At 42.0% G+C, this 133,280-nt stretch overlaps 1 protein-coding gene across 1 annotated transcript; it reads right to left on the bottom strand.

The window, feature by feature from the left end:
* Positions 1-640: 640 nt before the first annotated feature.
* On the bottom strand, positions 641-55,160 carry ZNF280C (zinc finger protein 280C). Its single transcript, XM_030844866.2, has 20 exons — positions 55,032-55,160; positions 45,948-45,993; positions 45,779-45,825; positions 41,391-41,537; positions 38,708-38,767; positions 38,472-38,608; positions 32,655-32,766; positions 29,582-29,755; positions 29,323-29,432; positions 27,526-27,746; positions 23,839-23,996; positions 23,055-23,155; positions 22,144-22,290; positions 16,340-16,471; positions 11,908-12,203; positions 11,306-11,446; positions 6,851-6,913; positions 2,861-2,979; positions 2,428-2,464; positions 641-2,302 (listed from the first exon to the last, which is right to left on the bottom strand). Exons 3-20 carry the CDS (start codon positions 45,807-45,809, stop codon positions 2,287-2,289), a joined length of 2,202 nt encoding a protein of 733 aa, XP_030700726.1. The 5' UTR covers positions 45,810-45,825; positions 45,948-45,993; positions 55,032-55,160; the 3' UTR covers positions 641-2,286.
* Between the last annotated feature and the right edge of the window lie 78,120 nt (positions 55,161-133,280).

Raw genomic sequence — 133,280 nt, forward strand, 5'->3', positions numbered from 1 at the left:
TTCCAGCCTCCAGAAAAATGAGGAATAAATTTCTATTGTTTATAAGCCACCCAATTCTGTTATAGCAGCCCAAACGGACTAAGTTTCAAAGTACAATTCAAGAAGTTCTAATGCTAAGAGGAAAAAAACCACTCATGATTGAGCCAAACAACTTCTGAGCCTGCCCACCTTTACAGTTATTAGGATTACAAAGGGACTCTTGCCACCCTTTAAAGTTCTAAAAATTAGTAAAGTATACACAGTGAGCTTTTAACTGCGCTGAAGCAAAAACCAGAAGATGGATTCAACAGATAAAGCTCTCAGTCTGTAGGCCAAGTAATCAGGCTTCCATGTAAGAAGTAAAGCAATGCTCCTAGTTGTATGACAAAATCTGCAGCTTTTTTTTTTTTTTTTTTTTTTTTGCGGTACGCGGGCCTCTCACTGTTGTGGCCTCTCCCGTTGCGGACGCGCAGGCTCAGTGGCCATGGCTCATGGGCCCAGCCGCTCCGTGGCATGTGGGATCTTCCCGGACCGGGGCACGAACCCGTGTTCCCTGCATCGGCAGGCGGACTCTAAACCACTGCGCCACCAGGGAAGCCCTAAAATCTACAGCTTTTATGCAAAGTTATTTATTAGAAAATAATTCCAGAGGCACTTTAACAGTACAAATTTTATTAAAAAAATAAGTAATAACATCAAAACTCTTCAGCAAATCTATATTCAATGTAACCAAAATAAACAAACACCAAATAAAAAAAAATATACATCTATATATATATGGGCAAGAAACAAGTGCAGTTTTTGGTCCCAATATTTTCTGGATATATTATCTTTATCCAAAGGAGTTACATTAATGGCTAAGAAGACATTATGTGTTAGATGTACAGAAAATGTAACTTTAAAATTTGTTTTAAGGTCTGTAGGAAGTGTTTTTTGCCAATTCTTTATGTCTTTGACCTCACAATCACTAAGATAATGTTAATGATAGTCCCAGGATAGACAGAGGATATAATAATGTCTAATGGTCTAAACAATTACCAAATTAAGAAGTCAATAGGTAGCTACATAAAATCTGTGGAGAATTGTAAGGATTTTTTTGGGAGTTATTAATGAAACAAAACAAACACAAAACAAGTTTTAAAGAAAAGAAATAAAAGAGGACATGACAAAACGGACATTAATAAATTTGGTGAAGACAACATAAAACCAAGATAACAAAATTAAATTAGACTTAAAAAAGTTGAATATTAGTATTGCTGAAAACTCCTAGGGTTTTTTAACACTGGATAAAACTTTAAATGACAGTAAAAATCACTAACTTTAGAAATTTGTTTTCCAAGAACATGGAAATAACCTTGGTTCCCTACATAACCAGTTTTTATATTCCTTGGACTGCATGCATGCTAGAGAAAGATTAAAGGGCAGCAGCCAAAATGATTAAACTTCAACTTGGATGTTGAAGCATTGATTTGATGGGCTTTTTTCTTGGTCAGAATCAACCCATAAGCTTAAGATCAAGAACCAAAGCCCCCAGGGGGAAGTTGTGCTCAATTTGGTGGGCCTTGAGGTCATCTCTGGCCACATTAGCATCAGTCTTATGGGAGGCCAGTCATGAAGGAAGGGACTCTCCCTAAGATCTGATTTCTTAAGGCCACAACCTAGAGGAGGTCTCACAGTCAAACAATTCACATTCCTTGGAAAGAGAGAACAGGCATCAGATGTGTCCATCGAAGGGGGACACTGACCAGGAGTACCCTGGACTTTTTTTGAAATTTCTGTGTTGCTTCTGCATCTGAAAAATACGAAAAATAGAACAATGACAGACAAGGAATGAGGAAAAAGACAGCTATCTGATCTAAAATTGTAAGACTTATAAGAAATTAACTAAGAAACCAGACAAAACAGACAAAAAAAGATGAACAGTCACATCTTTTGGAATGCAATATTCTGAAAGCAAGTATAGCAGAGAAAAACACAAATTATTTTAAGCAAAGCAAGAAAAGACCATAGCAACAAAAGTTATTTTTGAAGAGAGCCAACTGGAGAGAAAAACATATGTTAAGATATGTTAACCTGACACAAAGATAAGGTGGAATAAGACTCTAGTGCCATCTGAAAGCTGAAAAGAGCTGAATAATGAGAACTAGTGTCATGAACTTGGCTGTTTAACCGCCTTCGTATGAGAAAACACTTCAGAACTTTGAACTTAGGAAACTGCCTTTGTGTAAGAAAACACTTCAGAACTTTGAACTTAGGAAATTCCAACTTGTCTTGCACCAGGTTGCACGAGCTCCATAGAGCAGGAATCTATTTCAACAAGCGGCTTTAAAAACAAAAACAAAAACAAAATACTTTAATATTTTTCATTTCTATTAATGATACATTTAAAAAATGCAACAGTGCTAAAATCCATCAAAGAAAAATGCACTAAATGAATATTAAACTTACGCAGAAGTGGGTCCAGAAGCTGAGATACTCCCAGGAACTGAAATTAGAAGAGTTTTACATTTAAAATAGAATATATGAGGAATGAAAAGGGGAAAGGGAGGAAGGGATAAATTAGGAGTTTGGGATTAGCAGATACAAACTACTATATATAAAACAGATAAACAACAAGGTCCCACTGTATAGCACAGGGAACTATATTCAATATCTTGTAATAAACTATAGTGGAAAAGAATCTATGTGTATAACTGAATCACTTTGCTGTACACCAGAGACTAACACAACACTGTAAATCAACTATACTTCAATAAAAAAAATTCTTAAAGAATATATGAGGAATGAAACTGTCATTTTAATATGTAAGAGCCGTATTGTGGCTGATCAAAAACACTGGAATAAGTATCAGAAATCCAAAGTAACACAATTATATACGTACCATTCTCTATTATAACTTGGCAAGTATGAGTTTTACGTTGACTTAAGTGTTTAGCCATAAGATCTAAACCAGAAGAATCAGTTAGGAAATCACATTTAAGGCACACCAGAGTAATGCCCCTATGAAAAAAAGAAGACAGAAAGAAAAGGTTTTTATCTTTTATGAAAATCCATATACAAGTTCAATCATTATTTTTCAATGTAATAACTTGACTTGTTTTTTATGTGTCATGATCACCATTTGCAAATTTTGTTATATAAACCCGATATATATGAAATGGTATAACCATGTCTCTAGAAAATGGTATAGCCATGTCTAAATTATGCTAGCATTTAGTGCTCTATAAGCTTGTTCCCTCTGATGCTGGTTTCCAAAAGATATGAGTGAAGAGAACTAAAGCCCAGTCATGACTCCACTAACTTATATAACTTGTGCAAGGTACAATCCTTCCATGCCTTTGCCCACCTGCAAAGCAAGGCTACAATATTCATCCATTCAATACACATTTTCTAAGAACCTTCGTTACATACTCTGTACTACTAGGTCTTATGGATACAAGAGTGAACAAAAAAGGATACACTCTGTGAAGTCTACAATCTAATGTCCTATTTAATTGATGATGAAGTCAGAAAAGAAAGGAGGCCTTAAAAATAAATCATGCAGGGAGTTTCAAGATGGCGGAAGAGTAAGAAGTGGAGATCACCTTCCTCCCCACAAATACATCAGAAATACATCTACATGTGGAACAACTCCTACAGAACACCTACTGAACGCTGGCAGAAGACCTCAGACCTCCCAAAAGGCAAAAAACTCCCCACGTACCTGGGTAGGGCAAAAGAAAAAAGAAAAAACAGGGACAAAAGAATAGGGACTGGACCTGCACCAGTGGGAGGGAGCTGTGAAGGAGGAAAGGTGTCCACACACTAGAAGCCCCTTCGCGGGCGGAGACTGCGGGTGGCGGAGAGGGGAAGCTTCAGAGCCACGGAGGAGAGCGCAGCAACAGGGGTGCAGAGGGCAAAGCGGAGAGATTCCCGCACAGAGGATCGGTGCCGCACCAGCCCGAGAGGCTTGTCTGCTCACCCGCTGGGGCGGGCGGGGCTGGGAGCTGAGGCTCAGGCTTTGGTTGGAGCGCAGGGAGAGGACTGGGGTTGGCGGCGTGAACACAGCCTGAAGGGGGCTAGTGCACCACGGCTAGCTGGGAGGGAGTCCGGGAAAACGTCTGGATCTGTCTCTTTTTGAATTATGGTTTTCTCAGGGTATATGCCCAGTAGTGGGATTGCTGGATCGTATGTTAGTTCTATTTGTAGTTTTTTAAGGAGCCTTCATACTGTTCTCCATAGTGGCTGTATCAATTTACATTCCCACCAACAATTCAAGAGGGTTCCCTTTCAGAGCCCATATTCTTAAATGTGACATGACACCACCTCGCCACCTTAACCCAGGTTATCTTATTAAATCAGTGTTAACTACTGCAATAGTCTTAACCAGTCTATGTGCCTCATGTAGCTACAACTCACCTTGTATACCCCTCCAAATTGATCTTCTTTCAGTACCCTTGATTCTACACAAAACCGCAATGGCTTTCCCAACATCCTCAAATTAAAATTACGTCCAAATTCCCCAGCCTTTTTCAAGGATTCCACAATCTGCATCTCAGCTCAAAACCATTTCCCCAGACTCTGAACTTAATGCTATGTTATATGAACTTCATGCTCCATTCAAACTGTACTACTTGCCATTCATTGTGTATGTCTTCTGCTTTTTTCCTGTCTGCATTTTTATTCATGCTATTTCTTCCAACTAAAATGCCCCGTGCCTCTTCTTCTAAGTAGAAAACTTTCTTTCTTTTGAAATCAGTAACTCTCATTGCACTTATTACAAACCTCCTTGCATTAATTTCTGTAGTTATTTATGTTCACACCTTACTGTAAATGGTACATTCCTTGAAGGTTGGTACCAAGCCTTCTTCATCACTGTCATCTTTATAGGACTTGCTACACTGTGTTATACATAATAGATGTACAATAAACAGTTAAAAAATGAACACTGCATTTTAACAAAATATTAATTACAAAATTTATTTTGTAAAATTACAAGTATGAAACCTCCCATACACAGAAAATAACCAATTTTCTGTTTAAATTTGAGATCCACCCAAGGTAAGAAAAAAGCACCTCAGATCTTTAAAGTCATACAGTTAATTTAAGAATCAAGCACACAACTGTGTTTGACAATAGTGAGGTAAAAATCAAATTAAATTCTCATCTTTACAAATCCTTTTCATTACTATAAAAATTTTTAGTACAGGTTAATACCTAAATATAGTTTATTAGAATCTTCTAATGCCCTGAATTTAGTAATATTTTAAAAATAGCACTAATATATTTTAAAAATGGAATCAAACTTTCCTCTGCCTATGAGCTATTTGTCTATCGTCCACATACTCCACATATGTCACTTTCAATATTAATTTACTCAACAAATATTTATGGAATGCCTATCATGTGCCAGGCACTATTCAATGCCCAGCAAATGTCTGGCATAGCTCAGTATCTGAACTACACACATTCTAGTGAGAAGATATAGACAATAAACAAGAGAGTGAAATACACAATATACAATACATTGAACAGTAAAAAGCTGCCATGAAGTAAAAACAAAGCAAGAAAGGGAAGAGAGGGAGTGCTGGGGGTGGGGCCTGGGGAAAGGATGCTACTTTATTATTATTATTTTTTATTTTTATTTTATTTTTTGCAGTACACGGGCCTCTCACTGTTGTGGCCTCTCCCGTTGCGGAGCACAGGCTCCAGACACACAGGCTCAGTGGCCATGGCTCACAGGCCTAGCCGCTCTGCGGCATGGGGGATCCTCCCAGACTGGGGCACGAACCCGAGTCCCCTGCATCGGCAGGTGGACTCTCAACCACTGCGCCACCAGGGAAGGCCGGATGCTACTATAAATGGGGCGGTCCAGGTAAGGCTCACTCATTGGAGGAGAGACCTAAAGGAGCTACCTAAAGGTAGCTACCATGGGAGCTAGCTACCCATACAGATATCTGGGGAAGAGGAAATGAGGCAAAAGGAATAATAAAATACAAAGGTCCTGAGACACAGCATTCCCTCTTCTACTTTTCCACTAACCCAAAGCATCAAAACAACTATTGGCTAAACTTAAGTCTATGTCTTAGCCTCCTGCTACAAAGATCTTGACACTGGTATTTCAAATAGCAATGAGAACACGAACAAAATAATTAAAGGAATATAGAGTGAAAAGGAATTAGAAGAATGTGAAAAAAATGGTTCTTAGTGGATTCTGAGCTAAGTGTGTGTGGTATAACCAAAATGAATTATCAATGCCTTTAGAAATGTTCACAATTCCTCTGAACAGTAAACAAGTTGTGTACTTTTATTTCAAAAATAAAAAAGCCCCAAGGATTATGAAGGCTATATACTGATCACAACCAAAGTAGTGTTAGTCACTTTACTAGGTATCTTAAAAGTCTTAAATTTTCAAATATTGCTGGAGAGCCTTATTTTTTTAATTTTATAATGCAAATTCATGAAAGTTTCACCTTAATGCCTGACATCACTGAAACAAGTTTAGCTAGAGAATACAGGCAATCCCCTCTTTGAGGTAAGGATATAAAGTACAGAACTCTATTATGTCTAGTAGCAATCACTTCATTTTCCAAACTAGGCACTCCAGCATCAGGTTAAAAAGCTACTATAATTTTTCAGTAGAGAGAATGAAAAAAGATCGAGTAGGGCTTCCCTGGTGGCGCAGTGGTTGAGAGTCCGCCTGCCGATGCAGGGGACACGGGTTCGTGCTCTGGTCCGGGAAGATCCCACAAGCTGCGGAGCGGCTGGGCCCATGAGCCATGGCCGCTGAGCCTGCGCATCCAGAGCCTGTGCTCCGCAACGGGAGAGGCCACAACAGTGAGAGGCCCGCGTACCGCAAAAAAAAAAAAAAAAAAAAAGATCGAGTAGTTACCTGAGAGTTCCAGAATGCTTCTTAAAAAGATAAAACCGTTTAGTTGGCTGGTTGCTATGAGAGCTGGAGAGACAAAAGACAAATGAGATTTTATTATACAATAAGTCATTAATTTTATGATCAGTTTTCAAGCCTATGCTTAGTTTTGAATAAAAGACCATGATTTAGATTATAAAACTCTATTAGCATCTCTGTTTAATTCAAGATTTTTATCTTACATTTCATTTTCCCTGTGTGTTTTCGAACAACATATTTCCCTGAGAATAATCTTAAATGATCATACCTCACCATTATAAAAAAAAAACCTTTAGAGTTAAAAATGCAAAGAGCATCAAGTTAAGTTTTTCAACTGTTAAGAGTTGAGAACAACTTAAAAGGTATTGGCTAATAATGTATTTTGCTATAATATAAATTGTTATGAATAATAATTATTACTTTCTAATCTTGATATACTTAGCCCAGGGGACCAATCTGAATGATCCTGGAAGTAAATGTTTCTTGGGCTAAATGACATTACTTACCATCAGTAAAATGAAACATTTAAAGAATCTTTTGCAATTACTAGGAGAGCTTTTAAAGAACGCGAATTAAAAACAGAGCTCATGAGTTAAAACAATACTTTCTCTCCGCACAGAACAGAAAACCACTAACCAAATTTTGCAGCCAATGCTAATAGCTTTTATACCCCCTTTTAAACTGATAAGGAAAGCTTTCCTGTATTAGAAAGTCAGGCAGAATTAGCTGGGATTAGTGTAGCACAGTATTACTCAAACTGTGGTCCATAGACCAGCAGCATCCGTATCACCTGGGAGCTTATTAGGAATACAAAGTCAGCTCCCACTCCAGACTTACTGAATTAATCTCTGGTGGTGGAGCCCAGAAATCATTTTCAACAAGTTTTTCAGATGATTCTTATGCAAGATAAAGTCTGAAAAGTACTAGCCCTAGCTTGCACTGACAGACCCAAACCAGACAACACATCAAGTCAATGGTTACCCTTAGACACACAGTAACTATCATCAGCATACCACGTATACATGGGAAAAGAATGGCTACCTATAATGCCAAGAAAAAATCCTCAGAATAGGTGCTATGGTGAATACAAAGAACTGCTCTCTCAAGTAGGTAAGACAGACACGTATTTAATATGAGGCAGAATAGCTGAGTAGTACAGAACTCAAAGAAACAACTGATTCCTACGAGTGGCTGTGGTGATCAGATACTTCACAGAAGGTAAAATGAAAGGGAAGGAGAAGGGCATTCCAAAGAATTAAGGAAAAGTCACTTTAGATATTGAATATGGGACAAACTATACATTGGGGAAGATTAATCAATCTGGGAGGCTTGACTTCTGTATGATTACAGAGTTGGTATGGGCTGAGAATAAAGATACTCAACCTCTGAGAAAATGAAGCTTCTGTACATACAGAGCTTAATCCTATGACAAAAGTCCACACGGGTCGGAGTGAGGGTATCCAATTAACGGAGAGGTACTTGAGGCAACCAGGGAAGCAAGGCACCAATGAAGTAGGGGAAACAGAAGAGAGAGCTTCAAGGCCCTTAGAAGAGTAAAAGTGGAAGATTTCAGTTCTGTATGAGGCTAACGATGAGTAAGCAATCAGTGTGTGTGATGACAATGCAGTGCAGGGTTGGGGCTAACTGGAAATTAGAAAAAGGCTATGAAGGAAGCCTGGAGCCAATTGGGAATATTTTGGGATAGAATGGGGTTAGAGGTCCTACAGGACAGTTGAGGAGCCTATGGAAAATGGGAAAGGAGAGGACAGAATGATCCATGGGTTTAAGAAACACCAAAGATAACTTCCAATTTAATCTCTTGGAAATTAGGGGCAGAATTAAAGCCCCACTGGGGCAGCCATGTGTTAGGCACAGAATAAGAGACCAGCATTCTCCCCAGCAGTATACTGAGAGAAAGGTTGGCTGTGGTCTGGTTTGGAACAACTAAGGTATGGGTGCAGAACCACTGCAGTAGTTGTGAGGCAGAGTGGTAAATTACAGAAGATGGACTTTCAGGAAGCCATGATGAATGGTGGCAGATCAAGAGAACTCCATAGGCTTCAGAAACTTAAAGTCTATTATTTCCAGGTGATGCTCCACATTTATGGAAATAATGCGTGGAGACAGACTGAGCTTAAAGGGTATTGGGGTGATAAGAGTTTGGATCCTAGACAGACAAAAATGTTTGACTTATTTGTGTCCTGTATAAATACCAGTGAGTTAAAGGTGAAAATATCTATCAAATAGTTAGAGATGAAGAGTTGGATCTCAGGAAAACTCAGCACTGAAATTGGAGGATTTACAGTTGAAAGGTAAAAGATAAAACTCTGAGAGTGGTTGAAGTACCAAGAAAAGAAACGTAAAGAGGCAAGAAGAGCTGAAGAAAGAAAAGGTAATGAAATAGAGGAGTAGCAAACAAGAAAAAAATGGTGGTAATAGTTTAAGAGAAGTTGAGAAGAGTTTCAAAAGTGAGTGATCAAAAGTATCAAATACTCTAAAGAAGTCATGGAGGAGTAAGAATGAAAAGCAGTGAGTACACTGAGTGATTAGGACATGACTGATAACCTTCAAAGGGGCAGCTTGAACTGATAGATGGGGGTGATACTCAAATTACAAAGGGTAAAGAAACGACAAACAAGATAGTAAAGAATACTCTTTACAAATGTTGACAGTAAAAGGAAGATAAGAAAATATGCAAAGTAAAGGCAAATCTCCCTCATCCTAAAAAAAAAGAATACCTGAAAATATTTGCAGGCAGAAGGAATGTGGTAGAGAGAAAAATGAAATGAAGGTGCATAAGATTATGGAGGAAATGGAGGAGATGAGGGGCAGGATTAACTTTGAAAAAGAGGACATATCTTTTTCTGAGATTAATGTTTGGATGAAGGAAAACAAAAACGAGGTAGAAAGAGGTTAACCTTGGGAAAAATGAAAAGGATGACCTCTGAGTAATTAGTAGGCAAGGTTAACAACTGAGAGACTAGAATAAAATCTTGAAGGTACTGAAAAGGATTTAAACATGTTGTAGACAAAAACAAAGAGGTATTTTTTAAAAGACAGGACCACATTAAGGTTAAAGATCAGGAATTCAGAGCTGACTGAATCAAGCACAGTTTGGTGGTCTAGAATTGAGCATAGAAAAAGATCAAAAAGGATAAGAGAGTCAAGGATAGCAAGGTTAAGCATGATTGAAGATGTAAAGGATTCTAGAACAAAAAACAAAGCAACATTCAAAACAGATGAACTTGAGGGTGAAGTTGACTATACAATTGGATTGGTGATGCTGGACTGGAAAGAGGGGTCAAGACTGAAAGTCCTGGGGTAATGAGATTTCAAAACGAATGAATATTGTATATGATGAGGTAAAATTGGATGGTGGTAAAGAAGCGGGTACAACACCTCAGAGGTGGATGTGAAGTGCTGGCATTAAAGAAGTCAAGGCAACATGATGACAGGCTGATCATCAAGGGGAAACAAAAAAACTGAGAGCTAAGTTCTGAAGGCATTAAAAAATGTGGGCAAATCCTTGAAAGTGGTAGTTAACTATGACCATAAAGTAACGTAGAGGTCTTGTTATGATTTGCAAGAGAACCACTTTTATTGGTTATACCTTATTTTTGACTGAAAATAAATGGAACTACCTCAATCTGAATAATCAACTTATTTATATCTGAATAATTTTTGTCTATTAAAAACAATCTATCCCGAAGGCATAAAGTACCAATGAGGTTCAAATGAAAGTAATGAAGGCTCTGAAGTCTTTCTCTAGCAATAGAGTACATGGTAGGTGCTCAAATAATGTAAATAGAATTGATATATGAAAAGAAATTCCAACAGTAGCGTCATGACCGGAATATCCCTGTACTCTCTCATTTCACATTCATCAAATGAATGCAAAGATAGATGGCTTGAAAGACAAATGGACAGACAGACGGATGAGAGAGAGAGAGAGAGAGAGTGCGAGAGAGTGAGCATGTGAGCACCGATGATGTTCCTAGCGTCTTTGACAAAGCTGAAGTCTCTAAAAGTTGACTGCTTTGAAGTGGATAACACTCACGTGGTTCCATGTATTTATTTGATAAATATTTTGGAAAAATTTTAAATTTTATGGACCACTTTCTGAAAGACTTTGAAAAATAGTTTCCCTAACAAACCTATTCTAATTTCATTAGTCTAACTGTTCTTAAAATTTTTGTTCCACTAATTTCATGAGTTATTATGCTGGAAAACAGTATTGGGTAATATCCTAGAAGTTCCCTGTTGCTAGATCTTTTTAGATCCTTGATGTGACAAACTGGCTTTGTTTTCAAAAACCAAATATCTAAATATTAAAAACGCATGAGAAATATTTTTAAAAAATAAAACAAACAAATAAAAAAAAAACCCAAACCAAATATCTTGAATGGCAGTTTTGACTGGCAGTGTACATGTTTAACTCACCTCACCGTATGATTTATAAAGGCTTTGTTACAGTTTGTTTTGTATCTGCAAAAATTACAGTGGATATATATTGAAAAGTGGCTTGCAAAATCTTTTATTTTGGAACGACACTCAATGCACTTGTGAACTCCCCGAAGACACCTTATGGAGACAGGAAAAAATATATTGTAAAACAAAATAATATGGTAAAGCCTTATTAATGTTTTATTAATTGAAGCCAAGGTGTTTAAATTAAATCTTTAAATAGAGACTTATAATTTGAAAATCTGCTTGGAAACAACAAGCTAGAATAAGTAAAAAAGTCTAATACCAGTTAATGTTTCCTTGGAATAAAAAGGATCACGTTAACAATTCAACTATCACAAGATATAAGCATAAAATATAAGATTAGTGTAAAAGATGACAATTATACAATAAACTCAGTAATTCAAGTTCTGTTCAGCAGTTGTAGAAAGTACCTTTTTATTATCTTCTTGGCCTACATGCCAGATAAGTGATTATCATGTAAATGTGCATACCTAGTGATATGCTAAGCTATATTAAAATAACCTTTAATATTTAATATTAAATTAGGATTGTATATCAGGAATAAAAGATATTACCTTAAGTTCTTCAAAACTATGCCGATTTTATTCTTCTTGTTGCACTCTTTCTTTTGCTTGTGATAGGTTTTTGCTTTATATTCAAATACATCTCCACCTTGACTACTTGCAGTGGACGTAGTTGCATAAGACTTTCTTGTCTTATATTTACTTTCATAAGGTTTTGTAGGCTCTTCAGCAGTTTCACTTGTAGACTTTGAAGGTGAGACCTGAAGAGAAGAAGTGCTTGGAGTATCCTTGGAAGATGTAGTTGATAGACTTGAACGAACAGGTCCAACTGAAGCTCGAATAGTAACCTATAAAAATGAAGGCAATATATATTTTTAGAAAATTAAGCATCACATTAATATTAAAAAGATCAAACATTATGCAGGCCATAATTGGTTTTTGACAAGGATGCCAAAACAATTCAGTGAGGGAAACAATAGTATTATCAACAAATGGTGCTGGGACAACTGGATATCTACATGCAAAAGAATGAATTTGGACCCCTACCTCATACTAAATACAAAAATTAACTCAAAATGTATCAAAGACCAGACTGTAAGAGCTCAAACTATAAAACTCTTAGAAGAAAACATAGGAGTAAATCTTCATGACCTTGGGTTAGGCAATGATTTCTTAAATATGATACTGAAAGCACAAGCAACCAAAGAAGAATAGATAAATGGACTTGGTAAAAATTAAGACTTTTGTGCTTTGAAGGACACTATTAAGAAAGATAAAAGATAACCACAGAATGAGAGAAAATATTTGCAAATCATATCTCTAATAAGGGACTTGTATACAGAATATATAAAGAACTCTTACAACTCAATAAAAAGACAAATAACCCAATTAACAAATGGGCAAATGATCTGAATAGACATTTCTTCAAAGAAGATATACACATGAAATAAGCACATGAAAAGATGCTCAACATCATTAGTCATTAAGGAAATGTAAATCAAAACTCCAGTAATGTATCACCTCAGACCAACTAAATGACTATAATGAAAAAGACAGGTAGCAGCACGTGTTAACAGGATGTGGAGAAACTGCAGCCCTCATATATTGCTGGTGGGAATGTACAGTGGTGCAGTAGCTTTGGAAAACAGTTTGGCAGTTCTTCAAAATGTTAAACATAAGAGTTATTATATAATCCTAGGTGTTCCACTCCTAGCAATTCCACTCAAGAGAAATGTACACACAAAAACTTGTACATGGGCTTCCCTGGTGGTGCAGTGGTTAAGAATCTGCCTGCCAATGCAGGGGACATGGGTTCAAGCCCCGGTCCGGGAAGATCCCACATGGCACAGAGCAACTAAGCCCGTGCATCACAACTACTGAGCCTGCACTCTAGAGCCCGCGAGCCACAACTACTGAAGCCCGCATGCCTAGAGCCTGTGCTCCACAACAAGAGAAGCCACCGCAATGAGAAGCCCGCGCACCGCAACAAAGAGTAGCACCCGTTCACCACAACTGAAAGCCCGCGCACAGCAACAAATACCCAACAGAGCCAAAAATAAATAAATAAAAATAAATAAAAATTAAAAAAAAAAAACAAACTTGTACATGAATTTTCATGAGAGCATTATTCATTACAGCCAAAAAGTGGAAACAACCCAAATGCTCATCAACTTATGAGTGAATAAATAAAATATGGTATATCCATACAATGGAATAATATTCAGCCATAAAAAAGAATAAAGTACTGATACCCAAGTACTAATACAGCCTTAAAAAGGAACAAAGTACTGATACAAGCTACAATATGGATGAACCTCAGAAACATTATGCTAAGTGAAAGAAACCAGTCATAAAAGACCACATATTGTATGATTCCATTTGTATGAAATGTCCAGAAGAGGAAAACCCACAGGGATGGAAAACAGATTAAAGTTTGCCTGTTGCTGGTGGAGGGGAAATTGGGAGTGACTACTAATGGTTATGGGGTCTCTTTAGGGGGTGATAAAATGTTCTAAAATAGATTGTAGTGATGTTTTCACAACTCTGTGAATATGCTAAAAATGCTAAAAACCCCTGAATTGTATACTTTAAATGGGTGAATCGTATGGTATATGAATTACATGTCAATAAAGCTGTTACCAAAAAAAAAAATCACTGCAATACAAAAAGTTAAACATCAGGGTATAAACTACAATCAGGTAAGTCTCGCATTTATTCTAAATGGTCATACCAATTAAATGAAATTTACCCTCAGTATTTATTTACTGTTGTAATACTAGTTTTGTATTGATAGCATTTATATGTTAACACAGATAGTAATGGGTCAGAAGAGCACATTCCATGGCTATTTTATGCTCTGATATAACTAAATAGCTTTGGTAAATATAGAGGTCAAAATTTAAATCTCAAATCCTGAAATAACTCTTTGGTAACTATAAGACAGATCTCCAGAATCACTGTTAACACCTGAAACTTATATAATATTGTACATCAACTATACCTCAATTAAAAACAATAATGCACCCCCCCAAAAAAACCAGATCTCCAGTAAATGTGACCTCTCTCTGGGGGTTCTTTGGGCAAAGGTTACTGCAGAGGTTACATCAATTCATCATACAGCATGGAGAATTTAATAATATTCAGAATTTTCTTAGAGCGAACTAATATAAAATTTCTAATTTAATATTCAGAAAAAGAAATGTTTGATTATACCCATTGGTTGATAATGAAAAACAGTCACCTATATATTTGGTATCATACAAAAAGCACTGAACTAGGAGTCAAAAGACCTGAGGTTAAATTTCAGTACTACCTCTTCCTAGCCACGTGACCTTGAGTAAGTAACTTATCCTCTCTAAGCCTCATCTGTAATATGGGAATAATACCTGCCTTCTCTACCTCACTGGTTTGCTACAGGGATTAAATAACAGAATGTATGAAAAAGCAAATGGAAAGCTTAATTCTGAAGTGCTAACAAGACATTTAGTCTCATTTATTAATAATATCATAATTATAGTATATAATTATTACCATTATTATTAATAAGGGAAGATACGAGAGAGGATTGCACTGCTTATGTTAGTATTCTGCGTGTCTTGTTCCAGCATGGAATGAATGGACTACAGGGAAGGATACTGGATAGCTTCTCTCCCTCTAGAGCTTCAGAGCATTGCTTTACATTATTTTAATGAACTCAAATAGCAGACATACTCACATCAAAGTTTAGTACTCAAATATAAGTACTAAATGTTTGGGAATTATTTCACTTTGGATTGTGCATCCCTCTACTGGAGCAAATAGTCAAAAGCTGACTTTACATAGAAGAAGTCAAAGAAAACAGATGTACATAAGGCAGAGGGAAAATGAAATTTGTCGTCAGATGTGTGTTTGCTCACTTAACAGTGCAATGCTAATTAAGAGAATTTGCTTCTCTAAGAGTTGACTCAGTAATACCAACTTCAACAAACTACGGCATTCAAGGCATTATGACAGATGTTGGAGACACAAAGATAAACATGATTCCTCACCAGCTGAAGCAGACATGTACGCTGCCAACTGGAAAAGCTCAAAAACAGACTATAGAATATTTTTTTAAAGTATTTTTTAAAATTAATTAATTAATTAATTATTTTGCTGCGTTGGGTCTTTGCTGCTGTGCAGGCTTTCTCTAGTTGCGGCGAGCGGGGGCTACTCTTCATTGCGGTGAGTGGGCTTCTCATTGCGGTGGCTTCTCTTGTTGTGGAGCACGGGCTCTTAGGTGTGTGGGCTTCAGTAATTGTGGCTCACGGGCTCTAGAGCGTGGGGTCAGTAGCTGTGGCGCATAGGCTTAGCTGCTCCGCGCATGTGGGATCTTCCCTGACCAGGGCTTGAACCCGTGTCCCCTGCATTGGCAGGCAGATTCTTAACCACTGCGTCACCAGGGAAGTCCCCAGACTATAGAATATTGGAACAACACAATAACTCAGTCTACAGTTAATATAGTTGCACTCACTGCAAAGGAATATGCTCCAATATAGCACATTTCAATCAACTCAAAAAACAATGGATAGGGCTTCTGCCTGCCAATGCAGGGGACGCGGGTTCGAGCCCTGGTCCGGGAAGATCCCACATGCCGCGGAGCAACTGGGCCCGTGAGCCACAGCTACTGAGCCTGAGCGTCTGGAGCCTGTGCTCCGCAACAGGAGAGGCTCCGACAGTGAGAGGCCCGCGCACCGCGATGAAGAGTGGCCCCTGCTCACTGCAACTAGAGAAAGCCCTCACACAGAAATGAAGACCCAACACAGCCAAATAAATAAATTAATTAATTTAAAAAAAACAATGGATAAAAAATTTTCTTTCCAAGCATAAGAATGATAAAACCTAAAATTAAAATTTTAATGACAACCAGAAGTCAATTTTTAATATTATATTGAATAGATTAAAACAGGCAGGGGTTTATTTCTATTATCATACAATGTTAAAACACAACATATTTAAAACTCACTTTTGTACCAGGAGGCAATCCTTCTAGCTCTTTAGGCTTTATAAATGTCCGATGCTGGGTCCTGTGATCCAGTTTCTCTTTGTAGGTCAAAAATTGTAGTCTGCATTTTGTACAACGATGAACTCCTTTCTTCTGTTTACAATAAATATTAGAAATAATATTAGAAAATAATTTCTGCCACCACAAATCCCGAGGCCTGAAATTGCTCTTAATAGCTAAAGAATTTTAAAACCAGAATTTTACCACATCCTATCATAAATAATTCCAAAATATTTCATTTTTTACAAGTACTTCTTGCATTAGTATTTGAGTTTCAAAAGTATTTGTTATCATACAGGCAATCAATATGATAATTATATCAATTAGATTACAATGGGACAAGTCTTATACTATTTGTAGTGTGAGTTTACTTAATTATTAATTTGAAGTATAAACTATTCAAACATATGATATCATGAAAATGAGCTATATTATACTTTTATTCTTGGAAAGATCAAATAATTTTTGTTATTTCCATTTGTTTCACAAGTTGGTAACATATATTGAACTTTCTAAAACCAAACAAATTTAACCAGACACTCCCAAGAAAGTTATGTTATAGAAATGGTTGTATATGTCAGTGTTTGTCCAACAGAACTTTAAACAGTGATGATAATGTGCTATACTGCACTGTCTGATATGGTATCCACTGCCACATGTGGTTACTGAGTGCTTGAAATGTGGCAAGTGCAACAGAGAAATCGATTTTAAAATTTCATTTAATTTTAATTTTAAATTAATTTAAATTTGAATAGACGCATGTGGCTAGTGACTGATATTGGACGGCATGGTTACAGAAGCATAAATCAGAACAACTGATCTGAATTTACTATTTGAGAACCCCTTGACTATGTTCCTTCTGAAACCTGGTCATATTATTACTTTACCAATAGGAAACAGGACCGAAGAGAGATGTAAGGCACTTGGCTCATAGCTAGTTAGTGTTCTTTCTACTACATACTAGTAACTGCAGTTTTTTTGTATATGCTGTCATCAATTAAAATATGTATTGTACATTCATCGGTAAATTTGGAACAACGTACAAATATAAAAATGTTTTCTCTAAAGCTGTATCTCCACAGGTTCATCACTATTTGCATTTAAAACACAAATAAACATTTAGGAAAAATCAAATGAGGTAACATACATTAAAGTACCTAGCCATTACTGGTGCACAGCAGGCATTTGATAAATAAAAATTCCTTACAAAGTTCAAAGCAATAGGTAAATATAATGTACTTGTATTACTATTTTAGTTTCATCTTAAGAAGTATGGTTAATTGGATCATATCATAGGTACAGCCAACATAAACAGATTCACCTATATGTACTCAAGAGAGGGGAAAGAGGGGGGAAAAAAAACTCAGTCAAGAAGCTGATAGCAAGGTAACATGACAGAAAGTTCCCCAGATATAGGTCCCAGAAATCTTTTCTCTACCTGTACCTATATCTCATCCAGTTTCATGACTTTAAATAGTATTCATCCAACTGCCTACTCAACATCATTACTTGATATCTAACATGCACTTCAAATCAACATGGACAAAATTAAACTCTAGATTTTCCCCCATCCACCCTTAAAAAAAATCTGTTCCTTCCATAGTCTTCCCAATATCTCAATATATGGGAACATCATTCTTGCAGCTGCTCAGGATGAAGGAATTTGGTCACTCTTAACTCTTTCTCTCACACCCCACTGATAAAACCTTTCAGCTCTACCTTCAAAAGCATAATCTTTCCACTTGTCATCACCTCCGACCACTGCCACCAGATGAGTCCAAGTCACTCACCCGCACTCTCTCACAATAGCCTCCTACCTTCTTGTTTCCACTCTTTCCTCCCAACAGTCTATTCTCTCCATAGCAGCCAGAATAATCTCTCACATGCCTAAACACTCCAATGGCTTCCCATAACCCTCCAAAATCCTGACTCTGGCTTACAAGGCCATATACTATCTTCCCCGCATTCTGTTGCTACAACCTCATCTCCTACTACTCTTTCTCCCACTTGTTTACCATGCTCCAGCCACACTGGCCTCTTTGTTGCTTCTTGAACATCTAGATATATGCTCACCTCACTGCCTACTTACTGTTCCCTCTGCCTGGAACATTCACTCCCAGATAGCCACATGGCTTAATCCCTTATTTCCTCTGGAGAGACTTCTTTGACCACCCCACATAAAAAAACAGAAGCTACTCTTTCACCTCCTAAGCCCTGGCATTCCCTATCCTCATGTATTTCCTCCCTATGGTACTTATTACCAGCTGGCATACAGATACATTCAGACATAATACATATTCTCATTCTCTCTCCCACCTGCCACTATAATGCAAATTCCAGAGAGCACAAACTTTGTTTTGCTCACTTCTGTAAAACAGTCCCTGGCATATATTAAACAGTAAATAAGTATCTGTTTAATAACCAGTAAGGCAGGCAGCAAGAGACTGACAGAGAGTGCACATGAGAAGCAAGCACAATTAAACTAGTTCAAAATGTCTGCCATTCCATTCAATGAGCATTTGCCCAGAGCCCTGAGATGGGGACATTAACCTACTATTCCCTTAGATGGACTCAAGTCTTTCATATCTCTCTTATGCATGTATACCTGTGATGTGCTGAGAATAATACAGTACGTTTTTAAAATAACATGATGTTCAACCAAAAAAATGGTGACCTATTCCAAGGATAGAGACAAAAATTGTGTTGAACTCTTTGACAAGGATACTATATCTTTTGGGCGATTTGAAGGTTTTCAAGGCTAATTCTGACTCTCTGTAATATCTGCCTTTAGACCTAATGTCAGTGAAGAATGACTCTGAGGTAAAAGCTTGGGCCCTAGGTCAATTTTTGGCTCTGCCAACTATCAGCGAATGTGACACTCGGCAAGGTAACTTACTTTCTATAAAGCTTTGTTTCCTTATCTATGAAATGGAAATGATCGCATACCTGCTTTGTAGAGTGGTTGTAAGGATCAGACAAGATAATGCAAGTAAAAGCACTAGTGGCTGTCGTACAGCAAGTGATTAGTATATGTTAACTGCTTGTTATTACTATAAAGATCTAATGAGGCTATTTAACACATCTGAAATCCTTCATCCTTTCTTAAAAGTTGTACAAACTGTCCTGTTAGCTCTGAAATCACTCAATACATAATAATCTATTCTTTTAAGGAAAAGGTTACAACCAAAGTCTTTAAAAAGAATAAAATGAGCCACAGACTCAACAATTCTTACGGTCTAAAATTGCCCTAATATCATCTCAATTACAAGTTTATAATCTTGCTCAGCTATGGTTTTTGAGTCTTTTGTGAACAATTATATTCAAACTGAGAGTCTTCCTCTATTGATTGCTGACTGCCTACCTCTTAGGTACTCCAAACTTACAAAAAAACTGGGCACCCATGGTGTGTCAGTAGTCCCAAGACTACTCTCCGGTTTGATGATTCAATAGAAGGACTTATAGGGCTTAAAAGCTGTTATACTCACAGCTATGATTTATTACAGTGACAGGATACAGAACAGGATTAATAAAGGAAAAAAGTGCATTGGGTGAAGTCTGGAGGATACTGGCACCAGTTTCCAAGTGCCCTCTCCCAGTGGAGTTGCATAGGACATGCTCATCAATCCCCCAGCAACTAACTGCAGCAACAGGTATGAAGTTTTTTGGTTTTGTTTTGTGTTGTTTTATTTGGTTTTCCAGGGAAGCTCTCTTTGAGTCTTAGAGCCCAGGTTTTTCATGGGGTTCAGTCACCAAACCTTCAGACTCCAGAAGAAAAGCAGGCATTCACCATAAACATATTTTTGCACAAGACCTAGAAAAGCTGGTACCACATGGCTCAAGGTTCCAGGCGTGTAAAACACTCATCAATTAATAACAAAGGCTCAGTTTCCAGAGTTAGCCAAGGGCTAGTTATGCAAGTAGACTCTTCTGAAAACGTGCATATTTGAGCAACTCAGACCTGCTGGGTTAACGCTTTCCTATATATGTGGCAAGTTAAGACATACAACTCACGGTATGAAGAGTGACTACAGATCAGGTTAAACCATTTAGGAGACACAGTCCACATAGCAAGCCCATCCATCTCTTTCTTACCTTTCTAAGCATCTATTACTCCCTCCACATCTACACCTCACTCTGGAGCTTAGTAAAGCACAAGAGAAAGAATTACGTTAAAAGCTTCATAATAAAATAGAGCTACTGCTTTATATCTCATTCTTTCTTTCAAAATCAAAGGTCAAAGGATGAAATACAGAGTACCAAGATCAGTGTTTCAAAAACTCTATTCCTAAAGAAATGTTAGTATGTGTTGTGCAAATAAAGGATTCAATGGTCAAATAAGTTTTGGGAACAACATATATAATATCACTTGCTTGGAGATTTATGATCTTTAAAGCATTTTTTAGCATGTTAAAAGCTCTGAAAAATCCTATCAAAAAATAAACAAAAAACTATTCATTTTGTAAGTGCAGCCATTTACTGAATTTCTTTTTCCAGGAACAATTTTAGAGTAGAACATCTATTTGACGTCTGATGGAACATGGGGGAAACTCTAGAATAGAAAGATTTTGCCAGAGTTTAACAGTGAGGTGACATACCAGGATAAAAAAATAAGCATGTTGCCATAACACAGGTGATCTTGAATGCATCTGGATATTCTATATTTATGATTTTTTCCAATTAACAACTATAAGTTGGTTTCATGATTATCTAATGACTGGAACTGAAAGCAATGTTAGCACAAGTGCTGAATAAAATGGCCATGATAACGCATTCAATAATAAGGAAATGTAATGAGCTGATCAGTGAGGAGGCAAAACCTCATTACATAATCAGATTCAGTAAATTCATTGACTTCTGATTTTGGCAAATGTATGACTGCTCTTTCAAGCACTCAAGAATAGGCTCACTGTTATCAAGTTTTCAGCCCAAATAAAGGATGGTCTAATTGTGTCAGGAAAAGAACCAGCAAGCATAAAATGAAAATTCAAGGGAAAGGTGCAAGCACTAGTACTGATATTCCAGAAATTACAAAAGCAGAACTGGTAAAAGTCATCTAAGAAACAAGTTATAACCTAAACACTGTTCTTTGGCATAGTTCACATATCTAGAAATGTGTCATTGCTGTTTACTTTGTCACTGTCTGCTACAAGAGACCATCCTGGATCACTGATGACAACCACATGTCTTCTCATAATAAAAAGTGGGCTAGGGAATTCCCTGGAGGGCCACTGGTTAGGACTCTGCGCTTCCACTACAGGGGCCTCTGGTTTGATCCCTGGTCAGGGAACTGGGATCCACAAGCCGTGGAGCGCAGGGGTGGCGGGGGGAAGGTGGACTAGAAAGTGGAGATAAAGTTTGAAGAGAAAGAGGAAAACAGAAGATTGTGAATCCTCAATCTTATCTTCCTTAGTTCAAACTTATCCTTTTCCCTGCTCTTTAAAATCATTCCCATTCTCACCACTCTTAAACCCTTGAAATGTCCAATATAAATATTCCACTCATCTTTCCTCTTCCCCTCCACACTAGGCTCCTATTTGTACCTACCTTTCAGAATTTTCACTATCCATGAGCCTCATCATCACCAGGAAGCAGACAAGGAGAAGAAGTGGAAGTTTCACAAGTATTTCAGCATAAATTATGAATTAATGGTGTCATTTGGAACAACTTTGCTTTCCTTCTAGAACAAATCTAACCAATGTTCTAAGTTTATATATATAACCTTTTCACTAAGACAAAATGAACAAATAAGAACTGCTAAACCTCACCTGATGCTTCATGTAATGATTCATGTAGGGGGTTGCCATTCTACTAACTTTGAGGCAAAATGGACATAGCAAGTTCTTAGTATTTTCATGGGATGCTCTAAAATGAGTTTCTACATCAGAAAATGTTGATGATCTAAACTGGCAAACCTAGAAATATAAAGAAGATTTAATTTAACTTGAAAATTTGTAACCGATACGCAATTATATCAAAGTAGCCACAATAAGTCATTTGTTTAGAGTAACATGATGTAGTACTAATTCAGCTCTGCTGCCTATACAACCAAGGATCCTGATACTGCAAGTAATACAGATAATCTCTGAAGCAGAAAAGTTGTCTTTCAAAGTTTAGGGATATTCCTAAACATCAGTAGATTCCCTTCTTTTCAGATCTACTACCCCCCATCCCCATCCTGACTTGAATTTTCAAAGTCTGACACCTCTTGACCAATAAAGTTTTTCCTGTTACATCAAATGAGGATCCTCTTCTTTGGATTTTAAATAGCATCCAGGCTGTAACAGAGGCAATTTATCTTTATCTTGCTATCTTACTGGGGACCACTTGAAATTCTGGAAAAATACTGGCTCCAAAGCCTTTAATTGAGTTCCCCGTAACTAACAGTATTTCCGATTTCTCTAACACGTCTATATTCTTCCCTACAGGGTAAGAAAGTCAATATGTTTGTCTTTCTCCAGCAGGGCTTTTTGTTTGTCTAGCAGAGGGGTCAGCAAACTATGGCCCACAGGTCAAATCCAACCCACCACCCACACATACATGAGTTAAACCAAGAGTTTCAACTATTGAAGAGGGTCTTCATTTTAGTAATTCATTTTTATTTTTTAAAAAAAGAACAATACTATTTCATGGCATGTGAAAATTAAACACCTAAATACACAATAAAATGTGTGTGTACCTGGCAAACATATGGCATTTCACCGGGTTTATGAGTGTCCTTCATATGTTGTAAAAGAGTATGTTCTGTTTCAAATGATAATTCACAGATTTTACAAATAGCTGAAAGTGGAAAAAAACACATTACATCATTTTAAGGATGTATAAATCAAAGATTCAGTTTGCACATCCATAACAACAGCAGCAACAAGTAATAATAATAATAGTGGTGATGGTGGTTCCAACAATTCTAGTGTGGTTAACTTTGTAACGCTGTTCTAAGGACTTTACTTAGTATTAGCTTGTTTCATTCTCATACCATCACTGAGAGCTGTACTGTTAATTTTTATCCCCATTTTTTCAGATGAGGAACCTGAGGCACAGAAAGATTAATTAAGTTGACTGACATCTCACAGCTGTATTAAGAGGCAGAGCTGGGATTTGAATCCAAGCTAACTCCAGACTCTGTGATTTTAACTATCACTGCAGTTACTTTTCTTATTAGAGTGTAAATGAAGACCATTAATTTTATATTTGCAAACCAGGGAATCTGAGTTTTGTAATTTACTTCCTACATACAATGCGTAAGTTATGCCAAGGAAGTTTCAATTTACAAGAGGGACTTCAATTTTAGTAAGTAATTTTATTGAAAAGTTTATACAAGTTAAAATATGCTTTCAACTTTGCCCCCAAATTACAAAATCTACTTCTTATTCTTATTTTTCCATCAGAATTCTTAAGGATTCCTCATAGGTTAGATAATCAAAATCATTAATGTTCAGGATTTTAATAAAATTGTGACTTACTAGAAAACTCATGGGGAGTGTGTGTGCTCTCAATGTGACACTGCAGCTGGAATGGTGTGGGATACTGACGGTAGCAGTGCTGGCAGGTGGTGTGGTTTTCCCAGCTCTCAGTGTTCTGCTTCTCAAGTTCCAAATGATGTTTCATGTGGTTCATAAACCTATAAATGATTGTGAACAGGTTCAAATATTCAAATTTATAACCAAAGACAAATCTCACAAATAAGTACCTGAACCTAAATGTTAAAAATGCAGTTGTATTACTCAAAGTAACACCTCTAAAGCCATATAGTCCTCTGGAAAAGTGTGCAATTCAAATGATCACTTTCATTAAGTGCATCAGTGAACATTCTTCTTTGCATCTTTGTTTTAAAATAATCCATTAATATAGTTAATACGAAATACTGCTAATTTGCTTCCTCACCATTATTTCAGATTAAAATTTTTTTGTAAAGAAAAACAGCAGGCTTCTTTTCCATACATGAAATACTATTTACATTTTAAAATAAAATACTTAAAGGAAACTCTACCACCAAGAGCAGCTACAGAATCATGAGAGAAATCTTTTGACGGCCTTGTGATATACAATAGCTTTCAGCTGCTTAAAAGACAAATTGTTAGTATTTTTATTTGTGTCTTGGTTTCTACATGCATGTAATAGCAATTTTAATACCTATAATTACAAGAATCTTTTATTTAATGATACAGGTTTACCGTTAGCACAAACAGTTCATTTTAACTCACAGACTGTGCCCTTTGTAGCACAGTCCATTTTTCAGTTCTACATTCTGCTATGTCAGATTCCCTAAAAGGCTTCTTATGAGAAGGAACTATGACCTTTAATGGCAGAGAGTACAATATAAACAGGCATATCTATTTCAAACGGCTTACTGAAATGTTTTACTGAATTTCAAAGTAAAGTTATTTAATCAAAATTACAATCTCAAGTCTGGGTCAAATATTAATAGCTAGTCACTATGAGTCCCTAAAGGAAATAATCTTGAAATGAAGTAATAATGTCAGCAACCTAGGCAGCACTTATTACAGAGGTTTTAACATTTATCTCTTCACACCTCCAAAACACCACTTATCTTTAGAGCTGCTTATGGTACACTTTGAAATATCTTTTTCCCCCTTTCATTTTAATATCATCTCTATTAAAATCTATTTAAAAATCCTAGTCTTGCCTAAATATTTACATATAAAGGTCATGAGCCATTAACCTTTCAGCTCACAACTTTAGTAAAATGTATTTGTATAAAATAATCTGTTAACTACCTATCTCTCAGTTATTACCCTGCCCCCATCAGCAGCTCACACCTCTTAAACCAGTAGATGGAGATGTGGAAAAAAGGAAACCCCTCACAAGGCTATTCTCAGAATAAAATAACCCTAACTGGTTTTGGTGACACTCGATGTAGGGAAAAATATACTACAATATGTTGACAGGGCTGAGAGGAGAAATCTTGAGCTATTAGGGTCTACCATCCCTTAAAACCACCACCTTTATCACATCAGATAATTATAATTTCTTTTTTTATGGTAGGAATAATTAAGATCTAGTCTCTTAGCAACTTCGAAGTTTATAACACAGTATTGTTGTCTATAACCATTATGCTGTGCATTAGATCTCCAGGACTTATTTATCTATAAAAAGTTCCAAGTTTGTGCCCCTAAATAACATATCCCCAATTCCCCCATCCCTGGTAACCACTGTTCTACTCTGTTTTTATGAGTTACAGAGTTTTTTGTGTTTTTTTTTTGCGGTACGCGGGCCTCACACTGTTGTGGCCTCTCCCGTTGTGGAGCACAGGCTCCGGATGCACAGGCTCAACGGCCGTGGCTCACGGGCCCAGCCGCTCCGCGGCATGTGGGATCCTCCTGGACCGGGGCACGAACCTGTGTCCCCTGCATCGGCAGACGGACTCTCAACCACTGCGCCACCAGGGAAGTCCTGAGTCACAGAGTTTTATCGTAACATTGTTTCAGTGTTACATAGCAAATAACAATTTCTCTTCTGTTAAGCTACTGGGATCATTAGCAATTGATGGCTGGTAGGGCTTGATAAAAGGAGGTAATGAAGTGTGAAAACTCATATGAATAATATAAGTGAAAGGTCTTTGAAAACTATAAAACGCTACCATAAATGTAGCATTCACAAGTGTTTTAGGCTTATATTACAGAGTATTTCAGTGTTTTTCTATGTACTTCATTTTGGACCCAAGAATTCACCAGGAAAAATAAATGCTGAGCTTAGAAATGACCTACCTATAGAATGTTTAAGAATGCTAGTTATAAATGATGGTTTTCAAGGGTAAATATTTTTAAAAGTTTATAAGCGTGTTATGTGTCACAATATAGGTACAGACATACATATGCATATATGTATCTGACCTAAGGGAAGTGCATTGATGTCTGCAATTTACTCTGGAAAGTATAAAAAACTCAGATGGATCTATGGATAAATAGATATGTAGTAATGCAAGTAGAGTAAAATATTAATGCTGGAATTGAGGTGGTAAATATATAGAGATGTTCACTGTAAAATTTTCTCAACTTTGCTGACTATTTGAAATTTTTTATAATAAAATATTGGAAAAGCAATGTCAGGCTATATAGCCAATTAAAAAATACCAATCAATATATCCCGTTACTTTGTTCTTGTTATATTTCACTTAGGATGATAGATATGTAATATGCCATATAACTCAAAGACTGCAAAGTATAAGCTCCTAAAATTTGAAGCATACATGTATAACTCCTCAGAATTCCATTGAGAATTGAATCTCTACTTTGAAAATCTGTTAAATTATAAAATCAAAGCAGACATGTTGCACAGAACTGGTACTTCTGGGCTTCCCTGGTGGCGCAGTGGTTAAGAATCTGCCTGTCAATGCAGGGGACACGGGTTCGAGCCCTGGTCCAGGAAGATCCCATATGCCACAGAGCAACTAAGCCCGTGTGCCCCAACTACTGAGCCTGCGCTCTAGAGCCCGCGAGCCACAACTACAGAGCCCACGTGCCACAACCACTGAAGCCCGCGTGCCTAGAGCCAGTGCTCTGCAACAAGAGAAGCCACCGCAATGAGAAGCCCGTGCACCACAACGAAGAGTAGACCCTGCTCGCCGCAACTAGAGAAAGCCCGCGTGCAGCAACAAAAACCCAACACAGCCAAAAATAAATAATAAATTAAAAAAAAAAAAGAACTGGTACTTCTCTAGATGATCCAAAAAAATCACTTCTTCTGTAAGGAAAATGTACTAAAATTATAAATATGAACTGTAAAAGAGAACATTAAATAAAACAAACATGGAGGAGGTAGAATTGGATAAAGTGGTTCTTCTTGTGATAGGAAAAATAAGATTCAGAAGCAGTTAAAATTTTAATAAAAATATCTCACGGAAATTCCTAGTTCAATGATAAATACAGAGAAAAGAATGATTTTCCCCTAGCTTAAAATAAATTTTGTCCTTTCTTAAGCTATCTGAAAGAAATACAACTAAAGTGGATTCAAGTGTCAAACTCCTAAAAATACAAGAAAAGATAAAAGCTTTTCAACATGAAAATCTGCCTTTATTCTTAGTAGAAAGTTAAAATTGCTTATCTAGGATGGCACAGAAAAAGAAATACAATATTTACATCTGTAGCATCACAATTTTCAAATAGAAATAGAAATAAGTATTTACATACCTAAGATTATTTTTAAGAACTTTCAAGCAACTGAAGCATTTAAATGTTGTATAAGTCTTCTCTTCCTCATCAACAGCTCCTTCATGTCTTCCATAGTAAAAGTCACTAACTAACATAATCAATTTTCCTTTCTCTGCACCAGTCTCATTTTTATCTTCAGTACTGGAAAGTTCCACTTTAATCATTCCCAAAAATGCATTTACCATGTCTGGACAACAACGCTGAAAGAGAAAAAAATATATAAGCCTTATTTATATTTCTTTAAAAAATTAGACACCAAAAAATGATTCTGTGTTTATAACTAGGGCCAGCTCATGTGGAAAGACAGTCTCACATAGTTTTAATCACAAACAATAAATAAAAGCTACATTTTAGAAAAAGTCTGTCACTTTCTCCAGGTGCAGAAGTATATATAACATGCTATGATTTGTCTATATTAATAGATGGAAAATAAGAACATTCATGTGTGCTGGTATACACAGGAAGAAAATCAAAGAGGATACAAAACAAGTTAATAAAAAATGATTCCTTTGTGAGTTGTATTGAAAACTAGGCAAACAGGAGTCGGGGTGAGATTTTTTCACTGTATTCCTTCTTATACTTTTTGAATCATGTGACTATAATTACCCCAAAATTAAATAAACTAAAGATAACTAACAAACTCATTCCTTTCTTTTCTCTATCTATGATGCAAAACATAAAAACATCACTTGATTGTGTATCTCTACACAATATTACATAAATAGGAAACCTGAAAGCATTGTATAAGTTACTTCTTACTTTTAAAACCAAAGCCCAAAGTCCAGTTAACAGAAGTCACACTCAGGGAGACGGAAATAGTGATAGATCAAATACAGTTTTGCCCAAGAATAAAGAGACTGTAATTGGAATTCCAGGATGCTCCTTTTCTTTCTACATTTTTTTGTAAAATGCTGAATTTCAATGAAAAAATTGCCAATCTTTGAAATAGTGAGCAATAACTTTTACTAAATAGTTTTCTTTACCTTGTATTCTTCTCATCCCTTCTTTTCTGCATATATCCTACACTACCTTTTTTCTTGCCTCCTTCCCCCCTTCCTGCCATTTATACTAGGCATACAAAAAGAATATGGACTATCTTTCCACAGACACAAAGGACACTGTAGTATCTACTAAAATATTTTAAAATATTTTCATTAGTACTTTGAAAATTACCTAAAACCTAATTACAAGAGCTTCTTACACCAATATAAATCTAGAATTAATTTATAACAACTACACATACTATATTCTGGATTGAGTTAAAAACTATCATTTCATATGAAATGCTCCACCATTAGGAGTTTATGTCTAAGTGCTAAAAATTAAAATGCAAGGCTAAGATTTTCATTGAGTAATGTGACATGCATATATCACCATGGACAAAAAATAACATAAAAAAAGAAATTAAGTTACATGAAAGATTAAGCACCTAATAAAATGCCTGCTTTACAAGAAGTTTGAAGAATGGCATGACCTAGTCAATAAAATATCCCGATTAATATATTATTTCATTAAAAATTAAAATATAATATGTAGTGTTTGTAAACTTAATTTTAATAATTTAATGATTGGGAAGGATTTTAAAATCTCTTATAAAGTTAATCATTATGAGTATCAATTTTTACTTAAGTTATATGAAAATACCAATGAGAAGATTTCTTATCTAAATATCTGGATAAACTAGCATTTACTGTATATCAATCCTTAATATTTTAATATTAATATTTTCAGAGATTTGTGAATATTTTTAAAAATCAAATTTTGAAAAAGTTTTACCTTCATGTGAAATTTCAAAGGATCCAAAAGATTGAACTGAACATTGCACTTTGGACAAGATCTTACAAGAGGTGTTGCAGTTTTATGGAGAGTTGGTGAGGTATTTGTACCTAAAATAAATTAAGGAGTTTTATGAGTCAAATTCTCCTTTTTTAACCTTAAACCCAACCAGTAATAACAGTTTTAAACTTCATCACAATTTCTGAAATTTATGTATAAATAATACCATTTCTTTTTTATACACCAGATTCATATTTACCTTTCGATAGCAAGACAGGGGAGGATGTCACTGAAGGAGTGTTCATTAAAGACAATGAAGCACAAGGACTTATGTCAGAAACTCCTTCGGTGATCTTTGGCTTTTTTGGACTAACAACGTTTTGTTGAGAAAGAGAACAATATTCCATTATTATAGGCGGAGACTCTTCTAGATCTACAATGATTAAAATAGTGGGAAAGATATTTGAAATTGCTTTAGTATAGAATATTGTTTACAAATGCTACTAAAATGGCCTTACATTTAAAATTCAGTAAGAATACTTTGGAGATAAAGGTAATATAATTGAATTACCATATCATACAACTGACAATAAAGAATGACCAAAATTTATATGATCAATAGGTAGAAAGAAACCGCACAAATAACCATTATGGACAACACAGTTTGAACAATTCATGAAATAAACTTTTTATGCAAGAAAATTCTAAAGATGCTTTCAAATTAATATATAAATAGGTATCATGAAAGAAGTCGGACCAAAAAAACCCAAGCCACCCCCCCACCAAAAAAAAGGCAGAAGAGAGAATACTCTAAAAGCTCAGTTCCAAAAAATGAATTTCTCTTCAGATGCTTCAATGCATTTGAGCTTGTAAACAAAAACAATTTATATTCTAATCTAAAAACTTAGAGAAACTCCTTAAGATACTTGAAAAAAAGTCCTAAGATATCTAATGGAAAACCAAGTTGGTTCTTTTCCCACTTAACAACCTGATGGGTAGTTTAAATTATCTATTTAATTCCTACATGCAAAGTAGAAACAACTAATCTTAAATATCTTGAATGACAATACCTCACTTATTCATATGAAAAGGTTTGGAGTTAGTATGATGGCTTTCAAACTATGTTCCCCTGAGCCTAATGGTTCTGTTTTAGGGAATTCAGTGGGCATGTCAGACAGAGAAATTCTCATTTTACTTTAAAAAAAAAATGAGACTTTTACATAAAATTCTGTTTGAATAGAGATTTCATTGCTGAAAATAGTTTTGAGTTTGAAAACCATCACTTAAAGGCTAAAGAATTATGCAATTCAGGGTATTTGCAAGAGAAGTGGGGCTATTTAGGCTATAACCAGACCCAGAAAAAGTCCCTTTTGAAAATAACACACAATTGTACTTTGTGATAAAGATTCTAAAACTGCACATGTTTTAATGCTCCCAACTGTATACTAATAGGAGAAGCAGAATAGGTATATGCCAGGAAAATAAGAGTATTACACCAGTGGGCTCCTCTGTCAAATCTGCGTTTCATTCTTTGAGATAACACAGAAATGATTTTTTTCCATCTTCAAGCACATGATTACTGACAGCTATATTGCAGACACTTAGGACTGATTTCTGTGTAATCACACTAACATTCTTCTCAGTTGCTTAGGTTCACTGAACAACCAATGAGTGCTGGTATTTTGGACTAGGCAACTAGTTATCTAATAGGCTGTTTTATATATAATTTTTAAAGCATGCATAAATCTCCAAGTTAAATAAAATCACTCTGAGCTCAATAGTTTTAAATTCTGATTCTTCAACTTATTTATCTGTGTTGCCTCTGGCTTGTGCTGTTCGCTATCCTCAACAGTGCCAATAAAAATCCCATTCTCCTTCTTTAAAATCAAGTTCAAATCCAGCCATCTCCAATATCCTATGATCATCCTAGACAGGAGTCCATTAATCATGCTTCTGAACATATAGTCCATATTACTATTCATAATTATCATGCTAACAATGTTTATTGTCAAGTCTTTCAATGCTTTAATGAATTTTTCACTTTTCACTTATCTCATTTGAGCCTCAAAAAAGCCCTGAGATAAACAGAGCAAGAATCAAAATTATATAGCTAAATGGCTGATTTCAGGTCTAGAAAATGAATGCATTATGTGAGAAAAATAAAAATATCTATTTTAATAATATGAGAAAATTGAGGTGTAAAGAAGTTAGGTGATTTAATAAAGGCTACAAAAATATTTAGAATAGAGGCTCAAGCCTATATCTTCCTAATCAACTATAAACCTATTTACCATTAGGGCAAAGTTCCACTCTTTGCAGTATAACAACTTAGAGAGAGAGGGAGAGTGGAAGCTTCAAGAATTCACAGATTTTTTCTATGAATAAAGACTGTGTGCATTATAAAATCAGACTTCAGACATCTATTTCATCTTATTTATTTTGGTTCTTGGTTATTTTACTCACTAGATAAGTGGCACCTAGATAAGTGATTATCAAACCAAATATTATCAAGGGAAAATGTTTTCGGCGCACATATTACTATAAATTTCTTTCTATTTTGGTTTTGTAAATATATACTAATTTGTGAGTAAACAATTTAAATATTCACAAAAATTTTTGTGTACCTTTCTCCAGTTAGTGAAATACATCAAATTTGCTAACATAGAAACAATAATTGCTTTGATAACAGGGAATTTTTCAACTAGATAAAACTTCATGGCATACTATTTCAGGTTAATGAAGAACTTTGTTATGGTGTACAATCAAAGAACTATAATTCTTCTTTAACTGGAAATTTTCATTATTCCTTCAATGGATATTTACTGAGTAGTTACTATGTGCAAATCACTTATTTCTTTAGTATTGCCATTTTATACTACTACCCTATAACCATATTTAACTATCACATCTACAACATTAATTTTGATAGAAAGACTCTAGCCTATTAAGAAATCAACTATAACCATGCATTTTTTCTCATACTAATTACCAAGTAATTAATACTTTTTTTTTAAACCATAGTATTAGGGTATCAGGGAACTTCCCTGACTCACAGAAATTATATTAAGATTTTTCAGTGCATGGCTGGCTCCAAGTGAGAATGAGCTCAAAGAATATGTTAGTCAACTTAATAAAAAGAAATAAAATATTCTATCATTAAATACGATTTTATATAAAATCACCCAAGAAAGACATTCAGGAATGATTAGCTTCCATTTTACAATATATGAAAAACATAGCATGAAGATACAGGCTTCAAAATAGAAATCCATCGTATATATATATTCATCAAGTCTCTTTTTATTATATTTATAAAAACTGCCAAACCAAACCTATATAAACTGTTGTTCCATGTTTGCGTAGTGGTGTTGAATCCTGGGTCAAGTCTAACACCAGATCTGAAGAATCATCCGATTCATCTTGTGATGAAGTCTTTATAAAATCCTGTAATAAGTTATAATTATTTTGTTTTACAAAGTTTTATAAAGGTAAATTTAACTGTATGTCAATACTATAAAGATAACCTTAATGATTCAATTACTAATAAGTTATAAAACACAAAGATATTTATTACTTGCTGTCAAAATCAGCATCTACTAGGTAAAGGGTACATGAGAACTCTCTGGATTATTTTTGTAATTTTTCTGAAAATCTAAAGTTAGTTTTAAATAAACAGTTAACATTTAAAAATAATGATAATATTACTAGCAAAGTAGAGGTTATATTTTGGTACAACTTTTCTGCAAGAAAATTTTGGGAGTATATATCAAGGGCTTTAAAAAGTTCATATCCTTTGATCCAATTATTCTAAATAGTCCATTTCCAAGACTTTATGCTAAGGAAATGAAAATATTTAATGGAGAATTATTTATAATAGCAAAAATTAAAAACCCGTATGTCCAACAATGGTGGAACGGTTAAATAAATTAAATAATAGACTATCATGCAACATTTTTTCAGAAACAGCCAATGACAAAGAAATGTTTCTAATATAAAGTTCAGTGGAAAAAAGAGGACCAGACACCTGTGTATAAAATATAGTCCTGATTGATGTACTCTATATACCACACTAACCATCTGCAGAAAACAAAATTCTCTTCCGTTTCTTTTCAACCCCTGTCCCGCTCTGCACCAAACCCCATACATATTACCTTTATCATGGGAATATAAGGATCCTGCTTGCGTGTTTTGTGCTTACAAGTTGAGAGAGACAATCATGTATTAAGAATTTTACTTTGCTACTAAGTTTTCTGTTGACAGAGACTTGTTATGGAGACAGATATTGAAGTGACACAAACCATTCTATTCCTAGAATTTGAGGCATAACAGGCAGATTTCTGCATTTGAGCTTTACCATGTATTATATAAAATCAATAATAGCTATATGACTTAATTGTAACCAAGCACAATCTAACTACAAGGTAAATATTTGCACTTAAAAATGGAAAATATTTACTAGCAATTCCCAAAATAGTTCTTTAACAGAAGTTCCTCCAAACAAACTTAACACTTTACTTTAAATCCTTTCCTAGGTGATAACTCTGGTCAATTAAGTACCACCGTTTCAGAAAGCAGATATATTATTAAACAAATAACTTGTTAAAATAATTCTCCAATTGGGATTTTTTAATATCTCATAAAGTAGTTCAGAAAGACACCAAATACAATGGTAAGGTACAAAAGGTGATAGACTAGGATTCGGAAGACTTGTCCATTTATTTAACTATGGAACCTTGGGTAAGTCACTTACGAGATTCAAGTTATTCCTTTGCAACTGAAATAGTAGCCACCAATTATTGTCTGTTTAAAATGTACTTGCCTCTTTCACAGTACACATGGTCCCAGACTTTCGATGGTTCAACTTACGATTTTCCATATTACGATGTTGTGAAAGCGATACGCATTCGGCAGAAACCATACTTCGAATTTTGATCTTTTCTCAGGCTAGTGATATGTGGTTTGATACTGGGCAGTGGCAGCAAGCCACAGCTCCCAGTCAGCCACGTGATCACGAGGGTAAGCAATCAATATACTTACAACCATTCTGTTTTTCACTTTCAGTACAGTATTCAATAAATTACATGAGATATTCAACATGTTATTGTAACATAGGCTTTGTATTAGATGATTTTGCCCAACTACAGGCTAATGTAAGTGTTCTGAGCATGTTTAACATAGGCTAGGCTAAGTTATGATGCTTGGTAGGTTAAGTGTATTAAATGCATTTTTTTTTTTTTTTTTTGCGGTATGTGGACCTCTCACTGTTGTGGCCTCTCCGGTTGCGGAGCACAGGCTCCAGATGCGCAGGCTCAACAGCCGTGGCTCACGGGCCCAGCCGCTCTGTGGCATGTGGGATCTTCCCGGACCGGGGCACGAACCCACGTCCCCTGCATCAGCAGGCGGACTCTCAACCACTGCGCCACCAGGGAAGCCCCCAAATGCATTTTTAACTCAGGATATTTTCAACTTACGATGTGTTTATCAGGATGTAACCCCATCAAAGAAGTCAAAGAAGATCTGTACTACATGTATTCTGTTAAGAAGTTGTCACAGCAGTACTAATGAAGACCTAATATGATCTCCCATTTTATAAACAGGTAAGCTAAAGTTAAGTATGGTTAAGTAAGGTTCCCAGTACAACCCAGCTTCTTACTGATGATGAAGCTGGAATTAGAACAAAGGTCGGCCTTATTACGAAGCCTGTGCCTTAAGCTATATCAGACTTACTTTAAAATGGATAATAATAATTATGTCCCTGCCTGCTGAAAAGAGTTATTGAGGTTAAAGAGAATGAAAAAGTTTAAGAATTTCAGAGAAAATTCCCTAACATAGGATTCTCAATTCATTTGAGAATATATGTCATCCTTAACTGTGGCTGCATAACAGAATCACCTGGAGATTTTTCTGTTTTAATCTATTATGCCCAGGTCTCACCCAAGACCAACTGACAAAAATCTCTATTTTTAAAAAACTCTCTAGGATTGGGAACCTGATTGAGTAACTTTGATGAAACAACCATGCCCACAGAAACAAAAAATTCTGAGTTTGGATGAGCTCTAGTTTCTAACTTTTCTAACATGAAAGATATCCCTCCTCCTTATTATTCTTCTTCCCTGGGTCCAACATAGAAATGATTTTCATCTATCTGTATTTAAATAATGATGTTTCCTTTATTGTTTTTCCTTTTTTCCCTCCTTTTTTTTGGCCTCACCACATGGCTTGTGGGATCTTAGTTCCCCGACCAGGGATTGAACCCAGGCCCACTGCAGTGAAAGCGCCGAGTCCTAACCACTGGACTGCCAGGGAATTCCCTGGTTTGTTTTTCCTAAATGCCAGACAGCTTATTACAGTATGAGGAAACCACTGAGTTAATCTGATTCCAGCTAAAATCAAATAATTTTTGCATTTCTTGTAGCCTGCAATTATCAGGTGCACCTATTAAGTTTATAAAAACATTAAGAACAGCCTGTGGATACTTAGAGAATCCAAGTTTGAGAGCCAGCGGTCTGGGTAAAGGTTGTCATTTTAGAAATGAAGAAAGTGAGGCCCACAGAGGTTGTGAAAATGCTCTACTTAGGAACAAAGACAGAATCAGCATTCAAGTCTCATTTTCAATCCAGGTTTCTTGGACCATTAGTCCAGGGCTATGATTGATAATAATCTCTGAATACAGATATAGGTTTTCCAAAATTGAATTTTTTGCTTGAAAGCTCAAATTTTATCATTGGCAAGAATAGTATCAGTTTTCTTCCATGATAGGCATGCTTTGTATATTTCTGAGTACTGAAAAACTGTGTGTGGCAGATAGACTCTAAAGGTGGCCCCCATAACTTCCTCCTGATATTAAGACTTGTATAATCTCCCCTTGAGTGTGGGCGGGACCTGTGATTGCTTCTAACCAAGAGAATATGGCAAAAGTGACGGGATGTACATGATTATGTTACATAGGCCATCTTTCCCTTGCTGGCTTTGAGGAAGCAAGCAAGTCATGTTAGGAAGGCCTACACAGCAAGGAACTGAGGACGGTCTCCAGCTGACAGCAACAAGAACTGACACCTTCAGTCTGACAACCCACAAAGAACTGGATACTGCCAACAACAATGTGAGCTTGGGAGCAGTATTAACTGATACTGCAGCTCTGCCTGACACCTTGATTGCAGCCTGGCCCAGCAGAGGACCCAGTTAAGCCATACCCTGACTCCAGACTCATAGAAACCATGAAATAGTAAGTATATATTGCTTTAAGCTTCTAAGTTTGTGGTACTATTGTTAAGCAGCAATAAATAATTACTCCATGGTGCTTTATCAGTCATCCTTTCAAGTAAGAATGGCATTCTATTTAAAAAAAAAACAGCTAGTTCAGCTTGCAATTCAATCTCACAAGTGCTTTTCCTCAAGAAAAACTCTATACTGCAGATAGAGAAATGCTTTATGATGCATACTACCCATTTCGTCACACAGAATATTTAAAAAGAAGTGTATTCAAGGGTTGAAAGTTAATAAAATTAGAAACAATTTATTATTTCCTCAAGAATATTCTTAAGTGAAAGTGAAATTTTTCTACTGTGAGTGCTTGGTGGCCACCGATACAAAAACTACTAGTAGGGTTGGGTGGCACTGCCTTGACTCATATTAAGGCACCAGCAGTTTCACCCTCCATTGCCTTTGTACCACTAGTGCAAATGTTAACAGAGTGAAAAGGGCAAATGTCTTAGTGTTAGTATGACAATGGTTTTGACCTCACAGACTACTGAGAGTCTCAGGGAACCCCAATGGTCTGTGAAATACACCACTGCTCCAAGGCAATGCTTCTATTTTTAAAAGCACATACTTAAATGTATGTATGATGTGTGTATGTGCATATTTTAAAAACTCTGGGCTAACCTGGATTGAAATCCCAGATCCATCATTACCAGCTGTGTGGCCTTGAGTGAATCATTTAGACTCTCTGAGCCTCAGTTTCCTCAACTATAAAATGGGGGAAATAACTGCGCTTACCTCATAAGAAAGTCATAAGAATTAAAAGAGATTAATTTATATATAGCATCTAGAACTAAGACTTACCCATGTTGACAGACTAACAAATGTTAAATATTACCATTATATATTATTTCTGTTAAAAGTTTTAAAAACTAAACTATGAAAGTATGTTTTCAAAATAAACAGCAATAATGACCTTGGAAAAATCTTCCCAATTAAGAATGCCTGGTTTAAGGGCTTCCCTGGTGGCGCAGTGGTTGAGAATCCGCTTGCCGATGCAGGGGACACGGGTTCATGCCCCGGTCCGGGAAGATCCCACGTGCCGCGGAGCGGCTGGGCCCGTGAGCCATGGCCGCTGAGCCTGCGCGTCCAGAGCCTGTACCCCACAACGGGAAAGGCCACAACAGTGAGAGGCCCGTGTACCGCAAAAAAAAAAAAAAAAAAGAATGCCTGGTTCAGTTTACTGTCTTAAGAATTTTGCCATTATGCAATTTTCATTACTGATTATACTTTTTTACTCACCTTTCGATAGCATAGTTTTCAATATTACACCTATTTAAGCATATTACCTGATTTATTGACAGGTTGGATAGTTAGTTCCTGCAGCTATTATTTTGGGTATTGGCTGAGCCATCATAAAGATGGTGACATTTTCTTTTTTTATACTCTAATAAAGATGTTAAAAAAAATGGTATATATGTGTTAATCCCATTCTCCCAATCACAGACTCCTTGTTTGTAATAGCCCTTCCACTTTCCCTTGCTCCTTTTTTTTTTAACATCTTTATTAGAGTATAATTGCTTTACAATGGTGTGCCAGTTTCTGCTTTATAACAAAGTGAATCAGTTATACATATACATATGTCCCCATATCTCTTCCCTCTTGCATCTCCCTCCCTCCCACCCTCCCTATCCCACCCCTCTAGGTGGTCACAAAGCACCGAGCTGATCTCCCTGTGCTATGTGGCTGCTTCCCACTAGCTATCTATTTTACGTTTGGTAGTGTATATATGTCCATGTCACTCTCTCACTTTGAAGATGGTGACATTTTCTGATAGTGATTATGTTTCTACTGGGATGGTGACTAACTATGATAATCCACAATTCTGACTGGGTATTATAATATCCACTGTGTCCCTGATCTAATTCTGTAGTTTTAGAAACACTTACAGGTTTAGACATGCTCTGAACAGTATCAGAGCTATGTGAAGATTTAGATTCAGGATGAAGTCTAGGCAAGGCAGCCACTGGATCTGATGTCGGGTGTTTGTAGAATTCACTTGTAGGCTTGAAAACATCAGTAACACCTGTATTTTAAAATTACAAAAATATTGAATATTTCTCTACACAACCAATTTTGTCAAAATATTTCACTTTAAAATTAAAATAATACAATAATACTATACCTTGACTGACTGTCTTTAATTCCTTTGAAGATGAGCTGGGAGTACCTCTGTTCAAAATATCTGTAAAAATTATATTTATTAAAAAAATTTTTATTTGAATGAAATATATATTAAGATAATAGAAAAAACTTTCCAAAAATATATCCATATATAACCAATAGTTGAAGTATATTTTTTTCTCTTAATGGTGACAGGGTTGTATATAGACCTGGGTTATTGTGACTGGAAATCAAGTCCTTCCCCAATCTCCATGCCACATTCACACCCCTAAAAGCCTGGAAGCTTCATTATGGGCAAGCTGATGGATTATCTGTACCGTTACTCTTGACTTCTGAAAGGGATACCATCAGAGACTGCAGACTAAATTGAATCTAGAGTTTACAAAAGTATCTCATATCTACCTACTACACCAAAAGTCAATTTGAGCCTGACATGACCTTCTTTCTGTATCAGTTTAATATTGCTCACTCGTATACCCATGTGAACCCATAACTTCTAGGTTATTGAGAAATCAAATGAAAATTTAGAAAACTGCTAATCAGGAGAAGATACAAAGCAGACCAAAAAATCCCATAAGACATCAAAAAATTTCCTTTTTCCCCTCCTAGTAGAAAAGAACCAGATCTCATAAAATAATTCTATAAAGGGTCACACAAAAGTAGGGTTTCTGACTAAGCACTACAGAAGTCTTCTAGGAGAAAAATCTGCTCATTCAAACAACCTGGTATTGTTTTTGTTCAGAAATTCAAGGTAAGTATTTACCCAAACCAGTAAAGAGCTATTCCTATAGTACTTTTTGGTGACTGCAGTGTATCAAACACAAGTTTTTATCCCCCCTCTTACAGTGGTTCTTTTTAAATATTTAGCTCATGTTCCATATGCTAAAATATTTTATGGCTCACACATAAAACATCAATAAAATCATTTAAATTCTGAGTTATTTAGAAAAGAAATTTCACTGGGGTCAATTTTCTTTCTGACAGAATCACTTAAAACTAATACAGGACTTTCTTGGTGGTGCAGTGGTTAAGAATCCGCCTGTCAATGCAGGGGATAAGGGTTCGAGCCCTGGTCCCGGAAGATCCCACATGCCGCGGAGCAACTAAGCCCGTGCACCACAACTATGGAACCTGCACTCTAGAGCCCATGAGCCACAACTACTGAGTCTGTGTGCCACAACTACTGAAGCCCGCACACCTAGAGCCCGTGCTGCACAACAAGAGAAGCCACTGCAATGAGAAGCCTGTACACCGCAATGAAGAGTAGCCCCTGCTTGCTGCAACTAGAGAAAGCCCACACGCAGCAATGAAGACCCAATGCAGTCAAAAATAAATAAATTAATTTTAAAAAACGGATATTAAAAAAAATACTAATACACATTATTCTAGTTGAGTACTAGTCATCTATAACTGATATAAATCCAATGTGAACTGTCATGCTTTCAATAAGATGATTTGAATAATATTGAAATATGGCAATATTTCAGTATAAAAATAATCACAGTGACTAGGGAACATTAAGAGAATATTCTGTTCCTCTATCGGCAGCAAATATGCCAACATGCCTACTTCTTTGAAGTTGCACTCCACTTAGCATCTCTCAATTTGCCACAGGAAGTGATACCGAGAATTAAACTAAATTAAATTATTCTACCTTTTATAAAACTGAATAGAAGTGCTATTCTAAGTTCAGAGTCAAGAGAAGTAAGAACTAGGCTTTCAGAAAGTTACAAACTTTTCTCTAAACTACACTATTATGCACTGCCATAGTAAGTAAGAAAACACTGGTATGCTGGCTACATTCTTTGGTAAATTCTCCTAGCTTAACAAAAGTAAGTATAATGAGAAAGAATCTGTTTCCTCATTCTCCACTGAAACTCAGTATGTTGTTCCTCTGCATTTTACACATTTCTGATTGGACATCATTAATATCTTCACTTTAACATTATAACAATGTCAAGTCTAATTACTCTACCAGAAATCCACAAAGGTACTGGACATATTCTCCTAGAAAGTGTGGATTAAGGATTAAGTGTGCTGACTGCCTGCATCATCCCAATATAGCAGCTGAAGATCAGGCCACTGTATATTCTTCATGAATATACAGTAATCAGGAGTTGCTGAAAGATGGGTGTGGCCAGAAGCTAATGGCCATGTTGGTACACAGACCAGCACCTTTTAATTTTTGTAGCCATGAATCAAGATGACTCTGATGAGGCACTTGCCTGGGTGTTAAGAAACTCCATCAGAGACTAACACAAACTTATTTAGTAGTCTGATATTTTAAGCAAAGCATTCCAACACTTCCTTTTCCGGGTACATTTGGGCTTAAGGGAAAAAAAGAAAAATTAACAAATAAACAAGTAAATAGGCTACTTGGCTCCAATAAAATTATGATTTCTAATCTCAAAAGGCCTACAATGTTGTTAGGTAATCTTAACCTTTAGGTAATTTAGTTAACATTTTCCTTTTCTCTCATATGATATTTTTACCTCTCACATCTCCTTATTCAAGTCCCCAACCACATTCTCCCTCTGATTCTCACAAATTCTTATTGACCTCTATGCTCTCTCTCTCTCACCTCCAGCTCCTTATAGAGTAACAAGGACATATAAGACAGCCCCAGGTTTTCCATTAGAAGCAACATCTTATAAAACTTTGCTTCACTGAAAGTGAATGCTTACTTGAAATGGCTGGTTTTGAACTTTGTATCTCTCCAACAAAGATCAGCTCATCATCGTCTTCATCCTCAATTCCTTCTACTTTCTTCTGCCATGGTTCCAGATCTTCTTCTTCACATTCCATGAACAGTTCTGCCATTTTGGAATTATCTAATTTTTCAAAAAGAGAGAATCAAATTTTATTTTTTAAATACGTTTTTTTGCAATACATAGTATGATATTTAAGATGTACTTTAATATTCTGATAGCAATTACTGAACTGATATTTGTCAGTAAATGGTAACAGCAGTATGAAACTTGGAACTCAACCTCTAATATCTAAACTAGTAAAATTAATCTAGCTAGATAGATAATGGATGACAGTAGTTATTTACAGTGGCTAATAAATGTTACGAACAATCAAATCCAATCAAAGTGAGTTTCAGTTTTATGACTAGAATATGATTATATCCATGAAAGGATTGTACCTATTATCTAAAAACCCCCCACAAACTTCTGTATTAACAAAAGGGAGATAAACTGAGAATAAGAAGCAACAGGTGGGAGATATGCTAGAAAAACTGAACCAGATTCAGGGATACCAGGCACAGGACAAGGCAGGGATGAAATGCTGGAACGAAAATAGGATAATTAAGTGAGGTTTATTCCATCCCAGAGCAGATTATGCATTTCTCACCTGAAGAAACTAAGTAAAGAACATACTGTGGATACCACCAGCCTACAAGTGCTGACCAATCACACAGAGCTACCAGGAAGCATTTTAGTGCCTCATTCTTAAATATGGATAGAAACCCAATAAGCCCCAGAAATATGACTAAAATCTCCAATGTGAAAGACCAAAGTAATAAAATGGACCAAAAGATATTAAAGAAAACACAGATAATACAGAGAACAAGAGAAAACATTAGAGACTGTAATTAGCATTTTTAAAGAGATAAGATAAGAATGTTATAAAAAGTAATATTCTCAAAGCAAAAAGATTAAAAATAAAATAGCCAAAATTCAGTAAAGAAAAATAAAATGCCAAAATTGAGTAAACAGCCCGTAAGTGGAACTAAAAGTCAAAAAGTATACATATACTAAATAGAGAAGACAAGTTTGTTATAAAATCAATTTCAAAGGTACAACTCACATAATAACGGCCCAGAAAAGAACAGAGAAAAAAGGGGATATAATCAAAGGAAAAATACAAGAAAAATTCCCAGTTCTAAAGGACATAAATCTCTAGATGGAAAGGATCCACCAGCACCTAGCACAATGATCAAGAAAAAAACCTACAGTAGATGGACAAATCATGAAATTTCAGAATGCTGGAAATAAAGAGAATATCCTAAAGTCTGAGAGAGAGAGAGAGAGAGAGAGAGAGAGAGGGAGAGAAGAAAGTTGGAATAATGATTTCAAAAGTCTTAGTAAAAATAATTTTCAATTTAGAATTCTATACCCAGCCAAGATTTTCGTCAAGCATGAAGTTACACATTCTTTCATCAAGAATAAAGATCCATGGGACTTCCCTGGCGGTGCAGTGGTTAAGAATCCGCCTGCCAATGCAAGGGACACAGGCTTGAGCCCTGGTCCGGGAAGATCCCACATGCCACGGAGCAAATAAGCCCGTGCACCACAACTACTGAGACTGCGTGCCACAACTACTGAAGCCAGTGTGCCTAGAGCCTGTGCTCCGCAATAAGAGAAGCCACCACAGTGAGAAGCCAGCGCACTGCAATGAAGCATAGCCCCCGCTCGCCGTAACTAGAGAAAGCCCATGCACAGCAACAAAGACCCAACACAGCCAAAAATAAATAATGAATAAAATAAATAAAAACGCAACCTTTAAAAAGAAAAAAGAATAAAGACCAGCAACATCACACAAAATTTACCTCCCATTCACCCTTTCTATCTTAGGAAGACCCCCATCAAAATATGAGACTTAAGGAGGAAGACAGAATGCAGAAAACATGACATTCAACACAATACAAAGACAAAGGGAAGTCCCAGGACAATAGCCGTTCAACAGGTCTAGAGAGCAACCAGCCAGAGTAGAGACGACCATTACTCCCAGGAGGAATGTCTCTAGGAGACCAAACACACACACACACACACACACACACACAGATTAACAATCAAATTGTTAGATTACCTGACAAGTTTTACCATATAGAAAATCAACTTAAGAGGCTACAGAAGGGTGTGAGAAGACTTGGCTATAAATTTTAATAAATGTATCAAATTTTAAAAACCAAAAAATTTAAATTGCTGGATATAAAAAAAAGAAAGAAAAAGGAAATGTATCCATAATATATTATTACCATCGTATCAATACTATGCTCATCAGCAAACAATATTTGTTATAGTCATCACAATAAAAACATCAAATATGATTTAACCAAAAATTGAGATATAACTACATTGGGAGGTGCTTGGGGGTGGTGGTTAAGTGTACGAAAACTAAAATCCTCCTATTTCTTAATGGAAAAATCATTAGATAATGGCAAAAACTGATGATTCAAGAGACAGCAGTACATATTTCAAAAATTTAGAAATATGAAACTAATTATTAGAAAAACAGCTAAACTATTCAAAGTGGATGCCTTGAAAAAATAGGGAGTACGTAGGCCCAAAACACACGCACACCTCTCTCTTGCTTGCTCTCTTACTTTTCAAGAATCTGTGGGTATGCAACCTATAAATTTCTGATTGTCTTTTTTAAACTATGTATTATTTTTAAAAATGCACCCAAATTAAAATAATAGCAATGAAGATGGATATAAGTGGCACTAGATATATGGAGTAAGATGTGGATGGGGTAACAACTTTGAAAAAATAAAAACAAAACAAAATAATAGCTCTAGAGTTCTGGCTTAGACAATGATATCCTTTTTTTATTAGACAATGATATCTAAAATTTATCTTTTAAATTAAATAATTTCTAAAGGTAATTTTACTAGATTAAAACAATGTCATTTCTACTTTTGACTCAAAATTAAAAGGTACTATGTGAATATAATGATTTGGGGATGGCATACAAAAGAAACACGTTAATAAATTGGTGCTATTTTCTAACAAATTTTTAAAATGTAGTTTCCCCTTCTATACAAATAATTTCTTAGCATAGTGTTGTTTAATGCTTAGTAGTTCACCTACCATAAAAGAAAATAAAAAAATCTTCCACCCTCCCAAATGTAACCAATTTTAAGAACCTATCTCTTTTCTAAACCTTACTTAAAAAAATATATACAGAATGCTCTAAGTGAAATAATTAAGAGTGTAATTCATAGTTTAGCATTTGCATATTGTGTCCCTCAGAGCCCTCATTTGTACTGTTTTTTCCATCTAAAATACCCTTCCTCCTTACCTTATACTGTCCATATTATTCAAGTATAGTAGAAAGAGCATGGACTTGACATCAAATTGAATAGCTCAAATCTTCATTGCACCATTTCTAATGTAACTCTGGAGAAATTACTTGAATCTGTTTCCTCACCTAAAATATGGGTGTAATATCTACCTAACAGAAGTGGTAATGTAGATTTAGGGAAAAGCTATATAAGTATCTAACTTCAAGCAATACTCAACAAAATATTAATTCCCTACTCCTTCCCAACTCTTGGTTCAATTGTAACTCCTCGATAAACTATTAGACCCTGTTTTTCTTCCACCTTTTACTACACTGACAGCCTATGCCAGGCAACTCAGAATATACTATACATAATCTCAAACTGCTATTTCTTAATGTGTCTTAACTGTGCATGTCTAACTCCAAAGTAAGCTCCTTGAGAGTAAAGAACATATTTTCTTCTTCCTTTACATTTCCTTTTACACACAGTAGTCTACTGGATATGCAGTATGCACTTAACATATGGTAATCTAAGGGCTAAGGAACTAGGCAAAGTCAGGCAATGCCAAATTAAAAAAAATGAGAGACCCATGTATACTGATAATAAAGAAATTTATATCTACGTTAATACCATGGTCTTAATGCCATGTTGATACATAGGTCTTCCTCATTCTTTTTAACTGGGTACCGACACTGTCAATATATTCAAGATAGATGGTTGAGTAAAAAATTGTAAGGGCACATAATAGCATATATAGTATGATCTTATTTAGAAATAATTTATTTTTTGTCTATGCATAGAAAAAAGTCTGTGATTATGTATACCAACCCAATAATAGTAGTTATCTCTGGAAATGAGGAAGAAACACTTCATTTCTACTTTACTGACATTTTTATTGTATGTATTTCTTTTATACTATGGTATTACTTTAATAAATTTAAGTGTTTTTGTGTGTTTTTTTAACGTGCCCACCTCTGTCTCTCTCACCTTTCCTCATGAAGTAAGGTTATCAGTACAAGACCCAAGTACACTAGTATCACTTGCAGCAGCAATACTTACTTTTTGGTTGAAAAGGGTTGTCGTTGTCCATCAAGTTGCAGAGTCACCTATGCATTAACACATGACATCAATCAATTTTATGAGTCACTTTAAGTAACACCAAATATACTGAAACATGATACTTGGGATTCAGAAATCTTGGGTCTAATTTCAATCTCCAGAAACTCACCATGTGACTCCAGACAAGGTAGCAAGGTAGCTCTTAGTTTTCTGCCCTATAAAATAAAGATACTTACTATTAGGGTGGATTTATTAAATTAAATGTACACACATTAAATATTTTTCTCTACAAAAAGTTTACCTTTTGAGTTTGATATACACATGCTACTCACTTTCCATAATTGGTTCATTCCTGAATGAATGCAAATTTTGTAAATAAAATGCTGAATGTAATAAGCATTTATTATTTGAAGAAATCTGAAACTATTAAACTACAAATAATTTTTGAAAGACACCCTTCTGTAAATGAGTAATCACCCTGTAATACATGCCTTCGTAAATCTGAATTTTGAAATGCTAAGTAACATTGACCTTTAACTGTTGCTCTTTACATTTCAGAAATAAATTAATATTATAAAAAAACACATTCAAAGAAATTTTTAGGTTTTGTTTCTATCAACGCTAACTGAAAGGAACAGAAAATTAGTTGGATACACTTTATCATAGATTAACTCATTAAAAATAATTACTCATTGCCTCTGTACTCAATGTAATGTGCTCAGTTCTAGGGAAAAAATTAAGATGAATAAATCATAGTCCTTGCCTTCAGAAGTTTACAATCTAATGTCTACGTTTCTTTGGGCTTTTTTAAAAGCTGTAACATTAAACATTTTCAAAAAAACATTTAAATTGCTTTCTTTAAAACAGGAATTTCTGTTCTGAATTCTCATGCACATACACATTTTTTTACATACAAGATAAACATGCTTAAAAAACTATTTCAGCTATTTTAAAAAGTTAAAACTTAAACATCAATACTCTAAAGTATTAAGATAAATAGAGTTAACCGAGTTTCCACATTTGTCATAATCCTCAGAGTAGCAAAAGCAAGCTTTCTTGCTTTTTCCAATTCCAAATCATTTAGACTGAATTAGGTCAAAGGAAAAAAACGACTTTAACTCCAGAAGAACTTACTGGTATAAATGTTTGAATTACTATTACAAGAATCTAGTGAATTCTGTACTTAAGTAAATTCCCCTATTTCTGAGGTTTGGCTAATTAAAACCTCTGAACTTAATTATCTGAATAGTTATTGCTTGTCCCTAAACGAGAATTAAGGTAATGCATATGTCAAGTAGATAAATACACAACAATTCTTGCTCAGCATTAAGGACCTACTGCTACGAAGAATATAGAACATTTTTTAAGTCACAACTGTACAGCATTTGAGACTCATATAGAATCCTTTTATTAAATGATCATATACAATATCTATTGGTACAAATACCCTAAATTGGTACTAAATGTACGAGTAGTCTATATAAACAAGTCATATCCACTGCCCATGACTACATCAGTACCTTTTGAGGCTGATAGCAGCCACCAAGGAGCCTCAGTTGGTACATTCATAAACACTCTCAGATGCCATTAGATCCATAACTTCAGTCTAAAGCTGTGCTATCCAATAAGGTAGTTGAGCCCCCCCAAAACTAACAGTTTTGGTGGCAAGGCAAGGAATTCCATGGGACATTAAATCATCTGTTAGAGAAATGGAATATCTAGCAAAATATGCAAGAAGTAGCTTAGAATCCCTGTAAGGGCAACTCCAAAGGGTCTCTAGGTTCTGCAACTCAGAGTTGGCACCAAAATAAGCGGAAAAGAACTCTCCACCTCAGCTACTGACAAGTAACTGACTAATTCCAAGTAACTGACTAATGAAAGACCTCCTCCAGCACAACCCATTCAGTTTTTGGAGACTGCATGTATAAATAATTATAATTTACATACATATATTTTGTTTCAGCTTTTATACATCTAAAATTCAACTATCTTTTAAGAGTTAATTCTACAAAAATTAAAAAAAAATTAGTGGATTAAAATAGTTACAATAGTAAATTGTATGTTATGTGTATTTTACCACAAAATAAAATATTTTAAAAAGTAATAGATACAATTTCACACCCACTAGGATGGTTATAACCAAAAAGACAAACAATAACAAGTGCTGGCAAGGATACCGAGAAATTGGAACCCACATACACTGCTGGTAGGAGTATAAAATGGTGCAGACACTGTGGAAAACACTTTGGCAATTCCTCGCAAACTTAAAGTTACCATATGACCCAGCAATTCCACTCCTAGCAAGAGAGAATTGAACACGTATGTGTACACAAAAACTTGTAGATGAAAGTTCATAGAAGTATTATTGATAATAGCAAAAAGTAAACAACCCAGGGCTTCCCTGGTGGCGCAGTGGTTGAGAGTCCGCCTGCCGATGCAGGGGACACGGGTTCGTGCCCCGGTCTGGGAAGATCCCACATGCCGCGGAGCGGCTGGGGCCGTGAGCCATGGCTGCTGAGCCTGCGCGTCCAGAGCCTGTGCTCTGCAACAGGAGAGGCCACAGCAGTGAGAGGCCCGCATACCGCAAAAAAAAAAAAAAAAAAAAAAGTAAACAACCCAAATGCCTGATTAATGGAGAAACAAAATGTGATATATCTATACAATGGAATAATATTGTCATAGAAAGGAATGAAGTACTGATATATACTACCAAATGGATGGATGGACCGACCTTGAGAACATTATACTAAATGAAAGAAACCAGTCAAAAAGACCACATATTGTATGATTTCATTTATAGGAAATGTCCAGAAATGGCATATCCATAAAGGCAGAAAATAGAGTAGTGGCTGCTTAGGGCTGGGAGGGTTGGGGGGAAAATAAGGAGTGACTTCTAATGGGTATGGGGTTTCTTTATGGGGTGATTAAAAAAAATGTTTTTTTGTTTTTTTAAAAAATAAATTTATTTATTTATTTATGGCTGCACATGGGCTTTCTCTAGTTGCGGTGAGTAGGGGCTACTCTTTGTTGTGGTGTGCAGGCTTCTCACTGCGGTGGCTTCTCTTGCTGCAGAGATCGGGCTCTAGGCGCTTGGGCTTTCAGTAGTTGTGGCTCATGGGCTCTAGAGCACAGGCTCAGTAGCTGTGGTGCACAGGCTTAGCTGCTCCGTGGCATGTGGGATCTTCCCGGACCAGGGCTCGAACCTGTGTCCCCTGAATTGGCAGGCAGATTCTTAGCCACTGCACCACCAGGGAAGTCCGAAAATGTTTTAAAATTGATTGTGGTGATGGGTGCACAACACTGTGAATGTACTAAAATCACTGAATTGTACACTGAATGGGTGAATTGTATGTTATGTGAATTATAGCTCAATAAAGCTGTTAAGCATATAATAAGCTGGTAGGGTATAAGCCTGGTGGTGATGGAAGTCCCTATGTGGAGAAAGACTACCTAAGAAAGACGCCAACAAAGAGAATAGCAAAACCATAAGATTATGGAGTAGAGAAAAAGAGGGTAGGACAGGGAGACATTCAAGTTCTTTTGCTACCATTTAAACACCTAAGCCATGCTTGGAGGCAAAGTACCTACTAGAACTTTTCAGTTAAGAGAGGGAATAATTGTTCATTTCTGGTCAAACTACTTTGAGTTAAGTTTCTGGTACTTACATTCAATTCAAGATTAATAATACACTTTCCAACAAATTACCCCAACATTTTTGAAACTAACAGACCTCTAGGAAAATACTTATATTCCAGATGGTACAAGAAAGCTCTAAAACAATACATTGTTTTGCTATCTAAAATATTAACATAAGCATACTCCAAGGATCATCTGAATGACTACCTTAAAACGAAGCTCAGTTACATAATTTCAGTACTCACATTTTTAAAAACTGAGATATAACTGACATACATTATATTAGTTTCAGGTGTACAACACAATGATTTGATATATGTGCATATGCAAAATTATCACCACAGTAAGTCTAGTTAACATCCATCACCACATATAGTTACAATTTTTTTTCTTGTGATGAGAACTTTTAAGCTCTACTCACTTAGCAACCTTCAAATATACAATAGTCTTATTAACTGTAGTCACCACACTGTATTACATCCCCAGGACTTACAACTGGAAGCTTGTACCTTTTGACCACGTTCACCCAATTTTGTCCCCCCTCCCCCAACCACCAATCTGTTCTCTGTATCTATGAGGTGTGTGTGTGTGTGTGTGTGTGTGTGTGTGTGTGTGTGTTTAAAGATTCCACATACCAGTGAGATTATATGTTATTTGTCTTTCTTTGTCTGGCTTAGCATAATGCCCTAAAGGTCCATCCATGTTGTCGCAAATGGCAGGATTTCCTTCTTTTTTATGGCTGAATAGTATTCCACATTTTCTTTATTTGTTCATCCAAAGATGGACACTTAGGTTCTCCCATGTCTTGGCTATTACAATAATATTATAACATTATATTACAATAATGCTGCAATGAACATGGGAGTGCAGATATCTTTTTGAGTTAGTGTTTTTGTTTCCTCTGGATAAATACTCAGAAGAGGAACTGTTGGATCATACCAGTACTCATTTTTTTGTCTGTATTTACTACTGCATTGTCATCAAGTACTATCACTTTTACTGCTGCTGGCTAATAATAAAAGAACAGAGGGAGGGAATATCTAAATGATGCATTTATACTAAATGCAAGGAAAATGACAGTACTTATGGTTAGCTAGAGAAATGAAGGTATTGAAAACGTTTAAACAGAAAAATCTTGCTACTGTTTAGACAGATATGAATCATGGATATGAAAAACTCAAAAAAGTAGTCAGTGACTTTGTTTCACCAAAATACATTATTCAATGTATTAAAGTTGATTCGAATGGCATTGATTTTGCAGTTTTGATTATTTTGTTTTATGATTGTACAAGAACTCGAATAATATTTAAACATTTTAAGTAAGAGGGTGTCTGTGAAAATGTTTTCCTTATAATAGGAATTAATTGGTACCGTACTCAAATCCAAGAAACACTGGATTATACCTTGGTTTCTTAGACAATTTCACTGGCACCTAAACAATTCAAACTCTCAAACCAGGTTTTGGGAATAAATCACATATAATTTAGAAGGAAAATATAGACTCATCATCTTTTCTTTGTCCAAGAAGCTTTTATATTGTGGAAATGATTTATTTTTTTGAAAGCCTGAACACACGAAGTCCAGGTACATTTTGGGCAGATTTTTAATAACTCTACTATTTCCCCCCTAATTTAAGTTCTCAACTTTTGTCTGTTGACTTTCATACTTCATCTATATGTAGAAAATAGCTAGTTGACGCTAAGGTTTAAAATTCATTAGCATAATACTTTGCAAAGATTGTCTATATTTTAAAACATTTTAAAATTAGCTCTTGGGACGGACCACCCCTCTAATAAAATTTACTTTCTGCAAAGTAATTTTTAGATCATATTCAGGGTAAAGATTTTATCTATAAGATGTTTTTATTGTAATTGATATGTAAAAGATATAACCTGGAGAAAAGACAAATGCATAATTGGCCTTTCAAAGACGAACTATATAATAAATGTTTTAATAAGTTTCCTAAGCTATTCTTTAAAAAAATTATTTATTTATTTGGTTGCACCATCTCTTAGTTGCGGCAGGTGGGCTCTTTAGTTGCAGCACGTGAACTCTTAGTTGCAGCATGCAGGTGGGATCTAGTTTCCTGACCAGGGGTCGAACCAGGCCCCCTGCATTGGGAGCACAGAGTCTTAACCACTGTGCCACCAGGGAAGTCCCTTTCATAAGATATTCTATAATCATTAATTCCTAAAGTAACTTCAGGGAGTATATATTCTTAATTAATTCACATTTTAGAGAAGTAAAACTGATCCACTGGGAAAATATCAAGTAAAAATATGGAGCACAATTATGGGAATACTGGACATAGGGGCTGAACGACTGAGTGGGAATTTGAAGTCTACCACTTTCTGGTTGCCAAACCTATAGGATATTTAACTGGCCTCTTTGAACTTAGTTTTTCTATCTGTAAAATGAAAACAGTAATACCTTCCTTGCAGCACTACTGGAAGGTTAAATGAAGCACATGAAAAATTACTGTACAATACTTTGCATTATTTTGCTCAACTTTTCCTTCTTTACTGAAAATCATACAAGTTGATGAATATAAGCACTAAAAAGAAACAAAATTCTAGTTCATGTATAGAACTGTTAAATACTGTCACAAATAAAGAACACCAGATCAGCAGTTCTCAAACTTTTTTGGGCTCAGGTCCACTCTTCATTCTTAAAACTTATTGAGAACCCCAATGAGCCTTCTGTTTATGTGGATTATATCTATTGATACTTACCATATTAGAAATTGAAACTGAGAAAAAATTTAATATATATTAATTTACTTAAAGTAATAATAATCCCATTACATGTCCATATAAATATTTTTTAATTAAAATAACCAATTTCAAAAACAAAAAATTTAAGGAGAAGAATGACAATGATTTACATTTTTGCAAATGTCTTTAATATCTGTCTTAACAAAAGACAAGTGGAGGGCTTCCCTGGTGGTGCAGTGGTTGAGAGTCCGCCTGCTGATGCAGGGGACACAGGCTCGTGCCCGGTCCGTGCCTGGTCCGGGAAGATCCCACATGCCACGGAGCGGCTGGGCCCGTGAGCCATGGCCGCTGGGCCTGCGTGTCCGGAGCCTGTGCTCCGCAACGGGAGAGGCCACAACAGTAAGAGGCCCGCGCAAAAAAAAAAAAAAACCAAAAAAAACAGTGAGAGGCCCGCGCAAGTGGATTCTTTTATCAGCTTCTGGAATGTATTTTTTGTTCTTCTAAGTATATACAAAGACGTACACCATGTCTAAACACTTATTAAATACTTAATAAAACTGGTTTCACTATTTCTTTATTCTTATGTAAATTATTTCTAAAATGACTTATAAAAGATGAAATAAAAATTGTCCATTGGACCCAGATGGTACATAGGGATGACTACTTTTCCTGATATACTATTATTTAAAACACTCCTTAAAAGAAAACTGCTTTGCAATGAATGAATTTCAAAAGTCTAGACACATGTTTGATACAAATTACTGAGTAAAACAAGTCTTCTGGGGTCATTATTTAAAACAACCTGACTGAAAATCATATATATTTTAAGTCCTTCTCTGAAGCAAGAAGAAAAAATATTCAGGGCTACGTATTTAATTAGTGAATATGTCAAATATTTCTGATCTTTGAAAAGTCACTTTTGAAATAAAATACATTTTCAATATAAATTTCCAATACCCTATCTGTCACTAAAACTATGGGTTACTTTCTATTCACAAAAATTGCTATTCATTTAGGTATTGCCCCTGTCCAACTGGTATAACAAGAACGACAGAAAAATTTCGGTATGGATCTAAATGTCCTCTTGAATAAAGAAAACAAATTGGATAGAAGAGGAGGTACAGAATTATATATCCTTTCCCCTTACTCTCCTCTTCCACTAAGAAAGCTGATGCTGAGAAGTAAAACCCTGGGCTGAAAAAATCAGATTGGACTAGAAAACTTAACTGGGGAAAAGGGGTTGAAGAGAAGAAGCTGAAATTTGGATCCCTTCAACGTAGAACTTTTTTCAACTTTTCAACATGCTTGGAAATAATAACAATATTATTTAAATACTAAAAAAGTTGAAAAGATATGAAGTCTTTAAAAAATATTTTACTGAAGTATAGTTGATTTACAATGTTGTGTTGATATGAAGTCTTAAATATTTTAAATATAAAGGAAAAGAGAATTGAAAAGTGTTACTTATATATTTTAGGTGAGTCTCCATGCTTATTCTCCTTGACCACCTCACTCTCATAAAAAATGGATCACAATATAGTGAATTAAGCACTGGGTGAGGAGTCAGAAGACCTAGGTTCGAGAATTGGTTCTATCACTCCTAGCCACATGACCTCGGTAAAGTCTCCTCCTTGAGGTTGTTTCCTCACCTTCTAAACAGTTCTATCAACACCCCACAGCCCATCTCAAAAGAGGTGATAGCCATGAAATATACAAATGCAAGATACAACTGCAGTGGGACTTGTACAAATGTTAAAACATCAAGGGCACACAGCCTTAATTTTATAAGCAACCCAGTGTCTTCATAGGCTTAGTAAAGCTTCTGCTTAAGGAGACAGTTTGAGTTTTCACTGTAACCCCCCAAAGCAAGACACATCACAAATGCTAAGACCAGACCTCTGTAGTTAAAACTCTACTTCTTGGTTTTAATTTTATGTTTAATGGCACTAAAAGGCATTAAAAATCACAGTTCAAACCTGAAAATAATAAAAGCAAAATTTAAGTTCACAGATTAAAAAATCTTTGCAAACAAAGAGAACTCCTTGGATGTAGACCTCCTGTGCTTGTAGAAGCTGGTTCACTTGACATTTTCTGCTCTGATTTCTCCTTTTTTAAAAAAAGCATTAAAACTTGGGATGAGTTAAGAGGAACTCCCTCCGTGTCTAGAGAAGGATAAAACCTCAGAATGAGATAATTTTTTCCGTCTCATTAAGTAAAACCTGCAAAGATCACTGTTAAAAAACTGTGTCTCTAACTCCACGTTTCTCCTCAGGGCTCTTCTCTAGACAATAACGGAATGGAGCACGATTTCTATGACGGAGGAGCGAAGTCCCTTTGGCAAGAACAAGGGTGTGAGCATTGAATGACCAGTAACCTGGGTGGGGGGGAATCAGGACAGAAAGGAGGGGCCCAAGAGACCAGAAAGTTCGGAACCCTCTCTGGTCTCTATTCCCATGACTGAAGAGCCGTGGGGATGGGCGGGTCTCGCCAAACATCGGCATCATATATACAAAAGACCAAAGGGAGTTGCCTCCAGAAAGAAAAGCCAAAACCAGGCTGGGACCGACCGACACATAGGCCCCGGAAGGTGAGGAGGCAGCAGTGGCAACCGAGTGACCCCGGCCCTCAGGCCGCCAAACGCTGCCGCCAAGCAGCTACCTTTCCGAGATGCCTCCCCCGCCGGACTGGTGCAAGATGGTGGCCCACCCGCCACCGCGCCGCCAAGTCCGTCCCCTCCCCCGCGCCCTGGGCCATCCTGGCAACGCACGCCAGCATCCAGACCCTCGACCTGCAGTCCTCACGGCCGGGCCACCTCAGCTGCCCTCAGAGTACGGTGGCCATAGCCTCGCGGGAGAGCCCCTGCCTGCTTCCGCGCGGCGCAGGCGGGGGCGGGGGACACTTACCGCGAGCGGAGCAGGTCGGCCTGACTGGGACTCGGAGGAGGAGAAAGAGGAGGAGGAAGGGGAGGAGCGTGAAAACATTAGGCGGCGTCCACAGCCACAGCCTGGGGCGACTCTCAGCGCGGAATAAGCACCTCAGAAGAGGGTAGAAGTATATAACTACGCGCGCTGACTCATGGGTAGACGCCAGCTTCTCCCCCGCCCCCCCAAACATCCGGGTTTCTTTTCTAACTGACCAGGGAGGGCGGGCGCGGACATGTGCGTGGCCTTACACATTCTCGAAGGCAGCGGTGCTCTGCCTGCGGGTGGTGGGCTGTGGGCCGCATTCCGCGGGTCAGGGCGAGGGTCTGGGCTGATGCCTATCTCCTCGGCCAGACCACTGTCTAGCCCGTGTTGCAATCCCGAAATCAGGGCTACACATGAAATGTGAGCACATGGAAACGTGAATTCTGGGTCCTCCCAGTGTGTAAGGGCTAGAAGGACCAATTAAAAAAAAAATACTGTACCCAACAGGTGAAGACATAAATCAGATGAGTAAAAGGAATAAAAATCAGGTTATTTTAAATAATTGGTTAATTTTACCAGATTTGTTTTTAAAAATATGATTTTGGTTGCATCTCTGTTATTCCTAACTCAGTCATATAGTCGTCTGTAATAGTTATTAAAATGTTAAGAAAAAAATACATTTACAAGAAAAACACTTGCAAGATACTGCTTACACAAACATATTCTAAATGTGTACTAAACAGTATAGAAAATGTTCTCTCCCAATTTTCCTCACAAGGTCTATGGCACTAGTGTTCCTCCTCTCAAGACTTAAAATCTTGCCTCAGTAGTTCCTTAACACACATGTAAGTTCAATCAGCCACTGAACTCTACCAATTCTTCTATTTGAGCTAGTTTCTTCTTTCTCACCTATACTGCTCTTTGCTACTGGCCCTGATAGACAGAGAATGATCAAAATAACAAACTTGGAAAGTTTAAAGTTCCAAAATCTTAAAGTATTCATAGATTGCTCCCCACTTCTGGACAGGCTGATAAGAAAGCCCAGCTCCCTCTTCCATGTTGTCAGTAGCAAACTTAAAACTAGCAAATTTACAGTCCTGGAGCCTTCACCCTCGCGGGAAATTTCTAACTCGCAACTCTCCAGCCTGACTCCTCCTTGGGCGCAGGTGGGAAATTTAAAACTTGGAAACCTACAGCTAATGAGGGAGTGCTTTTCCCCAGTCCCCTGCCTAAAGACTATAAAGGCCCAACGCACTCCCTCTGCTTCTGTCTCAAGACAGTCCTGACCATTTTGGCCCCCCTGCTTTCCGTGGGGGTGTGTCCCTTGAGTAATAAAATTTCTCTCAAATTCTGTGTGTAGTGTCATGAGCCTGCACATCTGAACTAAAATTAGGAGGAGGAAGAGTCAATCTGCCTCAGAGGGAGGACCAGAAATTGTTTATAAAACAAACAAAAATCCCAATCCAATTTATTCTTTCTTCAGGAAAAATATAACAGCCAAGAAGACTGGAAAACTCTGGTCAGCAAATTATCTTTCAAAAGGAAATGTATATGAGAAGCCAAATTATAATAAAAAGGACGCCTGGTGAGAATGGAATCAGCACAAGGGAAATTGTTTGGATGATTTTGACTACTCTATCCTTAAAACTCCTCTTGACTAACTTGTCCACGTGGTCTTTTTTTTTTTCCAGGACCACCATTCATCAGGATTTACTCCTGTATAGCCTTTTGTGGGCAATTTTTAATTGAGATAAGTTAACATAAAAATACACCATTTTTAAGTGTAAATACAGTGATTTCTAATATACTCACAATATCGTGTAACTATCTCCACTGTTTAATCAGAACATTTCCATCATCCCCCAAAAGAAACCCCATACTTATTAATAGCCACTCCCAATTCCCTCCTACCCACACACCGTGGCCTTTTTTAACCAGTGGAGGGAAATAGAATCAAGGGTATCCCACAAAAGATGCAACACTCACATGTTTTTCTACTTGAGTTTGGAATAATTTTTTATCAACTTTTTATCAACCAATTTTGTGTCTCTACAGATCTGCCTGTTCTGGACATTGCACATAAATAGGATCACAGTATGCAGCTTTTTGTGTCTAGCTTCTTTCACTTACCATAATGTTTCTGAGGTAGCTTCATCTATGTAGTAGCATGTATCAGTAGTTCATTCCATATTTATGGCTGCATAATATTTTATTGTATAGATATACCAATTTTTGTTTATCCATTCTTCAGCTGATGGATATTTGGGTTATTTCCACTTTTTGGCTATTATAAATAATATAGCTGTGAACATTGGTGTACAGACTTAAAAAACAGCTTTATTGAGATATAATTCTCTATTGAGATATAGACATATATTCAAATGAAAATAAAAAATTATTCCAAACTCAAGTAGAAAAACATGTGAGTGTTGCATCTTTTGTGGGATACCCTTGATTCCATTTCCCTCCACTGGTTAAAAAAGGCCATTTCTAAGCAAAATGGTGATACTGTGAAACAAGTTTGTCTGCTACTCCTTTTCCTTCTTCCCTTTCCATGTTTCTTCCCCTACTGCCAACACACTCCAGTACCCTGGAAATTCATGATGCCTTGGTGTGTTTATGATACCTACCTGAGCTTCCTTCTCCAGAAAGTGTCTCATTCTATTTCTTTTTATTCTTATCTGTTGCCCTTATTTTTCTTTGAAACCTTACTTATCTCTAGCATAACCCTCAGAGACTTGCTCTTTGCTAGGTAGCTATTGTAACTGACTGACCTGGGCTAATGGACTGGTTTTGCTCCTAAAGAGTGGTTGCACACAGAAAAGTATGGCAAATTTTAACCCTTGAGAGTTGGCCATGGTAGGAAAATTACTAATCAGGGCTCACTGGTTCTAGGAGAACTAATTTACCAACACAACACTGATTAAATTCTGTGGTCTCAATGCCTGTGGCCCAGTGCTTAACTAAGAGGTGCCTCAGGAAGCGCCTCATCTTCTTTTTAACCAAAGGAGCAACTACATGTTTATATTTTGAACTCCTACCTAATACTTACGTGAAGAACAGTTTCCACTGATATAAAATAAATAATAAACATTTGAAAACTACTGTTTTAGGCCAACCAACTAATTTTGAAGATGAGTCAATGGAAAATTAGAACGGTTAAAAAGAGTTGTTCAATATCACACAAAGGACAAGAGAAAAATGGCAGGGCAAGTACTATAACCTAGGTTTCCCTATTCCTAGTCTAATGCTCTTCCTATTTTTACTTAATGGTCCCACATTAAAATTTCCCTGTTTTGTTTCTCATCCCATGAAAAAAACAACGATGTCAAGTAGTGTATCTGATAGAATAACCAAAGTTCCCAGTAATGTATGCTGATTATGAGTGGGGCCTTCTAGAGAAAATGCCCCCTCAGAACATTTTAGTGAATGGAAGAAACTGAATGCAAGAAAGAAAGGAGAAGTAGCAGTAGAGGCACTGGGTATACAGTAATGATTACAATTGTAATTTTAAAAATTATAAAAAATTATATAGCACTTAGTGTGTGCCAAACACTGTTCTCAGTACTTTATAATATTAATTACTCAATACAACAATTCTATCGGGAAAGTACTCTTTTTATCATCCCCATTTACAGATGGCACAAAGATGGTAAGTACTTTGTTTGCAGTCGTACAACTAGAAAGTGATAAAGCCAGGATTTGAACCCAGGCATTCCTGCTCTAGCATCTAGAATCTAAGCCATTAGACTGACTTATCTCTTCAGATGTTCAATAAATATATGTTGAACGAATAAGTGACTGAATAGATAGTAGATACTGGGATCAGAGATTCTTGGGGACATATCAAATAACGGGAACATCAAACAATGCTGTCTTCACGTAGAATAAGTGCAACAGAGTAAGTCGAATGAATCTTTTATTAAGAAAAAGTCACTCTTGTCATAAATTTTGGTGGGGAAAAACAGGTTTAATCAACTACGCCTCTAGGATTCTAGTTAAGCCTTTCTATGTCCCTCACATTTCTGATTGAACCACTTAGCAGTAGAGGGCTCTTGAACAAGTCTCAAGGATGATCAGCCCACTTATATAATTTCTAGGAAAAGAGTCTTCCCACTCCTCTGGTAACTGTATACAGAGACTGACTTAGCCCTTCAAAGTTGAAAGGTTTAAAATTTTGTAATCAGTACTTTTCATTATGCTATATGTTAAAGGGTGGGGGGGGGATAAGGAAGTATACAACATAGACCCTTCTCTTATGGCATTACAATCTAATTGGCAAGCTAGGCTCAACACCCCACAAATGATTAGTGAGCAATGCAAGAACACTTATAATCAAGTGTGTGATTCAGACTGTCAAGCAGAGTGAGAATTTAGAGAAATGGGATATTAGAGCAGATGGAAATAGATGTGGAAGGCCTGGTCTGAAACTGAGTTTAAACTAAGCGGGGTCTTGCAGGATGAACACAACTTGATAAAGCAAAGAAGAGCATTTTAGGTAAGAGGAGAGACATGAAGGAAACCAACCATAGATAATGCTTCTATGACTCAATAAATGGACCACTTTGATTAAAGCAGATATTGTGCATCAGGGATAAGGGAACTGAAGTTGGGTATTTATTCATTTACTCATTCATTCATGGAGCAAATGCTAAGTGAGCACAATGTCATGTGTTGGGAATATTGTGATAAATGGGACCCAATCCTGGCCTTCAAGTTGCTTATATTCAAGTAGTAGAAACAGATTCATAAGCATAAAAGTGCTATGATAGAAGTATGCTCCAAGTGGGCTCCTGACTCAGCTTGGCTGTGTCAGGGAAGGCTTCATGGAGGAAGTGATGGCTGAGCTTAAATTATTGATAGGATTCAACCAATCAAAAGTGGGGAGGACAGTTAGAGTGGCAGAGAGAAGCATGGGCAAATCCTACATGAGTAGGATCATGTAGCAGCCATGGCAATAGTCTAATCAGATCTTCCTATGAGAGTACCTGCTGTGGAGATCACTGATGACAGACTCTAGCTACAATACCCTTGAATCCATTGCAGTGTTCCCATCAGGCCATGCTTCCCCCCAGGGAATTCTCAAAGACTGGGCATAGCAGGGTTACTAGTATCAGTCCATTTTTTGCCCATTGTGGGATTCTTTTAATGGGCAACTTTTGCTTGGGTACTCCCCGTCAACCTTGTCCAAGACTTTAGAACTTCATTGCAGTATGAGGCTCTTCCTACTCAATCCTTCTTTCCTCTCTTTCACAAGCGTCAGACCTGCATCATGGTTTCTAAGCTCTTCCCAACTACTGCTGCTCCCTCCCTTTCTATCCTTTACAAATGGTTCTTCCAATAAATATTTTGCATGTCCAATCCTGTCTTGACCTCTTCTTTTCTGAGGAATTAAACTGACACAAAGCATCAAAATATATGCAGGAGAACAAAACATCATGCAGTATTACTTGTGGGTAAGGGCCAGTGGAGGGAAATCAGATGGAGAGGTAGATGCGGGTGGGGGTGGGGCAGATGACTGAGGGCGCTGAATACCTTGCACAGGAACTTGGACTTTAAGCCTGTGGACATAGGGAGCCACTGAAAATTTTTATGGAAGAATGAAGTGCAGATTTGTGATTTAGCTTTGATCTCTCTGGACTCAAAGTGGAAGAGAGACTTGAAGGAGTTAAGGCTAGATGCATGAACAAGAGACCTGATTTTAAATCCAGCCTCTCCTACTTATTATGCATATTTGTAATATGGTAGCATCTGTAGTATTTGTAAGTAATTTACTCTGACCCTTTGTTTCCTCATCTTTAAAATGGGGGGAAGATCTACTCTACAGAATCATTTTAAAATAAAATATGATAATATAGTTAATACATGCCTAGCATAGTACCTGATACAGAGTAGAAGCTCAATAACTGGTATCTTTTTTCTCTTTTATTATTATTTTACACTTGTAACTTAAAAAAATTAAAGTATTGGCTAAGGATAACAGAAAAAAAGGCTAGATGCACGGAGACTAATTAAGATGCCTTTGTGGTGGTTTAGAAAGAAATAAAAACGACAGTGACAATAGGAAGGAAGAGGAGAAGAATTTAATTAATATTTAGGCAGAAAAACTGGGGGGACTTGGTGAATGTCTGGTTGTGGGGATTAAGTGTGAAGGTGGAACCTAAGATGAGGCCCAGTTCTGTAGTGTGGGCTTCTGTGTAGAGAATATGAGAGGAATCGTCAGCTTCAAGTTCCATTTAGGATATGTTTGGGTTGTTGCTCTATGGATCATGTATGGGACATTAAGATGTCCAGCAATTTGTCATATATGGAAGTCTAAAACTCAAGAGATAATTCTGAGTTGGAGATAAAGATTTGGGATAGGTTAGTGGGTATGTGAACTCACCGAGTGGAATGTGTCAAGTAAGAAGAGGAATGAGCTGAAGATGAATTTAAAAGTGGCACCCTTTGTATAAAAATATATGTTACAGAATACTCTTGGAAATATACTCAATGGAATCTGAATTCAACAGGGTTTTATATTCACCACCATCCATTTAAAAAATACCAGGAGACCCAGCCATTCCATTTCTAGATATCTAAGAGCAATGAGTATATACATCCACCATGAGATATGAACAAGAATATCCATAGTATTTTACTCATAATAACCAAAACCTAGAGAAAAACCAATCGTCCATCAGGAGTAAATAAATAATGGCACATACATACACTGGAATATTATACAGCAGTGGTTCTCACAAACCCTTTACACTCTTAAAACTTACTGAAGACACCAAGGAGTGTTTATTTCTGCAAGTTACTTATAATAATTTTTTTGTATTAAAAATTAATGCTGAAAAATTTCAAAATATTTATATATTAATTAATTTTAACAATAAATCTATTACGTTAACATACATTACATAATGCATACACAGCAATGATAATTATGGCTAAAGGTTGTCACCACAGATTCTACAGACGTTAAAGGTTAATAGGAAAGCACTGTGAATGACATCATGTCAACATATTCAACAACATGGATGAAAAGGACAAATTTATTGAAAAATACAACTTACCAAAACAGACACAAGAAGCAGAAAGTCTGAATATCCCTTTATCTATTAAACAAATTGAATAGTTTTTTTGTTAAAAAAACTTTTCCAAAGGAAAACTGCAGGGTGGTCGCTGCGGCGGGAGGCGGGGTCTGCTAGCACTCTAATTGGCACAGAGTTTACAACGTAAAAACTGGTTTATATAAGTCCATGCCTCTCTCTCGCTTTGTCACAGCTTACCCTTCCCGCTTCCCATATCCTCAAGTCCATTCTCTACTAGGTCTGTGTCTTTATTCTTATCTTACCCCTAGGTTCTTCATGACATTTTTTTTCTTAAATTCCATATATATGTGTTAGCATACGGTATTTGTCTTTCAACTGATTCACTTTGTTATAAAGCAGAAACTAACACACCATTATAAAGCAATTATACTCCAATAAAGATGTAAAAAAAACTGGTTTATACACTGTATAGTTTCTTTAGAGCTGCAAACAACAGCACTAAAATATTTATAAATATTTATAAATAAATCTAATTAAATTCCTCTACGTGGAAATTACAAAACAGAGTTGAGAGAAATTAAAGAATACCTAATACAGAAATATAGCATGATTCAATATTGTTAATGTGATAATTCTCCCCAAATCTATAGGTATAACACAAACAAAACTCCAGCAAGCTTTTTTTTTTTTAATGCTTAAAATACACCATTGAGAAAAAGAAAAGGCAAGCCAGATACTGGGAAAAAATATTCACAATACATACATCAAACAAAGGACTTATATCCAGAATATACACACAGACATACACACACTCAATAATAAGAAAAAAAAAAACAGTAATGGGAAAAAGATTTGAACATACACTTGACAAAAAGAAGACATATATATATATATATATACACGTATAAATGGTCAATAAGGTCATGAAAAAATACTTGATGTCACTAGTCATCAGGGAAAGGAAATTAAAAGCCACAGAGATACCACCACATACCCATTAGAATAGATAAAAAGTTAAAAACTGACCATATCGGGACCTCCCTGGTGGTGCAATGGATAAGACTCTATGCTCCCAATGCAGGGGGCCTGGGTTCGATCCTTGGTCAGGGAACTAGATCCCATATGCATGCCACAACTAAGGAGCCCGCCTGCCGCAATTATGGAGCCCACGTGCTACAACTAAGGAGCCCTGGAGCTGCAACTAAGGAGCCTGCCTGTGACAACTAAGACCCGGCACAACCAAATAAATTAAAACAACAATAACAAAACTGACCATATCAAGTGTTAGCAAGGATGTGGAACAACTGGAAATCTTATACTCTGCTGGTGGGAATATAATATGGTACAAACACTTTGGAAAACAGTTTGACAGTTTCTGAAAATTTTAAACATAAACCTACCATATGACCTAGCAATTCCACTTCTAGGTATTCACCTATGAGAGGTGAAAACATGTTCATATTAAGACTTGTACACAAATGTTCATAGTAGTTCTATTTGTAATAGCTAAAACTGGGAACAACCCAAATGTCTATCAACAGATGAATGGATAAACAAATTGTGGTATACAATGGAAATTGGGGTATACCCATAAAATGGAATATAGCAATAAAAAGGAACAATTATTAACACAAGGAACAATATAGATGCATCTTAAAATCATCAAGCTTTGTGAAAGAAGCCATTAAAAAATTGCATAGTGTGTGATTCCATTTGTTTAAAATCCTAGAAATGCAAAGTAATCTATAATGACAGAATGCACAGAATCGGTGAGTACTTGAGTTGGGGATGGAAGGAGAGATTCACAAGGTTGAGGCACAAGAAAACTTTTGGGAATGATGGAAATGTTTTATATTTTTCTTTTTTCCCCTTGAACTTATATTTCCATTATACTTCTCTACAGAATTTTATCTTAATAAAATATATTTCTATTTTTGAAAGTAATTAAACATCCTCGAATACTTCTATGCAATAAAATCAGGGGCATATTCTTAATCTGATAAATTTTAGGGAAGAATTCAAAATGAAGCAGAGAATCTGGAAATTCTAGTTTGAAGATGATGGACTATAACATTCATTTGGCATTTACTACATTAAATTACTACATAACTTATTATCTATATGCCTTATTTGACTAATTAGTTCATTGAAGGCAGGGATGCATCTCAGATCTTCTATAGCACAAGACCTGTATAGCATACAGTAGATGGCTCATTGATTTATTTTCTTATTCATCCATGCAACAAAGATTTCTTGAGCATTTGTATATAAGGTGCTTACCAGGCCTTGGGCATATAATGAAGGGTACATGAAGGGCTCAGTAAATTCCTCTTGATAATTGATTGATAATTATTAGGTGCATCTCAGAAAGGGTGTTCTCTTTTCTTCTGTAAGTACAGGTGCATCACAGGTCCTATTAACCCTGCTGTAAAATCAAGGACTCTAAGACACAGAGATTGAGTGACTCACTTAGGGTCATGTGCTTCGTTGTGAGTGAAGCAAAGATTGAGACCCTTACAGATTCTTTCCTGAAGCAAGGTGCTAGAGGAATTCATTCAGATTGACTGGGGTTCACATTTCATTAAAACGCTCTCATTTCACTTCTGCTACATCCACCTTCTCAGACTCATATTTCTGAATTGCTTTACTTCCACTTTAGACACTGTCAGGATAAATTAGACACCAAGGGTCCATGATATCCTCGGAAGCAGAACTGCTATAAAACAAGGGAGTTTTGTATTTCTATATAGTGTAGCACTTTTTTGGAGATTTTTTCCCTAAGAGCAAAAACGGAAAAGAAAACTTGGGTGAATTTTGAAGCATAAAAAAAGAAAATAAAATTTTACTTTACTACATATCCTCCAGCAAGTGTAGCCAAAGGAGTGTAAGTAATAGTAAATATTTTATCGCCTGACAGTGCATCTACAAATCGTTCTGCTGAATAATCTGATAGATTTCTGACGATGAGCAGAGAAAGGAGAATGACTCTGATGATACATAAACTTGGATCAGATATAGGCTCCGTTTTTGCTGTTATCATCCATCCATGGCCTAGCCCACTCAGTTGACATGGCATATTGTTAATAAAGCATTAGTACCACAAGTACATTGCCCTACACTGTGTTTATCTTGTTGGAAGCTGTAACTGTGTGAAACACTGGCCTCAGTGAAAAATGTAATATGTTATGAATTATATAAAGATCAAAATAATTTAGACTAATAATAGTAGTTGTTCGTGAAGGATAAAAACATGGGTTATATACTGTGTAGAGTTTACAACTCAGCATTGCTCTTAGGTTTTGTTTCCATTCTAGTCCCTTGAGAGAGCCATGAATTTCAAGCCGAGCCTTGTGGGAGAAACAAAGTTCCCCGACTAGAATGTGAGCTCCATGAAGGTGGGGAACCTGATTTATTTAGCAATATCTTCCTAGCACATTGTTCTTAGAACAGAGTTTACTATTTGTTGAATGAATAATGCATAAATGGGAGTGTAAAAAGAAAAACAACTTTCAGTTTCAAGCTAAGTCATTCTCTGATTTCCTCCAGGATGAGACACAGAAAATTAGAGTGAACCCAATCTCCAGGGGACTGTGGCTGGTGGGGGTGCAAGGGAGCTGAGGATACCACGTGGCACTCCTACATCCCAGAGTGGGACAAAGAATCCTTGCGTATAGAATCTTGGTAGGAAACAATAAAGCATGCTCTTGGCCCTTGCCTCCCTGCCCCCACTCCTGCCCCACCTCATAGAGTTTGAAAGAGTTCTTGCATCTTTAAATTCGGATTCCTCTGGGACTAAGAAAAGGGCTTCAGATCTCGCCTGATTCTCACTAATTAGTGCCAGGTGGGAAAGCCTGCAGGTGTGGTTCAGGGATCACTGTAACGGGCTAGAATAAGAGCAAGGTCAAGGATCAATCAGGTAGACTGATAGAGGGTCAGGCTTTGAAATGGATGGAAATTACCTCTCTGAGATAGTTCAGAATCTGGGTGAAGATAGAACAATTCAGAGGTGATTAAAAGGGAGCAGATACAGAAACATTTTGCAGTAGAAGGGAGTATGTACAAACATTTTGAAGTACAAGAGAGGGAAGGTGAAGGAACTTGTTGGGACCTAAGCCACAGACACCTTTCCTTATTTCTTTCTGGTAAAATTTCACGTTTGAGCCTACTGTGCCACATGTTCTGGGAAGGTGATTTTCCTCCTCAGCATGAGGGATGGATTATGAGTATTGTCATTACCTTGACAAGGAATGAGTTTAGGGTGGGTGTGTGACACAATTTTGTCCAGTGGAACCCAGGGGCAATTCTGCTACAGGGGTCCTGAAAGGTTTTTTCTTCCTTTGGGGGTGGGGGGAGAGAGAGAGAGGAGAGAGAGGAGAGAGAGGAGAGAGAGGAGAGAGAGGAGAGAGAGGAGAGAGAGGAAGGGAGAGAGAGGAAGAGGGGGAGGGGGGAGAGGGGGAGAGGGGGAGGGGGGAGAGGGGAGAGGGGGAGAGGGGGAGGGGGGAGAGGGGAGAGGGGGAGAGGGGGAGGGAGAGGGGGAGGGAGAGGGGGAGGGAGGGGGAGGGAGGGGGAGGGAGGGGGAGGGAGGGGGAGGGAGGGGAGGGAGGGGGAGGGAGGGGGGAGGGAGGGGGAGGGAGGGGGAGGGAGGGGGAGGGAGGGGGAGGGAGAGGGGGAGGGAATATCCCCAGTCTTTGCTGGATGCCTTCATTTGCATGTGACATCAAGGAATGCTGAAGCCATGGTGTAGCCTTGCCAGGAACTGATAGGAAATATACCATCATTCTGAGGATGGCAGAGCAGGAAGAAGAAATCCACTTGCATCTTCAATGACATACTTGAGCTACCCAATTAACCAATCTTGGAACCATCTTCCCCCAAACTTATTTTATGAGCTAATACATTTCTTTATTTTTAAAAAGTCACTTCTAGGGACTTCTCTGGTGGTCCAGTCGTTAAGAATCCACCTTCCAATGCAGGGGACGTGGGTTGGATCCCTGGTCGGGGAACTAAGATCTCACATGCCTCGGGGCAACTAAGCCTGTGCACTCTGGAGCCTGTGCATCACAACGAGAGAGAAGATCGCTGTGCCAGAAGGAAAAGATTCCACATGCCACAACAGAGATCCCACGTGCCGCAACTAAGACCTGACAAGACCAAATAAATAAATAAATATTTAAAAAAGATTTATCAGAACACAGCCATTAAAAAAAAGTCACTTCTACTCAGGTATTCTGCTGCACTTGTACTGATGCCTTCCTTGATCCCTTGGAGTAAAGTAAGAAGTGAGAGTATGTGTGATAACTATGAGGTGTGGGATTTGAAAAGTTTGAAACAGATATTTCAGCTTTCACCTTGGCCCCCCTTCCCTCACACCATAGCTACACCACCTCCCACTGGACTCAGACAAGGGCCAGGAAACACAGGACTGGAGTCAGAGGATCTCTCTCTTCTGATGACCTGGGCTCTGCTTTTGGCTCAAGCTTATTGTGTATGGCTCCTTCTTCCTTGAGGACATGTTCTCTCCCAGGAGGCTCTTCAGTCACTGAGGTAATCGAACATGTCTGAACCCCAAATCACAGCTTAGGCTCAAGTGGGGGACCCCAAATTCAGCACCATTTTCTGCATTATCTAGAATGCTCTGCTGCCTTTGAGCATGAAGAGAGTGAATGAAAACAGCCCAGACTCAGGGTTGGGAACTGGCACAGCCTTGGGAGAAGGTCAGAGTACGCAGGAATCAGCATGGCTCCACTAGATTATAACGTCTATGAAGGCCACATACCACACAGCCCAAAATGCTGCATATACAGAGTTAGTGCTCAACAAATGTGGACTGAATTTATTTGAAGTTGACTGGTTTCTAAACTGAAGGTCAAAAGGCTTCTTTCTACTGAATCTTCATTCAGAGTGCCTTTTACCCGCCACTCCTTTCCCTCCCAAAAAAGAAACCTTCAATATTTTCACGTCACATATGTTTATTTTATGACATATTTGTGAGATACGGAAGGATAAGAATAGTCTAATTTAATTTACGAGAAAGCAGCAAAGACACAAAGACTTGATCTAACTTGGCCAAGGTCCCAGAGGGTGTCTGTGGCCAAGCTGGACTCGCCCACTAAGTCCTCAGGCTCTCAAGCCATTGAACTGATGGCCCTGTACGTAGTTCTTTTTTTTCCTTTTGTACTTTATTGGAGTATAGTTGACTTACAATGTTTTCTTAATTTCAGTTGTATAGCAAAGTGATTCAATTACACATATACATATATTTTACTTCTTTTTTTTCAGATTCTTTTCCCATATGGGTTATTATAGAATACTGAGTAGAATGCCCTGTGCTATCTAATAGGTCCACGCTGGTTATCTATTGTATATATAGTAGTGTGTGTATGTTAATCCCAAGCTCCTAATTTATCCCTCCAACCCACAATTCCCCTTTGGTAAATATAAGTCTGTTTTTCAATTCTCTGCAGACAAGCACACTGAAGTTTTACTGAGCTCTGCCCACCAGACCAACCCCAGCTATACACACCAACACACCTTCCCATCAGGAAACTTCCGCAAGCCTCTGAGATAGCCTCATACACGAGAGGGTAGACACCAGTAGCAAGAAGAACTACAATCCTGCAGCCTCTGGAACAAAAGGCACATTAAAGGACCTAGAAGAACTAAATAGCGAACAAACACTGAGGAACAACACAATAGACGAAATTAAAAATTCTCTAGAAGGAATCAACGGCAGAATACCTGAGGCAGAAGAACAGATAAGTGACCCGGAAGATGAAATAATGGAAATAACGACTGCAGAGCAGAATAAAGAACAAAGAATGAAAAGAATCGAGGACAGTCTCAGAGACCTCTGGGACAACATTAAACGCCCCAACATTCGAATTATAGGGGTCCCGGAAGAGGAAGAGCAAAAGAAAGGGACGGAGAAAATATCCGAAGAGATTATAGCTGGAAACTTCCCTAATATGGGAAAGGAAATAGTTAATCAAGGCCAGGAAGCGCAGACAGTCGCATACAGGATGAATCCAAGGAGAAACACGCCAAGACACATATTAATCAAACTATCAAAAATTAAATACACAGAAAATATATTAAAAGCAGCAAGGGAAAAACAATAAATAACACACAAGGGAATCCCCATAAGCTGAACAGCTCATCTTTCAGCAGAAATTCTGCAAGCCAGAAGGGAGTGGCAGGACATAGTTAAAGTGATTCAGGAGAAAAACCTACAACCAAGATTACTCTACCCAGCAAGCTACCACCTTTTAATTCATTGTTTGCAAGCCCCTCTCTAGAAGCAGACATCTCTAACAGGTGAATGACGCACACCAGTTTATGCGTCACGCCCTAGCTGGGTCAACTGCCTAGGCTTTTAAAAACTATTAAATAATAGAGAAAACAATTATAAGGGCATCATCACTCACTTATATATACTATTTCTATAAAACATCTCAGTATTTAATTTATACTACAGAAGAGTTACAGAAACTTTCTAAACTCTTTCCCTCCAGATAGTGGACTGGCTAAATAAGAACTGGTACATCCAGAAGATGCCGCCATTAAAAATAATCTTTGCCAGCTCTTTTCGGAGATGTAGCTGACTCTAGGATTGGAGCAGAAAATTACAATATGATTCTGGAACATCCTGTCATATCAGAAGTTAAATATCAAAGATGACTGGATCATGCTGAAAAGGACTCAGGAAGCAGAAAAGTTACCTGGGCTAGGCCGGGAGGCCAGGCGCGCCGCGGCGCGGGGAACGGGCTGCGGGGCGCGTCCTCTGCTCGCTGCGCGGAGGCTGGGGCGTGGAGTGGAAGCCGCAGACGCGGGCCGCTCGCCGAGCTCCCCGCTCCCTTTTGCAGGAGCCACGGGCACTCCTCAGAGAACACGCCCAGGGATGGCGCCCGGCCAGGCTCGGCCGCCTCGAGACTTCAGGACCGTTACTCGCCGCCAGGGAGGGAGCGCCGCGGGAATTCAGGACCGACCCGCCGCGGCTACCTTCTCTATCTATCCCGGCGCAGAGGCGCGCTAAGACTCCGGGCGCCCTGTGCTCGCTGCGCGGAGGCTCGGGCGTGGAGAGGAAGCCGCAGACGCGGGCCGCTCGCCGAGCTCCCCGCCCCCTTTGGCAGGAGCCAGGGGCGCTCCTCAGAGAACTCGCCCAGGAATGGCGCCCGCCCAGGCTCGGCCGCGGGACTTCAGGACCCTCGTGCCGCGGCTGCCTCCTCTACCCGGACGCTGAGGCGCGCTCCGAGTCCACGCCCCCAGACCCTTGCCAATCTCGTGAGCCTTTAGATTTCCACTGAGATTTCCGCCTGGCTGTCTATCCCCCGCCCCTCCCAGACGCACCGCCCCCCCCCGACCCCGCCCCCGCCCCCCGCCGCCCAGGTCGGGGCACGGTGCTCCCGGCCTTCAGCCGCGTGGCTGGCAGGGTCTAGGGGCTTCCGCCAGGTGTCACGCCTGTGCCTCTGAGGTGGGAGAGCCGAGTTCAGGACACTGGTCCACCAGAGACCTCCCGGCTCCACTCCACGTACTATCAGACGGCGAAAGCTCTCCCAGAGATCTCCATCTCAACGCTAAGACACAGCTCCACTCACCGACCAGCAAGCTACGGTGCTGGACACCCTAGGCCAAACAACTAGCAAGACAGGAACACAACCCCACCCATTAGCAGAGAGGCTGCCTAAAATCATAATAAGGTCACAGGCACCCCCAAAACACAACAGCAGATGCGGTCCTGCCCACCAGCAAGACAAGATTCAAGCCTCATCCAGCAGAACACAGGCACGACGAGTCCCCTCCACCAGGAAGCCTACACGACCCACTGAACCAACCTTAGCCACTGGGGGCAGACACCAAAAACAAAGGGAGCTCCGAACCTGCAGTCTGTGGAAAGCAGACCCGCAAACACAGTTAAGTTTAGCAAAATGAAAACACAGAGAAACACACAGCAGACGAAGGAGCAAGGTAAAAACCCACCACACCAAACAAACGAAGAGGAAATAGGCAGTCTCCCTGAAAAAGAATTCACAGTAATGAGAGTAAAGATGATCCAAAATCTTGGAGATAGGACGGAGAAAATACAAGAAACGTTTAACAAGGACCCAGAAGAACTAAAGAGCAAACAAACACTGAGGAACACCACAATAGACGAAATTAAAAATTCTCTAGAAGGAATCAACGGCAGAATACCTGAGGCAGAAGAACAGGTAAGTGACCCGGAAGATGAAATAATGGAAATAACGACTGCAGAGCAGAATAAAGAACAAAGAATGAAAAGAATCGAGGACAGTCTCAGAGACCTCTGGGACAACATTAAACGCCCCAACATTCGAATTATAGGGGTCCCGGAAGAGGAAGAGCAAAAGAAAGGGACGGAGAAAATATCCGAAGAGATTATAGCTGGAAACTTCCCTAATATGGGAAAGGAAATAGTTAATCAAGGCCAGGAAGCGCAGACAGTCGCATACAGGATGAATCCAAGGAGAAACACGCCAAGACACATATTAATCAAACTATCAAAAATTAAATACACAGAAAATATATTAAAAGCAGCAAGGGAAAAACAATAAATAACACACAAGGGAATCCCCATAAGCTGAACAGCTCATCTTTCAGCAGAAATTCTGCAAGCCAGAAGGGAGTGGCAGGACATAGTTAAAGTGATTCAGGAGAAAAACCTACAACCAAGATTACTCTACCCAGCAAGCTACCACCTTTTAATTCATTGTTTGCAAGCCCCTCTCTAGAAGCAGACATCTCTAACAGGTGAATGACGCACACCAGTTTATGCGTCACGCCCTAGCTGGGTCAACTGCCTAGGCTTTTAAAAACTATTAAATAATAGAGAAAACAATTATAAGGGCATCATCACTCACTTATATATACTATTTCTATAAAACATCTCAGTATTTAATTTATACTACAGAAGAGTTACAGAAACTTTCTAAACTCTTTCCCTCCAGATAGTGGACTGGCTAAATAAGAACTGGTACATCCAGAAGATGCCGCCATTAAAAATAATCTTTGCCAGCTCTTTTCGGAGATGTAGCTGACTCTAGGATTGGAGCAGAAAATTACAATATGATTCTGGAACATCCTGTCATATCAGAAGTTAAATATCAAAGATGACTGGATCATGCTGAAAAGGACTCAGGAAGCAGAAAAGTTACCTGGGCTAGGCCGGGAGGCCAGGCGCGCCGCGGCGCGGGGAACGGGCTGCGGGGCGCGTCCTCTGCTCGCTGCGCGGAGGCTGGGGCGTGGAGTGGAAGCCGCAGACGCGGGCCGCTCGCCGAGCTCCCCGCTCCCTTTTGCAGGAGCCACGGGCACTCCTCAGAGAACACGCCCAGGGATGGCGCCCGGCCTGGCTCGGCCGCCTCGAGACTTCAGGACCGTTACTCGCCGCCAGGGAGGGAGCGCCGCGGGAATTCAGGACCGACCCGCCGCGGCTACCTTCTCTATCTATCCCGGCGCAGAGGCGCGCTAAGACTCCGGGCGCCCTGTGCTCGCTGCGCGGAGGCTCGGGCGTGGAGAGGAAGCCGCAGACGCGGGCCGCTCGCCGAGCTCCCCGCCCCCTTTGGCAGGAGCCAGGGGCGCTCCTCAGAGAACTCGCCCAGGAATGGCGCCCGCCCAGGCTCGGCCGCGGGACTTCAGGACCCTCGTGCCGCGGCTGCCTCCTCTACCCGGGCGCTGAGGCGCGCTCCGAGTCCACGCCCCCAGACCCTTGCCAATCTCGTGAGCCTTTAGATTTCCACTGAGATTTCCGCCTGGCTGTCTATCCCCCGCCCCTCCCAGACGCACCGCCCCCCCCCCCGACCCCGCCCCCGCCCCCCGCCGCCCAGGTCGGGGCACGGTGCTCCCGGCCTTCAGCCGCGTGGCTGGCAGGGTCTAGGGGCTTCCGCCAGGTGTCACGCCTGTGCCTCTGAGGTGGGAGAGCCGAGTTCAGGACACTGGTCCACCAGAGACCTCCCGGCTCCACTCCACGTACTATCAGACGGCGAAAGCTCTCCCAGAGATCTCCATCTCAACGCTAAGACACAGCTCCACTCACCGACCAGCAAGCTACGGTGCTGGACACCCTAGGCCAAACAACTAGCAAGACAGGAACACAACCCCACCCATTAGCAGAGAGGCTGCCTAAAATCATAATAAGGTCACAGGCACCCCCAAAACACAACAGCAGATGCGGTCCTGCCCACCAGCAAGACAAGATTCAAGCCTCATCCAGCAGAACACAGGCACGACGAGTCCCCTCCACCAGGAAGCCTACACGACCCACTGAACCAACCTTAGCCACTGGGGGCAGACACCAAAAACAAAGGGAGCTCCGAACCTGCAGTCTGTGGAAAGCAGACCCGCAAACACAGTTAAGTTTAGCAAAATGAAAACACAGAGAAACACACAGCAGACGAAGGAGCAAGGTAAAAACCCACCACACCAAACAAACGAAGAGGAAATAGGCAGTCTCCCTGAAAAAGAATTCACAGTAATGAGAGTAAAGATGATCCAAAATCTTGGAGATAGGACGGAGAAAATACAAGAAACGTTTAACAAGGACCCAGAAGAACTAAAGAGCAAACAAACACTGAGGAACACCACAATAGACGAAATTAAAAATTCTCTAGAAGGAATCAACGGCAGAATACCTGAGGCAGAAGAACAGATAAGTGACCCGGAAGATGAAATAATGGAAATAACGACTGCAGAGCAGAATAAAGAACAAAGAATGAAAAGAATCGAGGACAGTCTCAGAGACCTCTGGGACAACATTAAACGCCCCAACATTCGAATTATAGGGGTCCCGGAAGAGGAAGAGCAAAAGAAAGGGACGGAGAAAATATCCGAAGAGATTATAGCTGGAAACTTCCCTAATATGGGAAAGGAAATAGTTAATCAAGGCCAGGAAGCGCAGACAGTCGCATACAGGATGAATCCAAGGAGAAACACGCCAAGACACATATTAATCAAACTATCAAAAATTAAATACACAGAAAATATATTAAAAGCAGCAAGGGAAAAACAATAAATAACACACAAGGGAATCCCCATAAGCTGAACAGCTCATCTTTCAGCAGAAATTCTGCAAGCCAGAAGGGAGTGGCAGGACATAGTTAAAGTGATTCAGGAGAAAAACCTACAACCAAGATTACTCTACCCAGCAAGCTACCACCTTTTAATTCATTGTTTGCAAGCCCCTCTCTAGAAGCAGACATCTCTAACAGGTGAATGACGCACACCAGTTTATGCGTCACGCCCTAGCTGGGTCAACTGCCTAGGCTTTTAAAAACTATTAAATAATAGAGAAAACAATTATAAGGGCATCATCACTCACTTATATATACTATTTCTATAAAACATCTCAGTATTTAATTTATACTACAGAAGAGTTACAGAAACTTTCTAAACTCTTTCCCTCCAGATAGTGGACTGGCTAAATAAGAACTGGTACATCCAGAAGATGCCGCCATTAAAAATAATCTTTGCCAGCTCTTTTCGGAGATGTAGCTGACTCTAGGATTGGAGCAGAAAATTACAATATGATTCTGGAACATCCTGTCATATCAGAAGTTAAATATCAAAGATGACTGGATCATGCTGAAAAGGACTCAGGAAGCAGAAAAGTTACCTGGGCTAGGCCGGGAGGCCAGGCGCGCCGCGGCGCGGGGAACGGGCTGCGGGGCGCGTCCTCTGCTCGCTGCGCGGAGGCTGGGGCGTGGAGTGGAAGCCGCAGACGCGGGCCGCTCGCCGAGCTCCCCGCTCCCTTTTGCAGGAGCCACGGGCACTCCTCAGAGAACACGCCCAGGGATGGCGCCCGGCCAGGCTCGGCCGCCTCGAGACTTCAGGACCGTTACTCGCCGCCAGGGAGGGAGCGCCGCGGGAATTCAGGACCGACCCGCCGCGGCTACCTTCTCTATCTATCCCGGCGCAGAGGCGCGCTAAGACTCCGGGCGCCCTGTGCTCGCTGCGCGGAGGCTCGGGCGTGGAGAGGAAGCCGCAGACGCGGGCCGCTCGCCGAGCTCCCCGCCCCCTTTGGCAGGAGCCAGGGGCGCTCCTCAGAGAACTCGCCCAGGAATGGCGCCCGCCCAGGCTCGGCCGCGGGACTTCAGGACCCTCGTGCCGCGGCTGCCTCCTCTACCCGGGCGCTGAGGCGCGCTCCGAGTCCACGCCCCCAGACCCTTGCCAATCTCGTGAGCCTTTAGATTTCCACTGAGATTTCCGCCTGGCTGTCTATCCCCCGCCCCTCCCAGACGCACCGCCCCCCCCCGACCCCGCCCCCGCCCCCCGCCGCCCAGGTCGGGGCACGGTGCTCCCGGCCTTCAGCCGCGTGGCTGGCAGGGTCTAGGGGCTTCCGCCAGGTGTCACGCCTGTGCCTCTGAGGTGGGAGAGCCGAGTTCAGGACACTGGTCCACCAGAGACCTCCCGGCTCCACTCCACGTACTATCAGACGGCGAAAGCTCTCCCAGAGATCTCCATCTCAACGCTAAGACACAGCTCCACTCACCGACCAGCAAGCTACGGTGCTGGACACCCTAGGCCAAACAACTAGCAAGACAGGAACACAACCCCACCCATTAGCAGAGAGGCTGCCTAAAATCATAACAAGGTCACAGGCACCCCCAAAACACAACAGCAGATGCGGTCCTGCCCACCAGCAAGACAAGATTCAAGCCTCATCCAGCAGAACACAGGCACGACGAGTCCCCTCCACCAGGAAGCCTACACGACCCACTGAACCAACCTTAGCCACTGGGGGCAGACACCAAAAACAAAGGGAGCTCCGAACCTGCAGTCTGTGGAAAGCAGACCCGCAAACACAGTTAAGTTTAGCAAAATGAAAACACAGAGAAACACACAGCAGACGAAGGAGCAAGGTAAAAACCCACCACACCAAACAAACGAAGAGGAAATAGGCAGTCTCCCTGAAAAAGAATTCACAGTAATGAGAGTAAAGATGATCCAAAATCTTGGAGATAGGACGGAGAAAATACAAGAAACGTTTAACAAGGACCCAGAAGAACTAAAGAGCAAACAAACACTGAGGAACACCACAATAGACGAAATTAAAAATTCTCTAGAAGGAATCAACGGCAGAATACCTGAGGCAGAAGAACAGGTAAGTGACCCGGAAGATGAAATAATGGAAATAACGACTGCAGAGCAGAATAAAGAACAAAGAATGAAAAGAATCGAGGACAGTCTCAGAGACCTCTGGGACAACATTAAACGCCCCAACATTCGAATTATAGGGGTCCCGGAAGAGGAAGAGCAAAAGAAAGGGACGGAGAAAATATCCGAAGAGATTATAGCTGGAAACTTCCCTAATATGGGAAAGGAAATAGTTAATCAAGGCCAGGAAGCGCAGACAGTCGCATACAGGATGAATCCAAGGAGAAACACGCCAAGACACATATTAATCAAACTATCAAAAATTAAATACACAGAAAATATATTAAAAGCAGCAAGGGAAAAACAATAAATAACACACAAGGGAATCCCCATAAGCTGAACAGCTCATCTTTCAGCAGAAATTCTGCAAGCCAGAAGGGAGTGGCAGGACATAGTTAAAGTGATTCAGGAGAAAAACCTACAACCAAGATTACTCTACCCAGCAAGCTACCACCTTTTAATTCATTGTTTGCAAGCCCCTCTCTAGAAGCAGACATCTCTAACAGGTGAATGACGCACACCAGTTTATGCGTCACGCCCTAGCTGGGTCAACTGCCTAGGCTTTTAAAAACTATTAAATAATAGAGAAAACAATTATAAGGGCATCATCACTCACTTATATATACTATTTCTATAAAACATCTCAGTATTTAATTTATACTACAGAAGAGTTACAGAAACTTTCTAAACTCTTTCCCTCCAGATAGTGGACTGGCTAAATAAGAACTGGTACATCCAGAAGATGCCGCCATTAAAAATAATCTTTGCCAGTTCTTTTCGGAGATGTAGCTGACTCTAGGATTGGAGCAGAAAATTACAATATGATTCTGGAACATCCTGTCATATCAGAAGTTAAATATCAAAGATGACTGGATCATGCTGAAAAGGACTCAGGAAGCAGAAAAGTTACCTGGGCTAGGCCGGGAGGCCAGGCGCGCCGCGGCGCGGGGAACGGGCTCCGGGGCGCGTCCTCTGCTCGCTGCGCGGAGGCTGGGGCGTGGAGTGGAAGCCGCAGACGCGGGCCGCTCGCCGAGCTCCCCGCTCCCTTTTGCAGGAGCCACGGGCACTCCTCAGAGAACACGCCCAGGGATGGCGCCCGGCCTGGCTCGGCCGCCTCGAGACTTCAGGACCGTTACTCGCCGCCAGGGAGGGAGCGCCGCGGGAATTCAGGACCGACCCGCCGCGGCTACCTTCTCTATCTATCCCGGCGCAGAGGCGCGCTAAGACTCCGGGCGCCCTGTGCTCGCTGCGCGGAGGCTCGGGCGTGGAGAGGAAGCCGCAGACGCGGGCCGCTCGCCGAGCTCCCCGCCCCCTTTGGCAGGAGCCAGGGGCGCTCCTCAGAGAACTCGCCCAGGAATGGCGCCCGCCCAGGCTCGGCCGCGGGACTTCAGGACCCTCGTGCCGCGGCTGCCTCCTCTACCCGGGCGCTGAGGCGCGCTCCGAGTCCACGCCCCCAGACCCTTGCCAATCTCGTGAGCCTTTAGATTTCCACTGAGATTTCCGCCTGGCTGTCTATCCCCCGCCCCTCCCAGACGCACCGCCCCCCCCCGACCCCGCCCCCGCCCCCCGCCGCCCAGGTCGGGGCACGGTGCTCCCGGCCTTCAGCCGCGTGGCTGGCAGGGTCTAGGGGCTTCCGCCAGGTGTCACGCCTGTGCCTCTGAGGTGGGAGAGCCGAGTTCAGGACACTGGTCCACCAGAGACCTCCCGGCTCCACTCCACGTACTATCAGACGGCGAAAGCTCTCCCAGAGATCTCCATCTCAACGCTAAGACACAGCTCCACTCACCGACCAGCAAGCTACGGTGCTGGACACCCTAGGCCAAACAACTAGCAAGACAGGAACACAACCCCACCCATTAGCAGAGAGGCTGCCTAAAATCATAACAAGGTCACAGGCACCCCCAAAACACAACAGCAGATGCGGTCCTGCCCACCAGCAAGACAAGATTCAAGCCTCATCCAGCAGAACACAGGCACGACGAGTCCCCTCCACCAGGAAGCCTACACGACCCACTGAACCAACCTTAGCCACTGGGGGCAGACACCAAAAACAAAGGGAGCTCCGAACCTGCAGTCTGTGGAAAGCAGACCCGCAAACACAGTTAAGTTTAGCAAAATGAAAACACAGAGAAACACACAGCAGACGAAGGAGCAAGGTAAAAACCCACCACACCAAACAAACGAAGAGGAAATAGGCAGTCTCCCTGAAAAAGAATTCACAGTAATGAGAGTAAAGATGATCCAAAATCTTGGAGATAGGACGGAGAAAATACAAGAAACGTTTAACAAGGACCCAGAAGAACTAAAGAGCAAACAAACACTGAGGAACACCACAATAGACGAAATTAAAAATTCTCTAGAAGGAATCAACGGCAGAATACCTGAGGCAGAAGAACAGGTAAGTGACCCGGAAGATGAAATAATGGAAATAACGACTGCAGAGCAGAATAAAGAACAAAGAATGAAAAGAATCGAGGACAGTCTCAGAGACCTCTGGGACAACATTAAACGCCCCAACATTCGAATTATAGGGGTCCCGGAAGAGGAAGAGCAAAAGAAAGGGACGGAGAAAATATCCGAAGAGATTATAGCTGGAAACTTCCCTAATATGGGAAAGGAAATAGTTAATCAAGGCCAGGAAGCGCAGACAGTCGCATACAGGATGAATCCAAGGAGAAACACGCCAAGACACATATTAATCAAACTATCAAAAATTAAATACACAGAAAATATATTAAAAGCAGCAAGGGAAAAACAATAAATAACACACAAGGGAATCCCCATAAGCTGAACAGCTCATCTTTCAGCAGAAATTCTGCAAGCCAGAAGGGAGTGGCAGGACATAGTTAAAGTGATTCAGGAGAAAAACCTACAACCAAGATTACTCTACCCAGCAAGCTACCACCTTTTAATTCATTGTTTGCAAGCCCCTCTCTAGAAGCAGACATCTCTAACAGGTGAATGACGCACACCAGTTTATGCGTCACGCCCTAGCTGGGTCAACTGCCTAGGCTTTTAAAAACTATTAAATAATAGAGAAAACAATTATAAGGGCATCATCACTCACTTATATATACTATTTCTATAAAACATCTCAGTATTTAATTTATACTACAGAAGAGTTACAGAAACTTTCTAAACTCTTTCCCTCCAGATAGTGGACTGGCTAAATAAGAACTGGTACATCCAGAAGATGCCGCCATTAAAAATAATCTTTGCCAGCTCTTTTCGGAGATGTAGCTGACTCTAGGATTGGAGCAGAAAATTACAATATGATTCTGGAACATCCTGTCATATCAGAAGTTAAATATCAAAGATGACTGGATCATGCTGAAAAGGACTCAGGAAGCAGAAAAGTTACCTGGGCTAGGCCGGGAGGCCAGGCGCGCCGCGGCGCGGGGAACGGGCTGCGGGGCGCGTCCTCTGCTCGCTGCGCGGAGGCTGGGGCGTGGAGTGGAAGCCGCAGACGCGGGCCGCTCGCCGAGCTCCCCGCTCCCTTTTGCAGGAGCCACGGGCACTCCTCAGAGAACACGCCCAGGGATGGCGCCCGGCCTGGCTCGGCCGCCTCGAGACTTCAGGACCGTTACTCGCCGCCAGGGAGGGAGCGCCGCGGGAATTCAGGACCGACCCGCCGCGGCTACCTTCTCTATCTATCCCGGCGCAGAGGCGCGCTAAGACTCCGGGCGCCCTGTGCTCGCTGCGCGGAGGCTCGGGCGTGGAGAGGAAGCCGCAGACGCGGGCCGCTCGCCGAGCTCCCCGCCCCCTTTGGCAGGAGCCAGGGGCGCTCCTCAGAGAACTCGCCCAGGAATGGCGCCCGCCCAGGCTCGGCCGCGGGACTTCAGGACCCTCGTGCCGCGGCTGCCTCCTCTACCCGGGCGCTGAGGCGCGCTCCGAGTCCACGCCCCCAGACCCTTGCCAATCTCGTGAGCCTTTAGATTTCCACTGAGATTTCCGCCTGGCTGTCTATCCCCCGCCCCTCCCAGACGCACCGCCCCCCCCCGACCCCGCCCCCGCCCCCCGCCGCCCAGGTCGGGGCACGGTGCTCCCGGCCTTCAGCCGCGTGGCTGGCAGGGTCTAGGGGCTTCCGCCAGGTGTCACGCCTGTGCCTCTGAGGTGGGAGAGCCGAGTTCAGGACACTGGTCCACCAGAGACCTCCCGGCTCCACTCCACGTACTATCAGACGGCGAAAGCTCTCCCAGAGATCTCCATCTCAACGCTAAGACACAGCTCCACTCACCGACCAGCAAGCTACGGTGCTGGACACCCTAGGCCAAACAACTAGCAAGACAGGAACACAACCCCACCCATTAGCAGAGAGGCTGCCTAAAATCATAACAAGGTCACAGGCACCCCCAAAACACAACAGCAGATGCGGTCCTGCCCACCAGCAAGACAAGATTCAAGCCTCATCCAGCAGAACACAGGCACGACGAGTCCCCTCCACCAGGAAGCCTACACGACCCACTGAACCAACCTTAGCCACTGGGGGCAGACACCAAAAACAAAGGGAGCTCCGAACCTGCAGTCTGTGGAAAGCAGACCCGCAAACACAGTTAAGTTTAGCAAAATGAAAACACAGAGAAACACACAGCAGACGAAGGAGCAAGGTAAAAACCCACCACACCAAACAAACGAAGAGGAAATAGGCAGTCTCCCTGAAAAAGAATTCACAGTAATGAGAGTAAAGATGATCCAAAATCTTGGAGATAGGACGGAGAAAATACAAGAAACGTTTAACAAGGACCCAGAAGAACTAAAGAGCAAACAAACACTGAGGAACACCACAATAGACGAAATTAAAAATTCTCTAGAAGGAATCAACGGCAGAATACCTGAGGCAGAAGAACAGGTAAGTGACCCGGAAGATGAAATAATGGAAATAACGACTGCAGAGCAGAATAAAGAACAAAGAATGAAAAGAATCGAGGACAGTCTCAGAGACCTCTGGGACAACATTAAACGCCCCAACATTCGAATTATAGGGGTCCCGGAAGAGGAAGAGCAAAAGAAAGGGACGGAGAAAATATCCGAAGAGATTATAGCTGGAAACTTCCCTAATATGGGAAAGGAAATAGTTAATCAAGGCCAGGAAGCGCAGACAGTCGCATACAGGATGAATCCAAGGAGAAACACGCCAAGACACATATTAATCAAACTATCAAAAATTAAATACACAGAAAATATATTAAAAGCAGCAAGGGAAAAACAATAAATAACACACAAGGGAATCCCCATAAGCTGAACAGCTCATCTTTCAGCAGAAATTCTGCAAGCCAGAAGGGAGTGGCAGGACATAGTTAAAGTGATTCAGGAGAAAAACCTACAACCAAGATTACTCTACCCAGCAAGCTACCACCTTTTAATTCATTGTTTGCAAGCCCCTCTCTAGAAGCAGACATCTCTAACAGGTGAATGACGCACACCAGTTTATGCGTCACGCCCTAGCTGGGTCAACTGCCTAGGCTTTTAAAAACTATTAAATAATAGAGAAAACAATTATAAGGGCATCATCACTCACTTATATATACTATTTCTATAAAACATCTCAGTATTTAATTTATACTACAGAAGAGTTACAGAAACTTTCTAAACTCTTTCCCTCCAGATAGTGGACTGGCTAAATAAGAACTGGTACATCCAGAAGATGCAGCCATTAAAAATAATCTTTGCCAGCTCTTTTCGGAGATGTAGCTGACTCTAGGATTGGAGCAGAAAATTACAATATGATTCTGGAACATCCTGTCATATCAGAAGTTAAATATCAAAGATGACTGGATCATGCTGAAAAGGACTCAGGAAGCAGAAAAGTTACCTGGGCTAGGCCGGGAGGCCAGGCGCGCCGCGGCGCGGGGAACGGGCTGCGGGGCGCGTCCTCTGCTCGCTGCGCGGAGGCTGGGGCGTGGAGTGGAAGCCGCAGACGCGGGCCGCTCGCCGAGCTCCCCGCTCCCTTTTGCAGGAGCCACGGGCACTCCTCAGAGAACACGCCCAGGGATGGCGCCCGGCCAGGCTCGGCCGCCTCGAGACTTCAGGACCGTTACTCGCCGCCAGGGAGGGAGCGCCGCGGGAATTCAGGACCGACCCGCCGCGGCTACCTTCTCTATCTATCCCGGCGCAGAGGCGCGCTAAGACTCCGGGCGCCCTGTGCTCGCTGCGCGGAGGCTCGGGCGTGGAGAGGAAGCCGCAGACGCGGGCCGCTCGCCGAGCTCCCCGCCTCCTTTGGCAGGAGCCAGGGGCGCTCCTCAGAGAACTCGCCCAGGAATGGCGCCCGCCCAGGCTCGGCCGCGGGACTTCAGGACCCTCGTGCCGCGGCTGCCTCCTCTACCCGGACGCTGAGGCGCGCTCCGAGTCCACGCCCCCAGACCCTTGCCAATCTCGTGAGCCTTTAGATTTCCACTGAGATTTCCGCCTGGCTGTCTATCCCCCGCCCCTCCCAGACGCACCGCCCCCCCCCGACCCCGACCCCGCCCCCCGCCGCCCAGGTCGGGGCACGGTGCTCCCGGCCTTCAGCCGCGTGGCTGGCAGGGTCTAGGGGCTTCCGCCAGGTGTCACGCCTGTGCCTCTGAGGTGGGAGAGCCGAGTTCAGGACACTGGTCCACCAGAGACCTCCCGGCTCCACTCCACGTACTATCAGACGGCGAAAGCTCTCCCAGAGATCTCCATCTCAACGCTAAGACACAGCTCCACTCACCGACCAGCAAGCTACGGTGCTGGACACCCTAGGCCAAACAACTAGCAAGACAGGAACACAACCCCACCCATTAGCAGAGAGGCTGCCTAAAATCATAATAAGGTCACAGGCACCCCCAAAACACAACAGCAGATGCGGTCCTGCCCACCAGCAAGACAAGATTCAAGCCTCATCCAGCAGAACACAGGCACGACGAGTCCCCTCCACCAGGAAGCCTACACGACCCACTGAACCAACCTTAGCCACTGGGGGCAGACACCAAAAACAAAGGGAGCTCCGAACCTGCAGTCTGTGGAAAGCAGACCCGCAAACACAGTTAAGTTTAGCAAAATGAAAACACAGAGAAACACACAGCAGACGAAGGAGCAAGGTAAAAACCCACCACACCAAACAAACGAAGAGGAAATAGGCAGTCTCCCTGAAAAAGAATTCACAGTAATGAGAGTAAAGATGATCCAAAATCTTGGAGATAGGACGGAGAAAATACAAGAAACGTTTAACAAGGACCCAGAAGAACTAAAGAGCAAACAAACACTGAGGAACACCACAATAGACGAAATTAAAAATTCTCTAGAAGGAATCAACGGCAGAATACCTGAGGCAGAAGAACAGATAAGTGACCCGGAAGATGAAATAATGGAAATAACGACTGCAGAGCAGAATAAAGAACAAAGAATGAAAAGAATCGAGGACAGTCTCAGAGACCTCTGGGACAACATTAAACGCCCCAACATTCGAATTATAGGGGTCCCGGAAGAGGAAGAGCAAAAGAAAGGGACGGAGAAAATATCCGAAGAGATTATAGCTGGAAACTTCCCTAATATGGGAAAGGAAATAGTTAATCAAGGCCAGGAAGCGCAGACAGTCGCATACAGGATGAATCCAAGGAGAAACACGCCAAGACACATATTAATCAAACTATCAAAAATTAAATACACAGAAAATATATTAAAAGCAGCAAGGGAAAAACAATAAATAACACACAAGGGAATCCCCATAAGCTGAACAGCTCATCTTTCAGCAGAAATTCTGCAAGCCAGAAGGGAGTGGCAGGACATAGTTAAAGTGATTCAGGAGAAAAACCTACAACCAAGATTACTCTACCCAGCAAGCTACCACCTTTTAATTCATTGTTTGCAAGCCCCTCTCTAGAAGCAGACATCTCTAACAGGTGAATGACGCACACCAGTTTATGCGTCACGCCCTAGCTGGGTCAACTGCCTAGGCTTTTAAAAACTATTAAATAATAGAGAAAACAATTATAAGGGCATCATCACTCACTTATATATACTATTTCTATAAAACATCTCAGTATTTAATTTATACTACAGAAGAGTTACAGAAACTTTCTAAACTCTTTCCCTCCAGATAGTGGACTGGCTAAATAAGAACTGGTACATCCAGAAGATGCCGCCATTAAAAATAATCTTTGCCAGCTCTTTTCGGAGATGTAGCTGACTCTAGGATTGGAGCAGAAAATTACAATATGATTCTGGAACATCCTGTCATATCAGAAGTTAAATATCAAAGATGACTGGATCATGCTGAAAAGGACTCAGGAAGCAGAAAAGTTACCTGGGCTAGGCCGGGAGGCCAGGCGCGCCGCGGCGCGGGGAACGGGCTGCGGGGCGCGTCCTCTGCTCGCTGCGCGGAGGCTGGGGCGTGGAGTGGAAGCCGCAGACGCGGGCCGCTCGCCGAGCTCCCCGCTCCCTTTTGCAGGAGCCACGGGCACTCCTCAGAGAACACGCCCAGGGATGGCGCCCGGCCTGGCTCGGCCGCCTCGAGACTTCAGGACCGTTACTCGCCGCCAGGGAGGGAGCGCCGCGGGAATTCAGGACCGACCCGCCGCGGCTACCTTCTCTATCTATCCCGGCGCAGAGGCGCGCTAAGACTCCGGGCGCCCTGTGCTCGCTGCGCGGAGGCTCGGGCGTGGAGAGGAAGCCGCAGACGCGGGCCGCTCGCCGAGCTCCCCGCCCCCTTTGGCAGGAGCCAGGGGCGCTCCTCAGAGAACTCGCCCAGGAATGGCGCCCGCCCAGGCTCGGCCGCGGGACTTCAGGACCCTCGTGCCGCGGCTGCCTCCTCTACCCGGGCGCTGAGGCGCGCTCCGAGTCCACGCCCCCAGACCTTTGCCAATCTCGTGAGCCTTTAGATTTCCACTGAGATTTCCGCCTGGCTGTCTATCCCCCGCCCCTCCCAGACGCACCGCCCCCCCCCGACCCCGACCCCGCCCCCCGCCGCCCAGGTCGGGGCACGGTGCTCCCCGCCTTCAGCCGCGTGGCTGGCAGGGTCTAGGGGCTTCCGCCAGGTGTCACGCCTGTGCCTCTGAGGTGGGAGAGCCGAGTTCAGGACACTGGTCCACCAGAGACCTCCCGGCTCCACTCCACGTACTATCAGACGGCGAAAGCTCTCCCAGAGATCTCCATCTCAACGCTAAGACACAGCTCCACTCACCGACCAGCAAGCTACGGTGCTGGACACCCTAGGCCAAACAACTAGCAAGACAGGAACACAACCCCACCCATTAGCAGAGAGGCTGCCTAAAATCATAATAAGGTCACAGGCACCCCCAAAACACAACAGCAGATGCGGTCCTGCCCACCAGCAAGACAAGATTCAAGCCTCATCCAGCAGAACACAGGCACGACGAGTCCCCTCCACCAGGAAGCCTACACGACCCACTGAACCAACCTTAGCCACTGGGGGCAGACACCAAAAACAAAGGGAGCTCCGAACCTGCAGTCTGTGGAAAGCAGACCCGCAAACACAGTTAAGTTTAGCAAAATGAAAACACAGAGAAACACACAGCAGACGAAGGAGCAAGGTAAAAACCCACCACACCAAACAAACGAAGAGGAAATAGGCAGTCTCCCTGAAAAAGAATTCACAGTAATGAGAGTAAAGATGATCCAAAATCTTGGAGATAGGACGGAGAAAATACAAGAAACGTTTAACAAGGACCCAGAAGAACTAAAGAGCAAACAAACACTGAGGAACACCACAATAGACGAAATTAAAAATTCTCTAGAAGGAATCAACGGCAGAATACCTGAGGCAGAAGAACAGGTAAGTGACCCGGAAGATGAAATAATGGAAATAACGACTGCAGAGCAGAATAAAGAACAAAGAATGAAAAGAATCGAGGACAGTCTCAGAGACCTCTGGGACAACATTAAACGCCCCAACATTCGAATTATAGGGGTCCCGGAAGAGGAAGAGCAAAAGAAAGGGACGGAGAAAATATCCGAAGAGATTATAGCTGGAAACTTCCCTAATATGGGAAAGGAAATAGTTAATCAAGGCCAGGAAGCGCAGACAGTCGCATACAGGATGAATCCAAGGAGAAACACGCCAAGACACATATTAATCAAACTATCAAAAATTAAATACACAGAAAATATATTAAAAGCAGCAAGGGAAAAACAATAAATAACACACAAGGGAATCCCCATAAGCTGAACAGCTCATCTTTCAGCAGAAATTCTGCAAGCCAGAAGGGAGTGGCAGGACATAGTTAAAGTGATTCAGGAGAAAAACCTACAACCAAGATTACTCTACCCAGCAAGCTACCACCTTTTAATTCATTGTTTGCAAGCCCCTCTCTAGAAGCAGACATCTCTAACAGGTGAATGACGCACACCAGTTTATGCGTCACGCCCTAGCTGGGTCAACTGCCTAGGCTTTTAAAAACTATTAAATAATAGAGAAAACAATTATAAGGGCATCATCACTCACTTATATATACTATTTCTATAAAACATCTCAGTATTTAATTTATACTACAGAAGAGTTACAGAAACTTTCTAAACTCTTTCCCTCCAGATAGTGGACTGGCTAAATAAGAACTGGTACATCCAGAAGATGCAGCCATTAAAAATAATCTTTGCCAGCTCTTTTCGGAGATGTAGCTGACTCTAGGATTGGAGCAGAAAATTACAATATGATTCTGGAACATCCTGTCATATCAGAAGTTAAATATCAAAGATGACTGGATCATGCTGAAAAGGACTCAGGAAGCAGAAAAGTTACCTGGGCTAGGCCGGGAGGCCAGGCGCGCCGCGGCGCGGGGAACGGGCTGCGGGGCGCGTCCTCTGCTCGCTGCGCGGAGGCTGGGGCGTGGAGTGGAAGCCGCAGACGCGGGCCGCTCGCCGAGCTCCCCGCTCCCTTTTGCAGGAGCCACGGGCACTCCTCAGAGAACACGCCCAGGGATGGCGCCCGGCCAGGCTCGGCCGCCTCGAGACTTCAGGACCGTTACTCGCCGCCAGGGAGGGAGCGCCGCGGGAATTCAGGACCGACCCGCCGCGGCTACCTTCTCTATCTATCCCGGCGCAGAGGCGCGCTAAGACTCCGGGCGCCCTGTGCTCGCTGCGCGGAGGCTCGGGCGTGGAGAGGAAGCCGCAGACGCGGGCCGCTCGCCGAGCTCCCCGCCTCCTTTGGCAGGAGCCAGGGGCGCTCCTCAGAGAACTCGCCCAGGAATGGCGCCCGCCCAGGCTCGGCCGCGGGACTTCAGGACCCTCGTGCCGCGGCTGCCTCCTCTACCCGGACGCTGAGGCGCGCTCCGAGTCCACGCCCCCAGACCCTTGCCAATCTCGTGAGCCTTTAGATTTCCACTGAGATTTCCGCCTGGCTGTCTATCCCCCGCCCCTCCCAGACGCACCGCCCCCCCCCGACCCCGCCCCCGCCCCCCGCCGCCCAGGTCGGGGCACGGTGCTCCCGGCCTTCAGCCGCGTGGCTGGCAGGGTCTAGGGGCTTCCGCCAGGTGTCACGCCTGTGCCTCTGAGGTGGGAGAGCCGAGTTCAGGACACTGGTCCACCAGAGACCTCCCGGCTCCACTCCACGTACTATCAGACGGCGAAAGCTCTCCCAGAGATCTCCATCTCAACGCTAAGACACAGCTCCACTCACCGACCAGCAAGCTACGGTGCTGGACACCCTAGGCCAAACAACTAGCAAGACAGGAACACAACCCCACCCATTAGCAGAGAGGCTGCCTAAAATCATAATAAGGTCACAGGCACCCCCAAAACACAACAGCAGATGCGGTCCTGCCCACCAGCAAGACAAGATTCAAGCCTCATCCAGCAGAACACAGGCACGACGAGTCCCCTCCACCAGGAAGCCTACACGACCCACTGAACCAACCTTAGCCACTGGGGGCAGACACCAAAAACAAAGGGAGCTCCGAACCTGCAGTCTGTGGAAAGCAGACCCGCAAACACAGTTAAGTTTAGCAAAATGAAAACACAGAGAAACACACAGCAGACGAAGGAGCAAGGTAAAAACCCACCACACCAAACAAACGAAGAGGAAATAGGCAGTCTCCCTGAAAAAGAATTCACAGTAATGAGAGTAAAGATGATCCAAAATCTTGGAGATAGGACGGAGAAAATACAAGAAACGTTTAACAAGGACCCAGAAGAACTAAAGAGCAAACAAACACTGAGGAACACCACAATAGACGAAATTAAAAATTCTCTAGAAGGAATCAACGGCAGAATACCTGAGGCAGAAGAACAGATAAGTGACCCGGAAGATGAAATAATGGAAATAACGACTGCAGAGCAGAATAAAGAACAAAGAATGAAAAGAATCGAGGACAGTCTCAGAGACCTCTGGGACAACATTAAACGCCCCAACATTCGAATTATAGGGGTCCCGGAAGAGGAAGAGCAAAAGAAAGGGACGGAGAAAATATCCGAAGAGATTATAGCTGGAAACTTCCCTAATATGGGAAAGGAAATAGTTAATCAAGGCCAGGAAGCGCAGACAGTCGCATACAGGATGAATCCAAGGAGAAACACGCCAAGACACATATTAATCAAACTATCAAAAATTAAATACACAGAAAATATATTAAAAGCAGCAAGGGAAAAACAATAAATAACACACAAGGGAATCCCCATAAGCTGAACAGCTCATCTTTCAGCAGAAATTCTGCAAGCCAGAAGGGAGTGGCAGGACATAGTTAAAGTGATTCAGGAGAAAAACCTACAACCAAGATTACTCTACCCAGCAAGCTACCACCTTTTAATTCATTGTTTGCAAGCCCCTCTCTAGAAGCAGACATCTCTAACAGGTGAATGACGCACACCAGTTTATGCGTCACGCCCTAGCTGGGTCAACTGCCTAGGCTTTTAAAAACTATTAAATAATAGAGAAAACAATTATAAGGGCATCATCACTCACTTATATATACTATTTCTATAAAACATCTCAGTATTTAATTTATACTACAGAAGAGTTACAGAAACTTTCTAAACTCTTTCCCTCCAGATAGTGGACTGGCTAAATAAGAACTGGTACATCCAGAAGATGCCGCCATTAAAAATAATCTTTGCCAGTTCTTTTCGGAGATGTAGCTGACTCTAGGATTGGAGCAGAAAATTACAATATGATTCTGGAACATCCTGTCATATCAGAAGTTAAATATCAAAGATGACTGGATCATGCTGAAAAGGACTCAGGAAGCAGAAAAGTTACCTGGGCTAGGCCGGGAGGCCAGGCGCGCCGCGGCGCGGGGAACGGGCTGCGGGGCGCGTCCTCTGCTCGCTGCGCGGAGGCTGGGGCGTGGAGTGGAAGCCGCAGACGCGGGCCGCTCGCCGAGCTCCCCGCTCCCTTTTGCAGGAGCCACGGGCACTCCTCAGAGAACACGCCCAGGGATGGCGCCCGGCCAGGCTCGGCCGCCTCGAGACTTCAGGACCGTTACTCGCCGCCAGGGAGGGAGCGCCGCGGGAATTCAGGACCGACCCGCCGCGGCTACCTTCTCTATCTATCCCGGCGCAGAGGCGCGCTAAGACTCCGGGCGCCCTGTGCTCGCTGCGCGGAGGCTCGGGCGTGGAGAGGAAGCCGCAGACGCGGGCCGCTCGCCGAGCTCCCCGCCTCCTTTGGCAGGAGCCAGGGGCGCTCCTCAGAGAACTCGCCCAGGAATGGCGCCCGCCCAGGCTCGGCCGCGGGACTTCAGGACCCTCGTGCCGCGGCTGCCTCCTCTACCCGGACGCTGAGGCGCGCTCCGAGTCCACGCCCCCAGACCCTTGCCAATCTCGTGAGCCTTTAGATTTCCACTGAGATTTCCGCCTGGCTGTCTATCCCCCGCCCCTCCCAGACGCACCGCCCCCCCCCGACCCCGCCCCCGCCCCCCGCCGCCCAGGTCGGGGCACGGTGCTCCCGGCCTTCAGCCGCGTGGCTGGCAGGGTCTAGGGGCTTCCGCCAGGTGTCACGCCTGTGCCTCTGAGGTGGGAGAGCCGAGTTCAGGACACTGGTCCACCAGAGACCTCCCGGCTCCACTCCACGTACTATCAGACGGCGAAAGCTCTCCCAGAGATCTCCATCTCAACGCTAAGACACAGCTCCACTCACCGACCAGCAAGCTACGGTGCTGGACACCCTAGGCCAAACAACTAGCAAGACAGGAACACAACCCCACCCATTAGCAGAGAGGCTGCCTAAAATCATAATAAGGTCACAGGCACCCCCAAAACACAACAGCAGATGCGGTCCTGCCCACCAGCAAGACAAGATTCAAGCCTCATCCAGCAGAACACAGGCACGACGAGTCCCCTCCACCAGGAAGCCTACACGACCCACTGAACCAACCTTAGCCACTGGGGGCAGACACCAAAAACAAAGGGAGCTCCGAACCTGCAGTCTGTGGAAAGCAGACCCGCAAACACAGTTAAGTTTAGCAAAATGAAAACACAGAGAAACACACAGCAGACGAAGGAGCAAGGTAAAAACCCACCACACCAAACAAACGAAGAGGAAATAGGCAGTCTCCCTGAAAAAGAATTCACAGTAATGAGAGTAAAGATGATCCAAAATCTTGGAGATAGGACGGAGAAAATACAAGAAACGTTTAACAAGGACCCAGAAGAACTAAAGAGCAAACAAACACTGAGGAACACCACAATAGACGAAATTAAAAATTCTCTAGAAGGAATCAACGGCAGAATACCTGAGGCAGAAGAACAGGTAAGTGACCCGGAAGATGAAATAATGGAAATAACGACTGCAGAGCAGAATAAAGAACAAAGAATGAAAAGAATCGAGGACAGTCTCAGAGACCTCTGGGACAACATTAAACGCCCCAACATTCGAATTATAGGGGTCCCGGAAGAGGAAGAGCAAAAGAAAGGGACGGAGAAAATATCCGAAGAGATTATAGCTGGAAACTTCCCTAATATGGGAAAGGAAATAGTTAATCAAGGCCAGGAAGCGCAGACAGTCGCATACAGGATGAATCCAAGGAGAAACACGCCAAGACACATATTAATCAAACTATCAAAAATTAAATACACAGAAAATATATTAAAAGCAGCAAGGGAAAAACAATAAATAACACACAAGGGAATCCCCATAAGCTGAACAGCTCATCTTTCAGCAGAAATTCTGCAAGCCAGAAGGGAGTGGCAGGACATAGTTAAAGTGATTCAGGAGAAAAACCTACAACCAAGATTACTCTACCCAGCAAGCTACCACCTTTTAATTCATTGTTTGCAAGCCCCTCTCTAGAAGCAGACATCTCTAACAGGTGAATGACGCACACCAGTTTATGCGTCACGCCCTAGCTGGGTCAACTGCCTAGGCTTTTAAAAACTATTAAATAATAGAGAAAACAATTATAAGGGCATCATCACTCACTTATATATACTATTTCTATAAAACATCTCAGTATTTAATTTATACTACAGAAGAGTTACAGAAACTTTCTAAACTCTTTCCCTCCAGATAGTGGACTGGCTAAATAAGAACTGGTACATCCAGAAGATGCCGCCATTAAAAATAATCTTTGCCAGCTCTTTTCGGAGATGTAGCTGACTCTAGGATTGGAGCAGAAAATTACAATATGATTCTGGAACATCCTGTCATATCAGAAGTTAAATATCAAAGATGACTGGATCATGCTGAAAAGGACTCAGGAAGCAGAAAAGTTACCTGGGCTAGGCCGGGAGGCCAGGCGCGCCGCGGCGCGGGGAACGGGCTGCGGGGCGCGTCCTCTGCTCGCTGCGCGGAGGCTGGGGCGTGGAGTGGAAGCCGCAGACGCGGGCCGCTCGCCGAGCTCCCCGCTCCCTTTTGCAGGAGCCACGGGCACTCCTCAGAGAACACGCCCAGGGATGGCGCCCGGCCTGGCTCGGCCGCCTCGAGACTTCAGGACCGTTACTCGCCGCCAGGGAGGGAGCGCCGCGGGAATTCAGGACCGACCCGCCGCGGCTACCTTCTCTATCTATCCCGGCGCAGAGGCGCGCTAAGACTCCGGGCGCCCTGTGCTCGCTGCGCGGAGGCTCGGGCGTGGAGAGGAAGCCGCAGACGCGGGCCGCTCGCCGAGCTCCCCGCCCCCTTTGGCAGGAGCCAGGGGCGCTCCTCAGAGAACTCGCCCAGGAATGGCGCCCGCCCAGGCTCGGCCGCGGGACTTCAGGACCCTCGTGCCGCGGCTGCCTCCTCTACCCGGGCGCTGAGGCGCGCTCCGAGTCCACGCCCCCAGACCCTTGCCAATCTCGTGAGCCTTTAGATTTCCACTGAGATTTCCGCCTGGCTGTCTATCCCCCGCCCCTCCCAGACGCACCGCCCCCCCCCGACCCCGACCCCGCCCCCCGCCGCCCAGGTCGGGGCACGGTGCTCCCCGCCTTCAGCCGCGTGGCTGGCAGGGTCTAGGGGCTTCCGCCAGGTGTCACGCCTGTGCCTCTGAGGTGGGAGAGCCGAGTTCAGGACACTGGTCCACCAGAGACCTCCCGGCTCCACTCCACGTACTATCAGACGGCGAAAGCTCTCCCAGAGATCTCCATCTCAACGCTAAGACACAGCTCCACTCACCGACCAGCAAGCTACGGTGCTGGACACCCTAGGCCAAACAACTAGCAAGACAGGAACACAACCCCACCCATTAGCAGAGAGGCTGCCTAAAATCATAATAAGGTCACAGGCACCCCCAAAACACAACAGCAGATGCGGTCCTGCCCACCAGCAAGACAAGATTCAAGCCTCATCCAGCAGAACACAGGCACGACGAGTCCCCTCCACCAGGAAGCCTACACGACCCACTGAACCAACCTTAGCCACTGGGGGCAGACACCAAAAACAAAGGGAGCTCCGAACCTGCAGTCTGTGGAAAGCAGACCCGCAAACACAGTTAAGTTTAGCAAAATGAAAACACAGAGAAACACACAGCAGACGAAGGAGCAAGGTAAAAACCCACCACACCAAACAAACGAAGAGGAAATAGGCAGTCTCCCTGAAAAAGAATTCACAGTAATGAGAGTAAAGATGATCCAAAATCTTGGAGATAGGACGGAGAAAATACAAGAAACGTTTAACAAGGACCCAGAAGAACTAAAGAGCAAACAAACACTGAGGAACACCACAATAGACGAAATTAAAAATTCTCTAGAAGGAATCAACGGCAGAATACCTGAGGCAGAAGAACAGATAAGTGACCCGGAAGATGAAATAATGGAAATAACGACTGCAGAGCAGAATAAAGAACAAAGAATGAAAAGAATCGAGGACAGTCTCAGAGACCTCTGGGACAACATTAAACGCCCCAACATTCGAATTATAGGGGTCCCGGAAGAGGAAGAGCAAAAGAAAGGGACGGAGAAAATATCCGAAGAGATTATAGCTGGAAACTTCCCTAATATGGGAAAGGAAATAGTTAATCAAGGCCAGGAAGCGCAGACAGTCGCATACAGGATGAATCCAAGGAGAAACACGCCAAGACACATATTAATCAAACTATCAAAAATTAAATACACAGAAAATATATTAAAAGCAGCAAGGGAAAAACAATAAATAACACACAAGGGAATCCCCATAAGCTGAACAGCTCATCTTTCAGCAGAAATTCTGCAAGCCAGAAGGGAGTGGCAGGACATAGTTAAAGTGATTCAGGAGAAAAACCTACAACCAAGATTACTCTACCCAGCAAGCTACCACCTTTTAATTCATTGTTTGCAAGCCCCTCTCTAGAAGCAGACATCTCTAACAGGTGAATGACGCACACCAGTTTATGCGTCACGCCCTAGCTGGGTCAACTGCCTAGGCTTTTAAAAACTATTAAATAATAGAGAAAACAATTATAAGGGCATCATCACTCACTTATATATACTATTTCTATAAAACATCTCAGTATTTAATTTATACTACAGAAGAGTTACAGAAACTTTCTAAACTCTTTCCCTCCAGATAGTGGACTGGCTAAATAAGAACTGGTACATCCAGAAGATGCAGCCATTAAAAATAATCTTTGCCAGCTCTTTTCGGAGATGTAGCTGACTCTAGGATTGGAGCAGAAAATTACAATATGATTCTGGAACATCCTGTCATATCAGAAGTTAAATATCAAAGATGACTGGATCATGCTGAAAAGGACTCAGGAAGCAGAAAAGTTACCTGGGCTAGGCCGGGAGGCCAGGCGCGCCGCGGCGCGGGCAACGGGCTCCGGGGCGCGTCCTCTGCTCGCTGCGCGGAGGCTGGGGCGTGGAGTGGAAGCCGCAGACGCGGGCCGCTCGCCGAGCTCCCCGCTCCCTTTTGCAGGAGCCACGGGCACTCCTCAGAGAACACGCCCAGGGATGGCGCCCGGCCAGGCTCGGCCGCCTCGAGACTTCAGGACCGTTACTCGCCGCCAGGGAGGGAGCGCCGCGGGAATTCAGGACCGACCCGCCGCGGCTACCTTCTCTATCTATCCCGGCGCAGAGGCGCGCTAAGACTCCGGGCGCCCTGTGCTCGCTGCGCGGAGGCTCGGGCGTGGAGAGGAAGCCGCAGACGCGGGCCGCTCGCCGAGCTCCCCGCCTCCTTTGGCAGGAGCCAGGGGCGCTCCTCAGAGAACTCGCCCAGGAATGGCGCCCGCCCAGGCTCGGCCGCGGGACTTCAGGACCCTCGTGCCGCGGCTGCCTCCTCTACCCGGACGCTGAGGCGCGCTCCGAGTCCACGCCCCCAGACCCTTGCCAATCTCGTGAGCCTTTAGATTTCCACTGAGATTTCCGCCTGGCTGTCTATCCCCCGCCCCTCCCAGACGCACCGCCCCCCCCGACCCCGCCCCCGCCCCCCGCCGCCCAGGTCGGGGCACGGTGCTCCCGGCCTTCAGCCGCGTGGCTGGCAGGGTCTAGGGGCTTCCGCCAGGTGTCACGCCTGTGCCTCTGAGGTGGGAGAGCCGAGTTCAGGACACTGGTCCACCAGAGACCTCCCGGCTCCACTCCACGTACTATCAGACGGCGAAAGCTCTCCCAGAGATCTCCATCTCAACGCTAAGACACAGCTCCACTCACCGACCAGCAAGCTACGGTGCTGGACACCCTAGGCCAAACAACTAGCAAGACAGGAACACAACCCCACCCATTAGCAGAGAGGCTGCCTAAAATCATAATAAGGTCACAGGCACCCCCAAAACACAACAGCAGATGCGGTCCTGCCCACCAGCAAGATTCAAGCCTCATCCAGCAGAACACAGGCACGACGAGTCCCCTCCACCAGGAAGCCTACACGACCCACTGAACCAACCTTAGCCACTGGGGGCAGACACCAAAAACAAAGGGAGCTCCGAACCTGCAGTCTGTGGAAAGCAGACCCGCAAACACAGTTAAGTTTAGCAAAATGAAAACACAGAGAAACACACAGCAGACGAAGGAGCAAGGTAAAAACCCACCACACCAAACAAACGAAGAGGAAATAGGCAGTCTCCCTGAAAAAGAATTCACAGTAATGAGAGTAAAGATGATCCAAAATCTTGGAGATAGGACGGAGAAAATACAAGAAACGTTTAACAAGGACCCAGAAGAACTAAAGAGCAAACAAACACTGAGGAACACCACAATAGACGAAATTAAAAATTCTCTAGAAGGAATCAACGGCAGAATACCTGAGGCAGAAGAACAGGTAAGTGACCCGGAAGATGAAATAATGGAAATAACGACTGCAGAGCAGAATAAAGAACAAAGAATGAAAAGAATCGAGGACAGTCTCAGAGACCTCTGGGACAACATTAAACGCCCCAACATTCGAATTATAGGGGTCCCGGAAGAGGAAGAGCAAAAGAAAGGGACGGAGAAAATATCCGAAGAGATTATAGCTGGAAACTTCCCTAATATGGGAAAGGAAATAGTTAATCAAGGCCAGGAAGCGCAGACAGTCGCATACAGGATGAATCCAAGGAGAAACACGCCAAGACACATATTAATCAAACTATCAAAAATTAAATACACAGAAAATATATTAAAAGCAGCAAGGGAAAAACAATAAATAACACACAAGGGAATCCCCATAAGCTGAACAGCTCATCTTTCAGCAGAAATTCTGCAAGCCAGAAGGGAGTGGCAGGACATAGTTAAAGTGATTCAGGAGAAAAACCTACAACCAAGATTACTCTACCCAGCAAGCTACCACCTTTTAATTCATTGTTTGCAAGCCCCTCTCTAGAAGCAGACATCTCTAACAGGTGAATGACGCACACCAGTTTATGCGTCACGCCCTAGCTGGGTCAACTGCCTAGGCTTTTAAAAACTATTAAATAATAGAGAAAACAATTATAAGGGCATCATCACTCACTTATATATACTATTTCTATAAAACATCTCAGTATTTAATTTATACTACAGAAGAGTTACAGAAACTTTCTAAACTCTTTCCCTCCAGATAGTGGACTGGCTAAATAAGAACTGGTACATCCAGAAGATGCCGCCATTAAAAATAATCTTTGCCAGCTCTTTTCGGAGATGTAGCTGACTCTAGGATTGGAGCAGAAAATTACAATATGATTCTGGAACATCCTGTCATATCAGAAGTTAAATATCAAAGATGACTGGATCATGCTGAAAAGGACTCAGGAAGCAGAAAAGTTACCTGGGCTAGGCCGGGAGGCCAGGCGCGCCGCGGCGCGGGGAACGGGCTGCGGGGCGCGTCCTCTGCTCGCTGCGCGGAGGCTGGGGCGTGGAGTGGAAGCCGCAGACGCGGGCCGCTCGCCGAGCTCCCCGCTCCCTTTTGCAGGAGCCACGGGCACTCCTCAGAGAACACGCCCAGGGATGGCGCCCGGCCTGGCTCGGCCGCCTCGAGACTTCAGGACCGTTACTCGCCGCCAGGGAGGGAGCGCCGCGGGAATTCAGGACCGACCCGCCGCGGCTACCTTCTCTATCTATCCCGGCGCAGAGGCGCGCTAAGACTCCGGGCGCCCTGTGCTCGCTGCGCGGAGGCTCGGGCGTGGAGAGGAAGCCGCAGACGCGGGCCGCTCGCCGAGCTCCCCGCCCCCTTTGGCAGGAGCCAGGGGCGCTCCTCAGAGAACTCGCCCAGGAATGGCGCCCGCCCAGGCTCGGCCGCGGGACTTCAGGACCCTCGTGCCGCGGCTGCCTCCTCTACCCGGGCGCTGAGGCGCGCTCCGAGTCCACGCCCCCAGACCCTTGCCAATCTCGTGAGCCTTTAGATTTCCACTGAGATTTCCGCCTGGCTGTCTATCCCCCGCCCCTCCCAGACGCACCGCCCCCCCCCGACCCCGACCCCGCCCCCCGCCGCCCAGGTCGGGGCACGGTGCTCCCCGCCTTCAGCCGCGTGGCTGGCAGGGTCTAGGGGCTTCCGCCAGGTGTCACGCCTGTGCCTCTGAGGTGGGAGAGCCGAGTTCAGGACACTGGTCCACCAGAGACCTCCCGGCTCCACTCCACGTACTATCAGACGGCGAAAGCTCTCCCAGAGATCTCCATCTCAACGCTAAGACACAGCTCCACTCACCGACCAGCAAGCTACGGTGCTGGACACCCTAGGCCAAACAACTAGCAAGACAGGAACACAACCCCACCCATTAGCAGAGAGGCTGCCTAAAATCATAATAAGGTCACAGGCACCCCCAAAACACAACAGCAGATGCGGTCCTGCCCACCAGCAAGACAAGATTCAAGCCTCATCCAGCAGAACACAGGCACGACGAGTCCCCTCCACCAGGAAGCCTACACGACCCACTGAACCAACCTTAGCCACTGGGGGCAGACACCAAAAACAAAGGGAGCTCCGAACCTGCAGTCTGTGGAAAGCAGACCCGCAAACACAGTTAAGTTTAGCAAAATGAAAACACAGAGAAACACACAGCAGACGAAGGAGCAAGGTAAAAACCCACCACACCAAACAAACGAAGAGGAAATAGGCAGTCTCCCTGAAAAAGAATTCACAGTAATGAGAGTAAAGATGATCCAAAATCTTGGAGATAGGACGGAGAAAATACAAGAAACGTTTAACAAGGACCCAGAAGAACTAAAGAGCAAACAAACACTGAGGAACACCACAATAGACGAAATTAAAAATTCTCTAGAAGGAATCAACGGCAGAATACCTGAGGCAGAAGAACAGGTAAGTGACCCGGAAGATGAAATAATGGAAATAACGACTGCAGAGCAGAATAAAGAACAAAGAATGAAAAGAATCGAGGACAGTCTCAGAGACCTCTGGGACAACATTAAACGCCCCAACATTCGAATTATAGGGGTCCCGGAAGAGGAAGAGCAAAAGAAAGGGACGGAGAAAATATCCGAAGAGATTATAGCTGGAAACTTCCCTAATATGGGAAAGGAAATAGTTAATCAAGGCCAGGAAGCGCAGACAGTCGCATACAGGATGAATCCAAGGAGAAACACGCCAAGACACATATTAATCAAACTATCAAAAATTAAATACACAGAAAATATATTAAAAGCAGCAAGGGAAAAACAATAAATAACACACAAGGGAATCCCCATAAGCTGAACAGCTCATCTTTCAGCAGAAATTCTGCAAGCCAGAAGGGAGTGGCAGGACATAGTTAAAGTGATTCAGGAGAAAAACCTACAACCAAGATTACTCTACCCAGCAAGCTACCACCTTTTAATTCATTGTTTGCAAGCCCCTCTCTAGAAGCAGACATCTCTAACAGGTGAATGACGCACACCAGTTTATGCGTCACGCCCTAGCTGGGTCAACTGCCTAGGCTTTTAAAAACTATTAAATAATAGAGAAAACAATTATAAGGGCATCATCACTCACTTATATATACTATTTCTATAAAACATCTCAGTATTTAATTTATACTACAGAAGAGTTACAGAAACTTTCTAAACTCTTTCCCTCCAGATAGTGGACTGGCTAAATAAGAACTGGTACATCCAGAAGATGCCGCCATTAAAAATAATCTTTGCCAGCTCTTTTCGGAGATGTAGCTGACTCTAGGATTGGAGCAGAAAATTACAATATGATTCTGGAACATCCTGTCATATCAGAAGTTAAATATCAAAGATGACTGGATCATGCTGAAAAGGACTCAGGAAGCAGAAAAGTTACCTGGGCTAGGCCGGGAGGCCAGGCGCGCCGCGGCGCGGGGAACGGGCTGCGGGGCGCGTCCTCTGCTCGCTGCGCGGAGGCTGGGGCGTGGAGTGGAAGCCGCAGACGCGGGCCGCTCGCCGAGCTCCCCGCTCCCTTTTGCAGGAGCCACGGGCACTCCTCAGAGAACACGCCCAGGGATGGCGCCCGGCCAGGCTCGGCCGCCTCGAGACTTCAGGACCGTTACTCGCCGCCAGGGAGGGAGCGCCGCGGGAATTCAGGACCGACCCGCCGCGGCTACCTTCTCTATCTATCCCGGCGCAGAGGCGCGCTAAGACTCCGGGCGCCCTGTGCTCGCTGCGCGGAGGCTCGGGCGTGGAGAGGAAGCCGCAGACGCGGGCCGCTCGCCGAGCTCCCCGCCTCCTTTGGCAGGAGCCAGGGGCGCTCCTCAGAGAACTCGCCCAGGAATGGCGCCCGCCCAGGCTCGGCCGCGGGACTTCAGGACCCTCGTGCCGCGGCTGCCTCCTCTACCCGGACGCTGAGGCGCGCTCCGAGTCCACGCCCCCAGACCCTTGCCAATCTCGTGAGCCTTTAGATTTCCACTGAGATTTCCGCCTGGCTGTCTATCCCCCGCCCCTCCCAGACGCACCGCCCCCCCCCGACCCCGCCCCCGCCCCCCGCCGCCCAGGTCGGGGCACGGTGCTCCCGGCCTTCAGCCGCGTGGCTGGCAGGGTCTAGGGGCTTCCGCCAGGTGTCACGCCTGTGCCTCTGAGGTGGGAGAGCCGAGTTCAGGACACTGGTCCACCAGAGACCTCCCGGCTCCACTCCACGTACTATCAGACGGCGAAAGCTCTCCCAGAGATCTCCATCTCAACGCTAAGACACAGCTCCACTCACCGACCAGCAAGCTACGGTGCTGGACACCCTAGGCCAAACAACTAGCAAGACAGGAACACAACCCCACCCATTAGCAGAGAGGCTGCCTAAAATCATAATAAGGTCACAGGCACCCCCAAAACACAACAGCAGATGCGGTCCTGCCCACCAGCAAGACAAGATTCAAGCCTCATCCAGCAGAACACAGGCACGACGAGTCCCCTCCACCAGGAAGCCTACACGACCCACTGAACCAACCTTAGCCACTGGGGGCAGACACCAAAAACAAAGGGAGCTCCGAACCTGCAGTCTGTGGAAAGCAGACCCGCAAACACAGTTAAGTTTAGCAAAATGAAAACACAGAGAAACACACAGCAGACGAAGGAGCAAGGTAAAAACCCACCACACCAAACAAACGAAGAGGAAATAGGCAGTCTCCCTGAAAAAGAATTCACAGTAATGAGAGTAAAGATGATCCAAAATCTTGGAGATAGGACGGAGAAAATACAAGAAACGTTTAACAAGGACCCAGAAGAACTAAAGAGCAAACAAACACTGAGGAACACCACAATAGACGAAATTAAAAATTCTCTAGAAGGAATCAACGGCAGAATACCTGAGGCAGAAGAACAGGTAAGTGACCCGGAAGATGAAATAATGGAAATAACGACTGCAGAGCAGAATAAAGAACAAAGAATGAAAAGAATCGAGGACAGTCTCAGAGACCTCTGGGACAACATTAAACGCCCCAACATTCGAATTATAGGGGTCCCGGAAGAGGAAGAGCAAAAGAAAGGGACGGAGAAAATATCCGAAGAGATTATAGCTGGAAACTTCCCTAATATGGGAAAGGAAATAGTTAATCAAGGCCAGGAAGCGCAGACAGTCGCATACAGGATGAATCCAAGGAGAAACACGCCAAGACACATATTAATCAAACTATCAAAAATTAAATACACAGAAAATATATTAAAAGCAGCAAGGGAAAAACAATAAATAACACACAAGGGAATCCCCATAAGCTGAACAGCTCATCTTTCAGCAGAAATTCTGCAAGCCAGAAGGGAGTGGCAGGACATAGTTAAAGTGATTCAGGAGAAAAACCTACAACCAAGATTACTCTACCCAGCAAGCTACCACCTTTTAATTCATTGTTTGCAAGCCCCTCTCTAGAAGCAGACATCTCTAACAGGTGAATGACGCACACCAGTTTATGCGTCACGCCCTAGCTGGGTCAACTGCCTAGGCTTTTAAAAACTATTAAATAATAGAGAAAACAATTATAAGGGCATCATCACTCACTTATATATACTATTTCTATAAAACATCTCAGTATTTAATTTATACTACAGAAGAGTTACAGAAACTTTCTAAACTCTTTCCCTCCAGATAGTGGACTGGCTAAATAAGAACTGGTACATCCAGAAGATGCCGCCATTAAAAATAATCTTTGCCAGCTCTTTTCGGAGATGTAGCTGACTCTAGGATTGGAGCAGAAAATTACAATATGATTCTGGAACATCCTGTCATATCAGAAGTTAAATATCAAAGATGACTGGATCATGCTGAAAAGGACTCAGGAAGCAGAAAAGTTACCTGGGCTAGGCCGGGAGGCCAGGCGCGCCGCGGCGCGGGGAACGGGCTCCGGGGCGCGTCCTCTGCTCGCTGCGCGGAGGCTGGGGCGTGGAGTGGAAGCCGCAGACGCGGGCCGCTCGCCGAGCTCCCCGCTCCCTTTTGCAGGAGCCACGGGCACTCCTCAGAGAACACGCCCAGGGATGGCGCCCGGCCTGGCTCGGCCGCCTCGAGACTTCAGGACCGTTACTCGCCGCCAGGGAGGGAGCGCCGCGGGAATTCAGGACCGACCCGCCGCGGCTACCTTCTCTATCTATCCCGGCGCAGAGGCGCGCTAAGACTCCGGGCGCCCTGTGCTCGCTGCGCGGAGGCTCGGGCGTGGAGAGGAAGCCGCAGACGCGGGCCGCTCGCCGAGCTCCCCGCCCCCTTTGGCAGGAGCCAGGGGCGCTCCTCAGAGAACTCGCCCAGGAATGGCGCCCGCCCAGGCTCGGCCGCGGGACTTCAGGACCCTCGTGCCGCGGCTGCCTCCTCTACCCGGGCGCTGAGGCGCGCTCCGAGTCCACGCCCCCAGACCCTTGCCAATCTCGTGAGCCTTTAGATTTCCACTGAGATTTCCGCCTGGCTGTCTATCCCCCGCCCCTCCCAGACGCACCGCCCCCCCCCGACCCCGACCCCGCCCCCCGCCGCCCAGGTCGGGGCACGGTGCTCCCGGCCTTCAGCCGCGTGGCTGGCAGGGTCTAGGGGCTTCCGCCAGGTGTCACGCCTGTGCCTCTGAGGTGGGAGAGCCGAGTTCAGGACACTGGTCCACCAGAGACCTCCCGGCTCCACTCCACGTACTATCAGACGGCGAAAGCTCTCCCAGAGATCTCCATCTCAACGCTAAGACACAGCTCCACTCACCGACCAGCAAGCTACGGTGCTGGACACCCTAGGCCAAACAACTAGCAAGACAGGAACACAACCCCACCCATTAGCAGAGAGGCTGCCTAAAATCATAATAAGGTCACAGGCACCCCCAAAACACAACAGCAGATGCGGTCCTGCCCACCAGCAAGACAAGATTCAAGCCTCATCCAGCAGAACACAGGCACGACGAGTCCCCTCCACCAGGAAGCCTACACGACCCACTGAACCAACCTTAGCCACTGGGGGCAGACACCAAAAACAAAGGGAGCTCCGAACCTGCAGTCTGTGGAAAGCAGACCCGCAAACACAGTTAAGTTTAGCAAAATGAAAACACAGAGAAACACACAGCAGACGAAGGAGCAAGGTAAAAACCCACCACACCAAACAAACGAAGAGGAAATAGGCAGTCTCCCTGAAAAAGAATTCACAGTAATGAGAGTAAAGATGATCCAAAATCTTGGAGATAGGACGGAGAAAATACAAGAAACGTTTAACAAGGACCCAGAAGAACTAAAGAGCAAACAAACACTGAGGAACACCACAATAGACGAAATTAAAAATTCTCTAGAAGGAATCAACGGCAGAATACCTGAGGCAGAAGAACAGGTAAGTGACCCGGAAGATGAAATAATGGAAATAACGACTGCAGAGCAGAATAAAGAACAAAGAATGAAAAGAATCGAGGACAGTCTCAGAGACCTCTGGGACAACATTAAACGCCCCAACATTCGAATTATAGGGGTCCCGGAAGAGGAAGAGCAAAAGAAAGGGACGGAGAAAATATCCGAAGAGATTATAGCTGGAAACTTCCCTAATATGGGAAAGGAAATAGTTAATCAAGGCCAGGAAGCGCAGACAGTCGCATACAGGATGAATCCAAGGAGAAACACGCCAAGACACATATTAATCAAACTATCAAAAATTAAATACACAGAAAATATATTAAAAGCAGCAAGGGAAAAACAATAAATAACACACAAGGGAATCCCCATAAGCTGAACAGCTCATCTTTCAGCAGAAATTCTGCAAGCCAGAAGGGAGTGGCAGGACATAGTTAAAGTGATTCAGGAGAAAAACCTACAACCAAGATTACTCTACCCAGCAAGCTACCACCTTTTAATTCATTGTTTGCAAGCCCCTCTCTAGAAGCAGACATCTCTAACAGGTGAATGACGCACACCAGTTTATGCGTCACGCCCTAGCTGGGTCAACTGCCTAGGCTTTTAAAAACTATTAAATAATAGAGAAAACAATTATAAGGGCATCATCACTCACTTATATATACTATTTCTATAAAACATCTCAGTATTTAATTTATACTACAGAAGAGTTACAGAAACTTTCTAAACTCTTTCCCTCCAGATAGTGGACTGGCTAAATAAGAACTGGTACATCCAGAAGATGCCGCCATTAAAAATAATCTTTGCCAGCTCTTTTCGGAGATGTAGCTGACTCTAGGATTGGAGCAGAAAATTACAATATGATTCTGGAACATCCTGTCATATCAGAAGTTAAATATCAAAGATGACTGGATCATGCTGAAAAGGACTCAGGAAGCAGAAAAGTTACCTGGGCTAGGCCGGGAGGCCAGGCGCGCCGCGGCGCGGGGAACGGGCTGCGGGGCGCGTCCTCTGCTCGCTGCGCGGAGGCTGGGGCGTGGAGTGGAAGCCGCAGACGCGGGCCGCTCGCCGAGCTCCCCGCTCCCTTTTGCAGGAGCCACGGGCACTCCTCAGAGAACACGCCCAGGGATGGCGCCCGGCCAGGCTCGGCCGCCTCGAGACTTCAGGACCGTTACTCGCCGCCAGGGAGGGAGCGCCGCGGGAATTCAGGACCGACCCGCCGCGGCTACCTTCTCTATCTATCCCGGCGCAGAGGCGCGCTAAGACTCCGGGCGCCCTGTGCTCGCTGCGCGGAGGCTCGGGCGTGAAGAGGAAGCCGCAGACGCGGGCCGCTCGCCGAGCTCCCCGCCCCCTTTGGCAGGAGCCAGGGGCGCTCCTCAGAGAACTCGCCCAGGAATGGCGCCCGCCCAGGCTCGGCCGCGGGACTTCAGGACCCTCGTGCCGCGGCTGCCTCCTCTACCCGGGCGCTGAGGCGCGCTCCGAGTCCACGCCCCCAGACCCTTGCCAATCTCGTGAGCCTTTAGATTTCCACTGAGATTTCCGCCTGGCTGTCTATCCCCCGCCCCTCCCAGACGCACCGCCCCCCCCCGACCCCGCCCCCGCCCCCCGCCGCCCAGGTCGGGGCACGGTGCTCCCGGCCTTCAGCCGCGTGGCTGGCAGGGTCTAGGGGCTTCCGCCAGGTGTCACGCCTGTGCCTCTGAGGTGGGAGAGCCGAGTTCAGGACACTGGTCCACCAGAGACCTCCCGGCTCCACTCCACGTACTATCAGACGGCGAAAGCTCTCCCAGAGATCTCCATCTCAACGCTAAGACACAGCTCCACTCACCGACCAGCAAGCTACGGTGCTGGACACCCTAGGCCAAACAACTAGCAAGACAGGAACACAACCCCACCCATTAGCAGAGAGGCTGCCTAAAATCATAACAAGGTCACAGGCACCCCCAAAACACAACAGCAGATGCGGTCCTGCCCACCAGCAAGACAAGATTCAAGCCTCATCCAGCAGAACACAGGCACGACGAGTCCCCTCCACCAGGAAGCCTACACGACCCACTGAACCAACCTTAGCCACTGGGGGCAGACACCAAAAACAAAGGGAGCTCCGAACCTGCAGTCTGTGGAAAGCAGACCCGCAAACACAGTTAAGTTTAGCAAAATGAAAACACAGAGAAACACACAGCAGACGAAGGAGCAAGGTAAAAACCCACCACACCAAACAAACGAAGAGGAAATAGGCAGTCTCCCTGAAAAAGAATTCACAGTAATGAGAGTAAAGATGATCCAAAATCTTGGAGATAGGACGGAGAAAATACAAGAAACGTTTAACAAGGACCCAGAAGAACTAAAGAGCAAACAAACACTGAGGAACACCACAATAGACGAAATTAAAAATTCTCTAGAAGGAATCAACGGCAGAATACCTGAGGCAGAAGAACAGGTAAGTGACCCGGAAGATGAAATAATGGAAATAACGACTGCAGAGCAGAATAAAGAACAAAGAATGAAAAGAATCGAGGACAGTCTCAGAGACCTCTGGGACAACATTAAACGCCCCAACATTCGAATTATAGGGGTCCCGGAAGAGGAAGAGCAAAAGAAAGGGACGGAGAAAATATCCGAAGAGATTATAGCTGGAAACTTCCCTAATATGGGAAAGGAAATAGTTAATCAAGGCCAGGAAGCGCAGACAGTCGCATACAGGATGAATCCAAGGAGAAACACGCCAAGACACATATTAATCAAACTATCAAAAATTAAATACACAGAAAATATATTAAAAGCAGCAAGGGAAAAACAATAAATAACACACAAGGGAATCCCCATAAGCTGAACAGCTCATCTTTCAGCAGAAATTCTGCAAGCCAGAAGGGAGTGGCAGGACATAGTTAAAGTGATTCAGGAGAAAAACCTACAACCAAGATTACTCTACCCAGCAAGCTACCACCTTTTAATTCATTGTTTGCAAGCCCCTCTCTAGAAGCAGACATCTCTAACAGGTGAATGACGCACACCAGTTTATGCGTCACGCCCTAGCTGGGTCAACTGCCTAGGCTTTTAAAAACTATTAAATAATAGAGAAAACAATTATAAGGGCATCATCACTCACTTATATATACTATTTCTATAAAACATCTCAGTATTTAATTTATACTACAGAAGAGTTACAGAAACTTTCTAAACTCTTTCCCTCCAGATAGTGGACTGGCTAAATAAGAACTGGTACATCCAGAAGATGCCGCCATTAAAAATAATCTTTGCCAGCTCTTTTCGGAGATGTAGCTGACTCTAGGATTGGAGCAGAAAATTACAATATGATTCTGGAACATCCTGTCATATCAGAAGTTAAATATCAAAGATGACTGGATCATGCTGAAAAGGACTCAGGAAGCAGAAAAGTTACCTGGGCTAGGCCGGGAGGCCAGGCGCGCCGCGGCGCGGGGAACGGGCTGCGGGGCGCGTCCTCTGCTCGCTGCGCGGAGGCTGGGGCGTGGAGTGGAAGCCGCAGACGCGGGCCGCTCGCCGAGCTCCCCGCTCCCTTTTGCAGGAGCCACGGGCACTCCTCAGAGAACACGCCCAGGGATGGCGCCCGGCCAGGCTCGGCCGCCTCGAGACTTCAGGACCGTTACTCGCCGCCAGGGAGGGAGCGCCGCGGGAATTCAGGACCGACCCGCCGCGGCTACCTTCTCTATCTATCCCGGCGCAGAGGCGCGCTAAGACTCCGGGCGCCCTGTGCTCGCTGCGCGGAGGCTCGGGCGTGGAGAGGAAGCCGCAGACGCGGGCCGCTCGCCGAGCTCCCCGCCCCCTTTGGCAGGAGCCAGGGGCGCTCCTCAGAGAACTCGCCCAGGAATGGCGCCCGCCCAGGCTCGGCCGCGGGACTTCAGGACCCTCGTGCCGCGGCTGCCTCCTCTACCCGGGCGCTGAGGCGCGCTCCGAGTCCACGCCCCCAGACCCTTGCCAATCTCGTGAGCCTTTAGATTTCCACTGAGATTTCCGCCTGGCTGTCTATCCCCCGCCCCTCCCAGACGCACCGCCCCCCCCGACCCCGCCCCCGACCCCCGCCGCCCAGGTCGGGGCACGGTGCTCCCGGCCTTCAGCCGCGTGGCTGGCAGGGTCTAGGGGCTTCCGCCAGGTGTCACGCCTGTGCCTCTGAGGTGGGAGAGCCGAGTTCAGGACACTGGTCCACCAGAGACCTCCCGGCTCCACTCCACGTACTATCAGACGGCGAAAGCTCTCCCAGAGATCTCCATCTCAACGCTAAGACACAGCTCCACTCACCGACCAGCAAGCTACGGTGCTGGACACCCTAGGCCAAACAACTAGCAAGACAGGAACACAACCCCACCCATTAGCAGAGAGGCTGCCTAAAATCATAACAAGGTCACAGGCACCCCCAAAACACAACAGCAGATGCGGTCCTGCCCACCAGCAAGACAAGATTCAAGCCTCATCCAGCAGAACACAGGCACGACGAGTCCCCTCCACCAGGAAGCCTACACGACCCACTGAACCAACCTTAGCCACTGGGGGCAGACACCAAAAACAAAGGGAGCTCCGAACCTGCAGTCTGTGGAAAGCAGACCCGCAAACACAGTTAAGTTTAGCAAAATGAAAACACAGAGAAACACACAGCAGACGAAGGAGCAAGGTAAAAACCCACCACACCAAACAAACGAAGAGGAAATAGGCAGTCTCCCTGAAAAAGAATTCACAGTAATGAGAGTAAAGATGATCCAAAATCTTGGAGATAGGACGGAGAAAATACAAGAAACGTTTAACAAGGACCCAGAAGAACTAAAGAGCAAACAAACACTGAGGAACACCACAATAGACGAAATTAAAAATTCTCTAGAAGGAATCAACGGCAGAATACCTGAGGCAGAAGAACAGGTAAGTGACCCGGAAGATGAAATAATGGAAATAACGACTGCAGAGCAGAATAAAGAACAAAGAATGAAAAGAATCGAGGACAGTCTCAGAGACCTCTGGGACAACATTAAACGCCCCAACATTCGAATTATAGGGGTCCCGGAAGAGGAAGAGCAAAAGAAAGGGACGGAGAAAATATCCGAAGAGATTATAGCTGGAAACTTCCCTAATATGGGAAAGGAAATAGTTAATCAAGGCCAGGAAGCGCAGACAGTCGCATACAGGATGAATCCAAGGAGAAACACGCCAAGACACATATTAATCAAACTATCAAAAATTAAATACACAGAAAATATATTAAAAGCAGCAAGGGAAAAACAATAAATAACACACAAGGGAATCCCCATAAGCTGAACAGCTCATCTTTCAGCAGAAATTCTGCAAGCCAGAAGGGAGTGGCAGGACATAGTTAAAGTGATTCAGGAGAAAAACCTACAACCAAGATTACTCTACCCAGCAAGCTACCACCTTTTAATTCATTGTTTGCAAGCCCCTCTCTAGAAGCAGACATCTCTAACAGGTGAATGACGCACACCAGTTTATGCGTCACGCCCTAGCTGGGTCAACTGCCTAGGCTTTTAAAAACTATTAAATAATAGAGAAAACAATTATAAGGGCATCATCACTCACTTATATATACTATTTCTATAAAACATCTCAGTATTTAATTTATACTACAGAAGAGTTACAGAAACTTTCTAAACTCTTTCCCTCCAGATAGTGGACTGGCTAAATAAGAACTGGTACATCCAGAAGATGCCGCCATTAAAAATAATCTTTGCCAGCTCTTTTCGGAGATGTAGCTGACTCTAGGATTGGAGCAGAAAATTACAATATGATTCTGGAACATCCTGTCATATCAGAAGTTAAATATCAAAGATGACTGGATCATGCTGAAAAGGACTCAGGAAGCAGAAAAGTTACCTGGGCTAGGCCGGGAGGCCAGGCGCGCCGCGGCGCGGGGAACGGGCTGCGGGGCGCGTCCTCTGCTCGCTGCGCGGAGGCTGGGGCGTGGAGTGGAAGCCGCAGACGCGGGCCGCTCGCCGAGCTCCCCGCTCCCTTTTGCAGGAGCCACGGGCACTCCTCAGAGAACTCGCCCAGGGATGGCGCTCGGCCAGGCTCGGCCGCGGGACTTCAGGACCCTCGTGCCGCGGCTGCCTCCTCTACCCGGGCGCTGAGGCGCGCTCCGAGTCCACGCCCCCAGACCCTTGCCAATCTCGTGAGCCTTTAGATTTCCTCTGAGATTTCCGCCTGGCTCTCTATCCCCCGCCCCTCCCAGACGCACCGCCTGCCGCCCCAGTGTGGGGATGGTGTTCCTGACCTTCAGCCGCGTGGTTGGCAGGGTCTGGGTGCGTCTGCCAGGCGTCACGCCTGTGCCTCTGAGGTGGGAGAGCCGAGTTCAGGACACTGGTCCTCTAGAGAGCTCCCGGCACTGATGAAAGAAATTAAAGATTATACAAAGAGATGCAGAGATATACCGTGTTCTTGGATTGGAGGAAACAACATTGTGAAAATGACTATACTATCCAAAGCAATCTACAGACTCAAGGCAATCCGTATCAAATAACCACTGATTTTTTCACAGAATTAGTCTAAAAATTTTCACAATTTGTATGGAAACACAAAAGACCCTGAATAGCCAAAGCAATCTTGAGAGAGAAAAACAGAGGTGGAGGAATTAGTCTCCCTGACTTCAGACTGTACTACCAAGCTACAGTACTGAAGACAATATGGTACTGGCACAAAAGCAGAAATATAGATCAATGGAACAGGATAGAAAGCCCAGAGATTAACCCATGCACATATGGTCACCTTTTCTCTGATAAAGGAGGCAAGAATATACAATGTAGAAAAGACAGCGTCTTCAATAAGTGCTGCTGGGAATACTGGACAGCTACATGTAAAAGAATGAAATTAGAACACTCCCTAACACTATACACAAAAATAAACTCAAAATGGATTAAAGTTCTAAATGTATGGCCAGACACTATCAAAATCTTGGAGGAAAACTTAGGCAGAACACTCTATGACATAAATCAGAGGAAGTTCCTTTTTGACCCACCTCCGAAAGAAATGGAAATAAAAACAAAAATAAACAAATGGGACCTAATGAAACTTAAAAGCTTTTGCACAGCAATGGAAACCATAAAGTAAACGAAAAGACACCCTCAATATGGGATTAAATAGTTGCAAATGAAGCAACTGACAAAGGATTAATCTCCAAAATTTACAAGCAGCTCATGAGGCTCAATATCAAAAAAACATACAACCCAAGCCCAAAATGGGCAGAAGACGTAAATAGACATTTCTCCAAAGAAGTTATACAGATTGCCAACAAACACATGAAAGAAGGCTCAACATCATTAATCATTAGAGAAATGCAAATCAAAAGTACAATGAGACATCATCTCACACCAGTCAGAATGGCCATCATCAAAAAATCTACAAACAGTAAATGCTGGAGAGGGTGTGGAGAAAAGGGAACCCTCTTGCACTGTTGGTGGGAATGTAAATTGATACAGCCACTATGGAGAGCAGTATGTAGGTTCCTTAAAAAACTAAAATAGAACTACCATATGACCCAGCAATCCCACTAGTGGGCAGATACCCCGAGAAAACCGTAATTCAAAAAGAGCCATGTACCACAATGTTCATTGCAGCTCTATTTACAATAGCCAAGACATGGAAGCAACCTAAATGCCCATCGAGAGATGAATGGATAAAGAAGATATGGCACATATATACAATGGAATATTACTCAGCCATAAAAAGGAACGAAATTGAGTTATTTGTAGTGAGGTGGATGGACCTAGAATCTGTCATTCAGCGTGAAGTAAGTCAGAAAGAGAAAAACAAATACCGTATGCTAACATATATATATGGAATCCAAAAAAAAAAAGGTCATGAAATACCTAGGGGCAATACAGGAATAAGGACGCACACGTACTTGAGAATGGACTTGAGAACATAGGGCAGGGGAAGGGAAAGCTGTGAGAAAGTGAGAGAGTGGCATGGACATATATACACTACCAAATGTAAAATAGATAGCTAGTGGGAAGCAGCTGCATAGCACAGGGAGATAGGCTCGGTGTTTTGTGACCATCTAGAGGGGTGGGATAGGGAGTGTGTTAGGGAGACGCACAAGGGAGGGGATATGGGGTTATATGTATACGTATAGCTGACTCACTTTGTTATACACAGACACTAACACAACATTGTAAAGCTATTATACTCCAATAACGATGTTAAAAAAAAAAGAACAGGTGGTGTTATGGTGATGGATGGTGGTGATGGCTGCACAACAATGTGTACGTATTTAATACGACTGAACTGTACACTTAAAAATGGTAAATTTTATATTATGTTTAACACAATTTAAAAAAGGAAAAAATAACATGGTAGACCTTGGTTTTATATTTCTTGTGAACCCAATCAGGAACTAGAATATAGCCTAGAATATAGTCCTATACATATAATATATCCTTAGAAAATACTTAGTAGTAATTTGATATTTATTAGCATCATGATTTAAATTAGTTGATATAGTACAGGAACAAATTTTATTCTGTATGTGACTTGCTTTTCATATGATGTTATACAATTACTTTTGTTTACTTCTCACCATCCATCCTGTACCTTGCAATTTGGAGTTTTAGTCTTCACCATTAAAATGTTTTTGGTATTTCTTCCTGTTCCAGGGCAAAATCAGAAAAATAAAAGTTATTTGTTTAATAAGTTGTTGCACTTTGAAATAAATAAATAAATAAAAGTGAAGGAGGGAGATGCTTTAGATTAAAAGACGTCTAAGACATAAACAATTGTAGGGACTTCCCTGGTGGTCCATTGCTTAAGATTCCGCTCTTCCACTGCTGGGGGCGCCAGTTGGATCCCTGGTGGGGGGAAGTAAGATTCCTCATGCCTCGCATAGTGGCAATAAATAAATAAATAACAGGAAAAACCAACCAAACAAACAAAAACAAACAAAACAACAGTAACAAAACAATTGTAGTGTGTGGAACTTATCTGGATCCCAGTATGAACAAAAGAACTGTTACAAAAACATTCATGATACAATTCGGAGAAATCTGAATGCTGACTGAAAGGTTGATGCTATGAAAAATTATTATAAAAATTGTAAGTACAATATTGATATCACGGTTTTGTTTTTAGGAAGTATCCTTATCTTTTAGATATGTATGTTGAAATATTTATGGATAAAATGAATTGATATCTGGGATTTGCTTCAATTAATCAGGAAGTAAGGATGAAGCAAAATTGGCCATGAGGTGAATATTTGTTGATTCAGATGATAAATTCATGGAGGTTAATTATACTGTTCTATCCATATTACAAGGTATGAATTTTTCATAAAATATAATTAGGTTATAAAGTTGTATTTAGAATAAGATCTTACTTTTAATTTTGAAATGTATATTATATATGTATACACACATACATATATTAGAAGGGAAAGAAAATATACCAAAAAGTCCCTATTGGCTATCTGTTTGGTGGGATTAGAAGTGAAATATAATTTTTTATTTGTTTCTGTATTGTTCATTTATAGAAAATATACTTTTGAGCTGTAGTTCCTATACTGTAAAATTAACTATTTTAAAAATATTTATTTATTTTATTTGTTTATTTTTTGGCTGTATCGGGTCTTCATTGTGGCATACAGGCTTCTCTCTAGTTGTGGCATGCGGGTTTTCTTTCTCTAGTTGTGGTGTGTGGGCTCCAGAGCGCATGGGCTCTGTAATTTGCAGCACGCAGGCTCTCCCGTTGAGGCACGCGAGCTCAGCAGTTGTGGCACGAGGGCTTAGTTGCCCCGCAGCATGTGGGATCTTAGTTCCCCAACCAGGGATCTAACCCGCATCCTTTGCATGGTAAGGTGGATTCTTTACCACTGGACCACCGGGCAAGTCCCCAAATTAACCATTTTGAAGTGTCCAGTTCAGTGTTTTTTTAGTATATTCAAAATACTGTGCAACTATCACCAATCTAATGCCAGAACATTTTCATCACTCTGTAAAGCAAATCCATATCCATTAAGCAGACATTCACTAACCTCCTTTTTTACTTCAACCATAAGCAACCTCCATTCTCCCTGATGTCCCTATAGATTTGCCTATTCTGGACATTTTGTATAAATGGACTCATTCAATATGTGGTCTTTTGTGTCTGGTTTCACTCACATAGCATAATGTTTTTCAAGGTTCATCCATGTGATAGCATATAGTGGTACTTAATTCTTTTTTTATGGCTGTATAATATTCTATTATATAGGTATACCTCCTTTTGTTTATCCATTTTTCATTTGATGGACATTTGGGTTGTTTCACCTTTTGGCTATCATGAATAATGCTTCTATGTATATTGGTATACAAGTTATTGTGTGAGTATATGTTTTCCTTTTCCTGGGGTATGTATCTAGGAGTAGAATTGCTAAGTCATCAAAGTGTTTCCCACAGCAACTGTACCATTTTACATTCCCACCATCAATGCATGAAGGTTCTAATTTCTCCAAATCCTTGCCAAGACTTGTTTCCCTCTTTTTAAAAAAATTATAGCCATCCTAGTGAGTGGGAAGTGGTATCATATTATGGTTTTGATGTGTATTTCCCTAATGACTAATGATGTCGAGCACCTTTTCATGTGCTTATTGGTCATTTGTATGTCTTCTTTACCATAGTTGATTATAGCACATTTTCATCACTTCATAAAGAAACTCCCTATACTTAACTATCATTACCTTCACCCCTTGTTCCCCCAACCCTAATTAAACACAATCTACTTGTTTCTATTCTGGATGTTGCATATAAATGTAATCATACATTAGGTGGCCTTTTGTGCCTGGCTTCTTTCCCTTAGCAAAATGTATCCAGGGTTCCTTTATATGGTAGCATGTAGCAGTACTTCATTCTCTTTTATGGCGCTATGCTGTTTTATTGTATGGGTTTACCTCATTTGTTTATTTGCTCATCAGTTGCTGGATATCTGGGTTGCTTCTACTTTTTCTCTATTAAGAATAATTTTCTCTATAAGAATAATTAATAATAATAATAATAATTTCAATTTTGGGGTATATACCTAGAAATGGGTTGTTTGGTCATATGGTAACTCTATGCATAACTTTATGAGAAACTGCCAAACTGTCTTTCACAGGGACCGTTCCATTTTGTATTCCCATCCACAGTATATGATGGTTCCAGTTTCTCCACAGTTTTTGCCAATACTTGTTTTTTAACCTTTTAAAAATTGTAGATGTACAGTGGATGTGAAGTGATATCTCATTGTGATTTTGATGTGTTTCCCTAATGACTATGGAATTGAGGATTTTTTCATGTGTTTATTGACTTTATATATCTTATTTGGAGAAATTCCTGTTCAAGTCCTTTACCTATTTTTTTAACTGGTTTGTTTATCTTTTTGTTCTAAGTGCGAGAGTTCTTTATATATTCTTTTTTTTTTTTTTTTTTGCGGTACACGGGCCTCTCACTGTTGTGGCCTCTCCCGTTGCGGAGCACAGGCTCCGGACGCGCAGGCTCAGCGGCCATGGCTCACGGGCCCAGCCGCTCCGCGGCATGTGGGATCTTCCTGGACCGGGGCACGAACCCGTGTCCCCCGCATCGGCAAGCGGACTCTTAACCACTGCGCCACCAGGGAAGCCCATCTGCCTATGCTTCTTGATGTCTGCTTTATTTTAACTTGGCTCTTTCTTATTGCTAATGTATAGCTGCCCACAGTATTAGGGGCTCTTTATTTCTCTGAGCACATGCAGAGGAGGGGGTTGCTTCTGAAACTCATCCAGAATATGAAAGAAAAACTTTCTCCAAAGCCCCAGGAAATTGCTACCCTCATTGGCCCCAATTAGGTTATACCCATAGCCAACCAATGGCAGGGCATGGAACTATGCTGATTAATCTGGATTTGAATTGTGCCAATTTGTTAAGATTGGAATCATATGTTCCAGGAGGGAGTAAGGGCAGGGATGTGATATTAAAGAACAGGAGGTGACCACTAAGATAAGAAGGTATGGATATTGGGGAAGTTACCACAGCGTCTGTCTGGCACAGGGTCTTGGTTTAGCCATTGACAACATCATGAAAATCCCCATTCCCAAGCTACAATTGCCTTCCCTGCTGTACAACTTGCATTTTAAGAAAGTATATTTTCCGTTGAATCTAACTCTCTGTTTCCATCCAACTCAGAGTACCAACGGCTCCTTCTTGCCATGCTGTTTCCTTGCATCTATTACTCTGGATGTGTCTTCTTTCTCAGCAGTGTCTCTTCTGCCTGGGCCTTACCATTCTTTACTGAATTCACTGACACCAAAAGTGACTAGCTGTCACTGGAATTTCTTCCTGAATCCTGAATTGAAATGAATGTAGGTTAGTTATCTTTTCTTTCTACTGCTTTTGAGGGTTCTTCCTCAAGCCAAGTTCAGAACTTATTGCCAGATAGTGGCTATGTGACAGAACCTATCTGGTTCTTGGTAAAATGAAAGGGTGTTCTAATCCATCTCCAGGGACTGGTCCCACTGCAATTCTGTGACCATGATCGATATGAAAAATTCTACCAGTCAGTACCCACACAGAAGTCGCAGTGACTGAGGATTTGGGCAGATGGCTATTTCTCCCTCTGAATCAGTTGGTATTCGAAGAATGAAAAGTTGGATTCTGGTGGGAGGAAATGATCGTCGACGTGAGGGGCTCAGTGAGTGTCGTGTTTGGAAACCTGAAGCCCACACTGCTTTGTAGAGTTTGAGGGAGGTTTTGCCCTTTATTCTGCATTGGGCTCCGCACCGAATTTGACCAACCTAAACCTACTCCAAGAGTGGGCCGAGGTATCCTGGCCTCCCTTCCCTCATGTGCGCATCTTCAGCGCCAAGCGCAGCATAGCCTCCCCGAGCCTGAGTCGCCAGCTTCCAGAGCTGCTGGCTGGGGGACGGCAGCCATCAATGGCCTGGGCAGCCGATCCAGATGTGTCCGCAGCTGCATCTCCTTCTGGCTGCGCTTCGGGGCGGAGGAAGGAGCGGGAAGAGCGGAAGGCAGGAGGCGTCGCGGCGCCCGTAGCCCCACACTCCCCAGGGGGCCTGCATTCTTCTCCGCCGGCCCCTCCTTCCCTCACAGAGGGCTTTGTCCTCCCGCTGTGTAGCGTGCCCCCGCCCCTTCAGATTCCCGCCGGCTCTTCTGTGCCCGCAGCCCCTCGGCCACCCGCGGGCCCCTACTTCCTCCGCGCAGGTGGCGCCAGCGAGCCGGGGGCTAAGGGGTTAACCAGGGGTTCTTCGCGGCCTAGAGGGCGCGCAGGAGCGAGAGCTGGGGCAGAGCCGGTGCTGATCCCACCCCAGCGAAAAATGCCCGCCTGAGGCGATCCACCAGCTCTAGTCCGCGGGACGGCCACCTCGTCCCGGGAGGAAGGGGCAGCCCGGACGGAGAGCCACCTACCCCGTCGGGACCCAGAGCCCCTGCGGAGCAAAGTGAACCGAGGCGCTCTCCCCACCAAAGGAGCTGGAATCCCGGTGGATGGATTCAATCGTGGGGCGGCTGGCAGTTTCAGGCTGGCAGCAGGTAGAGGTGTGCCCTTGCCCCGCGCCCTGACCCCTACGCTCCTCGGTAGCGCGCCGAACCCTTAGCTCGCTCTACACTGGGGAGCGGATGGGGGGCGCGAGTCTGGGATCACGAGACCGCGGGCGACGCGCCGGACTAGGGCCGGCGCCCGGGCTCCGGGGCACGTGGGACAGAACGCGGTTTCCGAGCCCAGCGAGCCTCGTCCTCTCGGCAGGTCCGGGCCGATCGGCCGCGGGCAGGACAGCAAAAGTGGGAGGAGGCCAAGCCAAGGGAGGAGGATGCCAGGCGACAGCGAGACGCTGTTTTCTTTTTAACAACGCTCCCTGGACCTGCTTTCCGACCCCAGGACTCCGTTGGGGACATCCGACGGCCTCTCGGATCCCACGCTGCCAGAGGCGCGTTCCCTGCAACTTGGCAATTCTACCATTGCGGGGCTAGCGGGTCACTTCACGTCTTTCCTCGCCGCCGCTGCCGCCCAGCTGGTGGGATGCCTAATTGATCCCCTTACCCGGCCTGGGGTCTCCCACCTCCTGCCCGCACTGCTTTGGGAACTAGTAGGGGACATTGGAAGTCAGCCCGTCGCCCCCAACCTTCTTCCTCTTTCCAGACTCCGTGCCCCATCTGCCTACTCCCCACTCTGGCTTTGGTTGCCTCCCACTGAGCCCCTTTCCCCAGCCTTAGGACCTGCTGGAAGTGGGGTCCTAAGATGAAACCCAGTAGCAGCGTGTGGCCGCTATAAGGACCTAGGAGCTTAGCGACCTGTTCAACTTCAGTGCAGTATGAGAACTTTTCGCTGCATCTTGGAGTGCTGCCAGGTTTACAAAAAAAAAAAAAAAAAAAGCGATGTGGAGATTAGGCAGCTTAAACTCCATCTGCTTTGAGCAGTAGTTCTCGGGGCTGGAGTCCAGCCTCCCGGACTTGGACATCAGAATTTTGATGTAATGTCTAGACTTGCAGATTTAAAACTTGACTGCCAGAGGAGTCATTTGATTTAACCAGTTGAGAACAGTGAAATCATGAGTCACTCTCTGACCCTGATGTTTATTAGGAATTTAGGTATTTGGGGTCTTATATGAAAAAAGAACATTAAATTTTCTTCAACATCCCTTTCAATTCCCCTCTCCAAGATCAGATTAATATAGTTTATGATACCTGAAAGATGTCAGTTATAAGAAAGACAGTACAGGGCTAGAATTTCCAGCCAATTTAGCTGGGCACTTTTATTTTAAGATTGTTTTGGCTTTTTTTTTTGACATGGGGAATAATTTAATAACTAAAAAATTTCAGCTGAAACCAAAGGGCCACTGCCCTTTTAACGGGTTGAATTTTGTTGTTAACTGCTGGGTAGGAGGCAGGACCCACAGCTGTTCTATAGAACTGTGATATAATGAATCTTTACTGTGTATGGTAGTGTCACTGGACACAATTTTGACTGCAATGTGTGTAAATGTAGTGAGATTCACTTCGTTCCAAAATGAAGATCAGAGGCAAAACTTTACAATTTAAACTTAATAATCTTAAAATCTCTCATGTTAGTGACTGGTTTTTCAAAACAGAACATAACCAATATTTCCCAAGTATTGTTGGGAAATAGTATCACTCAATGTATTTGCCTTATATTCGTGGACTATTATTTAAAATGTTAATGAAATAAAAGATACAAATAAATAGAAATTTAGATTTAAAGTTAAATGAAATTATTTTTCCTAGACTAGTGCTGTCTTTAAGTTTACATTCTGTGTATTTATGGCTAATCTCCATTATTAAACATTTATCCCACTTATGCACTTTGTTTTTCTAACTTTTAAAACTCATAATTTTAAAAATAAACATTCCAGAACAAGGTATATCTTATCTCATAAGGAGGGTGTGAGAATTACACAGAGGAAGCTTTATAAATTGTTTAGCACAATATGTGGAATTTATTAAGCACTCTATAAGCATTCATTCCTCTTTTTACTTCTGTTCCCATGAAAAGTTACAAATTGGTTTTGATACAAACCATGTTAGGAACTCTTATAAGTCTTGGATTCTCCTTAGAGAGGTAGCTATTTTGAATTCCTACAGTTTGTCCTGAGCAAGATGATGGATCTGTTACTGTTTTTTTAAGTTCTCAACCAAAGGTTCTGTAAGTCAGGAAAATTAAACTCTGTTTGTAAAATTGGAGTCATTGGAGAAGTTCACTACATTAAATTTTTTTTTTGGTTTTGGAAATTATTGGGAATAAAACAGGGGCAACCCAGATTCTTATGACAATGCAGATTCTTAGAAGAGAGGATGCTTCAGTTTCTCAAATCTTTTTAAAAAGGACAGGGAGATATTTACCTCACAGGGTAGTTATGAGACCTAAATGGGGTAGGTATGTCAACAGCTTGTCATGCTCAATAAATATTAGTTTCTTTTGTGATGTACTTTTGTTTTCGTATATTGTAATATTTTTATTTTGAGAATAACAAGCTTGAAATGATTTCCCTCAACATACTGAACCGATACTTATTTATGATATATATCCAATGTTATCCAACTGAAATAATTATTTTAATGTTAGTATGTCATAACGTGCATTTTTTTTGCATGGAGCAGAGCATTTTCTTGGCCTTTAGCATAGCTGATTATTTAGAGATTATGTAACAACGTACCAGCTGTCCTGAACCAAATATCTTCTCTGCATTGGTGATACCACTATATCTCATTGGATCTTCTTTCCTGATGCTGTGTGAATCTCCCACCGATCCTGTCTCCCTCCCTTAGATCACTTTTCCTCAGTATCTTTCTTCCCAACTTGGAGTCTTGTACTCTTCTCTTGGATGTCTGTACTCTTGTTCTTGGGCTGTTCACGTGGAAATCTGCCCCCCTCCTTTCGTTCATGAAACATTTATTGAGATTCTGCTGTATTCTAGTCACTGGAACTAACTGGGCAAAACAAAAATGGTCAGTCCACATTCCCTGGGCAGAAGGAATGCTCAATCTCACGGGGAATACAGGTGATTGTACTATATGATGATAAGTGCTATAATACAGGCAACACATGGAGTAGTGGAGACACAGAAATAGAAGCAACACGTGCTTATGAAACCTTCAAGGCATATACCATACCAAATGAAAGTGATAATCTGTTGTGTAATACAAGGAGCAGAAGATTTAGGCCTGCAGACATCTTCCATTATTCAAGTGGACTTGGTCAAGTGAATTACTCTCTCTGGACATCACATTCCCCACATGTAAAGCAAAAATTTTGAACAAGACCATAGTTTCCAAAGTGTGTTTCATAGACTATTACTAATGTGCAAATAAAGATCTCCATGGTCAAATACATTTGCGTATTACTGGGTTAAACAAAATTAAACAGATTTGTTTATTGTTGGATTTCTCAGTTTTTAATTGGATATTGTAAAGTATAAATCTTTAAGAAAGGAATATAATTCTTCACATTTTTTTTACACCATAGAATCCCTCTGTATCAGTTAGAAATTAACTGCTGCATAACAGTTTCAAGAGATATTTAACCTTTAGGTCTATGATTCATTGCGAGTTCATTTTTATATAGGAAATGAAATGAGTGAAACTTGATTTTTTTTGCATAAGGTTATCCAATTTTGACAGCATAATTTGTTGAAAATATTATCCTAGTCACCTCAGTCAAAAATCAGTTGACTGTATATGTATGGATCAACTTCTGGACCCTCTATTCTGTTCCATTGATCAGTATGTCTATCCTTCTGGCAATACTATTGTGTCTCGATTACTGTACCTTTATGATTCTAAAATTATAAATTTATAATTTTATATAAATCTTGAAATTAAGTAGTATAAGTCTTTTAACTTTGTCATTCTTTTTCCAAATTGTTTTGTCTATTCTAGGTTCTTTGCATATCAATTATGAATTTTAGAATCATCTTGTCAATTTTTACAGGAAAGCCTCCTAGGATTTTGGTTGGTATTGTGTTGAATCTATTCCTCAACTTGAGGAAAACTAACATCTTATTGAGTCTTCCAGCTCATGAGTATAGTATCTCTTTCTATTTAACCCTTCTTTAATTTTGTAGTCTTGTAGTTTTCAATATCTAGCTCTTGCACATTTTTCATCCAATTTATCCCTAAGTATTTCACATTTTTGATGCTATTTTAAATGATTTTTAAAAATCTAAATGCCCAATTATTTCTGACTAATATATGAAAATACAATTGATTCTTGTATATTGACTTTATATCCTGCAACCTTTCCAGGATCACTTGTTAGTTGTTGTAGCTTTCTTGTACATTCTGGAAGGTTTTCGGTTTGGACAATTTATCATCCCTGAAAGAGAGCTTACATTTTCCTTTCCAGTCTATATGCATTTTTTCTTGCCTTATTGCACTGACTAGAATTTCCAGTATAATATTGAAGAGCAGTAGTAAAAGTGGATAACTTTGCCTTATTCCTGATGTTAGGGGGGAAATCATTCAGTCTCTCATTAAATGTGTTGTTAGCTATAGGTTTTTCTTCAGATTGAGGAAGATCCCTTTCTATTCCTAGTTTGCTAAAAGATTTTATGCTTTTGTCAAATGCTTTCTGTGTCTAATGAGATGATTATATGTTTTTTCTTTATTCTTTTATTAATATGGTGAATTACAGTGATTGATTTTTTCTTTTTCTTTTTTTTTTTTTTTTGCGGTACGCGGGCCTCTCACTGCTGTGGCCTTTCCCGTTGAGGACCACAGTCTCTGGACGCGCGGGCTCAGCGGCCATGGCTCACGGGCCCAACCGCTCCGCAGCATGTGGGATCTTCCCGGACCAGAGCACGAACCCGTGTCCCCTGCATCGGCAGGCGGACTCTCAACCACTGCACCACCAGGGAAGCCCGATTTTGTCTTTTTTTAATTGAAGTCTATTTTATTTACAACGTTGTGTTAGTGTCAAGTGTGATTCAGTTATATATATATATTCTTTAATTTTTTTGTTTTTAATTCATTCATTTTTATTGAAGTATAGTTGATTTACAATGTTGTGTTAGTTTCAAGTGTACAGCAAAGAGATTCAGTTTTATTTATATATATATTCTGCCTCAGATTTTTTTCCCATATAGGTGATTACAAAATACTGAGTATAGTTCCCTGTGCTATACAGTAGGTCCTTGTTGTTTATGTATTTTATATGTAGTAGTAGTGTGTATCTGTTAATCCCAAACTCCTAATTTACCCCCCCTCCCCCACTATCCCCTTTGGTAACCATAAGTTTGTTTTCTGTGTCTGTGAGTCTATTTCTGTTTTGTAAATAAGTTCATTTGTGTCATTTTTTAAGATTCCACATATAAGTGATATTATATGATATTTATCTTTCTCTGTCTGACTTACTTCACTTAATATGATAATCTCTAGGTCCAACCATGTTGCTGCAAATGGCATTATTTCATTCTTTTTTTTATGGCTGAGTAAGATTCCATTTTATATATACCACATTTTCTTTATCCATTCGTCTGTCGATGGGCATTTAGGTTGCTTCCATGTCTTTGCTATTGTAAACGGCGCTACTATGAACATTGGGGTACTTGTATCTTTTCGAGTTAGAGTTTTCTCTGGATATATGCCCAGGGATGGGACTGCAGGATCATATGGTAACTCTATTTTTAGTTTTTTAAGGGACATCCATACTGTTCTCCATAGTGGCTGCACCAATTTACGTTCCCACCAACAGTGCAGGAGGGTTCCCTTTTCTCCACACCGGTCTCCAGCATTTATTATATGTAGGCTTTTTAATCATGGCCATCCTGACTGATGTGAGGTGATACCTCATTGAGTTTTGATTTGCATTTCTCTAATAATTAGTGATATTGAGCATCTTTTCATGTGCCTTTTGGCCATCTGTATGTCTTTTTTGGAGAAAAGTCTGTTTAGGTCTTCTGACCATTTTTTGACTGGGTTTTTTTTTTTTAAAAAAAACACTCTACTAGCTTGTTGTTTGTTTGTTTATTTATTTGCTGCACCCGCATGGCTTGTGGGATCTTAGTTCCCTGACCAGGGATTGAACTTGGGCCCTTGGCAGTGAAAGTGTGGTGTCCTAACCACTGGACCGCCAGGGACTTCCCCAGGTTGTTTGTTTGTTTGTTTGTTTGTTTGTTTTGATATTAAGCTTTATGAACTGTTTGTATATTTTGGAAATTAATTGTTTGACGGTTGCATCATTTGCAAGTATTTTCTCCCATTCCGTAGGTTGTCTTTTTGTTTTGTTTATGGTTTCCTTTGCTGTGCAAAAGCTTTTAAGTTTAATTAGGTCCTTTTTTTTGTTGTTTGTTGTTTTGGGGGGTATGCGGGCCTCTCACTGTTGTGGCCTCTCCCGTTGCGGAGCACAGGCTCCGGATGTGCAGGCTCAGCAGCATGGCTCACGGGCCTAGGCGCTCCGTGACATGTGGGATCTTCCCGGACCGGGGCACGAACACGTGTTCCCTGCATCGGCAGGCGGACTCTCAACCACTGCGCCACCAGGGAAGCCCCCATTTGTTTTTTTCTTGTTGTTTGTTTTGTTTTGCTTTTATTTCCATTACTCTATAAGACGGATCCAAAAAACTGTTGCTGCAATTTATGTCAAAGAGCGTTCTTACCTATGTTTTCCTCTAGGAGTTTTATAGTATCCGGTCTTACATTTAGGTCTTTAATCCATTTTGAGTTTATTTTTGTGTATGGCGTTAGGGAGTGTTCTAGTTTCATTCTTTTACATGTAGCTGTCCAGTTTTCCCAGCACCACATATTGAAGAGATTATCTTTCCTCCATTGTATATTCTTGCCTCCTTTGTTGTACATTAATTGACATAAGCATGTGGGTTTATTTCTGGGCTTTCTATCCTGTTCCATTGGTCTATATGTCTGTTTTTGTGCCAGTATCATACTGTTTTGATTACAGTGATTGATTTTTGATTGTCAAACCTACTTTGCATTCCTCAGAGAAACCCCATGTGGTCATGATGAAGTATCCTTTTTACACATTGTTAGACTCTATTTGCTAAAATTTTGCTAAAGATTTTTGCATATAAGTTCTTGAGGGATATTAGTCTTTTTTTCTTTCTTATAATGTCTTTGATTTTGATTTTGGAGTAATGCAGGTCTCATAGAATGAGCTGGGCAGTAATCTGTTATCTTCTATTTTCTGGAAAAGTTTGTGTAGAATTGTAAATTATTTCTTACTAAATGCTTGGGAGAATTCATCAATCACGTCATCTGGGCCCAGAGTTTTCTTTGTGGGGAAGTTTCTTAACTACAAATTAATTTTTGTGATAGTTGTAGGACTATGTGGGTTATTGATTTCTTCTTGAATGATCTTCGATAGTTTGTGTATTTTAAGAAATTTGTCCATTCATCTTTTTCATCGAAGTTGTCGAATTTATTAACATAAAGCTGTTGATAATGTTTCCTTATCATTTTAACATTTGTGCTAGTTAACTATTTCTACATAATAAATTATCAAAAACTTAGCAGCTTAAAACAATACATATTTATTATCTCATAGATTCTGCAGTTCAGGAATTTGGGCACAGCTTAGCTGGGTCCTCAGTTCAAGCTCGGTTGCATCAAAAGGCTGTAATCAAAGTGTCAGCCAGGACCAGGGTCTCATCTGAAAACCTGACTAGGGAAGGATCCACTTTTATGCTCACATGGTTTTTGGCAGGATTCAGTTCCTTGTGGGTTGTTGGACTGAGGTCCTCAATTTTTTTGTTGGCTGTTGGCAAGAGGTAGCCCTCAGTTCTTTGTCATGTTATCTCTCCAACATGGCAGCTTGTTTCATTAAAGCCAGCAATAGAGAGAGTGTAGCAAGATGGTAGTCATAGCCTAGTTTTGGAAGTGACATCCCCCTACCTTTGCCATATTTTACTGGTTAAAAGCAAGTCACTAGGTCAGTTCACACTCAAGGGAAGGGTACTACACAGGGGCATGAATACCAGGAGGCAGGCATCAATGGGGACCATTTTAGACACAATATTTGTAGGTTCTATAATTTATAGTTTATTGACATTCTCAAAGAACCAGCTTTTCTTTGTTTTTCTGTTTTTGATGTGTTTGAATTCTGTCATCTTTACTTTGGGTTTAAGTTGGCTTACTTTAGGTTTAATTTGCTTTTTGTCTTTTAATTTCTTATTTATTTATTTATATTTTTGGCTGCATTGGGTCTTCGTTGCAGCGCACGGGCTTTCTCTAGTTGCAGTGAGTGGGGGCTTCTCTTTGTCGCGGTGTGTGGGCTTCTCATTGCGGTGGCTTCTCTTGTTGCGGAGCATGAGCTCCAGGTGCACAGGGTTCAGTAGTGGCGTGCGGGCTCAGTAGTTTTGATACACGGGCTTAGTTGCTCTGCTGCATGTGGGATCTTCCCAGACCAGGGCTTGAACCCATGTCCCCTGCACTGGCAGGCAGATTCTTAACCACTGCACCACCAGGGAAGTCCCTGTCTTTTAATTTCTTAGCGTGAAAGGTGAGGTCATTTTTTCCAGATCCTTAATGTTTTCTAATATAGGCATTTAGTGCTGTAAAACTTTCTTCAAACCATCACTTTAGCTGCATCCCATAAATTTTTCTATGTTTTCATTTTCTTTTTAGCAGTAGAATTTTTATTTATTTTTTATTGAGGTGTAATTGACATATAACATACTAGTTTCAGGTGTACAGCATAATGATTTGATATTGTATATATTGTAAAATATTCACCACAATCAGTCTAGTTACCTATGTCTTCATTTTATTCAGTTCAAAATGCTTTATAATTTCCCTTTTGTTCCTTTTTGATGTCTTTCTTGACATGCGTTATTTAGAAGTGTGTTATTCAGATTTCAAATACTTGGGGGTTTTCCAGAAATCTTTCTTTTACTGATCTACTTTAATCTTTAATCTAATAAAATGTAATTTAATTTTATTGTGTTCAGAAAACATACTTTGTATAATTTAATAATTTTAAATTTTTTGTTAGGCTATTATTTATTTATTTTTTTAAAAATTAATTTTTATTGGAGTATAGTTTTTTCTCTTTAAGATTTTTTTGATTTGGACTATTTTTAAAGTCTTTATTGAATTTGTTACAATACCGCTTCTGTTGCACGTTTTGGTTTCTTGGCCGCAAGGCATGTGGGATCTTAGATCCCCAACCAGGGATCCAACCAGCACCCCTGCATTAGAAGGTGAAGTCTTAACCACAGGACTGCCAGGGAATTCCCTTATTGGAGTATAGTTGATTTACAATGTTGTGTTAGTTTCTGCTGTACAGCAAAGTGAATCAGTTATACATATACACATACCCACTCTTTTTTATATTCTATCCCCATATAGGTCATTACAGGGTATTGAGTAGAGATCCCTGAGCTATACAGTAGGTTCTTATTAGTTATCTATTTTATATATAGTAAAGTGTATTAATTTTAATACTTTTAAATGTGTTGTGAATTGTTTTATGGCCCAGAAAATGGTCTGTTCTGGTGAATGTTCCCTGGCCGTGAAAAGAATGTATCTGTTGTTGATTGGAATGTTTTATAAAAGCCAGTTAGGTCAACTTGATATAGTGTTAACTCTTCTATAGCCTTACTGATTCTCTGTCTACTTTCACTATCAATTATTGACAGGTGTGTTGAAATCTCTGTGTGTTTTTGTTTATTTTTTATTTCAATTCTGGTTTTGCTTCATGTCTTTTGAAGCTCTGTTATTAGGTGTGTAAATGTTTAGTATTATATGTCCTTTGTAAAATTTATCCCCCTTTTAATAATCATATCAATATAATGTCCTTCTTCCCTGGTGATATACACTTTTTAATTGGATTATTTAAATTTTGTTGAATTGTGAGAGTTCTTTGTCTAGATACTAACCTGTTATCAGATATATGACCTGCAAATATTTTCTCCCTTTCTGTGAGTTATTTTTTCACCTTTTTGGTAGTGTCCTTTAAGGCACAAATTTTGTAAAATTCTGATGAAGTTCAATTTATCTAAATTTTCTTTATTGCTTGTTTTCCATAATATTTTCTTATTATTGTTTTACTGTCTGGAGGACATGTCTCTCATTTCTGATATTGGTAATTTATGTCTTCTCTCTTTTTTCCTGATCAGTCTGGATACAGGTGTATACGTTTTATTGATCTTCTCAAAGAACCAGCTTTTGGTTCATTGATTTTCTCTATTTTCTATTTCCCTGATTTCTGCCCTTAACTTTATTATGTCCCTTCTTCTGCTTACTCTGAACTTAATTTGTTCTTATTTTTCTAATTTCCTAAGATCAAAGTTAGGGTCATTGATTTGAGGCCTTTCTTCTTTTCCTATATAGGGATTTTGTGCTATAAATACTGCTTGAGCTGCATCCCACAGGTTTTGTTGTTTTCATTTTTCATTTAGTTCAAAATATTTTCTAATTTCCCTTTCGATTTCTTGTAGCAGTGAACTCCAGGAATATGTGTGGAATATCTATGCTCAATGATGGGAGAGTTGGTCACATATGCACATCTTGTTAACAACTGGCCATGACCAGAAAACTCAGGACCCTAACATTCTTGTTGACTCCAGCAATGAAAACAGGTTCACATCATCAAGCTTGATATTTGTGCAAAGCAACCCTAACAAGATGGTACAGCAATGTCTATTACTCCAGGTGTACACAACAAAATCGTCAATCCATTGGTGATATAAGGAATACTCTGACAGACATATTCTCATGGGTTGGCTAAGGGTCAATCATGGTTCTCTTGGAGACATGCAAGGAGTAAGTCACCAAGCCTGCTGTGTGAACTCTTTCCTCATAACACCCAAACATGAAATTTCCCTATTGGTAACTCCTGCCAATTTGAGGCACAGGTCTCAGTCATGGGGCGGTGAAAGATGGTTGGGGATTGGGCACCATTTGGTCTGTAATCACAAATAACCAGGAGCCATTTGTTTTAATGGAAATTACTCTCTTTTTCATTTAAAAATGTAAAGAATAGACACGTCTGCTTTTTTGTAGTCTTGCTTTTTCCTGAAAACGTCAACTTTCCCAGACTCTTAGAATAAAATCCAAAGTCTTTACCAGGATATAACAGTCCTACCTGGTCTCCCCGACCCCTGTTACCTTTCTGACCTCATCTCCAACTGCTGTCCCCCTTCATCCCTCTGCTCCAGCCACCCTGGTGAACTTGATGTTCCTCAAACACAGCAGGGTCACTCTTGCTTAGGGACCTTTGCTGTTGCCGTTCTCTTTGCCTGGAACGTTCTCAGAGATCCTTATAGCTCACTCCCTCACCTCCTTCACACCTCTCCTCAAATATCACCTTATTAGAGAGGTCTTCCTGACCATTTAATGTAAAACAGCAGCCCCTGCCATTCTCTGTGTTCTTTCCCTGCTTCATTATTCCTCACACTCGACAATGTTATTAACCTGAATATTTACTTCCTTTTTGCCTGCTCCTCCCCCAACCAGACTGTCTGCTCCATGGAGGCAGGGAATGTTTGTAGTTCACTGCTAGATCCCCATGCCCAGCACAGTGCCTGGCACACAGTAGGTGCCTGTAGGTACCTATCAGTGAACGAATGAATGAATCTGATATAGATATAGACATCTATCTATCTAGATGTATATATATATATATATATGTATACATAGATATAGGGAAGGAAGGCATTCGGAACACAAGATTCCTAATCCTCAGCTCCAGACTATAGAGGAAAATTGCTCAATGAAATTCTTAACTTTCAGGATTTGAGTATGCAAATATATTTAATATCATAAAATCTCTTTTATAAAGATGATTTGGCTTTTTTTTTCTTTTCATTTTTTCTGATTAGAAGTAACAGTTTTGTAAAAGAAAATGTAAGCAATGCAGAAAGGACTAACTAAGGTGGAAAGTGAAAGTCCTGTGGACTGGAGGTGAGGAGAGAGGGCAGACTGGGTGAGTACACTGCGCCTTGGGATGGGACACAGTGGGAAACAGCGGCTGCATTGGAGCAGCTGTGTCAATAGGGCTCATCAAAATGTCCCCACAGATAAATTGGCCACATCAGACTGTCTTGCTTTGCTGTTTATATCTTTTACCTATTTTTCTAGGAAAATATCTTTAAGTGTTTGTATTTTTTTAAGTTATGAAGCTCATTGTATATTAAAGAGCTTTTAGTCCGTCAAATTTCTTATAATTTTTCCCCCAATTATTGCTCATCTTCTAACTTTCTGGTGTTCTCTGCCATTCAGAAATGATTTTTATTGTGAGATAAGTTCTAGTAATCCTTTGCTTTTATTGTCTCTGCCTCTGATAGCATGCTTAGAAGGTCTTCCTCAGCCCAGGATTATAAAAATGTTCACTTGCATTTTCTTCTAGTACTGTCATGGTTAGATTTTCTTTTTCATGTTTAAATTTTCAGGGGACCTGGAATTTACTTGGTGAAAAGACATGTCTGGAATGCTTGTGATGCGCCAGGCTCTGTTCCAAATGCCTTATGTGGATCATCACATTTGAATGCTTAGTAACTCAGGAGGTGGGTGCTAGCAGGAGTGTTGTTTTCACAGGGGAGGAAACTTAGGAACAGGGAGGGTGGGTACTTATCCAAGACCACACAGCTGGTGAAATCTGGCCCATCAGTGGTAAAGCCTAAACAGGGTTGTTGTAAGGAATAGAGTCAGCATTTGAAAGGTTTGTGGAATATGGTAGTCAATAGAAGGTAGAGTTTATTATTATTATTACATAGTTCTCATAAACATAATTTCTGATGGATGCATATTATTTGAAAAATGGTATATATTTAAGGCAAGTATATCTCTAAGATATCATTCCTTCAAAAACATGTTTAGAATTCCATGGTAACAAACAAAACCTTTATTTTAAGAAATAATTGTCATAAAAAGAAATCCTGGAAGAATGTTATCAATATGTGAAGAGTTTTATGGGATGATGGGATTAGAGGTTTTTACAAAAATCTTTGTCTTTATACTCCAGTTTTCTTAAAAGAGCATGTTTTTAAAATGTTCTGATCAGAAATTTAGCCACAATAACTGTTTTTTTTTTTAAAAAAAAAAGCTATGAAAAAATGATGCAGCTGCTGTGGAAAACAGTTTGGCAATTCCTTAAAAAGTTAATTATAGAATTACCATATGGCCCAGCAATTCCACTCCTAGGTGTATACCCAATAGAATTCAAAGCAAGGAGTCAAACAGATTGTTGTACACCAATGTTCAAAGCAGCATTATTCACAGTAACCAAAAGATGGAAACAACCCAAATGTCCATCAACAGATGAATGCATAAACAATATGTGGTACATACATACAATGGAATAATTATTGTACGAAGGAAGGAATTTCTGATATAGGGTACAACATGGATTAACATTGAAACCATTCTGCTAAATGAAATAAACCAGACACAAAAGGACAAATATCGTATGGTTTCACTTATATGACGTATCTAGAATAGTCGAATTCAGAGAGACAGAAAGAATAGTGGTAATTAGGGGCTGCAGGGAGAGGAGAAGGGGAAGTGATTGTTTAATGAGCTTCTGTTTGGGATAATGGAAAGTTCTGGAAATGGATAGTGGTGGTGGTTGCACATTGTGAATGTACTTAATGCCACTGAATTGTACACTTAAAAATGGTTGAAAGGTTAACTTATGTTATATATATTTTACCATAAACAACAACAACAGCAGCAGCAATGACAAAAGGAGACAAAATTAGACTATCACATAGAGTGCTGGGCTTAAACGAGATAATTCATGTGAAGTGCTTAGCATAATGCTGGGCTTATAGGGAATCCTCAATAAAGGAAGGACAAATGTATTTCTAATAATTGGAACCATTTAAAGATGGAAAGAGCTTCCTTGGGGATGAGATAGTGAGTTTCAGCTACTGGAAGTGTTTAACAGGAGGCAGAACAGACTTCTAAGTTTTGTATGCAAATGAATCGCCTGGGGATAGTGTTAGAATGCAGATTCTAATTTAAACAAGTCTTTTGTGGGGCCTGAAATTCTGCATTTCTAACAACATCAGGTGATGTTGATGCAGCCAAGTGAGCTAGATGATTTTTTGGGGTGGGTGGATGCTGGAGAAGGTATGTGATAATCTATCAGGTGGAGCATAAAGTTAGATCTCTGCTGTCCAGTACGGTGGTCAGATTGCCACACGTGACTATTGAGTATTTGAAATGTATCTAGTCTGAGATGAGTTGTGAGTGTAAAATATACAAGAACTTAGTATAAAAAGAAACTGTAAAACATCTCATTAATACTTTTTATATTGATTACATTCTGAAATGATCTTATTTTGGTTATATTGGGTTAAGTAAAATGTTAAATTTTTTAAAACGGCTATGAATGGAAGGTGATCGGGCAAAATCTAGAGGGTGTCACAGAGTTAGAAGAGGATTTTCTTTCTTTGGTAGCCTGGAAAGAACATGAAGTTAATAAGAAAGGGAGAAGTTGGCTCTCCAGGATCAGTAAGGGGGCGGTGAGTGAGAGAGCAAGGTCTACAAGGAGGCTGGAGGTAAGGCAAGGTTTATGTGGCATGTATACAGTTATAGAAAAGACGGAAAGACTGGAAAGAAACACATAGAAATATTAACGCCAATATCTGGGTAGTGGGGATGACGTTTACATTTTATTTTTACTTCTTTTGTAATATATGTTTTTGTATTTTCCTTTTTCCTCCATAAAGAGGCATAACTTGGGCTTCCCTGGTGGCGCAGTGGTTGAGAGTCCGCCTGCCGATGCAGGGGACACGGGTTCGCGCCCTGGGCCGGGAAGATCCCACATGCCGCGGAGCGCCTGGGCCCGTGAGCCATGGCCGTTGAGCCTGCGCGTCCAGAGCTTATGCTCCGCAACGGGAGAGACCACAACAGTGAGAGGCCCGCGTACCCGCCCCCCCCCAAAAAGAGGCATAACTTTTAAAACCGGGGACTTTTAAAATCGGGGAAATATAGAGGGACCATAAATTAGAAGTAGCCGGAAACACTGACTTTAGCACAAGGCCACCCCGCAGGAACTTGTGACAGGAACATGCAAATCACAAGAGTGATAGTATAAGCACGTGTGTAGGCATAGAAAGAGGCCTGGAAGGAGGTGCTCCACACTGTTAAGAGGAGTAGTCTTTGGATGTTTGGCTTTCAGGTAATTTATACCTTCTTTCCACTTTTGTATACAGTTCAAATGTTTTATAATGACTATGTACTTTTTTACAATCAGAGAAATGAAGCTATTGTACTTTCAAAAAATAGGTATAGTCCTTTATCACAGAAAATAATAGTCCCACTATATTCTGCGTGGATAAAACCACATCTTAGGATCTTGTCTACTGCTGGCCTGGAAGAAGCAAGTGGCCGTACTGTGAACTGCCTATGGAGAGGGCCACATCGTGGGAAACTGGGGACTGCTTCAGGGGCTGAGAGTGGCCTCTGGCCAACAGTCAGCAAGAAACTGAAGCCCTTGTGGTACAGCTGCATAGAAGTGAATTCTGCAACAACCTGAGTGAGCTTGGAAGTGAATTCTTCCCCAGTTAAGTCTCGAAATAAAAACACATTCTGGCTGACACATTGATTGCAATCTTGTGAGACTCAGAGCCCGAGGACCCAGCCAAGTCACGCCTGGAACTCCTGACCTGCAGAAACTAAGAGACAGTAAATGTGTGATGTTTTAAGCCACTAAATTTGTGGCATTTTTTTTTAACACAGCAATAAAGAACTAATAGGGCCTCCCACCAGCAGTGTCTGAGAATTTGAAATGCTTTCCATCAAACCTCTTGTTTGTTTTTTTTTAACATCTTTATTGGGGTATAATTGCTTTACAATGGTGTGTTAGTTTCTGCTCTACAACAAAGTGAATCAGTCACACATAAACATATGTTCCCATATGTCTTCCCTCTTGCGTCTCCCTCCCTCCCACCCTCCCTATCCCACCCCTCCAGGCGATCACAAAGCACCGAGCCAATATCCCTGTGCCATGCAGCTGCTTCCCACTAGCTATCTACCTTACTACGTTTGTTAGTGTGTATATGCCCATGACTCTCTCTCGCCCTGTCACAGCTCACCCTTCCCCCTCCCCATAACCTCAAGTCTGTTCTCTAGGAGGTCTGCGTCTTTATTCCTGCCTTACCCCTGGGTTCTTCATGACATTTTTTTTCTTAAATTCCATATATATGTGTTAGCATACGGTATTTGTCTTTTTCTTTCTGACTTACTTCACTCTGTATGACAGACTCTAGGTCTATCCACCTCATTACAAATAGCTCAATTTCGTTTCTTTTTATGGCTGAGTAATATTCCATTGTATATATGTGCCACATCTTCTTTATCCATTCATCCGATGATGGGCACTTAGGTTGTTTCCATCTCCGGGCTATTGTAAATAGAGCTGCAATGAACATTTTGGTACATGACTCTTTTTGAATTTCGGTTTTCTCAGGGTATATGCCCAGTAGTGGGATTGCTGGGTCATATGGTAGCTCTATTTGTAGTTTTTTAAGGAACCTCCATACTGTTCTCCATAGTGGCTGAACCAATTCACATTCCCACCAGCAGTGCAAGAGTGTTCCCTTTTCTCCACACCCTCTCCAGCATTTATTGTTTCTAGATTTTTTGATGATGGCCATTCTGACTGGTGTGAGATGATATCTCATTGTAGTTTTGATTTGCATTTCTCTAATGATTAATGATGTTGAGCATTCTTTCATGTGTTTGTTGGC

Source organism: Globicephala melas, chromosome X, assembly GCF_963455315.2.
Source record: "Globicephala melas chromosome X, mGloMel1.2, whole genome shotgun sequence".
Taxonomy (NCBI): domain Eukaryota; kingdom Metazoa; phylum Chordata; class Mammalia; order Artiodactyla; family Delphinidae; genus Globicephala; species Globicephala melas.

Bases quoted from the DNA above. Each gene is read 5' to 3' on its own strand.
- ZNF280C (XM_030844866.2), bottom strand. From the start codon at position 45,809: ATGGACAACGACAACCCTTTTCAACCAAAAA. The intron at 38,768-41,390 runs GTAAGCATTCAC...TAATTTTTACAG, and splicing joins TTCAAAACCAGCCATTTCAA to ATATTTTGAACAGAGGTACT. The intron at 11,447-11,907 runs GTAATATCTTTT...TGTCTCCATAAG, and splicing joins ATAGTTTTGAAGAACTTAAG to GTGTCTTCGGGGAGTTCACA.